Source organism: Caretta caretta, chromosome 6 (genome assembly GCF_965140235.1).
Source record: "Caretta caretta isolate rCarCar2 chromosome 6, rCarCar1.hap1, whole genome shotgun sequence".
In the NCBI taxonomy this organism is placed as follows: Eukaryota; Metazoa; Chordata; order Testudines; family Cheloniidae; genus Caretta; species Caretta caretta.
Genome location: NC_134211.1, coordinates 49459239 through 49560604, shown reverse-complemented (window position 1 = coordinate 49560604; position 101366 = coordinate 49459239). Strand labels below are relative to the sequence as shown.

General features: G+C 43.7%; 2 protein-coding genes across 5 annotated transcripts; one reads left to right on the top strand and one right to left on the bottom strand.

Annotated features, from left to right (window-relative positions):
• Window positions 1–9610: 9610 nt before the first annotated feature.
• On the bottom strand, window positions 9611–96185 carry CAPRIN1 (cell cycle associated protein 1). 4 transcript variants are annotated; one of them, XM_048852219.2, is made up of 19 exons: window positions 96023–96185; window positions 95491–95696; window positions 71379–71441; window positions 66909–66995; window positions 51758–51996; window positions 51535–51617; window positions 48449–48586; window positions 47726–47778; window positions 47548–47634; window positions 36320–36475; window positions 35817–35925; window positions 32234–32295; window positions 30741–30851; window positions 29968–30117; window positions 17251–17401; window positions 16427–16621; window positions 15755–15855; window positions 12554–12617; window positions 9611–10860 (listed from the first exon to the last, which is right to left on the bottom strand). In XM_048852219.2, the coding sequence occupies exons 2-19, from the start codon at window positions 95692–95694 to the stop codon at window positions 10796–10798; spliced, it is 2118 nt and encodes a 705-aa protein (XP_048708176.1). In that variant the 5' UTR covers window positions 95695–95696; window positions 96023–96185; the 3' UTR covers window positions 9611–10795. The 4 variants fall into 4 exon arrangements, with proteins under 4 accessions (XP_048708176.1, XP_048708178.1, XP_048708177.1 ...); XM_048852221.2 differs by having other exon boundaries at window positions 16574–16621; XM_048852220.2 differs by lacking the exon at window positions 96023–96185 and adding an exon at window positions 95830–95976.
• On the top strand, window positions 75165–77076 carry LOC125637587 (uncharacterized). The gene is made up of 2 exons (XM_048852225.2): window positions 75165–76018; window positions 76608–77076. The coding sequence occupies exons 1-2, from the start codon at window positions 75463–75465 to the stop codon at window positions 76757–76759; spliced, it is 708 nt and encodes a 235-aa protein (XP_048708182.2). The 5' UTR covers window positions 75165–75462; the 3' UTR covers window positions 76760–77076.
• Window positions 96186–101366: the final 5181 nt, after the last annotated feature.

The window sequence follows — 101366 nt, the reverse complement described above, 5'->3', positions numbered from 1 at the left end:
GGGTTTGACAGCTTTCCTTTGGGCAGCCCGCGGAAGACCTGAGTGTGGTGCGGTGTAGGTCCAGGTCCATGGACCCCAGTGTGGCCATTGCCCTGGGGAGGGGGGATAGGTGGTCCGATCCAGGGATTACCATACCAGTGTGGATAGCCTTGAGGATATGGAGATCGTGCTGAAATGCGTCTCTCAGTTGTAGGTAACTGACTCTAGGGAGAGTATTGAGAGGAAAACATCTGGTCATCGTATTCCTCTTCCTCTCACACTTCATTGGGAGGGGCTTGAAGGGGTAGGGGAGTACTGAAGGTAGGGTGCTAAAGGTCTCAGTGATAGGCTGGTGCCGAGGAGAGTCAGGAGCATGGGACACCCTTAAATCTTCTGGCTGTAAAAGCTGCGGTGGAGCTAAGTGACCAGGAGTCAGTGTCAGGGTAGCTGGTTGAGGCAGTGTGTGCTGAGGCGTCCGTTGGCGCACCAAAGGGTGTCCCGGGGCGCAAGCTGGCTCCGCAGGGTAGGAGCCCCTGAGGTAGGCACTGCAAGGGAGGCAGGAGACCTCAGGAGGCTCGGTGCTGAGAGCAGCGGCTGTAAAAGTGGCGCCACAGTATCAAAGGATGGGGCCACAGCCGCTGCTCGTGCTGTCAGCACCCCAGCAGCTCGTAGCACCGTACTAGCAAAGGTGGCCGTAAGAGAGCTGAAAAAGTCGGGTAACTGGAAGCCCTGAGCCTCGGCATCATGTAGTGGGGCAGCCAACTCACCGTCGGTGCCCGCAGCGCGGAAGGGGCTGAGCCGCAGAGCCAGAGCCAGCGGAGCCCGGAGAGCCAGTTTTAACTTTGTCCCCGAGGAACGACTCCTGAGGGGAGAGGAAGCTGGCCATTTTTTTTTTTTTGCTTTTCCTTTGCCTCTGGAGGGTGTCACAGAGGTTTGCTGGCCAGGGTCAGAGGCAGGTATGAGGGAGTTTTCCAGGAGTAACATTTTAAGCCTGAGCTCCATGGGCTTGCAGGTCTGCGCTTTCAATTTGTTACAGTGGATGCATTTTTGGGGTACATGAGACTCCCCCAAACAGCATACGCACTGGGAATGCCCATCAGAGATGGGGATGGAATCCTTACAGGAGGTCCATCTCTTGAAGCCTGGGGAGTTTTTTTTTTTTTTAAGAAATAAAAGTAACAGTTAATGTAACTTATCTAAGTAATAATTCTAATGACTGAAACTATCTAACTCAACTGAGAAACAAACTAACTAGTTAGTCTCAAAGAGCACTGCTGAACTCCATCTCTAGCCGGGGACGGTAGAGAAGGAACTGAGGAGCCCCGGCTGTGCATGCGTTATTAGAACGCTCACACTTAAGAGGCAGGCACAGCGTGTGCACAGTGTGTAGGGGTCCTGCTGTAGAAATCTCTGATCCAAGGCGCTGGGACGCACGTTGACCTGAAGTGGAGCACCCACAGGGACATCTCTCGAAGAAGAACCTGCTATTGATTTCCTGTGGAAGTTTAGCCAAGTCATAGCAATTGCCTTTCAATAGAGGATACTACGTATATTAAAGTTGGTTAAGCACTCTGCACTCCCATGTCAGATTATTCTATCCTTGCCCTACTGATGGGCTGTATGCTCTGCCCTGACAGGGTGTCACCTTCCAGGCTGGAGCCCTAGCTTTTGTGATTAGAGTATAGGCTCGTTAAGTGAGCTGCAAAGGAAAAAAGATTGAGGGTTCTGTCTCCTCTCTCCCCACCTGATTTTTTTATGCTCGATAAAAACAACTTGAAATGTTTTCTTCTTGTTTTGTTAGACATTCTCATCCTGTATCAGCAAGCTGAAAGGCTCTGCCTTGAAAACTAGTGTAACATCACAGCAGCTAAACAGGTGGAAGTAGTGCTATTAACAAAGGGAAAAGATTTTTAGTCAAACTATTTAATAACTCCTGTTTGTTATTTTGTAAAAACCAGCAAAATATATTATATATATTCCCCCTTTTGGATTAAGATGTTAAGTGCTCACAATAAACTCCGAGGTCCATCAGGTCTTTGAACAAAGTCTTGAAACACTAGACAATTATACAAATATCAAGATAAAACTCCCAATGTATTTTTTTTTCTAGTGCCAATGTGTCATCTTAGCCAATCACCACTAGTTAACATAATGCTAATACTGTTTCAGCAAAGCAGTATTACCGTTCGCTATCATTGGGCTATACTCACCTTCTGGGAGCCATCCCCATAAATGAGAATATACTGTAGTATCATTAATTCATGTAACACTTTATAGATCTAAAGCACCACAACCTCATTAACCCCTTGAGAAAGGCCAGAATACTACACAAGTGAGGATAAATGTATTAGGATGTAGCAAACCTAACTCTTCACATCCCCACACAGCCAACAGAGCTACAAGCTTTCAGTTCTGGCCTGAAAAATTCTCTGGAACTCCAGAAAACTGTGTATTCTGAACATGCAGTCTAATCCAACCTTGTCCTCATTGGAAATGGTCATACCAAGGTAAGTATTTCAAGCATTGTATTTAGACTGCTAAGTCATCTCCTTCAGCATAGACTGAAAGCTCCATTATGTGTAATTTCTCTCCTTGTCTTCTCAAGTCAGTTTCTCTAAACAAAACATTTGTGCCAAACCTCTCCCTACCCTCCTAATCCTCTTCCTTTTCGCTGTTTTACATCAGAAGTCTCCCTATCCTTTTCAGTTTTGTGAGTCATAGATTTAGGAGATGGGCAGGGCTTGTTTTAAAACTGAAATTCTCTGGTAACCTACCCCACAGGTGATGGAAGAAAAAGCATGTATTTACAGAGGGAGCCCTTTATCACAAAATCGTACAAACATTCCTCTTTAACCCTATTTACTACGTCACAGCGAAGCCAAGTAGTATCTCCTTTTCAATGGCAGAGAAATACAGAGGCTTGAAATCAATGAGATTTGCTGGATGCATTGTTCATCCATCCCTTGCTATACATTCAAATGCATCTGTGCTGGTGCAAACACGCTACCTAATTCAATATCCATTAAATTTTCAGAAACTATACGATTGCAAAAGATGTTGGTAATCTTGTTTCTCATTCAATAAAACTAGGTAAGCTTATAATATTTAAGCTCTATTTAATAAAATCCCAACTGTCAAGTTTTTATACAAAAACTGCAAGTTCATCATATTGGTAAGAAAAATTTGCCAACCTGAACTCTAGGTTATCAATTCCAGGAAAAGACTGCACCGGCACTAATTTATTCTCAATGCTGGTAACCTCAGACTTGTAGTATCAATCTTTTCAAAACAAAACCTGATCCAAGATATTTGCATAGATACTTATTTAACTCATCCCTGGCTTTAAGAATTTCCAACTATCTAAATTTCTTGTACACGGATACAATTTAAAACTACATTCTCTCCCCTCCCGCCCTCCCCCAATCCTAGAAAATGATTCATTTACATTCAGATTCCATTGGGAAAGTTTGAGAGATGTTAATGCAAAAGAAATATTGGGTTTTACAATATAGCAAACTTTTTAGATAAAGAATTGCACTAAAAGTGTAGTTTAATTTCCATGCAACTATGAATACTAATGAAAGTTCCACTTTTGCTAACAATATAAAGGCTGTAAAATAGTACCATATGAGCAAGTGATATGAATTACCAGGATAATACCAAAGTAACAAGAAAGTGGTAGTAACAAAACAGTCCTATAAAATGTAAGTGGAATGTGTGTGCATAAGAGGGAAGGATGGCATAAAGTACTTTTTAAAGTTTTTTTTTTTTTTTTTTTTTAAGTTTTGATACTGGCCCTGAATGGATTCATTCATTACATGTGAAGATGAAAAACTGTGAAGATGTACAGGTAGTTAAATATATAAACTGAACCCCCAGATTATTAAAAACTAATAATGAAGAATTGGAGATTTGTCTACCACTGGCGGGGTGGGCTAATTACACCCATCTGGAAATGCTGCTCAGTTTGAGTACTTCTGGAATCAGGAAGTTACCCTTCAAAGTTACATAGTAGTAGTACCACAATATCCAATTCTAATAAATCCAATTTCAGAAGTGGAATAGCTAAACTTCTCAAACCAAACAACTTCTCAATACAACCCCCTTTACATTCCAAACACATATCTCAAGACCTGGGTTCTTGAAGAAAATTTCTAGTTAGCAAAAGGAACTTTCCTGTTCTTCATCAAGTCTAGGTCCACAGATCTATGAACAAAATTTTAATAGCATTACCGATCCATGCAGCTCCTCTCTGAGGTGAGCCATTTACAATATGAATGTATATTAACTAGCAAACCAATGTCAAAAGGCCACATTAGAAGATGTGACAATATCCAGTTCAAAGAACAGAGAAAAATAATTTGTCACTTTATAAATTTCCTTATTTAAAAAAAGTGCATGAAGATCTCATAGCTCAGAGAAATGAGCCCACAGGATAGCAGGGGTGGGACTTCAGAAGCCTCCAAAATGGCCCACTGGATCCCCTTTGATATGGAAAGCGTAGAATCAGTGAAAATTTGACACTCCTTAATGGACAACAATGTTACTAGGAATGCCAGTTCCATGTAAAGAAATTAAAGAGAGATTTCTCTCAAAGGCTCAAATTTATCATTAGCACTGACTACTCAGTTTAGAACTCCACAGCGGAGTCTGGTGAATTTGAGAAGATATTAATTATGCTACCTAAGAAGATGCTCAGTGTCTGAGTAGGTACAAAAGCTTTCTTCTCCTAATATAAAAGGATGGGTGACAAGGCTACCACTTGAACTCTCAGGATGGCTAGCTTGGATCCCATATTTAGAGTGTAAGAGAAATCTTAGAGTATGCTTTGTTCCCACTGAAGACAGGGAATCGTCCTCCGTTACATCAGGATCTGAAGCAAAGCTAGGTATAAGCATACACTTAATTGCTTTCAAGAATGCATTTTTCACCATGTTATTCTTTAGATTTCTCTTTGAAGTCCAGTTAGCTAGTCTCCCTGTGTTTGCCCAGGTACGTACACAACAGGGTCTTAGGATAAAGGTTACTCCTTGACAAGAATATTGGAGGGCTGGAGGTAGGGTGACCAGATGTCACAATTTTATAAGGACAGTCCTGATATTCAGGGCTTTGTCTTATAGATGTGCCCATTACCCCCATCCCAATTTTTCACACTTGCTATCTGGTCACTCTAGTTGGAGATTAGATTTACCAGATCTGACATCAGATCTGGCTTAGGAGATAGTTTTGCCTTATCAGGTAACTGGCTCTTTAAAGAGGGGAAAAAAGAATACACACAGAAAACCTGTTTGTCCCTCTGAGACAGAGCATATGATGCCCCTACAGTTGGGACCACTTCTGGAAAAGTGTTGGGGAGATTTTGTATTGAACGGGAGGCAAACAGATCCATCTGCAGAGTGCCAAACTGGTATCAGTTCTACAAAAACCTTTGAGAAAGATGATTATTCTGCTAGGTCAACCCTCTGATAAGTGAGTCAATTGGCTGTAGAATTCAATGTCCCTCTGATGCATATAGCCCTTAGAAAGAAGATATTCTTTGGGGCAGGTGAACAGCAGTTAGGCCTCCTTCTGGAATGTTTTGATAATGTATGACATATTAGATGAGCTGATGGTCATGATCTTTCTGAGGAGTGGAAACAGGGCCGTGAGAGCATATCAGATATCCTAACGTTCCAGTCAGTAGATACAATAGAACTGTTTTTTTACTGAACAAATGTCCAGACCATCTGATGCTTTGAGAGGAAGTTGACAGAGATCTTGTTCTCAAATCACAGCAAGATAAACACAAGCTCCGAAGTAATTTCAGCCTCCAAAAGGAACACTGAGTTTCAGGACAAGTGAAGATTCTAGAGCTTTATACACACGTCGTTCCACTATAGAGTATTCATCCAGGATACAAAATCCCCATTAGGCTCAGCCTATTCAATCTATAGGTGTATTAACATTTATTATAAATCGGTCAAAGCTTCTACTGTTATTCTAGAGCAATGGTTTTCCATTTGCAGACTCCTACCACATTTCAAGTGGAGGTGCAGACCCCTTTGGAAATTCAACCTGTGGTCAACGGATCCCTATCATATAAGTCTTGGGACGAAAACTGATTGAATAGAATTCTACTATGAACATTGCAACTGCTCAGCCCGGCATTTGACACAGCGTAAGAAAGGGCACTAGACTGTGGACTTCTATGGTAATACCATCACTTCTGGGTTTTCACCTTATTTTCATAGTCACTTTTCATGGACCCCTTAAGCAGTCTGCGGCCCCCTGGGGTCATGAGGACCTCAGGTTGAAAACAAGTGTTCTAGAGAAAAAAAATCTCTGAAGGCAACTGATTCTATTGCCACAATTCACAAAAGGCAGTGAATAGCCTTCTTCATGTCCCTGTTCTTCTCGTGGCTAGACACTGGTTACATAGCAGAAGTTTGGGAAGAACAGCACAATTTTCTGAAGTGAGCTGTTTAATGTCCAAAAAACCCATGTCTGAGGTGATTAGTATTCAAACAGTCTGATAGGTGAATTCTGAGTTCCGAGGACTCGGAACTGACCATTTGGTTTAAACGGGGCTATGAAGAAGCCATGCAGAAGACTTGGAATCAGAAGTAGAATGTCCAAGTTTCTTCTGGATCAGTTGGATTTTAGGTCCGTTCCACTTTGTCGGAGGCCTTCATCCAGTTATATTTTGATCAGAGGGGGTTAAAGGCTGCTTTGCTTTCCCATACTACCACCAAGTCCTTTAATATTGGATTTATACAAGGACAAAATTTCTATTGTCTTGCCCAATTCAGAGATTACTTTGCCTAAGATCCTGTTCAAAGGGAGGATTTTAGCTAGAGTGCCCTTGCTCCAGAATCTGAACCAAACCTAGCAAGAGAGAAACTGACCATCCAGTGAGATTCTAGACAAAATGTGACTGGCCAAAGCCATTTTGTGAAGAGAAGCTCCCAGAACCTGAAGTCTCCTGAACAACAAAGAGGACTGGCTAGACATCAACCCATGAAGACTGGATGCTAGAGGTCTCTTGGGCTGCTATAGGTGCCTCAAAGTTCCCAGGAAGTGACAAATCCCGTCACCTGTGGCTCGTTAGGAAGGAAATCTACCAAACTCACTCAAGGGCTAATTGAATCAGGAATAAAAGCTCCCCAGAAACAAGTTAAAAAGGCCTCTCTGAATCATTCCCAAGAGAGCCTTTGTGAGGAGGGGTGTCCTGTGCAAAGGGGTGAGGAACTCCCCATTAGGCTTGGGATTTTTTCCTTTAATTATTCTTCTGAGGAGATAATAAAGGCTGCAAGTCCCTAGGAAGGAGCTCAGGTGAATCCAACAGGCATTAGAATCAGGCAGAGAAGGTCCAGCCATAGAATCCAAGCTTCTGGGTGATTTGCTTCAGGGTAATGACCATATTAGTCAGGCCATATGAGATCCATGGATATATGCCCTGAAAGTAAATTAGGAGCTCAGAGTCAAGCCTCACAAACCCTTAACTACTGTCTAGGGGTATCCTTTGAAACTGACTGCTTGGCTTCAATCCTCCATAGCCCAAAGGGAGGCAGAAGCTCATCTGATATTCCATATGCAGTAGCAGCACAGGTGGTGCTCTCCTCACTGGCCTCAGTTACTCCCCTAAGAGCTTGATGTGGCAACAGTTAATCAGATGACTCGGTATAACCAATGCCATCAAAGCTGGGATGTGCAGTGATATGGCGCCACTTGTAGCATCTCCAGCTGAGCTTTGACTGCTGCTCAGGTCTTCTTCAGTCATGGTGATGAGGAGTGGGATGCCACCTGACCTGGCCAATTCTGATGTCTTTGGTGCCTCCTAAAAACAGGCCTCAGCTAAACCCCAGAGTAGGACTAGCCAAGCATACCGTTTTCCTTTTCAACAAGCTTACTAGCAACTATATGTGACTGCTGTGTATCAGTCAGTGACCCTCAGGAGTGAAGAATGTACTGGGGATGCTCTCTCTCGGGAGAGAATCAAATCTGAAGTCAAATCAGGGATTGCAGAAGCTAAAGAGCTCTGAAATTCTTAAATGCAGAATGAAACTCAAAAAGAAAGTTCTGCAGCAGGAGAGTATTAGTTTGTCCTGTCTGCACCATGGAGGCAGAAGAGAAACAGAGTAACATCTCTAGACAGGTGTGGACAGCTATGCCAATGATGGATATATCTGGTGCTATATTCTGAAGTGCAGGCTGGAAGACTAGTTAGTGGATATATGAACCTTAATGTGATGGAGAAGGTCAGTTTTCAGCAAGGGGTTTATTAACCATACATCTGTTAAGATTAATGGAATTAGAGTGAACATTCGGGCTAGATATGTATTCAAAGCACTTGTTTTATGTACTACAGATGATTATAGTACATTTCTATGTATCAGTAGCATACAGTAGAAGGGTTAGACTGTCTAAAGGCCATTTTCACACACAAGCTCACAAGATAACACCTCAAAATAACAGGTCTCAATTACCCACATTTTATTAGTTCATTTAAATGATATCATTGAAAATAAATGGATACGCCCACATTTTTGGAAAATGGAATGTCCTGATCTATTCAATGGCCTTCAGTTAAGTATGTTGTAAGTTCAATGAAAAACTAAAATTATTTAAGAATCAGTTGGGATGCAGCAGAAAGCTGAATGGCTATCTGTCTACTACTTATTTATAAATAGCTTAAAAGGAAAACATTGAGAAGACTCCCCTATTTTCCTAAAAATCAGCATTAAAAAGCTTATCTTTTTCCAACTGTAAGGAAATAGCAACAGACAATTAAATGGGACGGCACCAGCAGCAGTTTGCTGTATGGTCACAAGAGTGACTTGCCATCATACTGCAATGTATATCATTGAATTACTATGGGAAAAAGTGCCACCCCAAGCAACTAATGTGTTTGCAAGATGACTGTTTACTGTTGCTTCCACAAGACTGTGATGTCTCCCAGTAAGTACAATACCTATAATTAATTTCTGTGGTCTTTACATTCTGGTCATGACAAAGTGAAAGTCACATGCATTGAGTTTGGGACTATTTCATAATAAAGTAAAAAAAGCTTCGGACTGTCATGACACAGTATAAAACATCCTCCAAATGACAGCAAACCCTTCATTTTGGTTTAGTAAAAGCAATACCATTACCTCGTGATTAAACATCCTCTGTTCGATATGTGGCTGTTGCTTAATATGACCCTTTATAGCACTTTACATTTTCAGTGTGCTATAAAATGCATTTGTACTCAACACCTCTATTGAGGTAGCTATGTATTCTCCCCATTTTAGATAGGGAAACAGGCACAAAGAGATTAATCAATTTGACCAAGATCATACCGGAAGTGAGTGGCAAACTTGGGGTAAGATTTATGAGTTCCCAACTCCCAGTCCCAAGCTAATTCTTCTACACCATATGTTGACTTGACGAACATGAAAGTCTCCATGGGGAAAAAAAATTCCCAGATAATCCAATTAATATGAAGACAACGGACAATAATTGTGAGAGTTATAACTTCTGGAATAATTTAAAAAGGAACAAAAGGCTTATGTAAATCTGTAAGGTGAATTAGAGAATAAGCTTATGAAAGGTCTATCCCCATTATGTTAAGTCTGCATCAGTAGCTGAAAACGATTGTTCCAGAATACAGTTTTTATAAACATGTTTTATTTGTCTTGCTTATACCGTTAGAACTGTAACTGCTGGCTGTCATTTCCCTTAAAAGGGGAAACCAATCAAAACACATACTGGTGCTTTTCAAAAGATAGCAATTAAAAGGGCAGCAGCAGCGGGGATTTGAGATTTCTTAAAACCTTCAGGCTGCAGGAAAGACGAAAGGACATGTGACCAAAAGTGTTATGATTATCCATTAGAGATTTCCATCAGTACCTGTATCAGTTATTTAGGTGATAATACAGAAGGTCAAGTATTAGTGACAGACAATGTGCAAGTCATAAGGAATGATAGAGACAATACCAATCCTTACAAAAGTCATTGCTATCAAAGAAACTTAAATATGTTCAAGAGAGATCTAAATACTTCACATCAAATATACAAGTGGCCATCCAGATTATATCCTATATTTGCAGAAGTTTTAAAGTGCCAATCAAAGCTAATTTTGGGGGGGAAGGAGGGTTAAAAAAACCTTATACAATTACATCAGCAGTTACACAAAAGCAATTTATGTATCCTTAGCCACAGTAAACTGAGCCTGGTGATGGAGAATGCTGTAGCTAAGGGGTGTGTTGTCTATCAAAAGCTGGCTGTAAGCTTATTTGTCTAGTTAGGGATATATGCATCATTATGCATCTTAAACTGTTCAGTGCTTCATTTTAACATGAAAAGGCTGAAATGCAGTTGCTCTGCCAAACCACACTTCATTTCTTCCATCCTTCTTTCATGAGGAAAGTTTAATTTTGTCAACTGCCATCAGAATAAGATCTTTAGGGATTTGCTGATTTTATTTGTTGAATCACTATAGAATGTCAGAAGTGAGGCAGTCTTGCTTTTTTCTGCCACTTTAGTTAACCACGGAGATTTGATCACCCTGAAATTGCCTTTTTTCTTTACTCATAGCCAGAATAACAAATCTGAATCTCATGTGCAAGGCTCAAGATGATGCTTAGGACAGAACATGCAGAGTAAACGTTGTTTCTTTCCATATCCAGGTAATATAAAGCTGACAACTGTAGTCCTGTCTTTATGGGTAATGAAAAAAGTCCCATTACAATGAACTTCCTGTAAGGGAGAACAAATAGATAATAACTCTTCTGGTAACATGTATGGTACATTGGCCAGTGTGTTTTTGGCGTTTAATATAATCCTGTGGATTAGTTTAATTCACTTGCTGAGCATTCATTTGAGACATCCCTCTGTTGGGTCTTGGGGGCCCTCCACGACCTAGAAAATAAAAACAGCACTTACATTTTGTATCAAATCAGACCATTTTAGAGTTCATAAAGGGTGTGACTCAAGTTTGGTCTCAATAACTTTGGTTTAGAATTCATAGGTATATGCTTACTGTACTAATACATGGTCAATATTCTTATCCATTCAAACACAATCACACATGTATGCCTATTAAATCATCTAATCAATTCCTTGGTTTCCCCCTCTTGGTATTTTTCATAATTTTCCTCAATCTCTTAGATTAATTTAAACTAACTTCTAACAAGATTTTCCTCTTCAGTTAACAAACAGCAACTACTGACACAAGTCACCCACACATGTATGGGATAACATATCCAGTGCAAGTTAAACTAAGATTTTTAAAAAATAATTGGTTAGCATTTTTAAAAAATTCTTATTTTAAAGCCATTAAGCTAAAGGGTCTCAAATTATCAAACAGCCAGTCGCAGGTCTGCTGTCACTTTCCTGCTCCTTTGTATCGAGCCCCTTGAAAGTCTCAAACAGCATTCTGAAAATAGATCACCAGCTATTGTTCTGTTGAAGCTAGACATATCAATTTAGAAAACCTATCTTCAATCAATCCACCCTTCTGCCAAAATACTTACCTGCATTTTATTGGCAATGAGCCCTGGACTTTCCTGTTATTTGGAATATATTTATGCACAGCACTGCTATAACTTCACCACGATTAGATAGACTCTCAATCCCCATTCCCATCACACCATTTATTAGGACAGTTCCTTTTGACAACGCATACAGACATTTCCACAAGGTGGCTAATGTTGTTATAGATTTCAACATTTTAGGCAGCAGAAATGGAGAACATGCAATGTAGTTACCAAATGCCTGTTGAAAAACTATGGAAGTATTGTTGAAAGGTAATTAAAGTTCAAATGCAGAAATATTAGCTCAACTACAGTTTTGGTTATTTGATAAACAGTTAGTTTAAGCGCCAACATGATTGAGTGACTTCAATATATTAAAATTTTTGTTTCATTCTCAAAATAAAGTACACAGTGCAGCTGCAAATAAGGCTGGAAATATTTTAGGAGATTTTTACAAAGGGAAAAACCCACCCATCTCTATTTTTTAAGTATCAATTCCTATAATCACTTTCTTGCAGACTCTAGGAACTAAATGAACAAAAGGCAACGTTTGTAAATATGTAGACCAAACAAAAGTATTCCGCAACAGGCTGCAAGTAACGCAACACATCTTTATTGAAATTGAAGAAACATCAATATACAAATTCAGAAGTCAAGGGAGCTTTAAAAAATGCACAAAAGTAAAGCCTGCAGTCAAAATTCTAGCAAATCTTGTCAACAAAAAATTAAAATTCCAAATTGGGTCAGATGGGGCAGCAGTGAAAGGGGTGCAAAGCTTTACCAAAAAAAAATATTTTCAAGTTTTCAGGGCTCATTTTGTGTTAGTAAGAAAAAAGGCAACTAGCTAGGCAAAGATAAACTTAAATCTTAGCAGAAAAATGTAACTTCTTACAAACAAAAATACTTCATTCAACAGCCAATTAACAATTTCCAACACAAAGTTCCAGGAAAATTTAAATTTTTTGAATTGTGGCCTATTAGTTATATATGCTAAAATGTTTTCTGATCCACAACCCTCTAAGAGATTGCATCAGAAACTCCAGTTCAGCAGAATGAGGAACGTATCATTTGAGTATTACCTCGAGGGGCTCCCCGCGGTCCACTCTGTCCAGAGCCACGTTTAAAATTCTGTTGATATCCATCCTAAAGAAAGTATAAAGTGAGAAAAGTAAATTAAAGGTATCCTCATTAAACCATCACAATCATTTGTTGTGCCTTAGAAAGTTAAATATTTGCTATTAAAAATATTAAGTTTCAAGAGTATTTAGAATAACCCATCCATTTTTCAGTATATGAATTCAGGTAAATGATGCCAGTGGGGGCATTGCCAACATACAGAATTGTAATTCTTAGTAGGAAATCCTAATCTGCCTCACAAGACTAGAAAGGAGTTAGATTCATTAGCGACTAATAAACATCTTAAACTGTTTTCACTGACTAAGTGATTAAACTTTACATAACATATCTAGGCTTGGAAGGATTACAGTTTTTATTGGTAAACGTAAATGTCACTATAACACACACAAATGGATGAATAATATTGATAAATAATGGAAGTTTACAGCTAGGCAAAGAAAGAAAAATGCTGCTTGAGAATTTAAGCGTCAAAATCTAGTGATTCAGACTTAGGTTTGTTACAAATGGACTCGCAAATGAATAGTAAAAAGTTATGATTTGCTGATTTATAGATATTGGCTTTGTATATCTGGACATGTGATATTGACAATGTGTTTTAACTGTTTATAAAGCTTTAACTTTTTGAATCTCAAAGTTTTCTGTCAATTAGTCTGACACAACCCAAAATATAATTTACCACAGTTGTGAAAATCTGAATACAAATTAATCGCGCAATAAATTTTTTTTTAAATTTATCGCACTGTTAAACAATAATGGAATACCATTTATTTTAATATTTTGGATGTTTTTCTACGTTTTCAAATATATTGATTTCTATTACAACACAATACAAAGTGTACAGCTCTCACTTATTTTTACAGTGCAAATATTTGTAATAAAAATATAAAGAAATAGTATTTTTCAATTCACCTCATACAAGTACTGTCGTGCAATCTCTTTATCACAAAAGATTAACTTACAAATGTAGAATTATGTACAAAAAAAATAACTGCATTGAAAAATAAAACACCATAAAACTTTACAGCCTACAAGTCCACTCAGTCCTACTTCAGCCAATTGCTCAGACAACCAAATTTGGTTACAATTTACAGGAGATAATGCTGCCCGCGCTTCTTGTTTACAATGTCACCTGAAAGTGAGAACAGGCATTTGCATGACACTATTGTAGCCAGTGTCACAAGATATTTACATGCCAGATGCACTGAAGATTCATATGTCCCTTCATCTTCAATCACCATTCCAGAGGACATGAGTCCATGCTGATGATGGGTTCTGCTCGATAAGAATCCAAAGCAGAGCAGACTGATGCATTTTCATTTTTATCATCTGAGTCAGATACCACCAGCAGAAGGTCAATTTTCTTTTTTGGTGGTTCGGGTTTTATAGTTTCTGCATCTGGGTGTTGCTCTTTTAAGACTTCTGAAAGCATGCTCCACACCTCGTCCCTCTCAGATTTTGGAAAGCACTTCTGATTCTTAAACTTTGGGTCAAGTGCTGTAGCTATTTTCAGAAATCTCACATTAGTATTTTCTTTGCATTTTGTGAAATCTGCAGTGAAAGTGTTCTTAAAATGAACATGTGCTGGGTCACCATCCGAGACAGCTATCACATGAAATATTTGGCAGAATGCAGGTAAAACAGAGACGAAGACAGTTCTCCCCCAAGGAGTTCAGTCACAAATTTAATTAACACATTATTTAACGAGCATCATCAGCATGGAAGCATGTCCTCTGGAATGGTGCCTGAAGTATAAAGGGGCATACGAATGTTTAGCATATCTGGCATGTAAATACCTTGCAACACCAGCTATAAAAGTGCCATGCGAATGCCTGTTCTCACTTTCAGGTGACATTGTAAATAAGAAGCAGGCAGCAGCATCTCCTGTAAATGTAAACAAACCTGTTTCTTAGCCATTGGCTGAACAAGAAGTAGGACTGAGTGGACTTGTAGGCTCTAAAGTTTTACATTGTTACATAATTGCTCTCAAAAAAAACAAAACACCTGCATTTGTAAGTTACACTTTCAGGATGAAGAGATTGCACTACAGTACTTGTATGAGGTAAACTGAAAAATACTATCTAGTTCTTATTTTTACAGTGCAAATATTTGTAATAAAAATATAAAGTGAGCACTGTACACTTTGTATTATGTTGTAATAGAAATCAATATATTTGAAAACGTAGATAAACATCCAATATTTAATAAATTTCAATTAGCATTCTATTGTTTAACAGTGCGATTAATTGCAATTAATTTTATCACGATTTATTTTGAGTTAATCGCGTGAGTTAACTGTGATTGACAGCCCTAATAAAAATCTAAAAAATGCTTAAAGCCCGTAATTTTGTGCAACTGTGAAAATTTAAAGTGATAAATCTAAAAAATGCTTAAAAATAAATATTAGCAGCTAAAATAATAAAAAAAAGCAAATTCTGCCAAGCATATAGATCAGTGGTCTCAGACCTTTATAATGGTGACTCCTTTCACATCGCAAGCCTCTGAGTGCGACCCCCCCATAAATTAAAAACACTTTTTTATATATTTAATACCATTGTAAATGCTGGATGCAAACCGGGGTTTGGGGTGGAGGCTGACAGCTCGCGACTGCCCACGTAATAACCTTGTACCCCCTAAGGGGTCCCGACCCTCAGTTTGAGAGCCCCGATATAGATATATAAAAATATAAACATAGGGAGTATATCTGTTTAGTAATACAGTTATTACATTTTATTTGTTAGCATTGCAGAGCCAAAACAGGTAAGAAAGACTAATTCCATTTTGGCTCATCCACCAACAGAATCATTAACCAAGTTCCAACTGCAGGATTTTCCAGTATGTCTGTTGTAAAGGGTTGCCCACAGATAAATGACAACAGACGAATTTTAAATTTTTACTGGTGAAGCAAAAGTCACAAAAAAAGCTTTATTTTCAAAATCCCAGGGTGAGTAAGACTGGCCATTTGGAAGGTTATGGAGCAAGGAGCTTTAATTTCACTTGTAAACTAAGCACATTTGATATGGAGTCGTTGAGATTTAGCAATTAAAACTCTAAGAAGAATATTTACTTGTTGCTGTAAGCAAGTTATTTCATTTAGTTTGACTGATTTTTCTATTCTTATAATTTTAATTTAAACGTCAACTCACCCGTTGATAGTTGGAGTAGTCCCGAGGAGCATTAAATTGGGGCTGCGAGTAACCACTGTTTGGAGTGTTGGAAAATGAAGGGCGGTAGCCATCATACCCTCCTAAGGATTAGAATACAAATGCTTACTGAAGGGCACATAACCAGTCTTCATAAATTATGATACACACATGAAAGGCCACGGAGGGATTTCATTGACTATTAAGAAAAAAACTGGAATAAAAAAGTGTTGTGCGCCAGCAGACTGTGTAAAAACTTGTAAAATAACCTACATCTTCTCATTAAGACCTCATAAAAAATTGGGGAAGTGGTATCTGAGGATGTTTCTCTGATAATCTGTTATTTATTATTTGTATTACCCTATGTCCAGGAACCCTAGTCATGGACCAGGACCTTGTTGTGCTAGGCACTGCACAAACACAGAACAAAAGATGATTCTTCATTCAGTTCTTAGAGACAGTCCAGCACAAGCCTAGAATTTAAACTGCTTTGTTAAGATAGAACAAAGCGAATACCACCACAAGCTTAAATATCTTCCCAATATATTTCTGTATTAAACAATAGGGTCAACATAACATAAGGTCTCCTGCCATTCTGTAATCCTGAAAAAAAAATTCATATAAACTCTCAAAATTTAGATAAAATATATATACATATATATATTTATTTTTTACCTCTAAACCCATTGGCAGGTCCCCTGTATCCATTCATTAAGCCCCGAGTGCCGCGTGATCCACCACGAGACACTCCCCGGTTGTTATAATAAGGCTGACTGTTACGTGGGAACCCAGTATTCTGTTGTGGAGGCTGCTGGTGGTTACCTGCCACTTGATGGGACTGGTCCGGGGAACCATGGTAGGTGCCAACCACTATAATAAAAAACCAAAAATGGAAGTTTATGTTTTCTATGTTCCCCAAAGACTGATAGGTATCAAGTTAAACCAATCAAGTCTGCCTTAGTACCATCAAGCAGAGCAGTAAATGTTTACAAACCCAAAGACAGATGGTTTGCAGAACTAAAAGTTGCTATTCTGACCATTCCACAGTATTAAAATAATGCAAGATGTCTAGTGTTCAGCAAAGTCAGTGTCAACAGGCCTCAAGTTAGTACCATTACTCTAATCTTTTCACTGGTGTTTGTAGATTTAAATAATAATGATAATAAAAATCAACACACCACACAGCCCTGAAACAAGTGGAAACATTCTCAAGTGACTTCCACAATCTTTCCATGAAGTTGCTAAACAGAGCCCAGAGGCAGCGACACTGCTCCATAAAAATTTATTCTGCGTGCAGAACTTCCCCTCAGTTGGATCCTCCTCATTAAAAGTTTTGGTTTTGCAGAGACTCCCCCTGAACAAAATTTTACACATTCTAAATTCCATTTAATTTTAAGTCGGCTGCCTGGTTTCTTGGTATTTGGTCTCCATGACTATCCTCCACTGGAAGCCTCCCTTTTAGGCTAAAATAATGTTTTAATTTTGTCTAACAAGTTTACCTGTCTGGAGCTGTTCTTGCTGAAGTTCTGATTGTTCTACTTGATGAGGCTGATTGGAGAAACTCTGGTTGTAACTGGCCTGGTACTGATTTTGTTGCTTTAGGGTTTCTGGCTCATTGACAGGAGGAACAGGTGCATTCATATTGAATACCTACAATGGTAGGAAAAAACTAAATATCTCTCTGGTCTACATTTTCCCCAATTTGTACTTACGTGTCTTTTGCACACAATCCGAGACTATATGCTTTATAAACTGACAAAAGAAGCAATTACCTTCCTTTCTGTAACTGTTGTTCTTTGAGATGAGTTGAACACGCCCACTCCATTGTGGATGGGTGTGCACTTTGTGTGCACAAATGTCATTTTCCTCCCCCTTCAGCAGTACCCATCAGGATGGCTGGAGGCCCCCGCCCCAACGCCACATGCCAATGCATGGTGATGTAAGAAGGTGGAGACAACCCAACCCCCCTCAGTTCCTTTGTACTGGATGTACTCTGATGGAGAGGGGAAGGTGGGCAGGCTAGGGAATGGACATGTGGAACATCTCGAAGAACAACAGTTACAGAAAGGTAGGTAATCGTTTCTTCTTCAAGTTATTGAACATAATTTCCACAGTAGGTGACTCTCAAGCAAACGTCTATGGAGGCGGATTCGGAGTCTATCTGAATAGCAATTGCAAGACCACCTGCCGAAACTGGCATAATCTCTGGATTGATAGTCAATGGTGTAATGAGAAGAGAAGGTGTGGCTAATGACCAAATTGCTGCTTTATAAATGCAGCGCAAGACAAACCTTATCTTTATAAAAAACTGTATAAGGGGGTTCTGAAACTAAATCTCTCAAAATGCCACCTTCATAGAAAAGTTAAGGAGGGAGCCAGTCACAAGGTGTTCAAAGTGGGGTTCCATTAGAATTGCCAGGACTAAGTCGAGATCTCAAGGTGGGATGGGACATTCACTTGAGGGTATAATCTATTATCCACTGTGACAGACCCAGACCAGTAGAGTACAGGAATCTGGCAGAAGGCAAGTATAATGGCCACTGGATGAATAGTTTTCTGTTCCCTGAGTGAACAGAGCAGGGGCTGCCCTAGAGCAATCAGGAACCTGCTAGAATCAATTAAGACAGGCAAGCTAATCAAGACACCTGGAGCCAATTAAGAACTTTCTAGAATCAATTATGGCAGGCAGGCTAATCAGGACACCTGGTTTAAAAAGGACCTCCCATCAGTTAGTAGGGGGGCACACAAGGAGCAGGGAGTAAGAAGGCGTGCTGCGGGAGGACTGAAGAGTTCAAGCGTGATCAGGTTTCAAGAGGAAGATCCTGCAGTGAGGATAAAGAAGGTGCTGGGGGAAGGCCATGGGGAAGTAGCCCAGGGAGTTGTAGCTGTCATGCAGGTGATACAGGGAACGTTGTAGACAGCTGCTATCCACAGGGCCCTGAGCTGGAACCCAGTGTAGAGGGTGGGCCCGGGTTCCCCCCATCCCCCCAACTCCTGATAGGACACAGGAGGAGTTGACCAAGTCTGTGAAAAACACCAGAAGGGAAGGTCTAAATTGGAAAGGGATCTGGCCTGTTCCCGACCCACTGGGTGGGACACAGACTGCAGGGATTGTTCTCCGTTTTCCCCATGCTGGCCAGTGATGAGGTTAGCTGAGTGGACGGCAGGTTTGAGCCACTAGCAAAAGTGGCCAAACTGAGGGCTGCCGGGAATCTCTGAGGCAACTAAATCTGTTAATAAGCGCAGGACCCACCAAGGCAGAGGAGGAACTTTGTCACACCACCCATACATCAAAGCTGAGACAGCAGCCAAATGCACCCTTACAAAACAGTCAGATTCTGTCTTAGATCTAGCAGATAGTTCAGCACAATACTCAGGGTGCTTGCTGAGCAGCACACATTTCTCATGAACCCAAAAGGAGAAGCACTTCCATTTGACCAAGTAAGTAACCCTAGTTGAGGGTCTTCCATTAATTTAGAAATACATTCTGGACATCCTGTGAGCAGGACCTTTCAAAGGGATTCAGCCACGAAGCATCTATGTTGTGAGATGGAGAGCTTGGAGGCTGGAGTGATGAAGGCAGCCATGGTCTCAAGAAATTATGTCTGGATCTAACAAGAAGAATAGAGGAACCTGGGACAGAATCAGGAAAGCTGAATACCAGTATTGAAAGAGCCATGCCGTGACATACTTTAAAGGATGAGACAAGCATGGTCCTTTATTATTTTTGGATATTACTCGGAAGAACAAAGGAATTGTACGGAAGGCATATAGAAGGGAATTCTCCAAGATAGGAGAAAGGCATGTTAGGTTGCCTAGGGAACAGAACTGGCAAAATTTTCTATTGGGTCTTGTTGCAAAAAGGTCCACTTGGGGAAACCCCGAGAGTTGGAAGATAAACCTGGCTACAACTGGACCTAACGACCACTCGTATTGATCGGTGAAGGATCTTCTCAGCTGATCTGCCAGGATGTTCTGTTTCCCCGAAAGGTAAGCAGCTTTGAGGTGAAACAATGGAGTTTAGATGTACTGCTCTTAACTCCCTGACATTTATTACCAAAGGCCTTGTGTCTTCATGGACCCAATGTGAGCCCCCCCAACCTAGAGAGGATGTGTGCGAGACTAGAGGGTGTGTTCATAGTGTGGGAAGGAAAGCAACTTCCAAGCAAACTTTTAGAGGGTCTATCCACCAATCCAGAGACAACACAACTAGCTTTGGAACTTGAACCATCTTGTCCAAATGGTGGCAATTCAGGGCATATACTGATGTTAACCACGTTTGCAGCTTCCTGAATGACAGTTTGGCATGCTGCACTACACAGGCTCATGCTGCCATATGACCTAGCAACCTGAGGCACTTACTTGCTGTTATGAGCAGGTAAGCCTTCATTCAAACTACTAGGTCTCAAATGGTTTTGAACTTGGTTTGTGGTAGAAAAGCTCTGGCTTGTGGAGTCAAGGATTGCTCCACTGAAATCTACTGTCTGTACAGGCTTCGATACGGATTTTTCTCGATTCATTCAGAGCTCCAGAGCATTGAATATAGATAGAGCAATGAATATGCTGGACAGGACCCGCGACTCTGATCGACCTCTGATCAACCAGTCACTCAGGTATGGGAAGACATGGATACCTAATTTTGGAAGATGAGCTGGTTCCACAGCTGCCAAGCCAAACTGAACCACTATGAATGGATAATGTTGAATATCAGGCATTAACCTGATAAATTTTCAATGGTTGGGACATATTGCAATATGGAAGTAAGTGTCCCTCAAGTCAAGGGCCCCATACCAGTTTTCTTCTAGGGAAGAGATAATTGACACTAGGAACAGTGTGAGATTTTATTTTCTGTAGGAATTTGTTCAACTCTCTGAGATTTAAGATGGGCATGAGATCTCCTTTTGTCTTGGGAAACAGAAATAGAAGCCTTCTCTCTGGTGGCTCAACAGTACCTCCTCTACAGTCTGTCTGAAAGAGATTCTCGACATTGCCCTTCAGTGGGAGATCGAGAGTGGTCCCTGACTGGGGGAGCAGGAGTATAGAGAGAGGGGTAGGGTGTATTAAACTGGATGACATACCTCTGTTCCACCATACTTAAGGCACGCTTGTCTTACATTATGTGGGTCCAAGTACTTAGGAAGTGGGACAAGCATTTGGTAAACAAAAAAAAAAAAAAAGGGGGGGGGGGGAGAACAGACAGAAGTGAAGAGACTGGTATAATGTCCTCAACTACCCAATCAAAATGCCTGTTTGGAAGAGGCAGCTGGATGTGATGGGCTCGCTGACACTGAAGAGGAGGGCGCCTTCTATAGCTCCTTCTCTGTTTTCCTAGGAGGATCTTGGAAACGCGGAGCAAAGCTATGGTGACGAAAGGACAGTTACCTTTTCCGTAACTGGTGTTCACGATGTGTTGCTCATGTCTATTTCACAATAGGTTGTGTGCTCACCATGTGCACCAGTGCTGGAAGTTTTTTCCCTAGGAGTACCCGTGGGGGGGGATTGCCCCAGCGACCCCTGGAGTAGCACTTCCATGGCTTGGTATAAGGGGCGCTGCGTGCTCCCCCCACCCTCAGTTCCTTCTTGCCAGACAACTCCAACAGAGGGGAAGGAGGGCAGGATGTGAAATAGACATGAGCAACAAATCTTGACCACCACCAGTTACGGAAAAGGTAACGGTCTTTTCTTCTTCGAGTGATTGCTCATGGGTATTCCACAACAGGTGATTCCAAGCTATACCTGTTGGAGGTGGGTAGGAGTTCACAAGTTCTCAGGACGGAGGACAGCCCTGCTGAACCAGGCATCATCCCTGGTTTGGGAGACAATCTCATAGTCCAAGGTGAACATGTGAACGGAAGACCACGTGGCGGCCCTACAAATGTCCTGGATGGGGACATAGGCCAAGAAGGCAGCCGATGAGGCCTGTGCTCGAGTCAAGTGTGCCTTCACAATCAGTGGCAGGGGGATACCCACCAGTTCATAACAGGTATGGATGCTCAAAGTGATCCGGTTGGAAAGCCGCTGAGTGGAGGACAACTGACCCCTCGTGCTCAGCTGAGTCGAACAGTTGCAAGGAATTTCTGAATGGCTTGGTTCACTCATGGTAGAAAGCCAGAGCCTGTCACACATCGAGCGTGTGGAGACTGCGCTCCTCACTGGACACGTGGGGCTTGGGGCAGAGGACCAGCAGAAAAATGTCCTGACCTATGTGATAGGCGGAGACCACCTTTGGGAGGAATGCAGGGTGTGGGAGGAGCTGGACCTTGTACTTATGAAACACCGTGTATGGAAGCTCGGAGGTCATGGCCCTGAGTTCCGAGACCTGCCTGGCCAACGTGATCGCGACCAGGAAGGCCACCTTCCATGAGAGGTGGGACCAGAAGCACATGGCTAGCAGCTCAAACGGGGGCCCTGTGAGACGGGCCAACACCAGGTTCAGGTCCCACTGCAGGACCGAGGGCGTATGGGAAAGAGACGGTCCAAACCCTTAAGGAACCGGCCAGTCATAGCATGGCAGTGCACTGGTGGATGGAAGGCCGATATGGCTGCCAGGTGCACCTTGACTGACAAGGGTGCCAGGCCCTGGGCTCTAAGGTGGAGAAGGTAGTCAAGGATAATCTGGATCGGGGCAGCCACCAGGGGAAACACGCCATTCACCCGCCCATCTAGAGAACCGGGACCACTTCGCCAAGTAGGCGCGGTGCGTGGAGGGCCGCCTGCTTTCTAGGAAGATGCGTTGAACCCCTTCTGAGCATGTCCTCTCCTCCCTACTAGCCATTGAGCAGCCACGCCGTGAGGTGGAGAGCCACTAGATTGAGGTGGAGAAGGCAGCCCTGGGAGAGTAGGTCCGGGCGGAACAGCAACGGCCATGGCGGAGCAATCGCCAGGCCCGTGAGGATCCCGTACCAATGTTGCCTGGGCCACACTGGGCCTTGTCTGTCTTTATCTTTTCCAGGACCTTGCTGATCAGTGGGAACAGTGGGAAGGCATAGACAAACTGGCCTGACCAGGACAGGAGGAAGACATCAGAGATAGCGCCCCTTCCCAGTCCCCCCCTTGGAGCAGAACCGGGGACAGCGCCGGTTCTGCCGAGTGGTGAACAGGTCCACCTGGGGAGTCCCCCACACTCAGAAAAGCCTGTAAGCCACTTCCTGGTGGAGAGACCACTTGTGTTGAGAGAAGTCCCTGCTCATGCGATCCGCCTGCACGTTCCAGGCGCCCGGTAGACGGAAAGCCTTTAGACAGATGTCATGGGCTATACAGAAATCCCACAGCCTGAGGGCTTCACGGCAGAGGAGCAGGCCCCGTCTTGCCTGTTAATATAGAACATTGAGGCCCTTGTCCGTGAGGACCCTGACCACCCTGCCCTCCAGGTGCAAATGGAAGGCCACACACGCCAGCCGTACCGCCCCGAGTTCCTTGACATTTATGTGTAGGGTCAGATCTTGAGCTGAACACAGGCCTTGGGTCTGAAGGCCCCTCAACCCATGTCCGACGCATCGGACACCAGAGACGGGGCCCTGTCCCTGAACAGGGGCCCTTGGAGCATGTTGCGTGGTGCGGACAACCACCATAGAGAGGCGATCATCGAGTTGGTACAGTAAGGACTTTGTCCGTCCTGTCCCTGGCCTGGGAGAACTCGGAGGCCAATCAGAGCTGGAGGGACCTCATCCTGAGTCTGGCATGATGGACCAGGGACATGCACACCAACATGTGACCCAAGAGCTGGAGGCACGCTCTGGCTGTTGTCACCGGGAATCTTGTGATGGGTAGATGAGCCCCTTCAGGGTCTCGAACCTGTCCGGTGAGAGGGAGGCACTGGCCAACGAGGCATCCAGGAGCGCCCTGATAAACTCTGTGTTGAACCAGGACTAACGTGGACTTGCTGTTTACCAACAGGACCAAAGCAGTGCACATGGACAGGAGGAGCATCACATGATCCCTCACCTGCTACCGGGAGCTGCCTCTGACCAGCCAATCGTCCCTAACAAGGGAAAGATCTGGACCCCCCGGCGCCTGAGGTAGGCTACCACCACCGACATACATTTTGTAAATACCCTGGGGGCAGTGGACAGGCCAAATGGGAGGACCATAAATTGGTACCGATTCTGCCCCACCAGAAACGGAGGAAGCGTCTGTGCTCCTTGAATATAGGGATGTGGAAGTAAGTGTCCTGCACATTGACGGCAGCATAACAGTCCCCAGGATTCAGGGAGGGGATGATGGAGGCCAGGGAGACCATGCGGAACTTGAGCTTCACCATGAACTGGTCCAGACCTCGCAGGCCCAGGATTAGCCTGAGTCCCCCTTTGGCCTTCGGGATAAGGAAATAGCGGGAGTAGTATCCCTTGCCTTTGCACTCCTCGGGCACCACTTCCACTGCTCCTAGGCCCAGGAGCCACCCCACCTCCTGCTCGAGCAGAGCTCCGTGCGAGAAGTCCCCCAGGAGGGATGGGGGCGGGGGATGGTTGGGCAGGGAGAAAGTAAACTGGAGGGTGTAGCCCCGGGAGATGGTGTTGAGGACCCATCAGTCAGAGATCGGCCGCAATCACTCCAGGAGGAAAGCACACAGCCGGCTGGAGAAGGGAAGCTTTGAGGGCGCATTCCTGAGGAGAACTGGCAGGGCGCCCCCAAGCATCCCATCAAAAATGGCTTTTCCCCGCCTGCTTGCCCGTGGAGGACCCAGGTTGGGGGGGCAGGCAGAGACTGCCTCTGAGGGCACCTCCTTATGGTCCCATGACTTCTTATGGTGGCCTTGTATTTCGGGTGGTGGCCTGAGTGGGAGTCTGCTGCAGCTTGAACTTAGATTTAGCCAGAGCCAGAACAGAGACCCAGAGTCTGGAGGGTCGTAAGGGAGTCTTTCATGCCATGTAGCCTTGTATCCGTTTGTGCTGCAGAGCTTTGCCGTCAAATGGGAGATCCTACATGGAGGTCTGCGCCACGCTGGACAGCCCAGAGAACAGGAGCCACGACGCTCTTCTCATGGACACCGTGGAGGCCATGTCCACCGCATCCGAAGCTGCCTGCAGGTTTGCTCTGGCAGCCGCTGTACCCTCCTCCACCAGTGCTTTGAACTCCTTCCTATCGCGCTCCTGGAGGGAGTCCTCGAACTTGGGCAGGGAGCCCCACAGACTGAACTCATACCGGCCAAGAAGAGCCTGGTGGTTTGCCACTTATAACTGGAAGCTTGAAGATGAATAAATTCTTCTTCCAAAAAAGAGTCCAGCCCCCGAGAATCTTTATTTTTTGGGGTAGGGGCTGGCTGGCCCTGCCATTCCCTGTGGTTGACCAACTCGACCACCAGGGAGTTGTGCACCGGATGGGTGTATAAATACTTGTGTCCCTTGGTGGGCACAAAGTACTTGTGTTCCGCCCTCTTAGAGATGGGGGCCAACAAGGCCGGTGTTTGCCACAGGGCATTTGAAATTTTTGCCACCCCTTCACGGAGAGGCAAGGCTACCCTGCCCGGTGCCGAAGAGGACAGCACATTAAACAGGGAGTCCGAGGGCTCCTTCATCTCCTCTGTCTGGAGGTGGAGGCTTGATGCCACCATTTTTAAGAGTTCTTGGTGGGCCCTAAAGTCCTCCAGCAGGACGGAGAGGGGTGGGGCCGTAATCGCCTCATCCACTGAGGGTGAGGAGACCGGTGTGGTACTCTGGGTGTCCGCTGGCCCCAGAGGGTCCACTACCTGGTCTATCTCTGGCCACGGTGCCGAGGAAGTACATCCCACCGACTCCTTCCTCAGAGGTCTGGAGAGGGAGGCCAACAGTGCTTCTAAAGCTCTGGCCACGGTGCCCACAGGTACCATTGGGCCAGCCATGGCGCTCGGTGCCACTGCACCTGGCGGGGCCTACTGTTCAGCCTGGCTGGCCTGGCCCATCGATGGATGACTACGAATGGAGGCTGGGCTGACGTACGACCTGCCACTGTCTCTGGACCGGGAAGAGCGGCGGTGCCAGGAGTGACACCGACCACGGGACCGTGATCCCTATGTGGAGGACTGGTACCGTCGGTAACAACTGCCCTGCATTTGGCTCCGTTGGGCGGATCTGAGACGTCGAGACGACGGCGATCGACGTCCGGGGCTGTGGAGGCGATGCCTTGGCAGAGTCTTGGAGCAGGATACTGAGCGAACACGGCATCGACATCCGTGCTGTGACCAGCTGCGATGACCCCTCCAACACAAGGACCTTTGGCAACACCTGTCCCAGTCTGGTCGGTATTCGCTCCTTGAGGTGGAGCGGTGCCGAGAGTCTCGAACTGACAGACCCCAACCAGTCAGTGTGGTGGGAGTCAAGGGCGATCCATGGGGACTTTGCCCCTAACTGTTGCTGGGCAGCGAACAGCGCTGGGAACGTTCCCTGGACTGAGACCAGTACCGAACTGGGGGTGACAGTGGAGATCCCAGCGGCTGCTTGCCCTTGGAGTGTGGGGCCAACATCGGCGGTGCTCCTGGTACCGGCATGAACATAACATCCCGGATAGCCTGCAGGGCCTCCAGCATGGATAGCATCTGGACATCTGGGGAGGTCTGCTTCAAAAAGGCTGGGCTACTCTGCTATACATGAGTCAGAGACCTAGAGGCTGGTGGGGATCGAGGACTGCCCAACATGGGTCTAGCCTCTCTCCCGGGTTTCCCTCAGTGCCCTGCGAAGAAGGCATCTTTCTGGCCTTCTTGGTGTGCCCCATGGACGGGGAGCTGTGCCGACTGGTCAATGGCACCGGAAGGTCACTGCACACCAACACCTTGATGCCCAGTGCCAGTTCGGAGCGGCGCGCTGCAGTCGGGGTCAGCGCCAACTCCATGAGAATGGCCCCGAGCCTAATGTCCCCTCTCTCTTGGTCGGAGGCTTAAACAACTTGCAAATTTTGCAGCCATCGCTGATATGGGTTTCTCCCAAACAACGCAGACAGTCTGCATGCAGGTCACTCCTCGGCATAGATCGCGTACAAGTGCCGCACAACTTAAAATCTGGGGCGCGGGGCATGCCCCAGTCTGGGTTCTCTGACTAACTGAACTAACTAAACAGCTAACTAACTACAGGTACCAACACTGAACAAACGAACAGTTCTGGGGACGAGCTACAGCAAAGCTGAAGCAGAGTAGTTCCGACACTCCTTCGCTGGCGGCAAGAAGAAACTGAGGGTGGGAGAGTGCGCAGCTCCCTTTATACCATGCCATGGAGGCACCACTCCAGGGGTCGCTGCGACGCTTCCCCTACGGGTACTCCTAGGGGAAAAACTTCCAGCACCGGTGCACGTGCTGAGCACGCACACCTATTGTGGAATACACATGAGCAATCACTCGAAGAAAAGGTGGTTGTTGATGAAAATGCATCATGACTGCCTCATTGATTGGCAGAGCAATCTCAATCTAGGCAGGAGAGGTATCTCTGCCACCTTGATGCCAAAGACCCGAGACTACCTTTTCAGGAGATTTTGGTGGGCCCTGTAGCCTTCTGGAGGAGGTGAATCTCCCACTGAATCTATAGTTGCATCTGGTGATGAAGACAAGGCTGTAACCAGCATGTGAGGTAGTGGCAACTTCATAATCTGTGGTGGAGAAACTACCTGAGAAGATCATGGTCGGCTGGGACCAGTCACAGTACTGGAAAGCAGAGACACCCTCTGTGCCTGGTACCTGTTTCCATGTCATCTACCGAAGAATGAAATTCCTGGTGCCATGATGTCCAATGCGCTCCCCACAATGGTCGAGACTGCTGGGGTGAGATCCTAGCTGAGGGAGGAATGCCACATGGAGCCCAGAGTGGCCACTGGTATGGACCTGGGCCCCATCCACGTCTACGCCATTGTGACTTAGGAAAAACGCCAGCCATGGGGCTGCTGCACTGCCCATGGCCCCAGTGACCTTGCAGGAGGATAAGTGCTGTGTCCCTGCCGAGAAACAGGAGGCCCTCACTTCCAAGTCTAAGGAGTCAGAGGCTTCCGATAGCAGAGGCACTGATGCAGATGGTACTGGAGAGAGGAAACTTGAACCTGGGGATGGTAGTACTGGAGAAATCAAGGAAGGTTTCCCTCTAGATAAAACTGATTTGAGAAGAGGTCTAGATAGGGGTACGAGGGGTTCTCAGTGCACTGAGGGTTGAGCTGAGGGAGCAGGAAGTGGTTGGACAGTTTCCAACACTGGTGAAAACAGTACTGAGAGGCTAAACAAGTCTCTTGCGGTTGCATGTGCCTGTGGGATAGACACAATGGACCTGCCTCAAGCTCTAAAGGCAGTGAACCCCTCGTAGTAGGCAAGGCTTGCAGGGCTGCTTTCTCTGCCACATGCTTAGAGTCTATGCCCCATCTCATCTCAGTACCGAGATTGACGAACAAGATGGTGAGCCTGAGAAAGTTCTGGATCTCTCCTTCAGCACCAGAGATCGGGACCGTGGAGCTGAAAATACTTCTGGTGGAGTATTCCATATCAATGTTGAAATACTTTGGGCACTCTCCACATGCGATAACTCAGCTGAGAGTCAAAATGCTACTTCCATAAGCAAGCACTTAAGCCTAGCTGGTCTATCCTTCTTCGAGCAGAGTTTGAAGGCCTTGCAAATGTGACACTTGTCACTAATGTGGGCCTCATATCAGACAGGTCAGAAGCACAGGTGCATCTTTTCGGAGACCTAGAGCAGTTGATGGAGAGCTAAATCACTATGGGCTAGGGGGAGTTGAGAGGCAATGGCTAGGGACGTCCCAGCCGGTGCTGGGTCAGACCCATCCAACTGCCGTGCATCCAGACTCCACCCATACCCAGACCCATGCCAAGCCTCACCCGCCTTCACCCAGAAACACCTCCTCACCGAGAATCCCCCACCCAGCCCTGGGGCTTGGGATGCCCTGGTCAGTCCCGGCAGGGCTGGGTGAAGAGTGTACGTCCCCTGCACAAAGTGGCCGGGCCAGACCCCCCTGCCTCCCATGAAACGTCCCCCCACTACAGGAAGTTCCACATCCTCACACCCCTTGCTTTCTGCCCCCATCGCTCCTCAGCGGTAGGCAAAGGGGGTCACTGTCACAGGAGCTGCTCCCCCATCGGCCCACCCTCATGCATTTGAACCCCCCCTATCCCCGCACCCAAACCCTCACCAAGCCTCGCGCCCTGCACTCAGCACTCCCATCCAAGCCCCACCCCCTTGCATCTGGAGCCCTACCCCTGAACCCAGCCACCTCCCTGGTGACCTCAACCCCCCCACACCAGAACCCCCAACACAACAAATCCCACACCCTATGCACCTGGACTACCCCAACTCGCCCCCCCCCCCCCACACCTGAAACCCCCAACTGAGCCCCAACCAGCTGCACTCAGACCCCCACCCCACCAAGCCCCACTCCCCCAGTACCCAGACTCCCCCTGCCAAGTCCCTTCACCCCCCCCACACACCGTCATCTGGACCCACTGTAGAGTCCCATTATCCCTGCACCTGGAACCCCCCCAGTGCATCCAGATTCCCCCACACCCCAGTATCCCCACTGAGATGCCCCCACCCAGAACCTTAACACCCCACACCTGGATTCCCCCACACTAAGCCCGTCCGAGCTTGGATCCTGCCAGGCTGAGCCTGCCTGCCCACACTTGGTGCGCCTGGCATGCAGGGGCAGGCCTGGCCCTTGTGCTGCGTTAGGGTGGGTGCACCCTCATTACAAGTCCATGTCCCTGAAGGGGAGGGCAGGGAAGGGGAAGGGAGTGGGTGCCCTGCAGGGTGATCTCCCACCTCTGTGCAGCCAGTGGCCCGTGCTCACCGCTGCCATGCTGGAGCCTCCACCTTTATTTATTTACAAATAAAATTTGCAGATTTTTAAATATTGTGCAGAATTTTTAATTGTTTTGCACAGAATCCTATTAGAAGTACTATTTACAAGGCGTGAAGAAGGTATTTGAATAAACAAGTCTGAAATCGCTCTGACAACCATTACTGTCAGTAAGAAGGAACTGAGAAGAGCTGAGGGTGGCTCCTCTTATACTAGCACACAGTGGCGAGTGCAACACAGGGGGCACTCCAGCCACCCCAACAGGTACCACTGAGGGGAAAAAAGTCTCTGACATCTGTGCACTAGGCATGCACACACCTACGGTGGAATGAACATGTGCAACCACTAGAAGAACAGAGCCTATTCTAAAGTGCAATTCTAGATTCCAGGGTCAAAATAATGGCTATCAGAAGATTTGATTAACAAAACAAAGTGATTCAGCATTAAGTTCATTTGGTACTTACTGTTTGCATTGACTGGAATGGAGCTGCATTAACATTGATTCCACTGCTATGTAAAGGTTTGCTAGACCCAGCCTGGAATACCTGCGGCTGGGGTGCAGTAGGAAGTGGTGATGATGCTGGGGTTTGGTCTGCACTCAAAGACAGTGAAGCCTAGCAATTGAAATGAAGAGCACTTAAGCAATAATTCATACAGCAACTGATTATGTCAAGTCATCCTATACCAAATTATAGGCAAGGCCTGTAAAATATTGCTACTGACATGAGCTACCTCAACTAAACTGTAGCCCCCCGCAGCACAACCGGATGAATGAAAACAAAGAAGTCTTCCCACACTCATGAACCTCAGAGAACGACAGAGAAGTGAGTGAATAGAGGAAAAGCAAGTGCCCAATATGACACCTACTAGCCATGGTCAATAACGTCCTCCAAGCTAGCATCCTGTATACTTATGCAATGCAATTCTCCACAAGGTGCTCCACTGAAAAGTACTAGCCCCTCTCCTCTTTATCAGCATCTCGCTGCTGGTGATTTAATAAATTTAAGCCTTGAATACAGAGGACTCAAACAACTGCTATCAAAAATATAAGATGTCACAAATAAGGTCAAGGCATTTGTAATAATTACTACAACATAAAAAAGGCCTTATCAATTGACACCTGAAACAAATATTTTAACTATGAAGCTTTATCTTCGAAGTGTCATACACTACCCCTTTATTCACTTGCAGATTGAGATAGTATATTGCTCCTAAAATAAAATTTAATAGGACTTGCCTGAATCTGGTCAATTGATTCTTTCTGTGGCCGTTGCTCTGTTGTATGAGAAGGCTGATACATGGGCTGGGATGCTGTGTAACCCTCACTTGTAGAAGAAACCAAGGGCACCTGCCAGAAAGAATTTAAGATTAGTAGAAGCTCCTTCAAGTTTTACAAACTGGAGAACCAAACAGGACAACTTTGGAAGGAACTGTGCCTGTGGTAAAAATCTTGTTACGGATACACAAAATTTTTACTAATATCCACAGTAGCAATATACTTATGCATAATTTGATTAAATTTAGTAATGCTGAAACAGGGGCAAAGCGAATTTATTTTAATTGATTTGTTCTAGTGTATACCCACTGCTCTGGAGAAAAGTTTTAAGTTCATTTATATTTTTGTCCAATCCAGTTGAAGGTGTAAGTTTTGATTTAAATGAAAATTCTTCCTACTGTTATGTCTCCTAAGAAGACCACAACAGAAAGCACATAGCATACTAGGGATGAAGAAGAGTGTGTAGCAGCAGGCACAGAGGTGATGTTTGTTGGCATGAACCCACCCGAACTAAATTTACCTCCTTTTAACTCAACTTCCTTGCAGGCTTTGTGGCCTGATGGTAAGTTAGGGGGTGAAGCAGACCAGTAAAGTTGTTTTAAAAACTGCTCTGCTTCCATCACCAACATGATCTGAAACCACCTGCAGAAAAATAAAAGCACTGCCTTGCAACAGAGGTTTGATGGCAATTCTTGAGAGGAAGTCCACAAGACTGGTTGCCAGAGTCACCTTTTTTGAACCACCACATGTCCCTAATCCATTGTACAGCAGAGCTGGAAGCAGTTTAGCTGCTAGCTACATAAATGGTTGAGGAATGACTGTTAGAACTCGTTTGGACCGGGGGGGGGGGAGGGGGAGTGCATTGAGGAAAACCCATAAGCACCACTTAACATTATAAAATGCAAAAAAAACCTGGAAAATATAAAGTGGGAGGGAGGGGGGGAATGAATGCACCCAGGGCACACACATGGCCCCTAAAGCAGAATCCGTGTGGACAATCACTGTAAGAACACACATTTCCCACACAGAGTTTAGTCTAAAAGGCATGTTACTCCTAATGCACATTTTCAATCTCTATTACTCCACATGGCACTTCCTGTTGATCTTCAATGGTGAAGCATTTGTCAGTCTTCTAGCAGGGACGCTTCCTGCTAGTTTCCATTCATTCCAGGGCTTTTATGCCTCTACTGAACAAAAAAGTCATGAGACCCTCTACACCGTCACTGATTCTTGTATCAGCTTTTCCCGATGTAAATTCAGCCACCATCAAGTTCGCAGACACCAAAATTGAAGGGGAGTGGAAACTAACAATACCAAAAAATCTTACAAGAAAAAATAAGCTTGATTTCTGATGCATCTAATGGTTAACCTCTTCCAACACAATAGTTACCAATTAAAATAAACCTAAAGCCAATTAAAGATCTAGTAAATGATTTATCGAGCATAGATCTTACCTGCGTAGCTTCTGGTTGCACAGGAACTTGGTTAGGCTGGGCAAGTCTAGATTCAGCATGAACTGGAAATACAATAAACTTTTTATTTACTATGTAACTGTACACTTCTTACATGGTATAAATTATAAGCGGGACTGGAAACACCACCTTTTACTAAGATTGTCCAACACAGCCCATAATAAGTTGTTTACAACTCTGCCAAACTAACATTTTGGGTTGAAATTTTTCAGGTTGATTGTCAGCCTCAGGATGAATTTTGAGGGGAAAATTGCAGCTAAAATGGTTCATCCATTGTGGAGAACAAGGACAGGGAATCTTGGGTTCCATTCCAGCCTGTGGAGGGGAGTGTTCCCATGTGGGTACAGATTCTTCTGACTGTTTCACCTCTTCTGCTCCACCACAGTCCTCTCTCCTCCTCACCCTGGCTCCTTGTCCCAGTCTCTAGCAAGTCCCAGTCCTGTGCCTCCTGACTCCACTCAAGCGCCAGTCCTCCCCCCTTGTCTGCATCTGAATCAGGCAGTGTGCTCCACTGTGCTGCCTGGGCCCAGCAGTGAGTCACTGAGAGTACAGGAAAGAGACACCCTGATCACATTTCAGGTGCCCAAACCTGGCTTAGCTGGCAGCAGCCTAGAACTGCAGTTGCGGCAAAAGGCCTGCTCAGCCCTGAGCTGGAACATTCTCAGTGCAGATGGAATCTTTGGGGAATTTGACTGCTAAAATCAAAGTCTCTACTGAGCACATGAACCACTGTTTTTCAGAGGCTTATAAATTGGCATGATGTGGGTGGGTTTTCATGAGGACAGCAAGAGGAACATCCCTGCCACAACAGCCACAGCCTTCAAAATTTCAGGTCTCTTCTCCAAAGCATGATACACTAAAGCTATTTGTAGAAAAACTCCAAGAGTTTTTAAAATGGGCAAAACATATTTTTCTTGATTCTCTCCATTCCTCTATCAAATTCCTGTCAAACCTACTGGCAAAGTGTCCCATTTTTGCTAGTGCTAGTTGACACAAAGGATTACAACCTACTACTACTATCAGTTACTCTGTTATCTCAAGTGTCAGGGCTTGGAGCAGTGGATCAAAGATTCCAAACCCACTGATGACTCATCATACAATGATCAATATGTCACATAATGGAATTCTGATTTTTTAGTTTGCTTTTATTAAAAAAAGGAAGTTACGTACACACGTGTTAAATGTTCATTACGGTTGCAAAGTTAAGTAGGGCTGTCGATTAATCACAGTTAACTCACACAATTAACAAAAAAATTAATCACGATCCATCAGTTTTAATCGCACCATTAAACAATACCAATGGAAATGTAATAAATATTTTTGCATGTTACTCTACATTTTCTAATATATTGATTTCAATTTCAAACACAGAATACAAAGGATACCGCGATCACTCTACATTTTTATTACAAATGTTTACTGTAAAAAAAATAGTATTTCACTACACCTAATACAAGTACTATAGTGCAATATTTTGAAAGTTGAACTTACAAATTGTAGAACTATGTACAAAAAAAATTGCATTCAAAAATAAAAATTTTAAACTTTAGAGCCTACAAGTCCACTCAGTCCTACTACAAGTCCACTCAGTCCTACTACAAGTCCACTCAGTCCTACTTCTTGTTCAGCCAATTGTTCAAACAAGTTTGTTCACATTTGCAGGCGATAACGCTGCCTGCTTCTTGTTTACAATGTCACCTGAAAGTGGGAACAAGCATTCACATGGAACTGTTATAGCCAGCGTCATGAGATATTTATGTACCAGATGCGCTAAAGATTCATATGCCCCTTCATGCTTTGGCCACCATGCCAGAGGACATGCTTCCATGCTCGTTAAAAAAATGTGTTAGTTAAATTTGTGACTCAATTCCCTGGGGGAGAATTGTAGGTCTTCTGCTCTGTCTTACCCGGATTCTACCATATATTTCACGTTATACCAGTTTCGGATGATGACCCAGCATACTGTTCATTTAAAGAACACTTTCAATGAAGATTTTACAAAACGCAAAGAAGGTACCAATGTGAGATTTCTAAAGATAGCTACAGCACTCAACCCAAGGTTTAAGAATCTGAAGTGCCTTCCAAAAAATCTGAGAGGGACGAGGTGTGGAGCATGCTCTCATTAGTATTAAAAGAGCAACACTCAGATGCGAAAACTACAGAACCCAAACCACCAAAAAAGAAAAAAAATCTTCTGTTGGTGGCATCTGACTCAGATGATGAAAATGAACATGCGTCAGTCTGCACATCTTTGGATGTTAATGAACAGAACCCATCATCAGAATGGATGGATGTCTTCTGGAAGGTTGGTTGAAGCATGAAGGGACATATGAATCTTTAGTGCATCTCGCACGTAAGATATCTTGCAACACCAGCTATAACAATGCCATGCGAATGCTTGTTCCCACTTTCAGATGACATTGTAAACAAGAAGCAGGAACCATTATCTCCTGCAAATGTAAACCAACTTGTTTGTTTGAGCGATTGGCTGAACAAGAAGTAGGACTGAGTGGACTCATGGGCTCTAAAGTTTTAAAGTGTTTTATTTTTGAATGCAGGTTTTTTTTTGGTACATAATTCTACATTTGTAAGTTCAACTTCCATGATGAAGATATTGCACTACAGTACTTGTATTAGGTGAATTGAAACATACTTTTTTTTTTGGACAGTGCAAATATTTGTAATACAAAAATATATAAAGTGAGCACTATACACTTTGTATTCTGTGTTGTAACTGAATCAATATATTTGTAAATGTAGAAAACACGTAAAAAATTGAAATAAATGGGATTCTATTATTGCCCTAAAGTTAAGCACTCAAAAAGGTTAGGCAATGTCAGAATTAATGTTGCTTGTGCAACTATAATTCAGCCCCCTTGTGCATATACATGATAGAGTCTTTAATTACATGGTCACAAACTATTCACACCCCACAAAGGATTCCTGACTCAAAGCACAGAATGGATAGTACTCACTTAACTGAGCAATTATTCAATATTTTGTTTTCTCCTTATCATTTAATGAGTGACCCCATGCCTTATTTACTGCACACTGATCAAACCCTGCTCTGAAAACAGAATTATTAAATTTTCACATGGGCTTTTCTATGGTGTTCATCACCATAGTGTCTGAGTGACAAGTACTTTTTGATTACCCCTGTGAGATGAGGGAGTATTATCTGAATTTTACAGAAAGGGAACTGAGGCACAGAAATTAAGGTCAGAATTATCCACTAAATCCAGAAATATTAGCCTAAGCACAGTGACATGTCCTTCACGAGCCAAACGCTTGGTCTTATGCTCAAATAATTGAAAGGACACCCAATTACCAGAGAGTTTGGGCAATAATTTATACACCAATGCCAAAAATGAAAATTAGAGCAATAGACTACTAGGTGTCTACAAAGTGCTCTGCAGCACAGCTGTATTCCATGAAAATCACATAATGACCTCACTGAACACCAAGTGGGTTTAACCTTAGAGATAGCAGGGTTAGGAATGACTGAAATCAAGTTAGTTTTGCAAACCTCCCCCAAGATGCAGTTTTATGATTTACCATTACAAACCTGGAGGGCAAACCATCTGAGGCATGTCCAAGTTTTGTGCTGGATTCATGGGCTGTGCTGATACGATGGCAGGATCAAGAGCCTGATTTTCAAACTCCAACATGGAATCCTAATAGAAAAATTCAACAGGATTAAAAATGTATTAAATTAGATTGTTATGATCAAGTATTTGGTCTTTTTTTTTTTTTAAACGAAAAATAGGAATGTCAATATATTTAAAATCAACTAAGATTTCAAGGATTCTCCTGCACCACTGACAACCCCAAAATTACGGAACTTACCTCACAACTATGAAGTATACTCCACTGAAAGATAATTTAACTATGTCAGCTTGTTTTCATAGGCAAATAGAACAAAGTACAAAAGACAAGCAGGTAACCTGTTCTTTACTATTTAGATGGCTTTATTATTTTTATTTTGGATAACTGAGGCATTACTAACAAAACGTAAGAAAGTTTAGTGTCCCTCTTAAACCAGTTCACCACAGCAGAGCAACTACATACCTGCATGAAGTTGTATGGGCCCTGCATCTGTGCCATAAGGTCCTGTACTCGCTGTTTCCTAACAAGAGGGTCTGCTTGAGTCACAGTACTGAGAGCATGGGGTTCAGGAACTGGAGGAGATGTAGCTTGTGGTTGTTGCTGGAGTGAATTTACAACCTAGTGACGAAGTAACAATTGGCTCATGGGTTTCATCTACATATTTGGTTGAGAATATCAGAAACAATTTATCAAAAAGAGTAAAAACTTGGAACTTTGATGACAAAGGTTTGGAAAACTAGTAAGTGCAAAACAACTCCAAGTTCTTGGAAAAGAGTATGACTGTATCTTTCTACAATGCCAGCACAAGGGCCTCTATTACCAGTACATAGGTTTCCTAGGAGGTTTAATGCCTTATTTTTCTATACATTTCCTTTGCTTTTTTCAGAACTATGAACTGCTCAAAGAATGCTGCTGTGACAAAAGGTTTAGCAACCATTACAATTACTTCAATTATTCAATATCCATCCACGCACCATCATGGTGCATTGTTTTTGACAGGTGAAATACAAAAATCAGTTATTTGTCTACCAATGAGACTAAGGAAGCATCTACACCTGGAAGTTTACAAAATAGTTATTCCAGAATAACTCTCCATGTGGGCACACTCAGGGTGCATTTACACTTGCAAAGTTACAGTGCCACTCAGAGCGCCAAAGGAAAACCACTGTTGTGTTCTTACACTGACAGCTGCCTGCGCAATAGCATGTTCACACCTGCGGCACTATTCAGAGCGGTGCACCATGGGCAGCTATCCCACAGAGCACCTCTTTCTCTTTTGCCGCTAAGACTTGTGGGAAGGCCTCATGGGGCATCCTGGGTCCTGTCCCAATGCCCAGTGATTCACTGCTTCGCATCCCAGCAATCACTGTGCTTCCGTCTACATTTGGTGCCATCTTTCAATGGTTTGTGTACTGTGCACCCTGCCCCTTTCGGGCTGCAGGAATGGATCCCAAGCTGTTGACCAGTATGCTGTTCGCACTGACCAACACGTTACGAGTGACAGTGGAGTTATTCCTTAAACTACAAAGGCAAGGAGTGAGACATTTATCTCGCCACATGTAGTAGCTACAACACGAGATTGCTTGTGGCATTCACGGAGGTGCTGACGACAGTTGAACACCGCTTTTGGGCTCAGGAAACAAGCACTGAGTGGTGGGATAACACTGTCATGCCCGTCGGGGATGATGAGCAGTGGCTGCAGAACTTTCGGATAAAGAATGCCACATTCATGGGATTAGGTGACGAGCTCGCCCCAGTCCTGCAGCGCAAGGACACGAGAGCTGTCCTATCGCTGGAGAAGCACATGGCGATTGCACTGTGGAAGCTGGCTACTCCAGACTGCTACTAATCGGTTGCTAACCAGTTCGGAGTGAGAAAGTCAACCGTTGGAGTTGTGCTGATGGAAGTACGCAGGGCCATTAATCGCATCCTGTTCCAAAAGACTGACTCTGGGCAATGTGCGCGACATTGTGGATGGCATTGCACAAATGGACTTCCCTAACTGTGGAGGGGCGATCAATGGCACACACATTCCAATTCTGGCACCCGACCACCTAGCCACCAAGTACATTAATTGCAAGGGGTATTTCTCAATGGTTCTCCAGGCACTTGTGGATCACCATGGGCATTTCACAGACATTAAAACAGGCTGCTCTGGAAAGGTGCATGATGCTCGCATCTTTTGGAACACTGGCCTGTTCAAGAAGCTGCAAGCAAGGACATTCTTCCCGGACCAGAAGATCACCACAGGAGAAGTCAAAATGCCCACTGTGATCCTGGGAGACCCCGCCCACCTCTTAATGCCATGGCTCATGAAGCCATATACAGGGCAATTTGACAGCAGCAACGAGTGATTCAACAACAGGCTGAGCAAGTGCAGAATGACTGTGGAGTGCGCATTTGGCCATTTAAAAGACTGCTGGCAATGCCTATATGGGAAGCTGGACATGGCCAAGGACAATATTCCTATGCTTACAGCCGAGTGCTGTATGCTCCATAGTATTTGTGAAGGGAAAGGTGAAAGCTTCACTCAGGGCTCGACTACAGAGGCTCTGTGCCTGGAAGCTGAGTTTGAACAGCCAGAGACCAGGGCTATTAAAGGGGCACAGCGCGGGGCCATGAGGATCAGGGATGCTTTGAGGCAGCAATTTGAAGCTGAAAGTGACTAATATTTGTGGCTATGCTTGGGATTGCAGTGCCTGTAATGCTAGGTGGTGACTGGTGCATATGATGCAAGAAGGGGCCTTAACATAATCGTATGTTGCTTTGCAGTGCTCTTTTTGCTTTCACTTAATAGAATAAAGATTGCTTTCAAACAAATAATTCTTTTATTGAAGAAAAAAAAACAACCAAAAGAGAGAGTCAAATGAAAAAAATCATCAGCAGGGAGGGGGATGGAGGAAGGGAAGGTCTCAGGAGGAGGAGGGGTCCCAGGACGGCTACAGATTTGTGTATATCCAGGGATCATACCCAACCTCCTTTGGAGTATGATGCAGGGGGTGCTGTACTTCAGCAGGGCCAAACTGCAGAGGAATTTGTGTTGAGTGCAGTGGGAGTCCACACTGCTGGACTGCGAGGAATGGAATGCTGCAGGTAGAGAGTGGAGCCAGGAGATTGATACGAGTGTGTTGGCAGTCTGGGGGCATGGCATGGTAAAGAGTCTTGCGACCGCGGCTGCAGGGGAATGCGTGCATGGAGCTGCTCAGTTTAAAGAGCTAGTATCACCTTGGAGCTCCGTAACTTAAGAGCCACTCTGTGGCTTCTTTCTGGTGTGCTGCATTCTCCTTTTGGTCCCTCTTCTCGCTGTACCGCCACTCCTTCAATTCTTTTTTTCTTAGCAGCAAAGTGCATCATAACCTCACAAATAAAGTCCTCCTTAGTTCTTCTTGGACGCTTTCTAATTTTGTGCAGCCATTCTACCGCCAATAACAAAGAGGGAGGCTGTAATCTCAAGGTCATCTCTGTGAAGTTTAAATGCAACATTTTACAGAAGCAGTATTGTTTGCAACAGACAACACTGTTACAGTGCTTTAAAAACCCAGCCAGTACTCACACACCTATCACTAACTGGCAGTCCCCAGGCAAGCACACATGAGCCACAAGACCCCCAAAATGATGAGTAGCCACAGGGGCAGGGTAAATCACTATTCCTGCTGTACACTGGGCACATGGCTCTTGGGTACCTGGGGAGAGCCAGCACTGTAAGGTTGGCCTGATAATCATTCCTATTCCCCACACTTTCCACAGGAGGTGATTATGGAAGACATCTCGCTTCTGAGGGTGAGCAGGGAATCAAGGGAGGGTCTTCTCCAAGCCTGCAGCTTCCGCCCTGGCTCTTATGCGGCTAGCCTGTGTGCAGCAATGGTCCCCCCACCAAGTTACTGTTAATGGCGCAAGAAACAAAGCAGCTCTGCCGAGGAACCTGTGGCAGCAGATTGCCCAGTATCTCCACGAGAGATTCCTTGAGATCTGAGCGAGATTCCCATGAAGTGAGGGAGTCTATCAACAGCCTGTTCCACCGCTCAGGCTAGGCATGAGGTGGGAGACAAGCCTGCTTTCTGAAACCCTCCCGCCCAACTCCTCGCTTCAGCAATTCCCAAAATCAGATCCACTTACCAGGGGCCTCCTCTCCTGTTTGCATTTCGTCAACCTCCAACTGCTGTAACTGGGTAGGCTCCAGGGGAGAAAAGAGCTCATGACTGCATGCATCTCTGGCCTCCGAGTCATCCTCTGCCTCTGGGTCCCCCTCCTCGTCCAAGATTGCCTCCTCCTAGATCAGTCCACTCTCGACTGGCACACGAGCCAACTAAATATCCACAGGGTCTTTCTCAGTGGAGGTGGGATCGCCACCAAGTATAGCGTCCAGCTCTTTGTAGAACCCGCAGCTCATGGGCACAGCACCAGAGCGGTAATTTGACTCCTGCGCCTTGTGGTAGGTGTTCTGCGGCTCCTTCACTTTGACCCTGCACTGCAATGTATCCTGGGTCATGGCCCCTTTCTATCATGCATCTAGAAATCCATAGGTATCATAATTCTGACAGCTGGAACGCAGCTGTGACTGCACTGCCTCCTCTCCGCAAATGCCAATGAGGTCCAGCAGCTCTGCATTGCTCCAAGCAGGGGATTGTGTGGAGCTGGCATGGCCACCTGGAAAGATGCACTGAGACTACTGCACGCATCACCGAGCAAACAGGAAGGGGACTTTCAAATGTGCAAAGGAATGCATGGGATGGGGCTGAAGGATGGTCACCTCAGGCCAGGGCAGTAGAGCACTGCATCTACACAGTTTCTGCGCACTAACTGACTTGGCAACGTGTACACCTTGGAAGTTATAGCGCTCAAAACTGCTTTACTGCGCACAAATTTGCCAGTGTAGATGGGGCCTTATTCTGAAATCAAGAGTTTTTTTCCAATTTAACTTAATCCACTAAACTAAATCAGAAAAAGGCATTCATTTCTGCAATAAGGGAGTTCCACATGGAGTTATTTCTGAATATTATTCAGGAATATCTATTTTGGTAAATTTCCAAGTGTAGACATGCCCTTATAGTCTGTTTCAACAGGGTTTCTAAATCTTAGGTAGGCCTAACCAGCTTTGTAGGGACTTAAGTAACCAGATGTTATTCTACATAAATTGCCTGAGAATGCAGTGACCTCTGGTCTCAGGCAGCCTGGTCTAGCGAAAATGGGCGCCCAAACAGTATTCTGAGACAGGCCCAGAGGCATGGTTAAGCCTGGAGGTGCAAGTTAAGATGCTCAAACAGTAGTCTCTTAAGTCTGCTCTGCAACCTGTATACCCTGAACACAAACAGTATAGACTAAAGGATCTCTGCCACACATTTGGAGAAAAAGAACAGTGGGATTTTCTTTACACATTAGAGTCTCAAGGCGGGGGGGTGTCACAGTAACAGGACTGCAGTATAGCATATGATTACATTCAGGCATGAAATAACTGAGCAACAGGAGATGGCAAGCAAGAGAGGTTAAGTCTTAGAAGAGGCTCGTAACTGTGTCCAAGCTTGAGAACATTCCCTGCTGATCCCCAGAAGCCAAACACAGTGGTGGCCCTTTCAAATATTAATTGGGATCATTACTGGTAATCTGTCCAGAGCCTCTCTGTATCTAGGAGTTAGTAAATGCCAAAATCTAAAGAGTTACAGACCAGCTTCAAACAGACCCAACATCAAATTATGCTGAAATGCCTTTGAAATCTAGCTGTACTGGTCATTGTAAATGGTGCACATGGCTTGAGGGAATCAAGGGAAGAATACTTATAGGAACAAAAAACATACCTAACATCTGATTGTCTAAGATGAAGACTGTTCACAGTTGTGATGGCTAATACTCAGAATCATGCTCTCGGAGGGGGAAATTCTATGATTACAATATTAATTAGTGTCTTCATAGCTGAGTTCCTTTTGTCTCGCCCTCAAACGCTGTCAGATGAGCTACTTTCCGATGGTGTCCAAAAATGGTCTTATTTCGCTACAACTAGGTGTCTACAATTTTTTAGTTTATGTGAATTATTAGTTCACTATGATATTCTGCACCGAGCCAGCATTTCCAGAGATGGGTATGGCTATTTGCGCCTGCCCAATATTTTGGAGGCACTGATTAGTGTACAGATATTCCTGACTTATATTCCTCTACAGCATATATTATATATATATATTCCTCTACAGCATTTGAGCACAGATACGTGAAGTTAATATAATACCACTTTAAAAACAATGACCGATTTCCACTTCCACAAAAAACCCAGACTTAGCACCAATTTTGTGGGACTAGTGATGTTATGTATTCCAAAAGGTACCCACTGGAAGAAATCTGACATCACTAGATGTCTTGAGTGACCGTGGAGCAAAGGATGGAGGGAAGTGTGGCATTCAGAAACACAACAGCAGCTCCCAGAGAGCACAGCTTCACACGGTAGTAAAGTTTTGAAAATCCTAGTGGCTAGGAACCCAGCTGAACTGAACACTCAGCACCAAGAATAAATTTAAAAACCCACCAACTTCCACATGTTTAAAATTCCTCATGTCCAAGTGCACACAATTGGCCATCCAAAGAAGACCCTTTGAAAATTTCCATTATAAGTACATATGATTTAACACCATCTCAGAAGCATTGCCCAAAGTGAGGGCTTTTTGTTTAAGTTTTTTAAGTCTCCTGAAAAGATTACACTACATTTAATTCCCTCTCACTTTAGAAGGCCCAATTCTAAATTTTTGCTTTGTACAATCCCCAAAATGCCAATTATGGAGTGGTTCAGTGTGAAATAAAAAATAGAAAGATTGTTTGGAGAATGGAAGTTAGATTGTAAAATACATTTTGAAAACAATGATAAGATCGCAAGTATGGAATCCCCCTCACTTAGATATTGGTACAAAGCTTTGACAATAATTGATTCCATTTTTTTAAAAGCGGACACAAAACTTGGTTAGCAGCTACTGGCTTAATATTACGAGGCTATAAGTCTAAAAAACCATGGTCTGAAATTGACTAGTAAAAACATCCAACCTAAGCAGTTTTAAGCAAATCTATAAAAACTGGACAGTTTTTGCATGAAATTTAAAACTGCATCTTTTAAGAAATGTAGCACGCTGAATTAGATGAGAGAAATGCAATGCTGGAGGGAACCTCAAGAAGTCATCTAGCCTCCCATTATGAGGCAGGATGAAGTATGCCTACCACCAATCCTATCAGATGCTTGTCTAACCTATTTCTTAAAGCTTCTGTAGCCCTATGTAACCTGTTCTAATGCTTGCCTAGCCTCATAGTTAGGTATTTGCCCAATACCTAAACTAAATTTCCCTTAGCTCAGGCACTAATTTTTTAAGCCATACAAAAATTTGCAGAGGGGTAAATCTTGAGTATATCTTTGTAATGAGTAGTTTTTAGAGAGAATTTAAGATCACGGTCATTTCCACCACCACACCGTTTCCTTCAGAAGTCAACATTTCTCCTTCAGAGAAACTCATGAATTGCCTCCTTTCAAAACATCAAATATTTCTCAACACAACCAAAGCAACAGGCGGCCCTCAGTTAAGATGGATGCCGACTTCTGAGAGCAAAAGGGCTGGCATCCTCCCTGATAAAAAAATGGCTTAATTCCCATTGCATAATAGTGGCTATCTTCGCCAAGAGAAGCTGTGACCTCTGTCCCATGGAGTACATTGGGAAATGATGGCCATTTTAAAAAGAGGGCCATTCTTTGTGAACTTCTCTGAGGAAGTCTGTGTCTACTACTCTCTACTGAAGAGCAAAAAACATACAATTACGAAGAATGGAACGATGTGACCCTTAATCTTCAACATTTCTTTCCATAAACTACCCCACAGAACCAGATTGACACACAGGGCAGGAGAGAGCTGGGGGAGGTGCACGCGCACGCACGTACTTAAAGGGCAGGAGGACTAGGGTTTACTTTCCTACCACTTTGTGTTGTTCTGGAAATGCAAAGCAGCTGTAGACCAGGTTTAACTGCCCAGTAGTGATACCATGAGAAAAAATATGTAAAGGTTCTTTAAAAATCATTTCATGTAGGACTACTACACATTTTAAAATTTATCATAATTGTATAGCTTTGCATAGCATCACTACTGTGTAGAGCTGTTTGAGAGTCCAACTGTACCATAATGCTTGGTTAACTTAAGTTAAACCTTTACTCAATTTCCTGGGTTTATGCTTCTTGTTTTGGGTATAAAATCCTAACTTTTTTAAATTCCAAATTACTCATACTCAACCTTGCTGCCATCTTAATTAGGGTTGTCAATCACCGTTAACTCACACGATTAACAAAAAAATTAATCTCAATTGAAAAAAATTAACCGATTGATCAGTTTTAATCGCACTGTTAAACAATAGAATACTAATTGAAATTTATTAAATATTTTGGATGTTTCTACATTTTCATATATATGTATTTCAATTACAACAGAATACGAAGTGCATATTTTTATTACGAATATTTGCACTGTAAAAATGATAAAAGAAATACTATTTTTCAATTCGCCTCATACAAGTACTACAATGCAATCTCTGTCATGAAAGCGAAACTTACAACGGTAGGGTGTTTTTGTCACATAACTGCACTCAAAGACAAAACAATCTAAGATTTTAGAGCAGAGGTCTCAAATTCCCAGCCCGCAAGCCATCTGCGGCCCACAGGGCTCAGCTGTGTTGGGGCCTGGTCTCTCCACTGGCCCCACGTGCCGCCCCCGGGCACTCCCTCCCCCCAGGCAATTTACAATGACCCAGGGCCCCGGCAGCGCAGCAGAGCAGAGCAGCATCTGCCTGCTCGCTCCTGGTGTCTGCCGGCCCCTCCCTGTGGCCCCACAGTGGGGAGGGACTAGGTTGTGCCTCCATGCGTTGCCCCCATCCTGAGCACCCCTGCGGCCAATGGGAAGCTGCAGGGGCAGTGCCTGGGGGCAGCAGCGTGCGGAGGCCCCGCAGCTCGCCCAGTCTTGGATCCCCAGGTAAGGGCTGCACCCCCTCCCAAATCCTGCACCTCCACCCCCCCCCACATACCCCTCAAACTTGCTCCCAGAGCCTGCACCCCAATCCCCTACCCCAGATCTCCTCCCTCACCCCAACTCCCTCCCAGAGCCTTAGGCAGGTGGGGGGGGGTGGAGTTTTTTGGCGGGGGCGGGGGGGGGCAGGTTCTGGGAGGCATGAGTGACATTATTGGTCCGCTGGGAGGATTTGAGGACTGGCACTGGCCCTAAGGTAAACTGAGTTTGAGACCCCAAGTCCACTCTGTCCTACTTCTTGTTCAGCCAATGGCTAAGACAACAAGTTTGTTTACATTTACAGGAGATAATGCAGCCCTATCATTTACCAGAGAGCAAGAACAGGCATTTGCATGGCACTTTTGTAGCCAGCATAGCAAAGTATTTACGTGCCAGGTATGCTAAACATTTATATACCCCTTCATGCTTTGGCTACCATTCCAGAGGATATGCTTCCATGTGGATGACGCTCAATAAAAAAAAGTGTGTTAATTAAATTTGTAACTGAACTCCTTGGGGGAGAATAGTAAGTCTTCTGCTCTATTTTACCCGCATTCTGCCATATATTTCATATTATAGCACTCTCGGATGATGACCCAGCACAAGTTCATTTTAAGAACACTTTCACTGCAGATTTTGACAACGCAACGCAGCATGAGATTTCTGAAGACAGCTACAGCACTCAACCCAATGTTTAAGTGCCTTTCAAAATCTGAGAGGGATGAGGTATGGAGCATGCTTTCAGAAGTCGTAAAAAAGCAACACTCCAATGCGGAAACTATAGAACCCGAATCACCAAAAAGAAAATCAACCTTCTACTGGTTGCATCCATCCAAGTCAGATGATGAAAATGAACATGCGTCAGTCCACACTGCTTTGGATCGTTATCGAGCAGAACCCATCATCAGCATGGATGCATGTCCCCTGGAATGGTGGCTGAAGCATGACGGGACATATGAATCTTTCGCACATGTGGCATGTAAATATCTTGTGACGCCAACTAAAACAGTGCCATGTGAACGCCTGTTCTCACTTTCAGGTGACACTGTAAACAAGGAGGCAGCATTATCTCCTGCAAATGTAAACAAACTTGTTTGTCTGAGTAATTGGCTGAACAAGAAGTAGGACTGACTGGACTTGCAAGCTCCAAAATGTTACACTGTTTTATTTTTATTCATCGTTCTACATTTCTCAGTTCAACTTCCTGATAAAGAGATTGCATGACAGTACTCGTATTATGTGAACTGAAAAATATTTCGTTTTTGCTTTTTTACAGTGCAAATAATCAAAAATATAAGCACTGTACACGTTGTATTCTGTGTTGTAATTGAATCAATATATTTGAAAATGTAGAGAACATCCAAAAATATTTAAATAAATGTTATACTATTATTGTTTAATCGTACGACTAAACAGATTAATCGCTTGACAGCCCTAATTTTAATATATGGGGGGGGGGGTGTTTTGTTTTTTAAGACAAGGAATGGGATTTAAGCATCAGAATATGGCACAGTCAGCAGCACAGTTATACAAATGAAAAATCTTCTAGCTATAGACTGGTGTCTCACATCCATTCTAAGTACTGTTCATTCTGAAAGCCATGAATAAATCTGTGGATCATGAATTTCTGATGGACTGGCTATAATATCTGGCAGAGCACATATCAAGATGGTTCCTCTTTTCTCAAGAAATCCTGAAGCAGTGACAGGCAGTTACTCCATCTCAAGGCTGAAAGAGCAAGGAAGACACCGCATGGAGTCAAAGGGAATAAAAATGTTCTTGGAAGGGGGCAGCTCTGGAACTTGATTCTGCATGAGATTAAGCTGAACCAAGCACTAATCCAGTCATATACACTGAAAGATTACTTTGTTCATATTATATATATACACACACACACCCCTAATGGATGGAGTAAGTTCATGTTAAATCCACTGATCAAGAAGTTATGAAGTAAGACAGTGGATAACTATTCTCTCCAATACATGAAAATGTGTGTAAAGAGCCTCTGTTTTAGTAGAGTGGTGGATTTAAATATTAGATAATAAATCTATGTAAGTCACAGTATTTGTAAAATTCTTATTATTAGTGTTGTAATTCATGTGTGCAAAACAGAGTGTTAAAGCTGAACACTCATTTTCATGACTTGTATGAAGAATGAATAATGCATTAACAGTTTTCTTTTTAAGTATGACTTTTCTTCTAGAAGTAAAAATATATGTAGTACATATAGATTTATCTACGTCTGAGCAGACTTGTGAACAGCCAGCAGGCAATGTAAACTGTGGTTGAGTTTACATGTGGAATTAGCAGCTGTATCACCAGGGAACTGCATAAAGCAATACAGCTCCATAATGCTGTCAATAGCTGTAACTACAATTTAGAAGTTTTACATTGGCTATGCATCAGTGACAATTTTAAAACTGCTTGTTACTCTTCTAGTTCCACCTCCTAAACCTACTACTACACTACTAAAGGAACTTCACCATTGAGATTTAGCTACATGCAAGGTTAATGCTATAGAGATCTTCGAGCTGGGTACACAATACCGGAAAATATGGCCAGCTCAAGACTGGTAAAAAGGTTATTTTTGCATTAAAATCTATTATGAATGTTTTGAAGAGTTGTGAGTCAGTGAAAACAGGGACTGCAATTTTACCAGCAGCACATAAGACATCTTACCTCAACCGTTTCAACTGTCCACTCATCTACCTGTTCCTTCTCACTGCTGCTGAACTGAGTCTCCGCCATGAACTGTCTGTTTACAAACTAAAATAAAAATGAAAAAAAAAAAGGTATGAAAGACAGACAGTGGCATTAAAACTAAAATAGTGACTGCGATCTTTCCACTGAATAGTACCTCAGTTGATTCAACTTCACTTGGTTCAGTGTATTCTTCTGTTGGCTCAGGTTCTATGAGAAAAATATACTATTTTAGGCACATTCCATTAAGTAAATGTATATGTTACTCTTTCCTTTTGACTCGGGGGGGGGGGGGAAATAGTCCAATCCCAACCAGTAGTTTAACAGTGTATCTTCCTTTGACAAACACTGTTTTTGTTGAATCTTTGTGATTTTAGAATTAGGAGAACATAGGTTCTGTTCTTAAACCTACAGCTCTACAGCAAACTGGACTGCAAGGGAAAGCAAGATGTGGTCACCAATTTTAATCTACACGATAGCACATAAACAGTTTCACTGTTAAGATGGATTCCTCAATAGAAGTGCAATGAGCTTTGTCTTGAGTGCATATTTTGAACATTTGCCCAATCAGTGAAGATCCCATTAAGTGGCTGTGCCTTGTTAGGCTGCTGCTATATTCAGGATTTTAATTGCTAGTTAGCTCATTCCTAACATTTATGCACTTTGCATTTATCTAGTATGTAGCCAGGCTACATATGTTCTTTTACAAAGCATGAAATTCTGTCTACGGCACTAGGCTGACTGAATAGTTCGGATATAAGAGCTTGATTTATTTCACATTTGTAACTATTTTTCCACTGCTCTCATGGACCCCAGCAAGTAGGGATAACAGTAGACCTACAACTTACATATGGAGACCAAAACAGATAAATGTACTTACCAGCTTCTGCTACAGGATCTTCCACTGCAGGTGCAGGGGCTGCCTCCTCTTCCTCACACAATCCATTCTGATGGTTGTGGGTACTATCAAAATAACTAGTTTGAAGAATACGTTCAACAACATCCTTCAAGGCCTTGTCTGCAAAGGAATTAAACTCTGGTCAAGTATAGACTAAAGATCATATAACTATTTTCCAGGATGATGTCTGTTCCCCCCCCATCCCTCCCCAAAATCTCAAAACTTCTTTTCCAATTATTGGTAGGCAACATTTACTGTCCAGAATTAGTCTAATGTCACTTTGAATTTAATTATCTACCATGGAATGTCCTCTGGAATTTAACAATCAGAAATTAAAAGCATTTCCTGAGTTGTGCCAGCACTGCATACTGTCTGTTTATACATTAAACCACGGTAATTTAAAGAGCAGCTAACAACTTCAAAGTTATTTTGAAGCAATTCTTCTTCTTGAATCTATGAAAAGCTGAACTTCATTTCTGATTAGATCCTAAGGGGTAAGTATCTTAAAATGTACCATGAAATAAGTTGTTAGACACTGGTAACTCAAGTATATGCAAGATCTCCGCGAGATCTGCGTACACCCCCCAAGAACCATAGCATAACCCTAGAGTACTGGAACAACTGCAAAGTCTAGGGTTATGCTATGATTCTGGGGGGTGTACATGATGGTGGTCCAGAAGTGCCACTATGGCAGCCAGAGACAGCAGTATCATCTGCAGCACACATCTGGGGAGCGTGCTTCCCCCGAGACAGGGGGACTGCCCCAGAAAGGGGCATAGATCCCATAGGAGGATGCAGTCAGGTCGGGGGGGGTTGACCAATCCACATGCCCTCCCCTGATGGTCCCTTGCCACTTGAGTGCATTTGGTAAATAATCTGCAAACTGAACACTCCTCTTTAATGTAGGCTTTTCCTAGGGCCAGCAAGCCCCACATGTGGGGATCACTCCCCCACACTACAGATGTTTAAACCCTGATGAACACATCACCAGGGAAAGACTTAAACTACTGGTAACATACACTAAATCTAACACTATATTAAGGGATTGTGAGGTGAAAACGACAGAGCTCCAACCCCAGACACAGGCAGTAAAATGGAAGTGGGGGCACACCGCACAGAGCCAGGGGAGGTGCTAGTCATAAGGCATAAGCACTGCCCCTCTACAGGTATGGCTTAGAAAAGTTTCTTCAGCTTTGGCTGGCGCGCATGCCCACACACCCACTCTAAATGGACTACACAGCTGCATCTACTCAGAGACAAAGAGATGCATCAGCCAGGCCAACTAATCTGCCAATGAGAACTTTTGACATGTGTCCAGTCTTTATCTCACCAACATATTACAACCCATTTGTTGCATGCAAATTAGCTGCAGAAGAATAGTGGCAATTGGTTGGGATACATGGAGTCATTTGACATCAGAAGTAAAAGTTGACCTGAACCTGTCCGTAAGCCTATATCATAACTATATACAATTTTTAATAACTTACCTTTTTACAAAAAAAATTCTTCAAATATAGCATAGACACAAGATTTCTATTACTTTTATATATGGAAGTTTGAAGAATTTTCTTCCGTTAAACTCATTTGGGAGTGAATTTAAGTATGGTAGATGCTAAATTTCTTAAAGAACACAGTTTTCAAACGATTTTATGTCCAACTAATCTACTGAATTTTCAAAAATTTACTTCTGTGCTCAAAAATTAAGTTGTGTAACTTTGGATGATACACTGCATTTTTCATATATAGCAAAGATGTTAAATCCTTGCTTTAAGTACAAAATGGAATTCAGTCTAAAATATGGCGTCACAACAAGCACTTCCCTAATAAGCTGAATGCACTGTAAAGCATACATCTACATATCTTGGGCCCACACAAGAAAATCCTAATAGTATCTAGTTGTCACTTAAAATGCCATGTTTTGTTATAATTACAAGTAATTATTCTTTTGTGCATTATTTGTAATACTGAAAATACTAAAAACAAAACCCTGATTTTAACACCACATTTTCTAAGTGATAAAGAAAATAGAGAACAATTTCAACTGTAGAATAAGCAGCAACTGTAAATGAAAGCATACGCAAAGATTGCTTTTTCTTGACAAAATTCTGCTTTACGTACAAAAATATTTTATCTTCCTAAAACTCTAAGTTGTTTTCAACAATTCTTGACAAGGTTAGCACATCCTTATGTCACATTTTCAGCCTAAACTATCTATTTGGTCCAAAATCACAAAGTATAATTATGTCAGAGAATTATTATCTCAACAGCTATAGCAGTTTTCAGAGAAAAGCAACCAACCCTGGAAATATTAAACCCCTTATCCTTTAATGGTTTATCTTGTTCACACAAATATACTTCAAAACATCCATTCTGTGAAATATAATTGCTGAGAATCGTTTTAAAACCATACTCCTTTAATTCCTCCAACAGGAAGGTTCATTTCATCTCAAATTAAGCAATATGTTGGATATATAGCTGTTTTCATAAAACCACATATGTAGATGGATTTACTTACACAAATAAAACAAACCATATCTTGCTAAGAAACCAGATGATATTCTTGCCAGATTTTCCAAAGAGCTTAACTCCCATTTAAGCACCTCAACAGAAGCTGAGGTCGCCTGAAAATTTGGCTACCATTTAAGCATTCCATTTAAAAAAAAAAAAGTCATAACTTGCCTTGTTTAAGGTCTAAAACTAACCAAGTACATATTTAGTTGAAAAATATTCCTTGCATAACCCACAGTTTTCTAGAAAGCAAAAAACTGCTACTAAGCACGATCAGTGACAGAACACTGCTGAAGCAGCAGAAACTGGGGGCCCAGTAAGTGATGAGTAAGGTTGTGTCAGTGCCAAATACAATATGCACTAAGTTAGCATTTCACTGAACTACAGTTACAACATAGCTGAGACTAAGATAATTCAGTCACTATCCTGACAAGCAATTAGCAAAAGATAGCAATTCTGACAGTTAAAACTATAATCACAGGAATTTGTAATGTAACTTTTACTTATATATTTCGTATATTTTTTCCTTTCATTCAATCTTCTACTTTAAACATACTTACACGTAGTTCCACAAACAGGCTTATCCTTCCCTTCCAGTAAGTCCCACAGGTGAATGGATGCTTGTTCATACTGTTCATTCAACCTTCAACAAAAATATTAATTAATTGAAGCATAACATTACTTGACAGGTCTCAAAATTCTTATGCTGAAGATAATTAGAATAAATGCACTGATCAATATTAACATTACAGAGATTACTTAATAGTAAAACTAGCACGTTACCTTATCTTCATGTCCCGCTCAGGGTCAACTAGCTTGTAAAACTCATCCAGCATTGTCAGTTCCTCCTCTGTCAGTACAGGGATGCCATTTGAGCCCTGTTTCAGGTCACTGCGCACTTCATCGTCTCCTAACTTGTCCAAAATAAACTGCAGCTCAAGTACAGTCTTTAAACGTTTCTGTTCAGCTTCTTCTCGCATCAGCTGCTCCCGGCGGGCTGTCTTCTTTATTGTTTTCTGGATCTGCTCACAAGGAAAGGGGAACGTTAGACTACTTAAGATAGATCATTTTGAGTTGCAGTCTAACTCGATCCAGTACAGAATCTGTGTGTCCAGGGAACTGGCTTTTACATGCCACCACAAATACTATATTTTGTTTATATAAAGCAATGATACTCAAGACTGAGGCGCATGATCCACAAGTGGTTCTTTGATATGACTCTTGCAGCTCTTTACAGAACATACTAAAATACTGTGATATAATTAACAGCCAATCAAGATGCTTTTACATTATTAACCGATTGTAGTTGACAAAATACTTGGTCAATCATTTTGCTGTGAGAATTTATCTATCTATACACACACACACAGCCATCATACTGTTTAAACATGAATATATAGTACTATGGTAAATGAATCTATGAATTCACAAAACTGTGGCTCTTTTGGGTAATGCAAATCACTAATTTGGCTCCTGAACCACTGAGGTCTGAGTACCACTGCTATCAAGCTACTGGCTCTAATCATAATCAATATAACCATCTTTAAGATTTTACCAAGATATTCTTCATATGTAGTGCCAATGAAAGTATACTCCACTAAAAGAGAAAAATAACCGACATTTACCAACATTATCGAAGATCAACTTTAGAGACCTACTGTTGGAATATTATATTATGATCCCCCAACAAATCCACTTGTCTATTCATATACAGTTATAAAAAGTCAGATGGAAAGGGCTGTGCCAGACAGTACAGTAATTCAGCTTCAGAAAAGAAAAGGAGCACAGGCGCTCTAGAGAAGAGGAAGAGCAACCCTTCGTCATCAATCTGCATAAGTACTGGTGACAAACAGAATAAAACTTCTGGCTAGTGACCTCAGGGGTTCACACAACAAATTTTTTTGGTGGCCTCAGAGCGTGGCCACCAACTACTGCTGGTCGTGGCTCTGACAATTTTTCCTAAAATACTTTATTTGTTTTTGTTAAAGTTAATTATGCACATACACATATCCAAACCATTGCAATTTATTTATGTAAGGTTTGGGGGGAGGTGTTGGGTTTTTTTTCCACTCAGTAATAAAAATGTACAGTTGTCTCTATTCTTTACTGGACCTAAACAGAATAGAGAAACAAATAAGGTGCTTTGCACGTTCTTGTCTTTGTTGTTTCTTTTCCTTTTTTGGTTGCTTTTTTTTTTTTGCTGCTGTAGAAAGGTATACTTGTATGTTAACATCACTTTTCACAGCCTCCCAACTAGCTACTAAGTCTACTGGGAAAAGTGGTATTAAACAAATACAAATATCCCCGTTCACAGCAGGTTTACTCAGCCCTTGTAAGCCCAGGGACAAGTTAAGTCCTGGATGAGGTGAGTAGTGAGGCAGCAGGGGCCAGGGACAACTGTGGGGAGAGGGGAGGAGAGAGAAGAAGGGAGAAACCAATTCTATTTCTCCAAGTCACAGAAGGACAATGACTTTGTTCCTTGGCAGATTGTGGGATTCATTTAAAGGGATGCAGCAGGGAGAAGACTTGGTGGCATGGTAGAAAGAAGAACAATTACTTATTTTACAGTAACTGTGGTTCAAGACACGTTGTCCATGTGGGTGAGAAGGCTACTCACCTTGTGCAGTAACTGAGGTTCTTCGAGATGGTTGTCGCTGTGGGTGCTCCACTTTAGGTGTCTTGGCGCCCTGTGCTTGTAATCTGAGATTTGTAGTAGCAGTGCCTGGTTGGGCCGCGTATGCGCTGTAGCCATCTCGCGTTTCTCCAAGTGGTTACATAGCAGTGCAAAGCCAATCATCCCCCAGTTCCTTCTCTACCTCAGAAGATGGCATTAAACTCCAAAGTGCAGGCTGGCGGGGGAGGGGGAAGGGAAATTGTGAAGCACTCACAGGGACAACCATCTCGAAAAACCTCAGTTACTGCACAAGGTGAGTAACCTTCTCTTCTTCAAGGAGTGTCCTTGGGGGTGCTCAGCGGAGGGGTTTCGGAGTTGCTTCACTGGACGGTGGATAACACTGAGTCCAAACTGAGTGTCTGCTGCTGATTGTTATTCTAAAGCATAATGTTTACTGAAAGTATGGGCGGATGCCCAGGTAGCTGCTTTGCAAATGTCAGTGACAGGCCACAGATGTTGATAACGCTCTGGTGGAGTGTGTGTGTGTGTGTGTGTGAACTCCAAGTGGAGATTGCAGACTGCTTGTTTGATAGCACAAATGAATACATACAGATATCCATTTGTATAGTCTGTTTTGAGATGGCTTGGCCCTTCGAGCATTCTGTTATGGAAATGAATAGTTGAGATGATTTTCTGAATGTTTTTGTTCTATGACGAAAGCTAATGCTCTGCAAATGTCTAGCGTGTGGAATGAGGCCTCCCTGTTGTCAGTATGGTGCTTCAGGAAAAATACATGTAAGTAAATGGGCTGATTTAAATGAAAAGGGGTGGCAACCTTGGGTATGAATTTAGGGTGTGGTCATAGGAGTACTTTATCCTTAAAAAAACGTAGCATAAGATGGGTGTGCCATTAGGACACCTAATTCTCCCACCCCATCTTTGCTGATGTGATGGCAATTAGGAAAGCAACCTTCACTGTTAAGTGCAACAAAGCAAGTTGCAAGGGATTCAAATGAGTCTCCCATGAGACTGCATAGAACAAGGTTGAAATCCCACATGGCAGTAGCGTTTCTTAGTGTGGGATAAGTGTTTTCCATGCCTTTAAGGAAGCATTTAGTCATTAGGTGAGCAAAGACAGTGACTGCGTCCACCCTGTCGTGGAAGGAGGTGATGGCTGTCAAATGTAATCTGACTGAGCTGGTGGATAGCCCTGATTTTTTAAGTCCCAGAATCCTCGACTATATACTAGGGCCGACTATGGAAAAAATCTGTTTGTACTGGCACCAAGTGCCGAATCGTTTCCACCTGTGTGTCTTTCTTGTGCTTAGTATCTGACCGTTCGATAGAATAACTTTCACTTCCTGGGAACAGTCCTTCTTGACCCCCCATTAGCCATGGAGTAACCAGGCCTTGTGGCGGAGTACTGCGAGGTTGGGGTCACGGACAAGCCCTGCATCCTGTGACAGAAGGTGAAGCACTAAGGGAAGGGTTCGAGGCAGTTTCACTGCCATCTGTCTCAGGTATGGGAACCACGTTCATCCGGGCCACGTGGGTGCAATGAGAACGACCCTGGATTTGTCCTGCCTGATCTTGTGAACAACTCAGCTCAGTAGTGGGATCAGAAGAAAAGCATACATCAGTGGCGCTTCCCATTTTGTGAGGAGAGCGTTGCCCAGGGAGTGGTGTCCCAATCCAGCCAAGGAGCAATATTGTGGGCACTTGGCATTCTGAGCTGCTGCAAATAAATCTATGGAACCCCCATAGTTTGAATACGGCTTTGAGAACTCTGGGATCCATCTCCGACTCATGGATTTGTGAGAAATCTCTGCTTAGTTGGTCCACTGTTGTGTTCTGACATCTCAGCAGATAGGATGCCAATATCTCTATGCTCTTGGTGTTGCACCAATTCCAGAGGCGTATTGCCTCTGCACATGGAGGATATGATCGTGCTCCCCCTTGACAATTTATATCGTACATGCATGGTATATTGTCAGTAAGGATCTTGATAGCATTGTTCTTGATTTAAGGGAGAAAGTGCTTGCATGCATTTCGGACTGCCCTTAGCTCCAAGGATGGACCAGTGGCCATGGATCGATTTGCCACATAAATGCGCCCCCCAACCAACTAGAGAAAAGTGTGTCATGACTGTCATGGTTGGAAATTTTTGTTGGAAAGGGATTCCTGAGCAGACGTTCTGTGGTTGCGTCCACCATGTTAGCGAGTCTTTTACCCTGCAGGGCTTCTGTTGAGAGAATGTGTGTGTGTTATATACATGGTTCGAAGCCAGGCCTGTAAGCATTGCATGTGGAGCCTGGCATATTGTACGACAAACATTGCTGGCGACATGTGCCGCAAGAGTTGTAAATGTGTGGCAGATGTTAGTGAGCTGTCCATCACTGTTGAAATTTAGGTTGACTAGGGTAAGGAAGCACTGTGGGGGTAACATTGCTGTTTCTGTGAGATGGTTGAAGTAGGCTCCTATGGATTCCAACAGTTAGACAGGAACCAGGGTGGACTTTTGTACATTTATTTGTAACCCAAGGTCTGTGAATAGGGTTATCGTGGTTTGCGTGGCATTTAGCACTCCTTGCTGCATTAGTGCCCTTATAAGGCAGTCATTTAAGTATGGAAATATCACTCCTTGTTCGCATAGGTGAGCTGCAACGACAGCGAGAACCTTGGAAAAAACTCTTGAGGCAGCTGACAGGCAGAAGTACACAGTACACAGGCAGGGTAGCACTCTGTATTGGATATGCGGATTCCCTTGGGTGAATTGCACAAATCTTCGGTGTGCCGGGTTAAACTGTAATATGAAAATAAGCGTCCTGGAGGTCAAGGGCAGAGGGACAATCTCCTTTCTCTAATGCCAGAATTATTGCGGATAAGAGTCACCATTTTGAAACGTCATGTTCTCACAAATTTGTTGTGTTTTCCCAAATCCAGGATGGGTCTCCACCTGTTGTTCTTTGTCTGAGCAAGAAAATAAACGGGAATAAAACCCTCTCCCCGTGTTGAGATGGTACAGGTTTCACAGCACCCAACTGTACAAGGTGGTTTATTTCCTGTTGTAACAGGTGCTCATGACAGGGGTCCCTGAAGAGGGACGGGGAATGGGAGTGGGTAGGTGGGATAGAAATAAAAGGGATGGAATAACCATTCTGGATAATCTCTAGAACCCATTTGTCTGTTGTGATGGTGTTCCAAACAAGGCAGTATGGTTACAGACTGTCTCCAAGTGAGCAAGAGACTAGATCTGGTTCCAGAATCAGAGAATGTGGAGGTCTCGTGCCCTCGACCACCCCTTCAAAATGATTGTCTGGAAGTAGATGGTTGAGACATTGAAGGCTGATCTTAGTTCTGCCAACGTCTGGTCTGTCTTTGTTTAAGTCGTTGGTCATTCTGTCTTTGGGGTTGAGAGTATGGGCAGCCTGGCATCTCTGGTTGTAAAACTTGCCTTGTTTCTTTTTGTTTGCAGGTACATATGCTCAGGGTTTTTAACGTCGCCTGTGAATCCTTTAAGGTGTGTAAGGACACATCGGTTTTGTCAGCAAACAATTTTTGACCCTCAAAGGGTAAGTCCTCCACAGTGGATTGGACTTCCCTGGGGAACCTGGAGAGGTGGAGCCAGGATGCACGGCACATGACCATGGATGTATTGATGGACTGTGCTGCCATGTCTGCAGAGTCAAGAGAGGCTGTAGGGCTGTCCTGCCCCTCAGAGATGTTTGCCTTATACTGTTCCTTTTTGCCATCGGGTAAACTTTCAATAAGGTGGTCAATGGATGATGACCTGTTTTGTTCATTCCCTCTGGGGCACCTGGCATTGGCCACTGTCGGAAGACAGGATACTGGGCTAGATGGACCTTTGGTCTAACCCAGTGTGGCCGTTTTTATGTTAATTCCAACATTTTGCGAAACAGATTATGTGTGTATTTTGCCAGTACGGCCAAATAATTGGCTATGTGGAATTGGAGTGTGATAGAGGAGTACGCTTTCTGACCAAAAAGGTCTAGCCTTTTCCAGTGCTTATCATGCAGGGTAATTCCGGACTAGTGGTGCTTTTCCCCTTTGGTTGACCACATCCACCACCACCGAGTTTGATGCAGGGTGGGTGAATAAAAACTCAGCCGCTTTTGCTGGCACATAATACTTTTTGTCAAACCTCTTACAGGAGGGAGGGGCTGTGACAGGTGCCTGCCAGATTATTTTTGCAAGGTCCATGATGGCATCATTAATTGGCAGTGCTATCTTTGCTGTTGGGGATGCCTGGAGTATGTCCTGAGCTAGTGAAATGTCCAGAGATTCAGCTATCCTTCTGAAGAGTCTTGAAAAGATTTGTTATCATCCCCCATAGTGGGGGGTGGTAGCATTATTGTTTCATCCACTGACAAAGATGAGATGTGAGTGGTTGGCAGGGTGTCACCTTCAGCTGTGTCCTCAGGCTCCACAATCTCTTCTTCTTGTGTCTCTAAAGGTGCTGGGACAGCTGGTGAAGGGGACTGTGTTGTTCTAGACCTCGGTGAGTTAGGGGGCCTGAGGCTTTGGGCCCTATACATAAGGCTCAATGTTTGTCATGGAGATCACAGATTCTGTTATTTTCCGTGCCTGCCGCAGTGGCCCATGCAGCTGGCTCGGGAGTCGCCTGAGCAGCTAGGGGAGCCCCTGGGCCAGTCACGCTGGCTGTTGCTGGGGCAGTCTCGGGGCCTCCTGCAGCAGGAGTTTGGGTGTGGGGAGGGGCTCAGGGCTGGGCCCATGCTCACCTGGGGGGGCCCTCCCCAAAAAGGCGACAGGAACTCTCCTCCCTCAGCTCCTAGCTCCATGTGCTGCCTCCACCCACAGGCACTACCCCCGCAGCTCCCATTGGCCACAGTTCCCAGTCAATGGGAGTTGAAGAACCAGAGCTTCGGGGCGGAGTGGAGGCAGCATATGGAACTAGGAGCTAGAGTTTGCTGCTTCCCAGGAGCCAGGTAGGGAACCTGCCCCAGCCCCGTGGCCCCTCTCCCAAGTTTTAGTAAAAGGTATATAGTAAAAGTCATAGACAGGTCACAGGCCGCAAAGTTTCGTTTACTGCCTGTGACCTGTCCATGACTTTTACTAAAAATACCCCTGACTAAAACATAGCCTTACCTATACATTGCCCACGGATACCAGTATGGCCAGTCAGGTGGCAAGGGTATAGGAGGCGGTGTCTAGGGCTGCCCATACCAGCCCCGCATGTCTGTACAAGTTTGGTGCTGAGAGGGTCTAGGTTTAGATGAGGAATGGCGAGGAGTATATATTACTTCCTCATCCTCTTCTTCCTCATCGCAGGAGAGAGGAGGGGCTGATCCACAGGGAGTGGTTACCAGCCTTGGTCCTAGTCTCACTGGGGTACCATTAGTACCAAGTAGGGGAGTTCCAGGCACGGAGGCCACTATCAGGTCTGCATGCCTCATGAATTGCTGCGGAACCGCGAGGCTCAGTGCCAGGGACAGCATCATGCACTGACCTGGAATTAGGGTCGCAGCTGTTCGTGCCGACAACTTGGAGATGTGCTGAACAGGTACAGCAGGTGGTGCCATCGTAGTGCTCAGTGCCAAGGTTTGATTTTACTGAGTGCACCTCCATTAGAGCTTGCCCGCATAGGGTCTTCAACTCCTCGGGACATCTGAGTACTGGACGTTCCTGGTGCCTCACTGTCCAGCGCTCTCGGAACCGGGCAGATTTCTCATTTGGCGATCGCTTTTTTTAGGCAAGTCTCATTGTCGAGATGAGTGCAACCGCTTTTTGGTAGCCTTCCTAGGAGCAGGCTCCTTAGCAGCTGTTGAAGTAGATCCCTTGTCAGACGCTGCCACTGGCGACCGTTGGCCAGATGGTGTCCTGGACTTGGGGTCAGAGGCAGGTTTGATGGATTTCTCCATCATCAGGAGCTTCAGTTGGAGATCCCTGGCCTTCCTTGTCCAGGCAGTCAATTTTCTGCAGTGTGGACACTTTGGGGTAATGTCCGCTGCCTTGGCGAGAGACACACACTGAGTGTAGTAGTCAGAGACCAGTATGGAAAGTCTGCAAGTCAGGCAGCTTTTAAAGCCAGATGAGCCAGACATGCCTGAGAGCGTGCGAGTCCTTTGGAGAAAGAAGAGGGATAACCCTGTTTCTCTCCCCCCCCTTTTTTTTTTTTATTTAAGGAAATAGTCAAGTACCCACTCGGGAGGAAGGGGTAAAGAGGAAAAGGGAAAGGTTTTTTTTCTTTAAAGAAAGAAAGATATAAACTAAAATATAAAAGGCAAAGGAGTAGGGTAGATAACTGCTACTACAAATCTCCGATTACAAGTGCAGGGTGCCAAGTCACCTAAAGTGGAACACCCAAAAGGGACACTCTGCAAAGAACCCCTACCTTCTGGTGGACATGCACCTCACATACAAGAGGAATCTTTTGACCAGCACTCAATTAGGTTTGCACTTGAGCCTTGCATGTCCTCATCATCCCTCCCCCCTAAAAGTATATAGGCAGAGCAGCCCAACTGTCTTTCAGTTCTTTCACCGAAAAACTCATTAATATGGACTTTGAAGGAGCTATGTAGGAAAGCAGGTATTGGGATCCATCCAGACAAAACTTCTTGAAGAGCCACAGTATACTGTAAATCTTCTTCGAGTCTCTGGATCCTACTTATGACAGCCAGACCTTTCACAGCCTTATCTAATGCCTCAAATAAATTGAGTGATTTCCCAAACAGTTCTCTTACCTAAACAAAGAATAGCTCTGGAAACAACTAGAGCATGGAGCTGTGCTTCTCCCAGGTGTGTGGTTTGGGGAAGTTGACTGTGTAAATGAAAAGAGATACCATGCTGGTGAGGAACTCAGGGTGAGGTCTCAGTAACACCTTATCCCAGTGAAAAACAGTGTAAGGAGTGTGTCATTAGTTCTTGAATTTTGCTAACTATCCTGGCTGAAGTGATAGTCACGAGAAAGATGATTTTGAGACTCAGATGAAAAGAGCACTTGGATAAGGGTCTAAAAAGAGATTCCACAAGAACTACATTAAAGTCTCAGGACTGAGGAGACTCCCAAATGGGAGCAATAGGTGTGAACCAATCCTTTTAGAACTTTTGAAGCAATGGGATGAGAAAACACTCGAATTAAATGAGAGAGTCATTGTGAAATGGCAGCTAAATGGACCCTGAAAGAACTGATGATGTGGCCCGATAACCTGAGTTGGAGAATATAATCCAAAACCTTGGGAATAGAAGCTTGCAACGGGTCAAAACCTTGTTGTGAAGTTCAGATGGAAAATCTCCTCCATTATGATCTGTACACTGGTCTCATAGGGTATGTCTATACAGCAAAGAAAAACGCACAGCTGGCCCGTGCCAGCTGATTCCCGTTTGCGGGGCTTAGGCTGTGGGACTGTTTCACTGCTGTGTAGACTTCCAGACTCAGACTGAAGCCCAGAATTCTACACAACAATAAAATAGCTCTACAGCCCCAGGCCCCATGAGCCCAAGTCAGCTGGCACTGTCCAGCTGCAGATTTTTCTTTGTTGTGTAGACATACCTATAAAGAGCAGGAGACCTTCTATGGGTATCACTTGGATTTCTATGGAACAATCCATCTGCTCTGCTCAAAGAGTTCGTTGAAGAGATGGGGGATCTGGGTGGGAATTTGTCCTCGATTCCGAGATATTAAATCTGACAGATCAGGAACAAAAGTCAATGGCTGTTTGGACAGATGCAATAAGTCTGGGAGCCAATACTATCTGACCCAATAAGGGGCTATCAATATCACTCTGGCTGCATCCTGCCTTATCCCCCTTATGACTTTGGGCATCAGGGGTATGGAAGAAGATGACCTTGAGACCAAGAGATGAGAATTTACTTGTCAGAGGAGATTCTAGTCATTGTCACCAGAAGAAAGACAGTCCTCAAAAAGAAAGTAAGGAGGATAAATTGAAATGGGGGGAAGGAGGGGGGGGAAAGAGGGCGCGGGGGTAGTAAAAAGAGTGTGATCTAGTGGACAGGGTACTAGACTCGGACTCTTGAGACAGGGGTTTTGTTCTCAGCTTTAATGACTGTGGACAAATCATTTCACCTTTGTGCCTCTTTTCCCCCTCTGGCGCATTGTCTGTTTAGACTAAGATCTTTGTGGCAGTGACTGTATATATCTGAACAATGCCTAGCATACTAGGCCTCACTCCTGGTTGGATATCTAGATGCTACTCTAATACTAGTCACTCACAGCAGCTGGCTTAATGCTTGTGCGAACCCATTAACAGTCTATCTGGCAGTAGGTGGTCCTAAAGCAGCAAACACAAATATGCTTTTGACAGTAGTGTCTAAATTTCTGCCTATGAAAATAAAACATTTTCTGAGATGCTGTCAGTCTTATTTTTAGAAAAGGCTGACTATATGCGATATTGGAAATATATTCTCTTCTTAATAGGAAATCAATGTTTTGACACTTCAAGGTGGACCTGGGATCGTTTCCCTCCTCACTATCTCACCCAGGAAAGAATCCCAGATCTCAAGCTCTTCCATCTCTCTTTCTATATGACTGAGGAGACCAAAGCAGCTCAATCAAGCAACAGCTGTAGCTACAAAGAGAAGAGCCATATATGAAGCTTCATAGGTATCTTTCATATAGTATTTTACCACTTGACTTCTGGCCTCTGTTGCCTCCTTTCCATTGTATAAAAATAGTATTGTCCTAGGTTAGAAGTTATACTAAGCAACCTGAGTGATATTTTGTCACTTTAATCTACAAGATATGGCACCTATTAGGTAAGCATCCTTCATCCAAGCATCTAAAGCATGTTTGAGGGTCTGAGAGAAGTAATTCTGTAACTACAATGCAGGCAACCATTAATCTCCTTTTTGTCAGATTTGGCATCTCTGTGGAGATGTTTATTCCTTGAGAATCATTTCTCTAACAACTCTAAAACTTCCTTAGCACTAAACTTCTAAATTAAGAAGAACTAGACCTAATTGGGGAAGAAAAATTGAGTGAGAAGGCGGCATCTGATTTGTTACTCCAGAACTGACTGGCTCTCAGAAACCAGCTGATCAAAGAGACTGAAAAAGCACAAGACAAGGCTGTCAGAAGAAGAAAGCTCTTGATTGCTGAGCTTCACATGTGAAAAGGTAGAGTCCCAATGCAAATGGGTAACTAGGAACTGGCCCAAAAAAGCCTGAATGACTCTAGCCTGGTCTACACTACAGTTAGGTTGACATAAGGCATCTTATGTCGACCTAATTATCTCAATGTCTACACTGCAGCTTTGTCCTGCCGATGTAAGTGCCCTACTACGTGGACATAACTCCACCTCCACAAGAGGTGTAGAGCTTATGTCGCTGTAGTTAGGGTGACTGTGTAGACACACACTTATATGGGTTGATAGTGCTAGTCAATTTCACAGCTCCAGAGCAATGAAACTGACAAGAAGCAGGGGCATCTAGAGGTCAGTGTCCCCTGGGCCCCTGTCCCCCACTCTTGGGGGGGGGGGGGAGAGAAGGGGGAAGAGGACAAGAAGCCAGGGCAGCTTCTCTTGTCCCCTCCCACCCCCTGAGCTGGGACCAATGGCTGTCTTGCCAATTTCTGGGCTCCATGGTGGAGCTGTGAAATTGACATGGCTGCCTGGCTCCCAGCAGGGAGAGGGTAGGGGGTGCACCAAGAAGCGCAAGGCAATTTTCCCCTGGTTCTGGCGGATAATTGGGAGCCCAGGAGCTTGTGGAGCAGCCTGGCTCCCAGTAAGAAGCTGCCAGTGGAGCTCTCAGCTCCCGACACTGCCCCTCTTCTGTCCATAGAAGCACTCCCGGTGAGGACACGCACCACCAACCCAAGAAGGGTAGTGTGGACATCAGTAATTACTGCGGTAGCTCTAGGTTAACGTAATATAGGTCGACAAGTTTTTAGTGTAGACAAGCCTTTACACTTGAATCAAATATAGGAACTTATATGTGGCATGTATTGATGCCCTTCTGGAACATCAAAAGACACCCTTCTGTGTGCAAACTCAACATGCTTCCAAGTCTTAGACACACAAATCTGATGTGCTTACACTGATTAAACAAAATTTTGCTGTTTTTATTTCTCTTCTCAATCACTGCTCTAGCTGCTTTATTGTGTTTAAAAATGTGCTATGCTTCGAAGTGGTTAATCCTGATGCATTTGTTAAGCTCAATTTGTCAATGCAATATACTGCTGGGGGAATTCTGCCCCACTCTACGTTCCCATAACTCATGTCCCCTGCAGATTGCTTTGCTTTACTTCACTTCCTCACAGAAAAAGGACTTTCTGACAGGGGAAGCAAGAGTGGTCACATGTCCCTCCTAAACAGCACAGGTGCTAATTTTGGGCGCCTGGAACAGCCAGCAGAGCATTAAATCTCTGCGAGAGGGCAGGGGGCGCAGCTGTATTTGCCCCAGCCAGTGGCTCCTACCCTTCAGTGGGCTCAGCTGCTAGTCCCAAGTGGGCTGGGGGAGGACAGAATCTCCTCTTCCCCTGCAAAGAGCAGCTGGTGCTGTATCAGACACATCCCCTGGTTGTAGGAAATTCCACACCCCTGCCCACCTGTTTCCTGCCCTCACTGCTCCTCAATCACAGTTGGAGGGATCACTGTACGGGGAGCTGTTCCCCGATCCACCCAACCCCCATGCATCTGGACCCCCTGACTGCACTGTACGGGGAGCTGTTCCCCGATCCACCCAACCCCCATGCATCTGGACCCCCTGACTGAGCCTCATCCTTCTGCACCCAGACCCATACCAATCACCTGCAATCGAATCGCAACTCTAAGGAGCCCCCTTGAACCCAAATCCCCCACTGACCCCCACCCCTGCACCCAGACCATCCTCTGCTGAGCCCCTGCACTCAACCCACCAAGCCCCGCACCACTGCAACGAGCCCCCGCACACCCTAACCCCCACCCCCCCATTCCCCCTGTACCTGGACCCCTCCCCCCACTGAGCCCTCCTGCCAAGCCCCATCCCTCCACACCCAGACCCCTCCCCCCGTTGAGGCCCAAACACTTCACCTGGATCTCCCTGCAGAGTCCCATTACCCCTGCACTCAGAACCCCCACAACTAGCCTCCATGCATCCAGATTCCCCCACACTCTCACACCCCACTGAACCACCCTCACCCAGATTGCCTCACACAAAACCCTCTCAATCCACATCTAGATACCACCACACTAAGCCCCCCGTCACACTTGGATCCTGCCTGCCCAAGCCTATTTGCCCACCCTTGGTGCGGAGGAGCAGGCCCGGCCCTTGCATTGTGTCAGAGTCGGATGCAGCCTCATCACTCCGCACCTGTGGGACGCTGACTTGGTTATCTCCCACCTCCATGAAACCAGTGGTCTGTGCTCCCCACTGCCATGCTGGAACCTCCACATTTATTTATTGACAAATAAGATTTGCAGAATTTTAAAATAGCGTGCAGAATTTTTATTTTACCTATGACTGACGAGGTTTAGTACATCTTGCTATGGTGGAGGAAGTAAGCAGAGGAAACAGAGAGGAAGTTCACAGGATTGGAAATTTCCACACATCCAATGGAATTTCCAATAAAATTAAAATGTTACGATGTATGAAAATAAGTATTAATAGTTTATCATTGTTCATTAGAAGATTATTTTAACCTATAAACAACACTTCAACAAAGAATCTTCACTTTAGTCATATCCAGTTAACTTTAAGACTCAAATTTTCTTTTATGGGAGCCATGTCTTATCTGACTTGACAACTTTCCTGTATTCGTATGTCCTCTTGGAGTAATAGGGTTCACTCTCAGGCCTGGATTACACTACAGAGTTAGGTGGATGTAATGCAACTTACGTCGCCCTAACTAAGCATCTACACTACACCAGTGGTCCTACTGATGTAAGTCGCCCACAAATTGACTTAACTCCACCTCCATGAGAGGTGTAGCACTTAGGTTGATGTAGTTAGGGCAATGCAGTGTTCATGTTGGCCTCACAGCCCAAGCCATCAGCCCTGCCACTGACAGGAGGGCTCCAGCTATCAGTGCCACCAGTAGCGTAGCTGGGAGGGGAGTGGGGGGGAGGGAAGGGGCAGCAACTGCTCCCCCACTGAGCACAAGTGGCACCTTGTCAATGTCTTGGCGCCTTTTAAATTTTCCCCTGTTGGGGGAACAGAGGGAACGATCCAAAAGAGAAAAAGGCACCACCCACTGCGGCGCTTTTACTCACCCGGCGGCGCTCCGGGTCTTTGGCGGCATCTCGGCAGCGGGACTTTCACTCGCTCGGGGTCTTCGGCAGCACCTCAGTGGCGGGATCTTCAGTGCTGCGAAGACACCTGGAGCAAGTGAGGGCCTGCCACCGGAGCACCACTGGGTGAGTAAAAGCGCAGCAGCAGGTGGTGCCTTTTTTTTTGGATCGCTCCCCATGTTCTCTCCACCTGGCTACGCAGCTGAGTGCCACACAATGCAGTAATTACTGTGGTAGCTGTTAGTTAACCTAACTTAGGTTGACTTAATTTGTAGTTTCAGAGTAGCAGCCGTGTTAGTCTGTATTCGCAAAAAGAAAAGGAGTACCTGTAGCACCTTAGAGACTAACAAATTTCTTTGAGCATAAGTTTTCGTGAGCTACAATGAATGTATCCGAAAAGCTTATGCTCAAATAAACTGGTTAGTCTCTAAGGTGCCACAAGTACTCCTTTTCTTTTTAACTTATACTGTAGACAAGGCCTAATTTATCTGAGGCAGAGACTATAATTTATTATGGCCTGGCGGCCTAGCATAAGGGGCCCTGCAACATAAATATTAAAAAACACTCAGCCTTTGAACAAAAGCCTAAATATACCTGTGGCATCCCTCCTGCTTCCTATTTAATTTGTTGGTTTATGACAATTTTACTGTTACTGAACTGGTGGGTTACTGTTGTATACCACTTATGTTATGTGTTCAGTGGATTGTGAGGCATTTCATTATTTTTGGTCATATTTTGTCAAGTGCTTTAAAGGCCTTAGAATTCAAAGTAATACATTAATTTTTTCCATGCTGTTAAGCGCTACAGAAAATCTTTTAAACAAAGACCTTTTGAGCTCAACTACTTTTAACAGGAAACCAACTTGCTATGACAATATACTGAACTGGGTCTGAAAGACTCAGAAAAGAGTAAGTCAGAAGTTTAAATGCATCCTTATTTTCAGACAAGTGTTTAACATGTTGCAATTTAAGAAGTCAAACATACAAAATATATAACATGCATTAGGTTCTTTCTAGATAAAAAGTAATTTTCAATATCACTTACTATTTGTAGAAAACAGTTTAGTTTTTTCTATTTCAACTGTTAGCCTGCCTCTGATTTTCAATCCTTTACTTACATCTTGGCTCAGAGCCATGAAACTCCTCTGCAGTTCTTTAGCAAATTCCAGGTTATTCGTGACTTCCTGGTACTTAGACACTGCATCCTTGACAAACAAAAAATTAAAGCGACACTTGTTACAAATCAAGAGATATGCACTTCCAAGTGATAACTTTCTGCATAAAGCACTGTCTTCCTCTAAAAATAAGTTGAGCATCTTTAAACAGTAATGAGGGTTTGATATCTGAGGCTTCAAATATATTGAGTAGAAGAGACATGCAAATGTTTGAAGTTTTAAGGACTTAGCTTTCTGGAATAAAGGGGCCACCGTGCATGTGCACATGCACGAGAGAGTTGTTTTAATATTTAGTTTGATTACTCTATTTTAGTCAACTAAAAATGGGTCAAGTCTCATGAAAACAAAAAGCAACTCCTAGAAAGACATATGCAATACAAAACATTTTTAAGACTAACCCAGGTCAGACTAACCTACAATTAATGCAGCCTAGAAAAAGGGTGGAAAGCAGGATGGATAAAAATTGTGGATTTTAAAGAAAAAAGCAAAAATCTGATATTTAATTTAATACATATTTCTTTTTAGAAATTACCTTGTTTAAAATTTAATTTTAAATTACCAACTATGTTAAGGCCTACTTTTACTATAAGAAACAGTTACTTACTGTAACTGTAGTGCTTTAAGATATGATGCAGATGTGTATTCCACTTAGGTGGGTGCATGTTGAAGTGGAATACATGCCTACATCTACGTGAAGATGACTCTGGGTTCAGTTTAGTTAGCAGGTGAAGAGAATATTTTCTTCATTTGGACTACTTCATTCAAAATTGAGAAACTGGGGAGCTGAAAAAGCAGGAAAGTTTGTTTTCCTCTTCCAAATTATGAATAAAAACCAAGTGGGAGAGGAGGAGATCTACAAATTCTAAAAACCTAAAGGACATGGGGCCAGATTTTCAGAAGTTATTTAAGTACATAAGATGCAGCCATGTGACTAGTGGGATTTAGATGCTCAACCTGCTTTGCAGGGTGGATTAAAACAAAAAATTAAACTCAATTTAAAAAAAAATTAATTTAAATACATTCTTCTTTTTAAAAGTAAACCTATTTAAAATGAAATCTGAAAACAGATATGTTAAGGCCTGAACTTTTATAATCTCTTAAAACATTTAAAAAATATAAATATGTGAACCCATAAGCCTCTATCAAAAACATTAAAGGCTTCTTGTCTATTTAAAGAAAGAACCAGCAGGAAATCTTTTGAGGTCAAGCTTTATAAATATGGCACAATAAGCGAGCGTAAGTAACTTGGAAGACTGTCACTTTCATGAAACATAGGAGAGCAAGAACTTAAGCTCCAGTCACTTTTAACATAGGCATATTTGAAAATTTTCCCAGGCTGACCTGAAAATCATTTTAATTCACTGATTACAGTCAATCCCTCTGTTTTATAAATCATTCAGTTGTAAAAAATGTGAAACGTTTTGATAAGATAAGTTTTATATCCAAAACATTTAAAGTTGTCTCACTTAATATACATTTTATGCACCATTTCGTGTTTAATTAAATTTCAGTTAAAATCCTAATGCAGCTTGACATGAATCATGAGCAAAGTTACCTTGTAAATAAGCAATATATCATTCACCATTTTCTAACATACTATATATATACACACACATATACACACACATACACACCCCCCACTTAATAGGAATCTGAAAATATTTGTATATAGTTACAGTGTACCTTTCTAGGTAGCAAAAGGATGTATCAAATCTAATGTAAAGGCTCTATTTTGACCCTCTCTTTTGAAAGTAAGTACAAATGGAAAAGGAAATTAAAATTGATGTTAAATCAAGGAACTTGTGATTTAAAAATCCATCTACCCTGCTGCACAGGCACTTTTGAAACCACACACACACACGCATACCCAGACCACCCCTTCCCCCACCCCCTCCATCACCTATCTGCATCTTTAGGCACTGTGATCACGATGGTGGCAATATATCCATTTACTAATAATAGTTAATACTTCCTTCGCTGAAAAATCAGTTAATTCTAAACGCAAAACATGTCTTATAAACTTTTTCTTAAATATCCAGTGCATTTAAGGTAGTTTTATTTAACTAGTGAAAATAAATTTAAAATGCTCTTTTTGTATTTTTAATGTAATTTCAATTTCCATCCAACTGCAACTTGACAAATCCCGAATAAAAATTTATCTGGCAAATAAGTGTGTCATTCACCATTTCTGATTAAATGATGAGCTGTATAATTGCTTAAGTAATTGGTGGGCAGACATAACAGATCCTCTAGGTTAGCAAGTAGTACCAAATGTAGTGCAAATGTACATTTAATTGCAAATCAACATGTTTTAATGTTTATACCAGTGAGAATTAACTTTTTCTTAATAACTAAATAAAAATGCAAAACATTTGCTTGCTAATTTAAATAATGATTAAGATTATTTTTTAAAGCAATACATCCTGGTAGACAATTTCCTTCCCAAGCGATTTTAAATATTTGCTCACATCTTACATTTATATTCCATCATCCCCTCCACCAAAACCAGGCCAGACTCCTGCAAAACTCTGAAGTTCTACACACAAGTTTGGGGAAGGAGACAGTAGACAGCTAAAATCCCTGTTGGGGTAGTTAATGGTGGTGCATTCTTCATGAATTATGATTTTACTAGCAGAGATGTCTCTCTCAGGGTGTAAGAATAGAGGGTATGTATAATTGGTTCCTTTAATTTTTCCACTCCCTTGCTTTTTAAATTCTTTTAGGCTTATTACATAGAGCTAGCTTAATAACAAGGCAGTGTTTGTGTAATTAGGTTCCCAGGTGGTTTGTTTTAAAGATAAGTGATTTTGTAGATCACCGCCACTCAAGTGACTCAGAAGCAAAACCCTGAAAACTAAACCTGGATATTCAGTGAAGTAATGGCACCATTCACAGATAGGATCTTTACAAATGTACTCATTCCAATATTAAATAGCATGCTCTTCATGAAATTCTCTCATTTCCTCAAAAGCTCCACTCCTGATTATGAACAGCAACGGAGCTAGCTGAACATTTATGAACAAAAAGCATTACTAGCTGAAAGATTTTCCCCCAAAAGTGAAAATGTTCATTTTTTTAAAATAGAAAATATTTTAAGTACCCCAAAAAATTTAGCCTCTACAGTTTAGTCTTTGGTTATCTTCATATTCAGTCATTGTCTTTTGTCAAGTAGCCAATGTGGTCCACAAGGTGGTTAGCCTGTGTGGCCCAAGCGATCAAGTGGCCCAGTCAACTGGCTAACCCATTTTTTCAAACTGCTCTACTTAGCACTTTCATGAACAGGATTTTTGACAACCCAAAAAGATACTTAGGCTTTAACTACATTATGCACCCTTTAGCGACACAGCTGTGCCGCTACTCTTGTGCTCACAGTTTAGCTGCCGTTTGTCAGTAGGAGAGCGCTTTTCGTCAGTAACATTTCTGTCGTGACAGGGGGAGAGGGAGTTAAACACCCCTGAACAACAAAAGGTTTGCTGACCAAGTTCCAGTGCAGACAAAACCTTAGATGACAATCCTGTTTTAGGAGATTGTTCTGCTAGGTCAGCAGCTCTGGTTCAGATCTAGGTCTTCATCAAAGCAGCAGCAGCTGTTATGCTGAAGACCTGTTCTTTAACAAAGTTCCCCTTCTTTTGTAAAAGATTTTCTAATGCAACAAATCCTCCTCAAGTAGCTAACTCCATGTATCAGGTTAGCCCTCAGTTCCGACCCAGAGAACATTAATGGGGCATATAAGAAAGATGGTATTCTACTCCTCTCTTAAATCATACCAGGCAGCTTTCACATATTACAAAAACTGAGATCAAATGTAAATCATATTTTCCCTCACTCAGCTATAGCACATAAATTAACATTGACCATAACTTAATCCTTATTTCATCTTGTTAATTAACCAATTTATATTAGCCAAGAGAGAGATCTAAATTATCACTACGCACAAATTGTACAGTTTGTATGTTTTAAGATAGAAGGGTCCAAAAAATTATGGCACTAAAAATGTGAATTTGGGAGCCAACTTTTAACTGATAGATTTTCTTGAAACTCCCCCAAAAATTCAAGTCTGATTTTGAGATTACGTGCTGAACTTTCGGTCATTACACTGTTTTCCTATAAAAGAGGCTGAACTCTTGCTTTAGGTGTGAAACCGAACATAATCTTAATTATAGCACCACCACAGATAAACAACAGTACTACTGAAATTTAAGTCAGTTTTCACCACAGTACACTAACAATTGTGAACCTAAACAAACAAAAATACCAGCACACAAATATATCCTTGTAGCTTTTCAATCTATCATCAGTATAGCTGAAGCCAGATCTACTCAGTTATTTTTAAATTTGAGTTCATATTTAAAAAAAAAAAAATCAAGCACTGACAGCCTGCTAGAAGAGATTTATGGAAGTTTCGATTTTTACCAGTTGATCTTGATTAAGGCGCTCTCCCTTGTTCATTCGATCCTGGTAATCATCGAGTTTGCCCTAGGGGGAAAAATAAATGCTTTTATGTTTTGGGTACTACAAGTCATAAAGAGTTAACCACAACAGAAGTGAGTTATGTTACGGTTCCTCCCATGTTTGTCACAATACCTATTTTATATGAAGTTACACTGTAACACAAGGTGCAAACGGACATGATTATGAGCTTTGTATGTAAATACCTGCACTCATTTTACATTTAAAAATACACTTTTACACGGAGGAAGTATTTTAATCTCACTTATTCTGTTACTATAATGCACATCTTAGTGACCTTTCTTGCAACCAACAGAAAGTTACTTTGCATCAGCACTGAAAATGACCTGCAAAGAAACACAACTGGGCGTGTGCGCCCTGTTTAGTTTCATGGTGCATAAAGACAACACAAAGCTTTCTTCATTTTTGTTTTTCACACAGACTACTCAGGGTCTATCTGCTCTGGGAGACTCTAAAGAACAAGAACCAGAGAAATACATCACAAGTACCAAGAAAGTGAAACCTAATTAACTGGGAGGAGGCAATTTTTATTTATGCTGTTTAAACATTTATTTTTGCTAACATTCATTTTCCTAATATTTGGATTCAACACCTCCCCTCCAGTTATGGGCTGAGAAAACTGTCAATCCATATGTGACTTTATTAAGTCCTCAAGTAAACCATGAAGGACCAGACCAGACTTAACATTCCTCACATTTAATGTAGGACACCTCTATACATCGAAGACACACAGAGCACACACACATTTTCTTTTGCTGGTGACTTAAGAGTTAAGTCAGATAGGCAAATATCTTCTAATTCCTTTGTGTTCATTTCCTGCTAACCCAAAGAGTGAGGAACCAAGCTCAGCCCTGAACTAAAAATCTTATGCACTGCACTAAACGGCCAGAGATATGACTCCAAAAGAAATGAGACTCCAAAACCAAGCTTGGTAAAGTCAAACCAATACTCTTCAGAAGCAAAATATTTAATGTAGCTAGGTAACTGCTTACTGTCCCTTATCACTTAGTTTACAAAACAAAAATCATTAAAGTACTTCCTAAATTCGGTGTGTGCAAACTACAACCCACAGGCCGTATCCGGCCCGCCAGCTGTTTTAATCCATCCCTCAAGCTCCCACTAGAGACCAGGGTCTGGGGCGTGCCCTATTCTGGCACTCCAGCCGGGAAGCAGGGTCAGGGGCCATTCCACATGGCTCTTGGAAGCAGCGGCATGGCCCCCTTCCAGCTCTTCAGCCGGGTAGCAGGGTTGGGGGCCGTGCCACATGGCTCCCAGAAGCAGTGGTATGCCCCCCCCCAACCCCGGCTGCTACACATAGGGTCAGCCAGGGGGCTCCGCTCCACACGTTGCCCCCACACCAAGCACCGCCCCCGCAGCTCCCATTGGCTGGGAACCGCAGCTAATGGGAGTGCAGGGGCAGTGCCTGCAGATGGGGCAGCATGCAGAGACGCCTGGCTGCACCTCTGCATAGGAGCCAGAGAAGGGACATGCTGCTGCTTCCGGGAGTCGCTTGAGGTAAGCACCGCCCAGAGCCTGCACCCAAGCCTCTCCCTGTGCCCTAACCTCCTTCCCTGTGAACCCCCCAGACCCAGCCCAGAGCACCCTCCTGCACCCCAAACCCCTCATCCCCAGTCCCACCCCAGAGCCCAGACCCCCAACCGGAGCCCTCACCTCCCCCCCACACCCCACTCCACCACGTCAGCCCAGAGCTCACTCCCGCAACCTGAACTCATTTCTGCCACGCCCCCCCCAGGAGCCCGCACCCCCAACCAGAGCCCTCACCACCACCCCCTGCACCCCAACCCCAACTTTGTGAGCATTCATGGCCCACCATACAATTTCTATTCTCAGATGAGGCCCTCGGGCCAAAGAGTTTGCCCACCCCGACCTAAATGATACACGAGCCATGTAATAAACATACTTATCAAATATAAAGAAATGCCTATTTTGTCAAAAAGAAAACTGCCGTAATAGAGCTAGAAGATGATAAAAATGGTCGACAAGAGTCAATATTTCAAAGTGCAGTAATTTTTAGTGGCATGTAACTCAAGTCAAATGGTAACTTCTCTTCAAACTTCAAAAATTCCCCTTCTGCCTTTAGAATTTAGCAATTCTTAGAAAAAGGTAGTCATCCCAAGACAATTACAGAGACCTAAAATAGTAACCAGTTTTTATTAAAGATGTTGTAATTATGGATTCAACACTTTAATCTACACTCATATCTTTACCAACTGCTATAAAGCTTTGAAGACTATGAAAATTTACAGATATTAAACTAGTGCTTGCCCACACAATTCAGATTAATGTTTGTGAAATACAACACACTGGGAAAGATATTGCCTTGAACAATCAAAATTCAAGTCCAACTTTTTCTTTTTTTTTCTTTTTTTTTTTTTAAACAACCAAGGAATATCCTGATAGCCATAATACCAAAAAGACCACCACAAAAAACACACAATTTTTTTGGGGGGGATAATCACTGCAAAGAATATTCTAGTTACAAGTTATAGTCTATTTATTTTAAAGAACAGGGCTTTTTAGTTTTAGTCAACTGTCAGTTGTTCTTAAAATTGGAAGGTCACATATCTTGGGAATATAAGATTAATACTACACAAAACTATTTTTAGTCACTTGAATTTAAGGTTTTATTCATGTGAATCAAAATACAGTTCTGAAAAGTTAGTCCCAAAAGGACAAATTTCCAGTGAACGTTTCCCCCTTTTATATTTTGTCACTAACCCTACTACTTAGCACTACATATGTAGGTAACCCATGATGGAACTTTTGACACCAAAGGATTTCTCTGTCTTCACTTAGATACAGGCAGTGAAGCCAACGTTGGGATACTGGTTGCTGCTGATGCAGCTTTAGCAACCCGAGGACCCCCATTTTGATATAAAAATTTTCACAGATCCAACCCCCCCATCCCACCTCTTCCCACCCCTCACTCCACCCCTGCCCCTTCTGTTCCCCACCTCTTTCTGCCCCCTCCCCACTCCTCCTCCTCCTCCCAGCACCTCCTTGCACACCACTGAACAGCTGTTCCCTGGCATGCAGGAGGCACTGGAAGGGAGGGGGAGGGGCTAATCAGTGGGACCTCCCTGGATCTGCGGACCGCAGTTTGAAAAATGTCGCTTTAGATAGAAGCATTGTAAAAGGTAATACAGGTTAAATCTTAATTTCCCTAGCTCCATTTTTAATACCATCTGAGGCTATTATAACTGGAAAAATTTTTGAAGTTTAATTTATTTTTCAGTGACTTTCAAAATTTTACTATATTTGTCCATGGAACTGTTTCCATTAGAATTCTAAAAATTGACAAACATTTGATTTTGTAAAAAAAAAAACAAACAAACCACCACTACTTGTTTTTACTAGATGTATGTTTTGGGCTAATGATGACCAAATAGTCACTTTAAAGTTATATACTGGGAAAAGGCCTGTTGGATCCAACCTCATAACAGCAAACTTGGTCTTAAAATTATATTCCTTTCAAGTCTACATAGACCTAAAAGTTAATGTATTCATATATCTGGAATTTTCATTATTTCTATATGACTGAGCGTATTTCATGAAGTTCGCCATGAAAAGCTGTTTGGAGATCTGGATTCAACCTACTACTTCATGTCCTCTCAGTTTTAAATTCCAGAGTAAACTAAAGGAATCACTAAGCCCTGGTCTACACTAGGACTTTAGGTCGAATTTAGCAGCGTTAAATCGATTTAAACCTGCACCCATCCACACAATGAAGCCCTTTATTTCGACTTAAAGGGCTCTTAAAATCGATTTCCTTACTCCACCCCTGACAAGTGGATTAGCGCTTAAATCGACGTTGCCGGCTCGAATTTGGGGTACTGTGGACACAATTCGATGGTATTGGCCTCCGGGAGCTATCCCAGAGTGCTCCATTCTGACCGCTCTGGACAGCGCTCTCAACTCAGATGCACTGGCCAGGTAGACAGGAAAAGAACCGCGAACTTTTGAATCTCATTTCCTGTTTGGCCAGCGTGGCAAGCTGCAGGTGACCATGATGGAGTCCCAGAATCGCAAAAGAGCTCCAGCATGGACCGAATGGGAGGTACGGGATCTGATCGCTGTTTGGGGAGAGGAATCCGTGCTATCAGAACTCCGTTCCAGTTTTCGAAATGCCAAAACCTTTGTCAAAATCTCCCAGGGCATGAAGGACAGAGGCCATAACAGGGACCCGAAGCAGTGCCGCGTGAAACTGAAGGAGCTGAGGCAAGCCTACCAGAAAACCAGAGAGGCGAACAGCCGCTCTGGGTCAGAGCCCCAAACATGCCGCTTCTATGATGAGCTGCATGCCATTTTAGGGGGTTCAGCCACCACTACCCCAGCCGTGTTGTTTGACTCCTTCAATGGAGATGGAGGCAATACGGAAGTAGGTTTTGGGGACGAAGAAGATGATGATGAGGAGGAGGTTGTAGATAGCTCACAGCAAGCAAGTGGAAAAACCGGTTTTCCCGACAGCCAGGAACTGTTTCTCACCCTAGACCTGGAGCCAGTACCCCCCGAACCCACCCAAGGCTGCCTCCTGGACCCAGCAGGCGGAGAAGGGACCTCTGGTGAGTGTACCTTTTAAAATGCTATACATGGTTTAAAAGCAAGCATGTGAAAGGATTACTTTGCCCTGGCATTTGCGGTTCTCCTAGATGTAGTCCTAAAGCCTTTGCAAAAGGTTTCTGGGGAGGGCAGCCTTATTTCGTCCTTCATGGTAGGACACTTTACCACTCCAGGGCAGTAACACGTACTCGGGAATCACTGTATAACAAAGCATTGCAGTGTATGTTTGCTGGCATTCAACCAAAATCCGTTCTTTATCTCTCTGTGTTATCCTCAGGAGAGTGAGATATAATTCATGGTCACCTGGTTGAAATAGAGTGCTTTTCTTCAGGGGACACTCAGAGGAGCCCATTCCTGCTGGGCTGTTTGCCTGTGGCTAAACAGAAATGTTCCCCGCTGTTAGCCACAGGGAGGGGAGAAGGTTGAGGGGGTAGTCACGCGGTGGGAGGAGGCAAAATGCGATCTTGTAACGAAAGCACATGTGCTATGGATGTAATGTTAACAGCAAGGTTTACCCTGAAAGAGTGTAGCGACTGTTTTATAAAATGTGTCTTTTTAAATACCGCTGTCCCTTTTTTTTTCCTCCACCAGCTGCATGTGTTTCAATGATCACAGGATCTTCTCCTTCCCAGAGGCTAGTGAAGCTAGAAAGAAAAAAAAACGCACTCGCGATGAAATGTTCTCCGAGCTCATGCTGTCCTCCCACACTGACAGAGCACAGACGAATGCGTGGAGGCAAATAATGTCAGAGTGCAGGAAAGCACAAAATGACCGGGAGGAGAGGTGGCGGGCTGAAGAGAGTAAGTGGCGGGCTGAAGCTCAAATGTGGCGGCAGCGTGATGAGAGGAGGCAGGATTCAATGCTGAGGCTGCTGCAGGACCAAACCAGTATGCTCCAGTGTATGGTTGAGCTGCAGCAAAGGCAGCTGGAGCACAGACTGCCACTGCTGCCCCTCTGTAACCAACCGCCCTCCTCCCCAAGTTCCATAGTCTCCACACCCAGACGCCCAAGAACGCGGTGGGGGGGCCTCCGGCCAACCAGCCACTCCACCACAGAGGATTGCCCAAAAAAAGGAAGACTGGCATTCAATAAATTTTAAAGTTGTAAACTTTTGAAGTGCTGTGTGGCATTTTCCTTCCCTCCTCCACCACCCCTCCTGGGCTACCTTGGTAGTCATCCCCCTATTTGTGTGATGAATGAATAACGAATGCATGACTGTGAAGCAGCAATGACTTTATTGCCTCTGCAAGCAATGATTAAAGGGAGGAGGGGAGGGTGGTTAGCTTACAGGGAAGTAGAGTGAACCAAGGGGCCGGGGGTTTCATCAAGGAGAAACAAACAGAACTTTCACACCGTAGCCTGGCCAGTCATGAAACTGGTTTTCAAAGCTTCTCTGATGCGTACCGCGCCCTCCTGTGCTCTTCTAACCGCCCTGGTGTCTGGCTGCGCGTAACCAGCAGCTAGGCGATTTGCCTCAACCTCCCACCCCGCCATAAACGTCTCCCCCTTACTCTCACAGATATTGTGGAGCACACAGCAAGCAGTAATAACAGTGGGAATATTGGTTTTGCTGAGGTCTAAGCGAGTCAGTAAACTGCGCCAGCGCGCCTTTAAACGTCCAAATGCACATTCTACCACCATTCTGCACTTGCTCAGCCTGTAGTTGAACAGCTCCTGACTACTGTCCAGGCTGCCTGTGTACGGCTTCATGAGCCATGGCATTAAGGGGTAGGCTGGGTCCCCAAGGATACATATAGGCATTTCAACATCCCCAACAGTTATTTTCTGGTCTGGGAATAAAGTCCTTCCTGCAGCTTTTGAAACAGACCAGAGTTCCTGAAGATGCGAGCATCATGCACCTTTCCCGGCCATCCCACGTTGATGTTGGTGAAACATCCCTTGTGATCCACCAGAGCTTGCAGCACTATCGAAAAGTACCCCTTGCGGTTTATGTACTCGGCGGCTTGGTGCTCCGGTGCCAAGATAGGGATATGGGTTCCGTCTATAGCCCCACCACAGTTAGGGAATCCCATTGCAGCAAAGCCATCCACTATGACCTGCACATTTCCCAGGGTCACTACCCTCGATATCAGCAGATCTTTGATTGCGTGGGCTACTTGCATCACAGCAGCCCCCACAGTAGATTTGCCCACTCCAAATTGATTCCCAACTGACCGGTAGCTGTCTGGCGTTGCAAGCTTCCACAGGGCTATCGCCACTCGCTTCTCAACTGTGAGGGCTGCTCTCATCTTGGTATTCATGCGCTTCAGGGCAGGGGAAAGCAAGTCACAAAGTTCCATGAAAGTGCCCCGACGCATGCGAAAGTTTCGCAGCCACTGGGAATCGTCCCAGACCTGCAACACTATGCGGTCCCACCAGTCTGTGCTTGTTTCCTGAGCCCAGAATCGGCGTTCCACAGCATGAACCTGCCCCATTAGCACCATGATGCATGCATTGTCAGGGCCCATGCTTTCAGAGAAATCTGTGTCCATGTCCTGATCACTCACGGGACCGCGCTGACGTCGCCTCCTCGCCCGGTATCGCGTTGCCATGTTCTGGTGCCGCATATACTGCTGGATAATGCGTGTGGTGGTTAATGTGCTCCTAATTGCCAAAGTGAGCTGAGCGGCCTCCATGCTTGCCTTGGTATGACGTCCGCACAGAAAAAAGGCGCGGAACGATTGTCTGCCGTTGCTCTGATGGAGGGAGGGGCGACTGACGACACGGCTTACAGGGTTGGCTTCAGGGAGCTAAAATCAACAAAGGGTGTGCCTGTACATCAAGGAGTATTTCAGGCAGGACTGCACGGAGGGTTCCAATAAGAAATGGTGCACCTAAGTTATCGTTGTTATTGGAACAAGGAGGTTAGCCTGGCCTCTGATTGATACATGGCTAGATTTACCTCGCTGCACCTTCTCTGTGAGTGACTGCAGTGTGACCTAGAGGAATGAGTCCCCTAGACAGGGGAGGAGGCAAATGAGTACAAAACAAATCTGGTCTATTTCTTGTTTTGACCCACTCCATCTATCTTTTACATCTTTGGCTGGCAGCAGACGGTGCAAAAGGACTGCATGCCATCCACATCTCATGGCTGCTCGGCAGAAGATGGTACAGTACGACTGCTAGCCATCCCCATCTCTTGCCTGCATGGCAGAAGATGGTGCAATACGACTGCTAGCAATCCTCATCTCTTGCCTGCCTGGCAGAAGATGGTACAGTACGACTGCTAGCAGTCCGTATCGCCTGCCCGCTCACCATAAGACGGTTCGATAGGACTGACTGCAGGACTAAAGAGAATGACCTGGTCAAGTCACTCCAAATTTAGTCCCTGTGCCCATGTCTGCCCAGGCGCTCCTGATCGACCTCACAGAGGCGACCAGGAGCACCTCAGACATGACGATGACGGCTACCAGTCGTACTGTACCGTCTGCTGCCACAAGGCAAGGGGTTGCTGCTACTGTGTAGCAATGCCGTACCGCGTCTGCCAGCACCCAGGAGACATAGGGTGACGGTTACCTGAGCGGGCTCCATGCTTGCCATGGTATGGCGTCTGCACAGGTAACTCAGGAAAAAAGGCGCGAAATGATTGTCTGCCCTTGCTTTCACGGGGGGAGGGAGGGAACGGGGGGCTGACGATATGTACCCAGAACCACCCGCAACAATGTTTTAGCCCCATCAGGCATTGGGATCTCAACCCAGAATTCCAATGGGCAGCAGAGACTGCGGGAACTGTGGGATAGCTACCCACAGTGCAACGCTCCGGAAGTCGACGCTTGCCTCGGTACTGTGGAAGCGCTCCGCCGAGTTAATGCACTTAATGCACTTAGAGCATTTTCTGTGGGGACACACACACTCGAATATATAAAACCGATTTCTAAAAAAACGACTTCTATAAATTCGACCTAATTTCGTAGTGTAGACATACCCTAATAGTGACCAAAACAGGAAGGCACAAAAGGGGGGGGGAGGGGCGGAAAAGGTCTCTGGAGTAGAAAAACTGAAGAGAACACCATGGCATGATTGTGTTCTAGGTTTAAATGTTTCTTTAACCATCATTTGTTGACAGTGACAACATTCTGATTGAAAGATAAAACGGATAGTGAAAGTATCTGATCAAAGTTTCTGAAACAATTCACTTTGGGAAACTGAGTGTAGAAAAGTTTAGCCCAAAGGATTTATTTCGGAAAGCTGTGGGCTTGTGAAAGTAAGGATAACATGCAAACTGCTATGTAAGATAAATTACTGACAGTGGTCCCAGACAGAAAGTTACAGCCACTCATACTCCAGCTATACCTTTTAAACTAAGTCATCCTCTGCCAAAACAGCCCATTTTACTGAAAACTCAACAATTAAAAAAGGTAGACAAAATAGTTAACTTTTTCACCTTTCCATAAAAAATAAATAGTTCAACATTAGCTTTTTCACAGAAAATTAATTCTCCAACTAAGGATTTCCTGAACTCTCAATAATGTAATGTCCCTGGCCAAGTGTTTGATTTGGGCAACAGCTAGCAACCCGAGTATCCTGGTCAAATTAAACCACAACAATGGTACACAGTAGGTGAGGTGGTTACCAACAGATAGATCGGAAGATACTCTGATGAGCACTAAACTGTACCCAAAAGACCATTAGCCAGGCAGAGCAAGCAGCAAATGCATTTTACTCCTAACAGCCTATCACCATCTAAGAGGTAAGCAACTATGTTCAGCACTAGCTCAAGCTTCAGGATACAGCCCTCTTAAATAGAGCATTGAGCACATTACAGTTAGCCTAGTCCAGGGGTGGCCAACCAGTGGCTCCGGAGCACATGCAGCTCCTTCTATAGGCACCAACTCTGGGGCCAGAGCTACAGGTGCCAACTTTCCAATGTGCAGCGGGGTGCTCAACCCCTGACTGCCACAGGCCCTGCCCCCACTCCACCCCTTCCTGCTCCCTCCCCCCTGAGCCTGCCATGCCCTTGCTCCCCCCTCCCCTCCAGAGCCTCCTGAGCACCATGAAACAGCTGATCAGGAGGTGCGGGGAGGGAGCGGGCACTGGGAGCGGGGTTGATGGGGGGCTGCTGATGTATTACTCTGAAACCAGTAACAGCCGTGTTAGTCTGTATTCGCAAAAAGAAAAGGAGTACTTGTGGCACCTTAGAGACTAACCAATTTATTTGAGCATGAGCTTTCGTGAGCTACAGCTCACTTCATCAGATGCATACCGTGGAAACTGCAGCAGACTTTCATATTCTCTGTGTATATATAAACAATACCTCCTCCCACCCCACTGTCCTGCTGGTAATAGCTTATCTAAAGTGATCATCAGGTGGGCCATTTCCAGCACAAATCCAGGTTTTCTCACCCTCCACCTGGATTTGTGCTGGAAATGGCCCACCTGATGATCACTTTAGATAAGCTATTACCAGCAGGACAGTGGGGTGGGAGGAGGTATTGTTTCATATTCTCTGTGTATATATAAAGTCTGCTGCAGTTTCCACGGTATGCATCTGATGAAGTGAGCTGTAGCTCACGAAAGCTCATGCTCAAATAAATTGGTTAGTCTCTAAGGTGCCACAAGTACTCCTTTTCTTTTTGATGTATTACTGTGGCTCTTTGGCAATGTACATTGGTAAATTCTGGCTCCTTCTCAGGCTCAGGTTAGCCACCCCTGGCCTAGTCAGTCACACAATGCACGTTTGACCACCAAAAAAGAAAAAAGTCTGCTGTGAACCACGATTTAAATTTGGTAACCTGGCTTTCTTTCAAAAGAGTTTTAACTATTAGAAACAAAGGTTTTTATACAGGCTTCTCCATCACAACAAACTGGAAAAAAAGTCATTCCTGTTTAATGTTACTTTCTCAAAGCTTCCAGATATTTAGTATGTTTAGTATATTTAGGTGAAGGCAAAGGAAGGCAGCCTTGCCCTCTGCAATGCAGCGGACGAGCTACTCTAAATGCACATTATCACAAATGAGATTCTAAATGCAGAATAAGTGTTACTTCTTTGTAGTTGTAGACATGCTCCAGAAGGTCACCTACCGCATTAGGCTAAGATACTACTAGATAAGAAAGAGAAAGGTGTCATTTTGTAAACCTTCATTTACTCTGTTAACTAACATCAGCAAGAAGTGCTGTAAAACAACTGCTGTAACAAATTTTTGCTTAGCAGCCCAACTGCAGTAGCCCCGCAAAATGAGATATTTTACTGATTTTTTCCCTGTACAAGCTTATCCAACGTTCTCACACAGAATGTGCACTCTGAAGCACAAACAGCAGAAAAATTTAAGAGGAAAGTGAGTGGAAGAGTGATCCAGTAAACAGGTCACAGGACAGTCATCACATCCCAATTTAGTCCCTACTCTGCCATCAACCCACGGTGACCCTGTGAGATGTGATATAAAGCTTGGATGATCAAAGGACTATACTGAACGTGCCAAAGAATGGATGTTTGGGACTGTACATATGAAATGGATTTCCTAGAAATAGCTCAAGGGAGGTGAATGTAAATTCCTTAAGTCCAGCTACCCAAACCCCATTCTTTTGAAGATATGCCTTGAGCTTGTATAAGTAGGGGCATAGCGAGCAGATCGAGGGACGTGATCGTTCCCCTCTATTCGACATTGGTGAGGCCTCATCTGGAGTACTGTGTCCAGTTTTGGGCCCCACACTTCAAGAAGGATGTGGATAAATTGGAGAGAGTCCAGCGAAGGGCAATAAAAATGATTAGGGGTCTGGAACACATGACTTATGAGGAGAGGCTGAGGGAGCTGGGATTGTTTAGCCTGCAGAAGAGAAGAATGAGGGGGGATTTGATAGCTGTTTTCAACTACCTGAAAGGGGGTTCCAAAGAGGATGGCTCTAGACTGTTCTCAATGGTATCAGATGACAGAACGAGGAGTAATGGTCTCAAGCTGCAGTGGGGGAGGTTTAGATTGGATATTAGGAAAAACTTTTTCACTATGAGGGTGGTGAAACACTGGAATGCGTTACCTAGGGAGGTGGTAGAATCTCCTTCCTTGGAGGTTTTTAAGGTCAGGCTTGACAAAGCCCTGGCTGGGATGATTTAACTGGGAATTGGTCCTGCTTTGAGCAGGGGGTTGGACTAGATGACCTTCTGGGGTCCCTTCCAACCCTTATATTCTATGATTCTATCTGCTGATCACCTGTAATACAAGGTCAAAAGCTAAAGCTGTATAAAGGAAAGACTGAACTAGTTCTGGTTGTTCTGGTTCTGAATCTGAAACTGTTGTGAATTTACTTCTACAGGGAAAACCCAATTGTGGGTCTTGAAGGACTGACACCTACCAGAGTTTGAGGCTGGAGTGACCTCTGGTAAGCTTTAAGCAAGCATGTAGGTTCTATTGTTAGTTTAATTTTTTTTTCTGAAATACTTTTACTTTAAGAATAAATATGCTTGCTTAGAAAGACCTGTGTGGTAATCAGCAACTGCTGGCAAGTAAAGCGCAGATGCTGGCCAGTTTAGGCAGTCTGGCTTGCTGTGGATGTGTAAGCAGGGAACTACACAGCCTGAAAAAAAACCCTGGTCAGGAGGGAGAGACCTGCAGGTCTCCACCCAACAAAGGTGACAGCTGAGGAACCAGGAGCCTAGAGTAGATGCCTTGGTGGATCACGAAGGGAAAAATACAAGTGCAGTTGCCCTGAACTGAGACAGACAAAGTCTGACTGGTCTGTTTTAATACCGAGTTTGTTGGCAACTATAAGGTTTAATTTTCATTCTGAGCCATCACCCTCTTTGATTTCACTTCAACTTTTCTCAAGCAAATTCCTTTTGGGCTAAAATTTTCCATGCTTGGTCTTGACATTTATTTTTTTAAGTAAAGCTATCTTAGTCTTTTCTAAGTTATATATGTTCTGACTGGCATTGTTTTGTAATTCAGATAGATGAAGTCAGAATATTTAAAGAAAAGGAGTACTTGTGGCACCTTAGAGACTAACCAATTTATTTGAGCATAAGCTTTCGTGAGCTACAGCTCACTGCATCCGATAAAGTGAGCTGTAGCTCATGAAAGCTTATGCTCAAATAAATTGGTTAGTCTCTAAGGTGCCACAAGTACTCCTTTTCTTTTTGCGAATACATACTAACACGGCTGCTACTCTGAAACCTGTCAATATTTAAAGAGTGACTTGCTATATAGTCACTATTCAAGAGGGAAAAACTTGACTTTATATTAAAGAGTTTATGAACGAATGTTTGATATTTTCATGCATGTCGTTTAGAATGTTTCCCAACTCACTGCCTCCTCAATTATGTGTCATCTAACAGATCTGGCACCACAAAGGCATCTTGAAAGTGACTACAAAGTACTTTTTCCCCCATTCTTAAAAAGAACCAGGAAAACTAAATGCACACAAGCATTCAAGTGATATGAAAGTTGAAACTGAGCACTCAAAACTTCAGAAATTCCAAGAGGTACTGTTTCCTCACATCCACAACTTGGCTATGTCACATATAGGACTATCTGTTCCTATTTTCCTTGTACACAATAAATAGTTGATCACTCTTATTTAATTTATACTCTAAAATAGATAGGACATGCAACAGGGTCACATTATAAATCCAAAAGATAAAATATTACTATGATATTAATGTGCTCCTGAATTTTCAGCTTCAACGCTGTATTAATATAAACATCCTTGTTTCTTATTCAGAAACTAAGAATTTAGAACTGGAGGATTTTCTCAATGTACTGTATTAAAAAATGTAAGTGAGTGCTCTCATGTAAATCTGAGTGTCGAGCACTTAACACAGCTTTATAAAGAATATCAAAGACATTAAACTGAATATTTACCATCATTTAAATTAGGGCTGTCGATTAATCGCAGTTAACTCACATGATTAACTCAAAAAATATTAATCACGATTGTACTTCTTGTTCAGCCAATCGCTAAACAAACTAATTTGTTTACATTTACAGGAAATAATGCTGCCCTCTTCTTATATACAATGTCACCAGCACGACACTTTTGTAGCCAGCATTGCAAGGTATTTACATGCCAGATATGCTAAACATTTGTATGTCCCTTCATGCTTTGGACACTATTCCAGAGGACATGCTTTCATACTGATGATGCTCTTTAAAAAAAGTGTGTTAATTAAATTTGTAACAACTCCTTGGGGGAGAATAGTATGTCTCCTGCTCTGTTTTACCCACATTCTGCCATATATTTCATGTTATAGCGGTCTCGGATGATGACCCAGCACGTTTATTTTAAGAACACTTTCACTGCAGATTTCACAAAACGCAAAGAAGGTACCAATGTGAGATTTCTAAAGATAGCTACAGCACTCGACCAAAGGTTTAAGAATTTGAAGTGCCTTCCAAAATCTGAGAGGGATGAGGTGTGGAGCATGCTTTCAGAAGTCTTAAAAGAGCAACACTTAGATGCAGAAACTACAGAACCCGAACCACCAAAAAAGAAAATCAACCTTCTGCTGGTGCATCTGACTCAGATAATGAAAGTGAACATGCATCAGTCCGCACTGCTATGGATGGTTATCAAGCAGGACCTGTCATCAGCATGGACACGTCCCTTGGAATGGTGGCTGAAGCATGAAGAAACATGAATTTTTAGCACATCTGGCATGTAAATATCTTGCGATGCTGGCTACAACTGCGCCATGCGAACCCCTGTTCTCACTTTCATGTGACATTGTAAACAAGGAGGCAGCATTATCTCCTGCAAATGTAAACAAACTTGTTTGTCTGAGCGATTGGCTGAACAAGAAGTAGGACTGACTGGACTTGAAGGCTCCAAAATGTTACACTGTTTTATTTTTGAATGCAATTTATTTTTATTGATAGTTCTACATTTCTAAGTTCAACTTCATGATAAAGAGATTGCACGACAGTACTTGTATTAGGTGAACTGAAAAATATTATTTATTCTGGGTTTTTTACAGTGCTAATAGAATCATAGAATGTCAGGGTTGGAAGGGACCTCAGGAGGTCATCTAGTCCAACCCCCTGCTCAAAGCAGGACCAATCCCCAATTTTTGCCACAGATCCCTAAATGGCCCCCTCAAGGATTGAACTCCCAACCCTGGGTTTAGCAGGCCAATGCTCAAACCACTGAGCTATCCCTCTCCCCTAAAATTCTCTTCACCCCAGATGGAACTCAAACCAACAATCCCTGGCGTAGGAGGCCAATGCCTTATCCATTAGGAAATACTCATAATCAAAAATATAAAGTAAGCACTGTAAAAACAATGAGGAGCCCTTGTGGCAACTTACAGACTAACAAATTTATTGGGGCATAAGCTTTCTTGGGCTCGAACTCACTTCATCAGATGCATGGAGTGAAAAATACAGTAGGCAGGTATAAATACACAGCACATGAAAAGATGGGAGTTGCCTTACCAAGTGGGGGGTCACTGCTAACAAGGCCAATTCAATCATGGTGGATGTGGCCCATTCCCAACAGTTGACAAGAAGGGGTGAATATCAACAGAGGGAAAATTACTTTTTGTAGTGCTAACGAGGCCAAATCAATCAAGGTGGATGTATTCTGTGTTGTAACTGAAATCAATATATTTGAAAATGTGGAAAACATCCAAAAATATTTAAATAAATGGTATTCTATTACTGTTTAACAGTGAAATAACGTGATTAATTTTTTTAATTGACAGTCCTAATTTAAAATTTCATTTTATTTGAATTGGTTTTTAAGAACATTATTTGTTTACACCATTAACTGGAAATATCTAATATCTTAGTTGAATAAAATCACTCTTGAATATGCAAGGCAATACGTGTATATGTCTTAACTTAAGGATACCGGTGATTTACCCACTAAGGCCTATTAATCTTACTGGGAATTAGTCAGTAAATTATTTGTGCATTGGTGACAGAATATACCTAGATATTTTGTAAGTCTTCCTAGTGGATGAATTCCCTATCGCTAGCAAATTTCAGTGCAGAAATACTAATACAATGCATTGTCTACAGTATTTTTATTGCAATCTGGACATCCCTAGTCTTCTATCGATACAATCAAGCCAACATAACCTGCATTTTTGTTTTACCATTCTACTAGACTTCTCCAGCAATACTTACCACATGCTTTAGAGCAGTGGTTCTCAACCAGGAATATGCGTACCCATTGGGGTCTTCCAGGGGTACATCAGCTCATCTAGATATTTGACTAGTTTTACAACAGGCTACATAAAAAGCACTAGTGAAGTCAGTACAAACTAAAATTTCATATAGACAGACAATGACTTGTTTATACTGCTCTATATACTATACACTGAAATGTTTCAGAGTAGCAGCCGTGTTAGTCTGTATCTGCAAAAAGAAAAGGAGGACTTGTGGCACCTTAGAGACTAACAAATTTATTTGAGCATAAGCTTTTGTGAGCTGCAGCTCACTTCCTCGGATGCATTCAGTGGAAAATACAGTGGGGAGATTTATATACACAGAGAACACTGTAACGAGAGTGATCAGGTAAGATGAGCTATTACCAGCGGGGGGGGGGGGGGGGGCGACTTTTGTAGTGATAATCAAGGTGGGCCATTTCCAGAAGTTGATAAGAACATCTGAGGACCAGCATGGGGGGGGATAAATATGGGGAAACAGTTTTACTTTGTGTAATGATCCATCCACTCCCAGTCTTTATTCAAGCCTAAGTTAATTGTACCCAGTTTGCAAATTAATTCCAATTCAGCAGTCTCTTGTTGGAGTCTGTTTTTGAAGTTTTTTTGTTGAAGAATTGCCACTTTTAGGTCTGCAATCGAGCGACCAAAGAGATTGAAGTGTTGTCCAATTGGTTTTTGAATGTTATAATTCTTGATGTCTGATTTGTGTCCATTTATTGTTTCACATAGAGGCTGTCCAGTTCATTGGCTGTAGCTCATGAAAGCTTATGCGCAAATAAATTGGTTAGTCTCTAAGGTGCCACAAGTCCTCCTTTTCTTTTTGCGGATACAGACTAACACGGCTGCTACTCTGAAACCTGTCACCTTAAGTGATCACTCTCGTTACAGTGTGTATGGTAACACCCACTGTTTCACGTTCTCTGTGTATATATACACACACATCTCCCCACTGTATTTTCCACTGAATGCATCTGATGAAGTGAGCTGTAGCTCACAAAAGCTTATGCTCAAATAAATTTGTTAGTCTCTAAGGTGCCACAAGTCCTCCTTTTCTTTATACACTGAAATGTAAGTACAATATTTATATTCCAATTGATTTATTTTATAATTATATGGTAAAAATTAGGAAGTAAGCAATTTTTCAGTAATAGTGTGCTGTGACACTTTTGTATGTTTAGGTCTGATTTTGCAAGTAGTTTTTAAATCAGGTGAAACCTGGGGACATGCAAAACAAATCAGACTCTTGAAAAAGGTACAGCAGTCTGGAAAGGTTGAAAGCCACTGCCTCAGGGCACGTCTATACTACAAAGTTAAGTTAACGTACAGCCACCGCAGTAATTACTTCAACTGTAATGTCCACACTATGCTCCTTCTGTCAGCAGTGCGTGTCTTCACCAGAAGGGCTTGAACCGATTTAACTAACAGTGTGGGACATTGTGGGGCACTGACAGCCTGAGCCTCACTGCCCTGGGTTGTCAGCCCCAGCGCGGAAACAGGCTATGTAAACAACTCAGTGTCTACACAGACACTGAATCAACTTACAAGCTACCCCTTTCACAGAGATGGAGTTACTAAGTTGGTGTGGTGGCTGGGCAACTTACATTGGCGGGAGGGGCATTTTAATGTAGATGCTTACAGACGGAAGTCGACGTAAGGGAGCCTTAGTGAGTTTTACTGATCTGAGCTACCTCTTGTTCATTATGAAAGTACAACCTTAAGTGGCTTTCATAGTCCTTTAAATACACACATTTAGTCCAGCCAAAGGACTCTTTCAGTCATCAGTAGCTTAATCCAGAGTCAAAACATAAATATGATCTTTTAAGAGTCATCTAAAGGGGGAAGCAGTCCAGAGAGCTGGATGCTCTAAAATGTTGTGGCAAACACATGCTTCCATCAATGCAAAAAGTCAGCAAAACTACTTACATTGGTAATTAAGATATTTTGCCCACTGCATAGAAAAGGAGTCTATTTTCTCTTCAGCGAGCATATATAACTAGTTAATAGAAGTTATATCAACCATTGAGAGAAATAACTTCTATACTATTTAAAAAAATCTAATAGTTATAAATGAAACAATGAGATCAAACAAGGAACTAGTGCCTCCAAATTTTTTTTTTTTTTTTTTTTTAAACACAGGTATGAGAGCTTAATTTTGAGGGTTGGAGCTGGGACTTAATATGTATCCAAAAATCAGTATATCCTTGCTGCCACTTGGAGGTTCCAACACAAAAGAACTCAGCTGTGGTTTCACATAGTCTGCCTCCATTCACAATTTCAATACACAAACCTCCAATCAGATTTATTACAACTAATTTTGAGTTTCATTTTAGAAGACATTTCTTTTGAGCATGTTTCCTTAAAAAAAAACAAATGCAGGGACTGGGCCCACCTCTTTGAACGTGTGTTGTGCAGTGTAACAACAGTGCTGACTGATACTGTCCTAAGATAGGTTTCAGAGTAGCAGCCGTGTTAGTCTGTATTCGCAAAAAGAAAAGGAGTACTTGTGGCACCTTAGAGACTAACCAATTTATTTGAGCATAAGCTGATATATGCATTTCCACTGCATGCATCCGATAAGTGAGCTGTAACTCACGAAAGCTTATGCTCAAATAAATGGGTTAGTCTCTAAGGTGCCACAAGTACTCCTTTTCTTTTTGTCCTAAGACAGGCCATGCTGGATACCAACAAAAGAAAGTAACTTGGAAAAAAGAGACAACAATCTCAGGACTGATTTAGTGCTATCCCACAAGGAAACAGGAAGACAGCCCTCCTGACAGAACATGCAACTGCTTCACCAAAGCTACATAGAGATCAGTGTATCGGTGAGAAGAGCCTTTGATCACCAGAGGGGCCTTAAACCTAGCAACAATGGTTGCTTCCATAAGACCTCTTCAGAAGAAACTTATCACAATGCCCCAGTATAGACTGATTGTTAGTCAGATCTTTCATGCAGAAAGTCTAGCACATCTATCAAAAAGTGGAAGCAGAGAGACAAATACTATCTAAAATATTAGGTCAATCTGAAATACCCAATTGATGTATTCCAATGGAAATGCCTATGTTACTGAGGATAGTAGAACCATCCATGAAATATATATTGGCAAACGTCACTAAGATATTTAGACTCATATCTATGGTTTGGCTACAAGACAAAGATGCAGCAATTTAACTTAAATCTGTTTTAAAATTAGTGCTATCTCCAGGATGGCCACCTATTTTAGTTTAAACCGTTTCCCAATTGACTTCAGCCAAGCCAAATCAAGGTTGGTTTAAATCAAAAGGAATGTCCACGTAGCTGTTTGCACTGGATTTACCAAACTGGTTTAAAACCTACACTTGTTGTTAAACTGGTACAGCCTTCTCACATTCATATTTATCAATTTACAGAATATGGTTTTAATACAGTATCTTTCATATTTTTAAGCATTCTAAAGCTTCATAAGACAATGGCACAGTTAGCACAGAACATGAAGTTTGGTTGTGTATGGTATTATAGGTGAACTGAAAGGGAAGAAAAAGAAAAGGAGTACTTGTGGCACCTTAGAGACTAACAAATTTATCTGAGCATAAGCTTTTGTGAGCTACAGCTCAACTGGTGCATGTGTTTCTCTCCTGCCCCCAGGCTGTAAAATGGAGACAATGTTTGCTCTTACCCCTACCCCGAGAAAAAAAGCTTCTGTATTAAAACACAACAGAAACTGAGATTTGGATCTAGCTTGCTTTTCCTGGAAGACTATGAGTAATTACAGAACTAGTAGGATTTTAACATCACACATCATGCAAGTGAAGTCGAAAGAGGTTTAAGTGATTTTTATTCGGACTGTTTAAAACTTTTTTAAACACCTATTTAATTCAACTCATAAGTAGATGGAAGAAAAAAGACTTTAGACAATAGAACATCCCTTGAATTAGGACCTAAGGAAGCTCTTAACACGTAAGAGACCTTTAAGCAGTCCAAAAACAAGATTCAGCATTCCTTATCTTTCTAAAAAGGTAAAACACATCCTCAGGCTTTCTTTATACATCTAAAAGAGAAGAAACTGTGTTACTGTCATCCCCTTTTAAACATGTACCACTTTGGCTCTTTGGAACTTTTAACACTTTAGTTCTGCAGCAAACTGAAAACAAGAAGAATGAAATATAACTAGCAATTTAGTATAAACACCTGTAATTACTATGGTTTCTAGCTTGAATTATTTTCAACATATTTTGAACAAATACTGTATTGTAATTCCAAAATTATTACTACTTGAGTTTAGCAATATCACTTTACTCTTACAGAGCCAGCTAATGAAAGTGACCAATTTGAGCATAAGCTTTCGTGAGCTTCAGCTCACTTCATTGGATGCATACTGTGGAAAGTACAGAAGATCCAGGTTTTCTCCCCACCCTGGATTTGTGCTGGAAATGGCCCAACTTGATTATCATACACATTGTAAGGAGCGTGATCACTTTAGATAAGCTATTACCAGCAGGAGAGTGGGGTGGGGGCAGAGAAAACCTTTTGTAGTGGTAAACACCCATTTTTTCATGGTTTGTGTGTATAAAAAGATCTTCTGTACTTTCCACAGCATGCATCCGATGAAGTGAGCTGTAGCTCACGAAAGTTTATGCTCAAATAAATTGGTTAGTCTCTAAGGTGCCACAAGTACTCTTTTTCTTTTTGCAAATACAGACTAACACGGTTGTTACTCTGAAACCAGCTAATGAAAGTGTGAAACTAAAAAGACTTCTGAGTCAAGATGTGGCATTTCTAATTTCTACAGCAAAAGTGTATTTTATTAGACCACAAGCCACACTTACCATTTAAGATTTAAATATCTAAAATATGTCCTAACTAATTGCACAGGTCACCAAATCAACAGTATTTTTACTTTGTTCTTTGCTAATAAGCATTCAAAATTTAACTCAATTGTCCTTCTAGATGAACACCTGCAAACTCCTTTAGTGAAAGCATTTAATCTTTCACATTATCAGATGTTTTCACATTTAACATTTTTCATCCACTTGACTCGAGACTGTATAATTTCTGATCTTACCCTTTATATGCAAAAAATCTTCAGAAATTTAGAAGATTAAAAAATGTAGTTGTATGAATACTGCATTTAAGAAACAGCATGTGATCACAAACAATACATAAGCGCAAATAAATACTGCGAACGTAGTCTCTGCATGGCTAAGTAAGGAAATGACAATCTTCAAAACTTAATATTCTCTGAACACCTTTGATTTATTCTTTTTAAAGACAAGAAAAAAAATCCATAGTTTAACAATTTGGCTTGACACATCCAAGAACCATTTATCCTATACACATTACGAGGTCTGCAGCAAGTCTTCAGAGTTGTGCAGGAGCGCTTGTCCCCTTCACGCATTCATCACTGTGCACCGTGCACAGTGCTAAGCTAGCTATGCACATACAACCTGACCTTAACTGCACACTTTGTGTGCAACAAAAAAAAAACAAAACCAAAATATAGTACTAATACACAATAATTTCTCAACTCAAAAGCAATTCACACCACAACCACTCAAAGGTTCTTCTCTGTGAGGGAAGTTTCCTTGCCAAGTTTCAGAAAGTAATAAGCAAATGTAAAGTTATAATGAAATGCTCAAGACACCTTAATTTAGCAGTTACTACTGCTCTCCGTATATTATAACGGGTATGGGGAACTAACAGAGACTAAGGAATTCACAAGCTAAAATGTCCCAAATTGCATGCATTTGTATCAGAATTCTGAGGTCTTCTACTTATAACTTTCTAGTTTAAGATACTCTCCATAGAACTTTACCAGAAAGTCCATTAAAAAGGTGGTTCTCAACCAGGGATACATGTACCGCTGGGGGTATGCAGTGGTCTTCCAGGGGAGTACATCAGCTCATCTAGATATTTGCCCAGTTTTACAACAGGCTACCTAAGCACTAGCAAAGTCAGTACAAACTAAAATTTCATAAAATGACTTTTTAAACTGCTCTGCACACTATACACTGAAATGTAAGTACAATATTTATATTCCAGTTGATTTTATAATTATATGGTAAAAATGAGAAAGTAAACAATTTTTCAGTTATACTGTATGTGATACTTTTGTATATTTATGTCTGATTTTGTATGCAAGTAGATTTTAAGCGAGGTGAAACTTGGGGATATGCGAGACAAATCAGACTTCTGAAAGGGTTACAGTAGTCTAGAAAGGTTGAGAGCAACTGCATTAAAAGACGAACACTAAAGGCATTTGTTAAAATGTAAGTTATGAAGTTTCTTTAAAACTTCAGAAACTGCTGCATACAGACAACAGGTAAAAGTGACCCAAGGCAGAAAGGCTGTACTTGTGCAGTTTTTGCTTGTTTTAGGGCAGAAGGTCTGAAGAGCTCTTCTCCCTACCTCCCTGCCCCCCTCCTAATTTTTAACTGAAAATTCAAGTTGTGTCCATCTTGGAAAACTAGCAGATTTATGATATTGTTTCACTTCCTTGTTTTGTCTGAAGTTTTTTATTCAGACCATTTACAATTTACTTAATTCACTTAAAACACTTGGGGAAAGTTTTAAGGATTGATTGAAAAACTCCAAACCTTCAGTTAAAGACTAAGACTTTGTCTACACATAAGCTTGCACTGATTTAACTGTTTAATATCACACCTTTGCTTGTACAAATGTAAAGTCTGTCTACAGGCAAAGTATGAGAGAACTCCCCAGCCACATTTTAAAGTCATACAGAAAGCCTTCCCTCTCTCTTTAAAATGAGAGCACTTAACATGCCTGCTATTTTTTAAAAGGAAAAAAAGCAGTGCACTCATGCATACAGGTGTAAAGTAAGCACAATTTCTGGCCCCTTTGCACGTCACCTTTACTGCCTTAATATAGTTAATTCATCCCAAACTAGACTACTCATATTTCAAGTTTTGTTTTTAATTAAAAGTGAAACAAAATTTCATAACTGAATTTATGGTTTTTTTAACATTAAAAACAAAAGCAGAATTAAGAGATTAACCTTGCTGCAGTTCAGAATTTTTTGGTAGTATCCCAAGTTTTAACTTTCTCAAGTATATCACCAATATTTCTCAAGTATATCACCAAAACTCCAGAGCTTTTAATGGGGGGCAATAACCATTCAAACTTGTCTTTGCTATTGTGTCCTATTACATTTACCCATTAAGCTCTGTAGAACCGGGCCACTTGTGTGGCAAGATCCATCTGACACACAGCACCATATACACAACTGGTACCATAGAAATAATAAGTAATCACAACACCATCACTCTGAGGGGCAACCCAGACCCTCTGAGATTAACTGATATTCCCACAAGACAGGTTTCAGAGGAACAGCCGTGTTAGTCTGTATTCGCAAAAAGAAAAGGAGTACTTGTGGCACCTTAGAGACTAAATTGGTTAGTCTCTAAGGTGCCACAAGTACTCCTTTTCTTATTCCCACAAGAGACACCCCAAGAGTCAGGGCGAGGGCTGTTGTATAATATCCTGGAAGCCTTCGAGTCTTGGCTGTGTGACCCATACAGAGGAAGCCTCCAGGGGCTGGGAATCTCTGGCAGGGTGGCCGGCTGGCCCCGGCTTTGTGCTGCCAGTGCCTGCTCACACAATGCAGCTGCCTCGGAGAGGCTGAGACTGCCTCTCGCCGCCGCCATGTTAGCTTCAGCCTCCATGTGCACAGTCCGTGAGCCCCACAGACTGCAGATCCTATCGTCCCGCACCCACCCAGCTCTCTATCCCGGGGGAGACGCCGCTACTCCATGGGGCGGTTACAAGCCCAATTCATCCCCCCGCAAAGGCTGAGCTCGCGAAGACCCCGGCCCACAGGAACAAAGGGGTGGGGGTGGGGACTGCGTTGTCTCACCGACTGAGAGGACGGGAAAGGGGGCAGTGGCGGCTCCTCCTGCCTGTGTCCGAACCCAAACAGCCCCGTGAGTGGGACGCGCATCACCCCACACTGGGCTTTGCGAACAAAGGGCTGCGCGCTTCGGCCAGGCGGAGCAGGAAAGGAATGCCCCGGGCGAGGCGGGCGCTCTTCTGGAACCTTCGGGCGGTAGCCTCCGCCGGGCCCGCACCGGGAACGCCCCGAGCAGGCCCGCGGCAACCCCCGTGGACCAGGCCGACCAGGTGCAGGAGCACCGAGACCCGGAACCTCGCTCCCCGCACAGCGGGGCACGGGCCGGCCAATCCCCGCCGTGGATGATGGGGAAAGGTGATTCCACAGTCCCGGCGTGAGACAGGACGACAGGCCGCCGGGGAAAGGAAACCCCTGGGCGGGGAAGGGAACCTGGAGACCCAGAGGGAAAGAGGAGTCCGGGGAGGGCTGGTGCAGCGAAGCCAGAACGCGGGAGGGGGTGGCCGGGCCCAGACCGGAGTGCGGGGAGATACGGTACCTTCTTCTTCTCCAGGTTGCGCAGCTTCTTGTCGATCACTCCCAGGATCTGCTTCATGGCCTCTGTCTGCACCGAGCTGGTGCTGCCGCCCGCAGCCACTACCGCCTGGGGGGGAGCCGCTGCCGGGGCGGCCTCGCTACCCGCCGGCACTGGCCCCACTTTGCCGCTGCTACTCGCCATAGTGCTGTTGGTGGCCGAGGGCATCTCTACAGGCGAGAAATGGAGCGCGTTAAGGGGGATGGCTGGACGGGCCGCCGGAGGGGACACGCGGGAGGGCGCGCGCGCACCCACCAACCTTCCTCACCCACCCCACCCCCAGGACGAGCGTCGGAGCCGCACCTGCAGGCGCGCGCCCAACGATCTCGCAACCAAATCGATTCGGCTCTGTCCGCCTACGACGAGGGCGCTCTGGAATCACGTGACCAGCAGCCTCCTGGCGCCGCTCGTCCCCTATCCCGGTTCAACGGTCACTCACGGAAACCCTCCCGACCCCGTGTCAGGAACCCTTCGTCACCACCACCACCCCCCTCACCGTGTGCGTGAGTGAGTGAGTGTCCCAAGGGGAGGGGCTCAGTGCGCTGCGTTCTCGCTTTTGGGAATGGCCGCCTCAGCCCACTCCGGCCCCGCCGCCTGCGCCGCTCCTGCTACCTCTGCACCGAGCTACTAAAGGAAGAGACTGGGGCGCGCGCGCGCCTCAGACAGGCAGGGCCGGGTTGCGAGCGAGCGATGGGTCCTCGGCGGCGGGGTGTGTCCTCGTAGAACGCCTGAGCCACTGACCGCTCTGCCTCCCATAACGGGACGGGCTCAGGATTGCGGCGCGCCCCCATCGTGCATCCAACAATCCCCCTTCCAAATGCCAAGGCCTTTCCCGGACGAGTCGTTCAGGCGCGCGCTAGCCACTAAAACCCGGCACACAATGGAAAGAGCAAAGGGGCTCTTGGCAGGACCCCGCGGGAACGGGCCGGGCTTGTCGGGCAACGGGGAATCCCCTCTAGCGGCAGCCCAGCCCAGGCGCGTCCCAATCCGGCCCGGGCAGCGGCCGCGTGGGCAGCTCCAGCCCCTTCTCCCGTGGGGACGGTTGCGTGGACCCCCCGGAGGCGGGGGAAGGGATCAGGGGCTCGGCAGTGGGGGCCGCTCGGCTCCGCTGGCCGGCGGGCGCGCCCGGTGGGCCGGGCAGTGGCTGCCGAGCCTGGGAGCGTTCTGGGGATGACCCGTGGCGTCACGCGCGCTGAGCATTGTCACCCGCGGTACCCGAGCGAGGCCGCCGGCAGCGCGCCTGTGGCCCGCTGTGGTTCCACGCAAAGAAGCCCCATTGCCCGGACGGTACAGGACAGGGGCCCTTTGAGGACCGTCCCTGTGGGGTGGTTTGTGTCTGGTGCAGAGTCACCGTGAACTTCTGACCCGCAGACGTGTGGCTTGAAAGCTTAGTTTTTGCCTAATCAGCTAACGCTCAGTAGCTGCTCCTTACTGGGTACGGCTCATGGGATGTTAGGTACCACGTAAGGAGCATCCCTGAAACAACAGGATGGGTGATCAACATCTCCAATGCGAGCCACCTGCTACATCCACTTTTGGGGGTTGAGATATAATACATGCATTGTAGGCACGGGCAAACAATTGCCTTTCTTTCCTTACCTGCCAGGTGTGGTGTTAAAGGTTCCAGTGTCTTTCTTGCAGATATTGATGCCTGTCTAATACATGCATATTAAACTTTATATACATTTCTGACCTAAGACAGTATAATGAATCCAACCCCTTTCAGCTGTTGCTGGACTTTGATTTCAGTCCAGGAAACTGAAAGCCTATTACTTTATTTCTTTATCATTTGCGGGAATTAACAGTGAGACAATACCTGGCTTGTGTTGTACAAAGGCAAATTTGCATTCAAAAGGAATGCTGTACCTATTTTAAGGAGATGCAAGTGTGACATCTGGAGACAACCGAAATGCCCCTGAATGTGGCAAACCAAGCTGGAAAGGCTTTGGCAATTATTCAGCTGCCCTTTTTTATAATATAAGGGAACGTTTTCCTTGGTATTTTAGGGGAGAAATGCCCCTTACATTTCTTGTGAATTTGATAATTAGCTAACTTGTGTTCCTATACTTCTGTTGCTCATTTTACCTACTTTTAGCTCCATGCTAAGCAAACCTGCTTTCTGGCTTTTCTATAATCTCTGACAAATAATTTGCAATAGTTAATGTCCTTGCATATATGAAGTATCATTTATTCAAAGTGCTGTACAGGTTGATGGTGCAAACTATATTTAGGAAGCAATTTATATAAGTGTAGCCACCTCCAAGATGAAACATAACTGTAGAACAGCAACATTACACAATAGTTTGATCTGGAAGTGAAGAATACCCTTTCTAGCTGACGTTACAAAGGAACATTTCCCATAGGGTAGCATTTGGGTGGTTGTTCATCTACACTGGAGGGTCTTTGTTGTGAATCTCTGCTGCTCATATACATGAGATTATTAAACTAGTGAGGAGACTGGGGGCCAATTTCAATTGTTGGATAGAAATAGAAATGTAGGACGGGAAGGGATCTTCATAGGTCATCTAGTCCAGTCCTCTGCACTGATGCAGGATTAAGTATTATCTAGGCCATCCCTGAGAGGTGTTTGTCCAACCTGTTCTTAAAAACCTCCAATGATGGAGATTCCACAGTCTCCCTAGATAATTTGTTCTAGTGCTTAACTATACTGACAGGAAGTTGTTCCTAATGTCTAAGCTAAATCTCCCTTGCTGCAATTTAAGACCATTACTTCTTGTCCAGTCCTTAGTGGTTAAGGAGAACAATTTAGCATCCTCTTCTTTAAAACAACCTTTTACATACTTGAAGATTGTTATCATGTTGTGGGGAGGGGACCCTCAGTTTTATGTTTTCCAGTCTAAACAAGCCCAAATTTTCAATCTTTCCACAAAGGTCATGTTTTCTAGACCTTCAATAATTTTTGTTGCTCTCCTCTGGATTTTCTCCAGTTTGTCTACATCTTTCCTAAAATATGGCGTCCAGAACTGAACACAATACTCCAGTTGAGGCCTTATTAGAGTAGAATGGAAGAATTACTTCTCGTGTCGTGCTTATACCACTCCTACTAATACATCCAAGAATGATGTTTGCTTTTTTTTGCAACAGTATTACATTGTTGACCCGTATTTCATTTGTGGTTATAGTGTGGTCATTCACTATAACCACCAGATCCTTTCCTGCAGAACTCCTTTCTACGAACTCATTTCCCATTTTGTATTTGTGCAATTGACTATTCCTTGCTAAGTTGTAGTATTTTGTATTTGTCCTTATTGAATTTCATCCTGTTTAAATAAGACCATTTCTCCAGTTTATCAAGATTATTTTTAATTCTAATCCTGCCCTCCAAAGCGCTTGCAACCACTCCCAGCTTGGTATAATCAGCAAACTTCATATGTTCTATGCCATTATCCAAGTCATTTCTGAAGATACTGAACAGAACCAGACCCAGGACACATCCCTGAAGGATCCCACTTTATATACTCTTCCAGTTCGAATGTGAATCACTGCACTATATAACTACTCTGAGTACGATTTTCCATCTGGTTGTATTCCCACCTTATAGTAGGTTCACCTAGGTTGTATTTCTCTAGTTTGTTTATGAGACGGTCATATATCAAAAGCTTTACTAAAGCTCAGATATAGGATATCTATTGCTTCCCCCCATCCACAAGGTTTGTTACCCTGTCAAAGAAGGCTATTAGTTGGTTTCACAGGTTCTGTTCTTGACAAATCCCTACTGACTAAAAGAAAAGGAGTACTTGTGGCACCTTAGAGACTAACCAATTTATTTGAGCATAAGCTTTCGTGAGCTACAGCTCACTTCATCCCTATTGACTGTTACTTATTACCTTATTTTCTTCTAGGTTCTTACACATTCATTGTTAGATTATTTGCTCTGTTATCTTTCTGGAGCAAAATAAATTAAGTTGACTGGTCTATAATTCCCAGGGTTATCCTTATTCCCCTTTGCTAGATAGATACTGTATTTGTCCTTTTCTAGTCCTCTGATATCTCTCCCATCCTCCACAAGTTCTGAAAGATAATCATTAATGGCTCAGAGATCTCTTTAGATAGTTCCTTAATTAGTTTAGGACAGAGGTGGGCAAACTATGGCCTGTGGACCACATCCGGCCCGCAGGACCGTTTTGCCCGGCCCCTGAGCTCCTGGCTTAGGAGGCTAGCCCCCGACCTCTCCCCTGCTGTTCCCCCTCCCCTGCAGCCTCAGCTTACTGCGCCACCGGGGCAATGCTCTGGGCGGCAGGGCAGCACAGCTGCAGAGCCCGGCCTGACCTGGTGCTCTGTGCTGCGCAGTGCGGCTGCCAGTCCTGGTGCAGCTGCGCTGCCAGCCACCGCTGCTCCAGGCAGCGTGGTAAGGGGGCAGGGAGCGGGGGGGAGGGTTGGATAGAGGGCAGGGGAGTTCGGGGCGGTGGTCAGGGGCTGAGGGTGTGGATAGGGGTCGGGGCGGTCAGAGGGCGGGGAACAGGAGGGTTGAATGGGGGCAGGAGTCCTGGGGGGGCAGTCAGGAAGGAGAGGAGGGGTTGGATGGGGTGGCGGGGAGCAGTAAGGGACAGGGGGTCCAGGGGCAGTCAAGGAGAAGGTGTGGTTGGATGGGGCAGGGGTCCCAGGAATGAAGGAGAGGGGAATTGGATGGGGTAGCGGGGGGCGGTCAGGAGACAAGAGCGGGGGGTGGATGGGGCAGAGGTCCCTGGAGGCCGTCAGGGAACAGGGGGGTTTAGATGGGGCAGGAGTCCTGGGCGGGGGGTGAGAAGCAGTGGGGGGGTTGGATAGAGGGCGGGCCATGCCTGGCTCCTTGGGGAGGCACAGCCTCCCCTAACCAGCCCTCCATACCATTTCAGAAACCCGATGTGGCCCTCAGGCCAAAAAGTTTGCCCACCCCTTTCTAGGATATATTTTGTTAGGCCCTGCTGACTTGAAGACTAACTTGTCTAAGTAATTCTTAAGTTGTTCTTTTCCTAGCTACCTCCAGAGATGATCTGATGGTCACACAGTCTTCCAATCATTGCTAACTTTTTTGTTGAAATCTGAAACAAAACTGAAACACTTCAGCCATCCCTGTGTTTTCTGTTATTGTCTTTCCCTCCTAATTTAGTAACGGACCTATCCTGTCCTCTCTTGCTTCTCATGTATTTGTAAAATGCTTTCTTGTTACCTTTTATATTCCTAGCTAGTGTAACCTTGTTTTGTGCCTTGGCCTTTCTAATTTTGTCCCTAACAGCTTGTGGTTTTTTTTTTTTTTTTAATACTCATCCTTTGAAATTTGACCTATTTTCCATTTCTTGTATGACTCTTTATTTTGAGTTCAGGTAATTGAAGATCGCCTGGTTAAGCCAAGGTGGCCTTTTACCATACTTCTTACCTTTCCTACACATTGGTATTATTTGCTCTTGTGCCCTTAATAATGTCTCTTTAAAAAATTGCCAACTCTCCTGAACTCTTGTTTCCCGTAGTTTTGCTTCCCATGGGATCTTACCTATCAATTCTCTGAGTTTGCTCAAGTTTGACTTCTTGAAGTCCATTGTCTTTATTCTCCTGCTTCCTCTCCTGGGTTCCTTAGAATCATTAACTCTGTCATTTCATGATGACTTTCACCCAAACTGTCTTCCACCTTCAGGTTTTCAACTAGTTCCTCTCTGTTTGTCAGAATCAAATCCAGAATAGCCACTCCCCTAGTCACTTTCTCCATCTTCTATAACAAAAAGTCGTCTCCAGTAAATTCCAAGAACTTTTTGGATAATCTGTTCCCTGCTGTATTATTTTCTCAACAGATGTCTGAGTAGTTGAAGTCACCCATCACCACCAAGTCCTGTGTTTTGGATGAT

Bases quoted from the DNA above. Each gene is read 5' to 3' on its own strand.
- CAPRIN1 (XM_048852219.2), bottom strand. From the start codon at position 95,694: ATGCCCTCGGCCACCAACAGCACTATGGCGAGTAGCAGCGGCAAAGTG. The intron at 17,402-29,967 runs GTAAGTACCAAA...CTACCATTGTAG, and splicing joins CATTCCAGTCAATGCAAACA to GTATTCAATATGAATGCACC. The intron at 12,618-15,754 runs GTGAGTTGACGT...TACTTTCTTTAG, and splicing joins ACTACTCCAACTATCAACGG to GATGGATATCAACAGAATTT.
- LOC125637587 (XM_048852225.2), top strand. From the start codon at position 75,463: ATGATGGAGTCCCAGAATCGCAAAAGAGCTCCAGCATGGACCGAATGG. The intron at 76,019-76,607 runs GTGAGTGTACCT...TTCCTCCACCAG, and splicing joins AGGCGGAGAAGGGACCTCTG to CTGCATGTGTTTCAATGATC.